At 45.9% G+C, this 123,626-nt stretch overlaps 2 protein-coding genes across 5 annotated transcripts; both read right to left on the reverse strand.

The window, feature by feature from the left end:
* Positions 1-60,356: 60,356 nt before the first annotated feature.
* Positions 60,357-106,349, reverse strand: KLHL3 (kelch like family member 3). 4 transcript variants are annotated; one of them, XM_084215670.1, is made up of 15 exons: positions 106,221-106,349; positions 98,647-98,763; positions 95,591-95,697; positions 90,454-90,575; positions 83,689-83,851; positions 81,033-81,142; positions 76,119-76,235; positions 74,997-75,146; positions 72,336-72,453; positions 71,435-71,632; positions 70,423-70,524; positions 66,739-66,867; positions 62,291-62,431; positions 61,945-62,088; positions 60,357-61,702 (listed from the first exon to the last, which is right to left on the reverse strand). In XM_084215670.1, exons 1-15 carry the CDS (start codon positions 106,232-106,234, stop codon positions 61,674-61,676), a joined length of 1,761 nt encoding a protein of 586 aa, XP_084071796.1. In that variant the 5' UTR covers positions 106,235-106,349; the 3' UTR covers positions 60,357-61,673. The 4 variants fall into 4 exon arrangements, with proteins under 4 accessions (XP_084071796.1, XP_084071797.1, XP_084071798.1 ...); XM_084215671.1 differs by lacking the exon at positions 98,647-98,763 and having other exon boundaries at positions 106,221-106,346; XM_084215672.1 differs by lacking the exons at positions 66,739-66,867; positions 70,423-70,524.
* A 12,537-nt stretch (positions 106,350-118,886) lies between these two features.
* Positions 118,887-120,104, reverse strand: HNRNPA0 (heterogeneous nuclear ribonucleoprotein A0). The gene has a single exon (XM_084216017.1). The coding sequence runs from the start codon at positions 119,956-119,958 to the stop codon at positions 119,029-119,031; it is 930 nt and encodes a 309-aa protein (XP_084072143.1). The 5' UTR covers positions 119,959-120,104; the 3' UTR covers positions 118,887-119,028.
* Between the last annotated feature and the right edge of the window lie 3,522 nt (positions 120,105-123,626).

Here is a 123,626-nt window from a genome sequence, read left to right on the forward strand (position 1 = left end):
ATTTGGAAGGTTTGAGAGACTTTCAGGTTTGACACTGATTTTTTGTGTATTGAGTATCACAAATCTGGTTAATGCAGAACTACTGGAGTAAGAGTCTGTGTAAGTAGAAGCCCTGACACAGTTTTGCTCCATCACAGATGATGTATCAATTTATCACAACTGCAAAGAATTGACCCAAATAACTATTAGCCTAAAGTAAAATTAAATAAAACAGAGACTGTAACAAGATGTAGGTTTTCACAGATTAATGTGGGCTATTGAAACAGTTTGGGTTACAAGGGGCTGTTACAGAAGATCAATATCCCCCTTGCTTTTGGTACAGGTCACGTAGGAACCCAGCACCTGCAGTGAGCTTTGGGGGCTGTGAGAGACCCTAAAGCTGCAGCTCAGCCCTGCAGCCCTCCTGGCACTGCAAGAGGAGCTGGGAGGCACAAAAACAACAAACACATCTGCTGAACCCCTCCCTCGTCATGTGCAGCACCAGCCAGCTTGGGAAGGTGGGCACTGAGCAGTTGCACAGAAGGAATTAGCACAGGTTTGTCTTGGCAGGCAGGAGAGCCCAGCGTGGCTCAGCTGGCTGAGTGCTGGAGACAAACATCAGGCTGCTTGTTAAAGTACCCAGAAGAGCTCCACTGTCCTCTCATCTGGTCTCCAGCCCAGTTCCCATCCTCTGCTGGAATCATTCTCCCCAACTGATTCTTCTGTAGGATTTGGGTTTTTTTTTTCTTTTTTTTATTTTGTCCCCAAGCCTGTGTATTAATTAAGTTTCAACAAAGAGCTGTATCATTGTAGAACAGGATATCGGATTGCTCATCTGTTTTACATAATTGATTAATTAATTACCTTGCTAATTGAGTCTCATGAAATCCTCTGTTATAGTGGAACAAGGGTAAGTCCCTTGCTTGTAGGGCTGCATTAAAATCAGGGCATTTTGGCTGCTCAGGCTGCCCCAGACTCTGGTGCAAGTCCAGCACAGCATGAACCCAGCTGGGCTCCTGGGCTCTTGCAGAGATGCAGAATTACTGAGTGAGCCTTGCTTTCACCTGTACCCAAAATTTCCAACCTTCTGCCCATTTTTCCTTTCCACACCCCCTGCAGCAGCTCTTTGCAGGCTGCCACTCCTGCTTTGCTCTCTCAGCCCCCACTCACATTGCACCACGTGGTGCAGCCCCACAGCCAAATTTAGTGACATTTTCTAGCACTTTTGGGGAAGGATGAGTGCCAGCATGGCTCTAAAGGAAAGTGACAAAGCAACCCTCCCCTCCACTACCTGAAATCTGCACCTTGAGCTCTTCTCAAAGGCACTGCCTTCGACATGCTGTGACCTACATCTTTTCTTGGGAGCCATCACAGCTGAAATAAGGCAGAACGTGATGGATTCTCTGCTATTAAATGAAAATGGACTTTCCATGGAAATAACCACTGACAATACTTTGCATTTTAATGCCATTTCTTTTCTTCTTATTACCCCTGCATGTAGAGCATGATGAATTTTTTTACCACATGATATGGTAAAAAAATACATCATATGCTGCAAGCCAGCAGCGAGGTGGAGGTTGCAATCTTTGTCTAAACACTGCTCCTGAGGGTGCTTTCCAGACAAGCTTCAGTCTCAGAGAGCAGCAAATACTTCCCTTCAAATCTGTCCACTAAGAAAACTTTTATCCCAGTTCTAACCCACTTTCATTTAATGTGACATAAACCTGCAGCAACTGGGGCTGTTCAGCCTGGAAAAAAGAAGCTCTGGGGAGAATTTAGAGCTCCTTCCAGTGCCTAAAGGGGCTCCCAGAGAGCTGGAGAGGGACTTGGACAAGGGCCTGGAGAGGACAAGAGGAAAGGGCTTCAAAATGAGAGAGGGCAGGATTGGATTAGGTATTGGGAGGAAATTCCTCCCTGTGAGGGTGGGGAAGCACTGGCACAGATGCCTAGAGAAGATGTGGCTGCCCTTGGATCCCTGGAAGTGTCCAAGTGCAGCTTGGACAGGGCTTGGAGCAACCTGGGGCAGAGGAAGGTGTCCCTGCCCATGGCAGGGGGTGGCACTGGATGGTCTTTAGGGTCCCTTCCCAAACCATTCTGTGTTTCAGTGATTCACCAAACGCTCAGGGATTTAGGGCACCCACCTTCCTGCTGTGCTCTGGGCAATGAGTGAAGGATGTCCTCAGACAAACCACCGTGTTCTGAAACAGCAAATGAAGGCCTGTCATCCCTCACCTGCATTTTCAAGAGTCAGCCAGGAGGCCAGGGTATAAATCCACCAGCCCTCATCCATCCCAAATCTCTTCAGTCCATTTTCAGGGCTGATCTCTGGCTGCTTTAGGCTCTCAGCGCAGTGGCTGAGCTCATCCCTGATGCAGGCTGCATTCCCACTCATGCTGAAGGGTCTTGGCATGGTCTGGTCTTGATGATAATTTAATCCCCAGGATCTGGAAAGGATTTAGGACCTGGAAACAGAGATGGGATAAAATCCTGCATGGTGAACAAAAAACTGCCTCAATACGTGCATCTGCAGAAGAAGCTGGGAGCAGTGGGTGTTTATTTTTGAACAGCACAAGGATTCCTGAGATGGGGGGAAGGAAGAAAATGCAGTCAATCAAGAAACCAGAGTTAGCTTTCAATAGTGCCTTCTAAATGGCTAAATCAGGAAGGAAAAATGCCATCCCTTTTTTTAATCTGTCTGTAACAGTGGGAGAAAGGCTGAGGGCATCACTCCTGCCAGGATTATTTGTATGTTGGGGTGGAGGAAGGAAGTGGGCTGGTATCATGTCTTACTTCCACACTGCTGGGGAAGGTTTTGAGTAATGAATCCAGGGACTAATCCATCGTGTCTGCCATTTCAAACAGCCCTGATAACCTCATGTCTTCTTGTTTTCTTCTTAAGGCTTTTGCAGATTTGCTAACACAAGTTTTCCCTGAAGAAGGATCACATTCCAGGCCTGAAATGCTCTGATTATTTACAGTTTGTCACGCTGTAATTTATATCTATTGATTGTGGCTTTTATTTACATGTGTTCATTACTTTCTTATTTTAGTCATTTATCCTGTATGTTCCCACCCTGCTTTTTCAATTATTTCACATACTCACAGTTTATCAATTATATTGCCAAGATGCATTTAGAGAGAATAATTTGTTTCTAATGCACATGATTTTTTGACAGCATGATTTGTTTTCATCCCTGCATTGAATCTTAAGATGACAATGACTCTAGGGCAGGGAATAGAAAGTTGTGAAGCTTTTTGCTCTGAAGAGTTGCAATGACATGGGCAACACGCACGTGGCATTGGCAGCATTTGCTGACCTGCTCATCAGCTCCACCTTGGTTCAGCTCTTGGTTCAGTTCCCCTCCTCCCCAGGCAGTGTTAGAAAGTCTTAGAATTTTTAAATGCTTTCTTAGTGCTGCTGCCCCCCCAGGCAGCATTTCTGGTCACTCTGGAGGCTGCTGAAGCCCCTGCAGGGGGCTGGCAGGGCTGCTGAGCCTTGCTGGCCCTGGCAGGTCTCAGAAATGGTGTTTGCTCCCTTGGGAGCAATCTTTAGTGACAAGGATGACAAGCTCTGCCTGCCCATCGCTGGGGGAAGCAGATGGATCCTTTCTGGCAAAGTGCTGTCACAAAGAGCCTCTGTGCTCAGGTGGGCTCTTGGTGCACTCAGCTTCAGCCTCGTTAGTCCCTCTGCTCATTAACAGCAGGGAGGGGTTGTTCCTGCTGTCTGGCTTTTGCTTTCAGAGCTTTACAGGCTGGCAAGGCAGGAGGATTGGCTCCTCAGGGGCGAAAGCCAAAAGGCAGAGAGCCTCCCAGCATCCTGCAAGGAAGTCCCCAGGATGCTTTCCTCCCTGGGATTCACTGCCTGCCTGTACCCATGGGCTGAGGCAGCCTGGCCTCTGCTGCAATGCTGCCTCTCCAAAAGCCAAAGCAGTCACAAACATACCTGCTGGTGTTGGCCCTCTGAGTGGTCTCTATCCCAGGGCCAGGGCTTGGCAAGTGCAGCTGCCACCCCAGCACTTTGCCACAGCCATGGCACTGTGCAGCTCCTAGGCCAGCTGAATGCAGGGGATGTGCTGGAAAACACTTGGCAGAGTTGATCCATCACTTCTGCCTCCTGTCCACGCTCATCAGCTGCCAGACATGAGCCAGGCTGGGCTCTGCCTCTCCAGCACAAGGTCTCTGTGGTTCCAGCATCCCCCAGAAATACTCAGCAATATTAAGCTTCAATTTACCATTCTGCAGCTCCAAGCAGTGACAACAACTAAGCATGCTCCCAGTTTTGGTCACCCCATGACCAGAGGAGGACGAGGGAAGAAGAAAAGACTGTTTTGGGTGAGAGGCTCACTTTCAGAGCCATGGCACACCAGGAAGGGAGCGAGGAGTCTGCTGGACGTGGCACAATGAAAATCTCTTCACCCTGCTGTTCTGAGCAGGCAGCAGAAATTCCTCCATGGTTTCAGTGCCAGGGCCCCAGACCCATTTTCCTCCGTGGTTTCTGTCACTGAACCCATACTGGTCAGAATGTTTTGCTCCCTTGACCCAGTTTGTTCTGCCCAGGTTGGAGGGGAGGATTGATGGTAGGATTGAGGTCTCAAGCAGCTGACAGCTCACTGCTGAGAGCAAATCAGGCTCCAAAGCACAGCCCAGATGGAGTCCAGCCTGGGCACTGCTGTACAGCAGCCAGAGGTGCTGCTCTCACCTCCAGGCTGGTTTTTTTAAAAGCCATCTGGAAGAGCCCTGAAGGGCTGGGGAGGAACATGGGGGCTGTGGGATGGTCAGGCCATGGGTGTCCATCGAGCTGTTCTTCTGTCTGGGAGAGGTGCAGGTTGTGGTGCCCTCAGGGAAGGTCTGAAAGGTCCAATCTGCCCCCACTGTTCTCAATGTGACCTTCTTCATTCCCTCCTTTTCCTCCCTGCCTCTGCCTTGCTGCCTGCAAAGCCCTTCCCAAGTGTCTCCATCCCTGAACCCTGGACAGACAGCTCCCAAAAATCCCTTCTCAGCCAAGTGATGTGGGCTGAGCTGGACCTTTGAGCATGCACCTCCAAAAGACACAGACCTGCCTTGCAAGATGCATTTCAAAAAGAAACACTTTGTTTTTTCTAACCTGAATTCATGGCTTGTCAAACCCATTTTAGTGAGCAATTCATTTCTCAAGGTTGAAGCTGTTTTTTCAGAAAGTGTATTTAAGTAAATATTTGGAGAAGATAAGAGGTAGTAAGAATGCAACTCTGAAAGTATTTATGTACAGAAATCAAAGCTTTTCACACTGAATTCAATAAAGTAGTTTTATAGGCTTCTGAATTTGGAGTTTGTTCTATAAAATTAGGAGGCAGAAGCAAATTTTGTAGGATTTTATAGGAGTTTGTAACAGAAAGCGTAATCACTTTTCAGAGAAAAAAGCTGTAAATGTCTTACAGCTTCATATGATGAAATTCCAAATGGGACATCAGATGGGATGTTTAATTTCCAGATTGGGTACATTACAAAAAGGTCATTTCAGTTAAAAGAAATGTATTCATTCTTTGTCCAGGGCTGTAAATCAGTGCAGCTCCACTGAAAGCATCTAATTTATGGAGAGGGATATGGGTAGGAGCTGACCTCTATTTTTTTGAGTCAAAAGGAATCACAGGAGATTCACTGTCATCCCACAGTGCTTATGAAAGACACTCTGAACCTTTGGCCTTTTTTAGGGTTTGAGTAAAACAAGGACTTTTTAAAGGCAGGGCTGCCACGTGAGAGATGCCTGCAGCTCCCAACAGCGCTGTGGGTTGTGTCTCTGTGGGATTTGGGGGATGGATGTCTCTGGGGTGCAAACACAAGCCCCATCTTCCAGCATCCTTAGGACTCTCTCCCACCCTACTTTCCTTGAAATGGGTGCAGATCCAGCTGAGAGCATTTCAGCTCTGGCAGGGCAACAGCAGCCCCAGCTCCAGCCCTGCAGGTCCCAGGCTGGCACTGAGCAGGACCAAGGAGCTCCCTGGACATGGGAGTGCTCAGCCTGTACATGCACCACTGCAAACATTTCTTTTTTCAGCTCTGCAAAACATTCCTTTTTCTCAGCCTTGTGCTGTTGGGGGTTTTCCAGCTGTTCCCACCCCCCTCAACTTTCTGCACAGCAAACTCCTGCTTTTCACCTTCACTCTGACTTTGTAATCCATGGTTGGTTTCAAATCAGCCTTTCAGCATGGTAATGAATGGATTAACTTTCTGCTTTCTGATGAGTAATAGGAAAAATGTTTCTGAATTATCAAAAAATAATTGGAATTAAAATTGTAAATGGTTTCTACAAGGGAACTTTTTGTAATTAGTTGAATCTGTGTGATGGGAGCTATTATAAATAACAAAAAAATACGTTTACCTAATCACTGGGAAAGTGCACATTAGCTGTCTAATTAGAAGTCCCTCATGGCTCTACTACAAACTTTGGACACAAAATAATTTGTTTCATGCTTCCTTTAGCAGGCAAAGGAAACTCCATCCCTTCTGTTTGTGCATGCCCACCGCTGTGAAGGCTGCTGGAACTGAATTGCCAAATTCCCACATTTTCCTCAGCAGGTCCCTGTGTCTGCCCAGAGCCTTGTCCTGCAGACTCCAAGAGCCAAATCCCTCTGTGCCAGTCCAGGGCAGAGCCTGGCACTGCTGGGGACAGGGGAAGGTTATTGGCAGGTTCAAGCACACCTGGGTGCAGAGGGATGGGATGCAGCAAAACCTTGGCTGCTCTGCACACTCTGCTGGGGCTTTGCTCCAGAATAAATGCCATTTCCTGTTCCCATGAGCTGGGTTGGGTTTTGCTCCAGCTTGTCTGGCCAATTGCTCTCGTGTCAGAGAGTGGAGATTCATTGTCTCTCCTTCCACAAAAACTGACCCTGCCCCAGGCAGAAAGGGGTTTTCCTTCTAGACACAATTCCTCTAACACACCCCACCTGTTCTCCCAGTGAAGTCTGGGTGACAAACTTAGTATCTGGTGATTAGGTCCCACTAGAACAGGTGTTGTTTAACACAACTGACCCATTTTGTGAATGGTGAGCACAGATTTATCTTTGTCAAGCTAAATAGCTGCCTGAACTTGCTGTGTTAAACTGGGCAGAAATGAAGATTTTCTTATGGTTGCAGAGATAAATTCATAATGTGAGTGTTGGGTTTTTTCAGGATCCACTTTGTGTGATGAAAATCCACTTAAATGACTGAAAACACCATTTAACAAGTGAAAACACCCTCTAGCAATTAAGAATACATGACCTATTTTATCCACTTAAGGAAATCTCTTTCCTAGCTACATTTGCCACAGTATCAAATTCTGTAAAGGGAGTTCTGCTGCATTTCATAGAGAGCCTGGCAATTAAAGTTGCTGCCCTGCTGTGCTTGCCATCCCACCCCAGCACAAACATCAGCCAAACAGGAAAGTGCTGATGTCCTTTTCTCCAATTTCACCTGCTGGGCAGGCAAGCAGAGGAGGTCTGTGATTGGTGACAACTTCAGTTTTCCAGGGATCTCAGAATCAATTGAAATATTTATCCTTTTGAGATGAAATGAGGGAAAATACAGAGTTTTGGAAATTAAGGTATTAGCTTTGTTTATCTAAGGCTCACAGGCTTAGCAGCCCCCACAGTAAGGCAGCTGCTCTCCTCACCTCCATTTCCTCCTTCACCTGCTCTCCTCATCTCCAGTTCCTCCTTCACCTGCTCTCCTCATCTCCAGTTCCTCCTTCACCTGCTCTCCTCATCTCCAGTTCCTCCTTCACCTGCTCTCCTCATCTCCAATTCCTCCTTCACCTGCTCCCCACCTCACACATCCCTGCTGGGAAAAGCTCCAGGCTCTTTCCCTGCTCCATCTTCCCAAGTCTGGGAAGAAATGCAGGTGCCCCAAATTACTGAAAATCTGAATAAAAATCTGAATAAGCTCAGGCTCTTACCTCAACATAGGAGGCAAATACCATGAAATCAATTTCTGTGCCCAATTTACTCCCAGTGACACCTGCAAACATTTTAAAGGGCAATTTGTCATTTTGCTCCACTTGTCACATTATTTCAGGTCATGGAACCATCAAGTCAAAAACTCAGGTTTGACCCTCTGCTCCATAATTCAGAAATGGAAAGTCAAAACACCCCCTTTTTTTTTCCCCTCAGAAGAGAAGCCACAAGTTATAAATAAAAGTGGACAGAGTGGGTAAATCACTCCTGGTTTTCTGTCACCTCAGGCCTGCTCTATTGTAAGCAACTCTTTTATTATCCCACAGCCCATGATGGGAAAAGACCATTTCATGTCCAGGGAAAGTGTGATGTGCCTCGTGGCCAGTGGGTGATGGGAGGGAACAGGAACCCTCTGGGTAATTTATCCACCTCCTTGTTTACACAGAGCTGCAGCCTCAAACAGCAGCAGCAGCAGTAAATGGCTATGGGAGAGAGTGACAGGATGATATTTGGTGATATACTGAGCAATTTGGATGTAGGAAGCATAAAAAGAAAGCAGTAAGATGGTACTAAATGCAGTCCCTATGAGACAAAATGATGGAGGCAAACCAGTGAAATATATACATAGATAAACCAAACAAAGCCATGACACAAGTGGAGGCAGAGAAGGGGGACAGAACAGAGCAGCCCTTGGCCAGAGGAAGAGACAGGGCGTGGGGAGCAGAGGAAGGTGAAGGGCACAAAAGATGAAGCAGGGATGACCCCACACCCCCTGCACAGGGTGGGCACTGAGCACCAGGGTCCTGGGGGCTCCCCCTGTTTGCATCCTGCACGGGGGAGGATGGAGAGGGCTGAGCCTTGTGGGGCACAAACAGCACCGCCACTGCTCAGCTGCAGGCAGAGGAGCTTTGTTTATCTGTCCCAAACACAGCATTTGCACTGTCCCACCTCTGGAAGGCACCTTCCAGGCCCTCTCTGGTCACTGCCCCAGCCCCTGAGCGCTCTGGGGGCAGCCCTTGCCACAAACCATCCCAGAGCCCTGCTGGGACCTGCCAGCCAGGACCTGTCCCTGCCACGTCCCCCTCACCCTCACTGCAGGTCACACACCACCAGTGGCAAGCAGTGACCAGCAAGGAGAGCCCTGGAAACTATTTTGTGTCCCAGCAAGGTCTTTAAAAATCCACCAGTGCTTGTGAATCACATTTTATATCTAGATAAAGTTACACATATAAAATTGCTGTTATCAATCAGTGAACTCCTTTAATAATCAATTGCTAATTAAGTTCCACTGCCCTACTAGATCTAAAGCAAATCCCATTCTGAGCCACAGGAAGTGCAGCCAATAGCATTTATTGATTATGTTTGTCACAGGCATTGGAGAGGGAAAGGAGCCTTTTTTTCTTGCCCCTTCAGAAGCTGTATGCCAGCAGGGTCAGGAAAACAGAAATCAGAATTACCAGAATGATTTGTTATTACCTAAGTCCTTTTGACTCTGGGTGTGAACACATTTTCTACAGGAATAAAAGTACCAGCAAATGTCTGGTGCCTACCCTGACCAAGAGAGAGGGGGAAAGAAATCAGTGTAATGCTCATAAACACAAAAAAGCTGGCTCCTTTTGAATGGCTCTTGAATTTCTGCTGGAGCAGCTGCCCCAGTGAAATCTATTGTACAGCAGTGGCTCTTCCCAAAAGAGATGTGTCCCTAAAACCCCTGGTACTGCAAATTCTTCCAGTGTGGCTTTACCAAGCCTTACCAAGGTCTGCCTGGGGCCTGCAGCCAAACCTGAGTGAATTTTCTGTTGAGTCCTGCTCCGTTTCTCTGGGCTGATCCTTGACATTTACATGTTAAACCCATAAATTCCTTCACTAACAAGAGACAATGCTCCTTACCTGTATTTTTTTAAAAATGATAAATCTTGCACTTAGAACAATTTAAAACTGACTTACAGCTGCTTTCTCAGTGCTATCAATCAGAGATGCACTTCAATTCCACAGTGCTCTGGGGACCCTGTAGGTTAGAAAAAGCAAATAGGAAAATAGAATGAATATTTTATTTTTGTTATTCATTGAATAGCCTGAAAGCAGACCATGAAATCTGCCAAAAGTAATAGGAACTGGCTGCCCTTTTAATATATCCTTTTTTAAGGTGTCTATTAGGAATCCAGAGCACAGCTCAATATTCATTTCAGCAGCATGCCTCAAGTTTTGGTTTTTTTTATTTAAGCCCAAATTTCTTGTGTGTCAGACAGACCTCATGCTCTTTCTTGCTGATATTTCACTGTGGATCAAACCCCCTTGGATGCTGTGTGAACATGGATGTGAGTGTGAGCACCCACCCAGAGCCCCACCTGGATCTCTCAGTGTTGGACCTTGGTGCCATTTTCTGTTGGTCTGGGGCCGCCTGACAACCTCAAAAATGCCCAGAAACACTGGGCATAAACCACAGTTTTCAGCCATCTTATTTGTGACATTTTCCTGAATTTAGCCTTTTTTCCTCCATATATTTTCTTTCAAAAACCCAGCTGTGCAAAACCATTACAACCATCACTGATGCCCCAGGCAAAGCATTTTTTTTTTGGCTTTATTTCTACAGCAGGAGGTGATTACTGACAGAAGTTCTCTCATTCTTCCTGAAAATCAACCCAAGTTTCCCATTGCCTCTGGGCATGAGCTTCCCAGCTTGGGAGCCTGTCATCTGATAAGGACAGAAAGCAGAACCTGGTACTTAGAATATGGGGAGAACACCTGAGTCAGTGTTTAATCCTGCACTGCAAAGATGACATTTGATCATTGCCTCTTACACGATGTAAAACCTCACATATCTCCTCCAGTTTCTACAAGTGGGGAAAAAAAAATACACTCAATGTCTTAGCTGGTTTTCAGTTTATCCTTGTGTTAAATTGTTTTTCTTTCATCAAAGTGGAGAATAAGAATGGAATACTAATTATGCACATAATGTGGTGGTGTGGGACATCTCACCAGGATGGCTGTTGGGCAGCAACTCTGAGATGGGGGTAGCTGAGATAAATCAAGGCTTCCTTAAGTCCTGATCAAAAACTGATGGACTGGGAAGAAATTTGTCTTTAGTGCCAGGAGCAGGTCCCAGGCAGCTCCACCAAGAGTTGCTGGGTGCTGAGAGCCCTTTCCTGAGGGTGTGGGCAGTCAGAACTCCTGAGAAGGCAAAATAAAAGGAATGAACTCAGCCCCAGGATGGAGCCTCCTCATCCTCAGGATGGACCAGAGCTGGAAGGGCTCAGGGCCAAACCCAGCTGAGATCTGAGCAGCTCAAAGGCTCCAGCCTTGCTCCCCATGGAGGGCACACCCAGGGCTGGGGCAGAGGAGATTCCTGGGCTGAGAAGGGCTCCAGGTCCCTTCCCTCACTCCATGGCCCCCACTCTGCCTACTCCAGGCCACCCAGATAAATAAAAACCAAAGCAGGAATGCCTCATTTCACCTGACACCGGGAAAAAAGGCAAATTAGCTGCCTTGAGCAACAATTAGGAAGCAGAACATTTCTCTGGGCATTGCTACAGAAGCTGATCATCCCTCAGAGCAGAAGCCATAATAGCTTTTGAGTCATTATAAGCACTGCACATTCAAGCAACAGTGATTTGCACTGAAAATAATCTCAGGAAGGCAGGGAAATCAGCATTTATGTAAATAAACTAACCTCACTGTTTGGATACATTTGTATTGCACATGGGTGTTGTTTTTCCACATCTGAGGAACCTCATATCAGAGAAAGAAAACAAGAACAAAAAGGATTAAAGAGCTTCAAGAATTTTAATATTTCACTTCCATTTTGTGGATACTATTTTCCACATCTGATATTAGATGCAAATAGTTACAGTCAAATTCAGTTCTGTGTTTACCAATGCAATTCCAGGTTGATATCCAAAAGCCACATTTACTCAGACCCAATGAAAACTGCACATCAATCACAATGTCTGTATCAGAACCAGAGCTGGAATATTTTACAAAAAGCTCTGAGAAATTGCCACTCAGGAAAAACAGGTGAAGGTGATTGAAGCTGTTACTCCTGTGAGACCCTGGGACTGTCCATAGCAGGACTCCTGCAACTGTTTTTAAAAAAGCAGTTTTCTTTTTTTTTTTTTTAAGGAAGTAAAATAAGAAGGAAAAAATTAAATTAAAAAAAAAAAACTACCGAGAGAGATAGTAGAGACATGCAGTTCTGCAGGGCAGAGAGCTCAGAGAGCTCACCTAACTGCTCTTCTGCATTATAAGACACCACAAAACATGCAGTTCCAGATTAAATTAATGCAGCCCAGTTTTAAAGTTTGTTTGTTTAAGAGAACCAGAGAACTGTTTTCAGTTGAACTGCTATTCCCTAAGGGGTTTTGCTCCAGTTTTCTTTGTTTTTACACTCATTTTAGTTAAACTGTTCCAGCTTTGCCTACAGGAAGAGTGCCTGGATGTATAAATACCTTTGCTGGGAACAAACAAAACTGTCCCATGGTGCCAACAAAAATCTGGATTCCTCCTGTGGCGGTATCCTCTGTGGAATCTCTCTTCTCTCACTGCTAGAAAAACAACCCAGCAATCCACAGCTGTAGCAGTAAAGATGGAAATGAATTCCTTCTGGAGAGCTGTCCCTGCCCTGCCTGCCCCAGGTAGCTGAGCCCAGCAGGACATTTTTGGGCAGGTGAATTTATCAGCAGTGCCCACCCCACACATCATCCTCACCCAGCTCACAGCTCCAGCACTGCTCCCCTCTGGGAGCTTGGGCACAAATTAAGGTGTCCAGGCAAGCTTTGAATAATCTGTTCCACAGAGCCAGGAGTCCCAGATCGAGTAGGAAAACCCAGAGCCAAGCAAGGCCAAGTCCTCACACAGCTTTGCTGAGCATCCCTCCCACCTGGGGCTCCTGGTGGGCTGAGAGCCTCGTGGGTGAACCTGCAGCCTTCACTGCAGAGACTCTGCCAGCCCAAAGGGCACCCACACCCTGCCCCTGCCCTGGGCTGCACCAGAGAGGGACCACAGCCCTTCCCTGCTGGCTGTGTCAGACCCAGGACATCCCTCTGGCTGCCCTGGAGGACTCGAGACCCTGGCAAGGGGCTCAGGGACCTTGGCACGGAGTCAAAGACACCTGTGCCTTCGATTTTAGCCCATGGAAACAATTCCCAACTTTGTGTGCAGAGTTACAAGCCACGAGAGTCTGAGTAGAATGATAGTTAATTTGTCACAGGGTGAAAAAGTAGAATTTTGGTGTTTTAGAGTGGGGGTTCAAGAAGCAGGATGGAGGAATCTGGGCGTGTCCTGTTCTTCTTCTCCTTCTTGTCCTCCATCTTCTGCTGCAATGGTGACACTTTTGGATTGGTTTAGAGTAGAGACAGACTGTCTAACATAGGTGATAAGTATTGGCAGCATCACACAGGGGGGATTTCAAAGGCCTCAGCAGTTTTGGGGAGAATAAAGCAATTCATCAAAAGTGAAAAAAAAAAAATCCCCAACAGAAGTAAAGGTGTGCTGGGCACTCCCCTTCTCCTGCACATGTCCCTGGGAGCACTGCAGACCCTGGTAAGGTCAGAGCCATGGAGCCATGGAGCCCTGGAGCACTGCTCTGCAGCACAGCAGCATCCCTCTGCCCCCAGCCCTGCTCTGGGCTCTCTGAGCCCTGCTTGGGCACCTCTCTGAGCCCACAGCCTGACACAGGACACGCAGGGCTGTGCATCAAACCCAGCTCAGTGATGGCTGTGCATCAAACCCAGCTCAGTGATGGCTGTGCATCAAACCCAGCTCAGTGATGGCTCTGCACCACCAAACCCAGCTCAGTGATGGCTGTGCACCACCAAACCCAGCTCAGTGATGGCTCTGCACCACCAAACCCAGCTCAGTGATGGCTGTGCACCACCAAACCCAGCTCAGTGGTGGCTGTGCATCAAACCCAGCTCAGTGATGGCTCTGCACCACCAAACCCAGCTCAGTGATGGCTGTGCACCACCAAACCCAGCTCAGTCATGGCTGTGCACCACCAAACCCAGCTCAGTGATGGCTGTGCACCACCAAACCCAGCTCAGTGATGGCTCTGCACCACCAAACCCAGCTCAGTCATGGCTCTGCACCACCAAACCCAGCTCAGTGATGGCTGTGCACCACCAAACCCAGCTCAGTGATGGCTGTGCATCAAACCCAGCTCAGTGATGGCTGTGCATCACCAAACCCAGCTCAGTGATGGCTCTGCACCACCAAACCCAGCACAGTGATGGCTCTGCACCACCAAACCCAGCACTGCACCAGCCTGGCCCTGCACAGAGATGCCAGAGGGCTCAGCAGGAGCCAGGAGACATCTCAGACACCTTCAGCTGCCAAGGGGCTGCAAACCTGGCCCCTCTCATGCTGTGGAAGCCACACAATCCCTTGTCAAAGTGGTGTCAGCACACACCACAAGGATATGCTTACATACCCTGCAGGTTCCTGCAGAGGACCAACCCAAAAATGCAATTCAGCAGCCCCAGCCATCCTCCAGACCTGCCTAGAGTGCAGAGTGCTCTGCTCACAAGTGGGAGCAGGCTTGAAAAGCCACAACTGCAGTCAGTGTTCTCCCACCCCAGCAGGCCTGGGGCTCACTCTAGCCAGTTTATTGTTTCCTATCATTTTCTGTCAGATGGGGTTTGCAAATCTGAGACTACTGTTTTATAAAGTAAATTGAGTTCTCATCTATCTACATAATAAATATTAAAACATCATCATTGCAATTTTAGGCTGGGAATGTTTATGTAAAAACATCGTGCAGATGTGGTGAAAGGCTAATAAAGCGATGCTAATTATCTAATCAATCTTTCTTAACCTTTGTCTTAGACACTGCATAGTGCTCATGCTAAGCTTAGATTCATTTTTCAGGGTCTAAATAATGTTGTAATCATAGCTGTAATGTGTGGGTTCATTGGAAAGTTCTCTTTAGATGTAACATTGTCAGTTTACACCCAAATCTGTCTATAAGCCATCTGTTGCAGAAACTGGTCATTATCAATTTTATCAATCTGTTCCCAAATATTGCAGATGCCAGCCACTAGGAACCATCTGTTAGTGTAAAAAAAAAAAAAAGTAACAATTCAATAAGCAGACTATTTGGGGAGGAGGTGGGGAAATATTCTGCAATACTTGGCACAAAAGGCAAACTTACTAATGGTTGCAGTTTGCTACTGACCTCTAAGTCCTTTTGGAGCCGTGCCAAGCTCATTGATCAGCCATCAGTGGGAGGGAGACTGCCAGAGCACAGTAATGACCATCAGCAGGGATGGGAGAGGAGAGCTGACACCTACTCCTGCTCTGACATATGGTCCAGCAGCGTCCAGGCTGGTGCTGGCAGTGACTTTCCTAAGTCACCAGTGCAACTGGAGCAGCTTTGGCTGATTACCTGTAGCTGTAGTTTAAATAAAGACAGTCTGCATAAACAGGCTGAGATTTTATGTTCTCGTGGGTTTGTTCAATCTGAGAAATAAAGCAAATTCCACATCTCTTTCTCAAATGACCAGCCCTCACTGCAGTGCTCAGAACAGCTGGGAATGCCTCAAAATCAAAGCCCCTGAGCCCTCCTGTGGCCTGAGCAGACAAGCAGCTCCTGCAGAGACCAAGCTTCTTTAGAAATCACTGGAAGAGTTCCCAAAGCCATGCTGGGCATCCAGCTGGGGCTGGGAGGGTGAGGGCTGGGTCCACTCAGAAGTGATAAGAGTAGAAGAGATAAAAGCCATGTTTTGGTCAAAAACCTTTAAATCCTTCATTTAACCCTTTATACACCTGTAAGTTTGCACATTAACCATCCAACAGAAACCTAGGTACTAGCCACATGGCATTATCATCATGGTTATCACCACCTTGCCTGGCCTTGGGCAGCCACCACCACATCTGCTTTTCCTAAGGTGCCTCTGCCCAGGCCTGCAAGCCCTGGGTGGAGAATCATGAGAGCTAAAAAGCTCTGTGCAAAGAGAAGCACAGGCTGGAAAATGAGAAAATCCAAGACACAGCAGACGTGCTGACACTGAAGTGCTGGCCAGAACCCATCTCCCTTGCTAACAATTACATTTCCCCTTCGCTTGTCTTGCCCACGGAGCAGCCTGATCTGACAAGTACCTGGCAGATAAACATGTAATGCAGGAATAATAAAGCACAGAAGCTCAGTGTTAATGAACTAATCTTGCAGAAAGAGCAAAAAAATAACATTTGTTTTCAGACACAGCTTTCTCAAGAAAGAAAAATCCCAGTTTCATTTCAGTTTGTGGAGGATGTGCATTCAGAAAGTGCTTCCATTTGCAGGTCATAATGGGAACTTTTATTTGAGTCACATGTACAATTGTTTAAGCAGTTATTCTCTGGGAAAGCTGCTTTTTCCACACAGTCTTGAGGCTCTTTCACCTCAGCAATTTGGGTTAAATCCTTATCTGTCTCAATCCCATTCAGAAGCAAAAACACCAAGCCATTTCCTTCAGCCAGAACAGACAGTGTCTGCAAAATCACCCTCTCAGCTAATCACCATCTCCAGGCCCTGCAATTCCTTAAACATGTTCTGCTGGACATTCTGTATCACAAGGTCACACAGAACTCCCCTAGCAATGGTCCCAGCCCAGGAGAGCACCCATCATCCTATAGATCTAACACTTCTCCTCATGCCTATACATTCATATGTAGATATGTAAATGTATATGAATGTTCAGGTCCAAAGTGTTTTTCCTGCAGAAAGGAGCATGGAGGTAGGCTGAGATAAACCAGGGAGTGGATTCTTAGGTTAGAACTCCTACAGCTCTAAGATCATTCATCAGTGCTGTTGGGGAATGAAGAAGTGCAGATATTTCCCTGAGGATGCAAGTGCTGGAGTAGGCAGGCAGGAGGCAGTGGGAGAAGCTGATATTTGTAACAATTTGATGGGAATTGATATAGCTGAGCCCTTTGCTGGTAGAAGGAATTGGAAAAAATTAAAAGCTCAATATTCATATGCTGTGAGGCGAAAGCCAGACCTGTGTGGGATTATTACAAATGGATTTGGCTGTGCTCAGGGTTTTCAATTGGGTGTTTGTAATAAAGAGTAGCTAAACTCTCTTACTCACAGCTGAACATCAGCATGCAGGCCTGCAAGGGTAACTGACCTTTCTGAATGTTAATTATCTTTAAAAGGCCTGTTTGCCCAGAACTGTCTGAACCAGCTGTAACCAGCCAACAGGGTCACTGAGGAGAAATGATGGATGTCATGAAGAGTCATCTGATATCCATTAAAGGGGAGGAAAGTCATTAAAATATATCGGGCCCGGGGACCTGATGAAACAAAGAGAAGGTAATTACTTTAGGCTCAGATTTACCTGCCTGGACTAATCAATAAAAAGACACTCTGAAAAGAAGAGAGGGAGTAGAAAGAACACATTTTGACATGTCTGTGAGGAACATCTGTCACCAGGGCAGAAGAAAAGGTCAATGTCCCTGAGTGCTGCTCATCCAGCTGTGCCCAGCTAGGGGCCAAAATGCACCTTTACAGAACAGCTGTGCCAGCACACCCTCAGCCCAGCCCTGCCTCTGGGTGATGTGGGGCTGTGGGACCATCAGGAGATGCTCAGGTTGCATTAACCAAGCAGATGGAGGTCCCTAATTAGGTGCCCCCATTTTGCTGTCACTGTTTGGACTTAGCTGCCCTCACAGGGGCTGGGCTGGGGGCAGCAGAGCATTTCTGAAGCTCAAATCACAAGCAACCAAGCTGCTTTTTTCAGTGTGGCAGTAAAGATTAACTTTGCAAAAATTCCCTGGATTATGCACCATCTTCTGGGGCTCTCCATGGCCAGATGCTCCAGGCAGCAGGACTCGAGCCCTCGCAAAAGGTTTCTGGCTTTTTAACACCCTGGTGGGCACCAAGCTCTTTGAAAAACCTGATCCCACCTAATCCCTTTTAAAACGTAACACCAATTTACTTCTCCACCAGGATATGTGCAAATTAACTCAGCTGTGGAAGAAGAGCAGGAAGGCTTAGGCAGAGAATTGCCACAGGCACCAGGTAGCCCAGAAGTGATACTGTCCTGCCTTCACTACCATCAGTGAGCATTTCAGCACATTTTTATCCAAAAGCAAAGTTGCTGACTTTATTCACTGAGCAAATCATTCAGGTTTTTGCAAAACAAAATATCCTCTGAGCCACTTCGCAGAACTCCATGTATCTTCCAAAATGAGACATGCTAAAAACCCACTAGTTAATTTTGGGTCGTTACTCACTCTAATTAAAATCTTTGTCAAGGGAATCTATTGCCTTTTTTCTATTTTCTGCTCTGATGTTGCAGTCCTTGACATTACACTGTGGCCTATAAAGACACAGAATATTAATGCCTCCCATTCTGGAAAAATATAGTGAGTCTGCTCCACTATTTTGACCTTTTCAGTACATTGTATTTTGATTAACTGGCCAGCTTGCTTCTGCCCCACAGGTTTCCAAGGCTATAGGGGGACTAAAAGGTGGAAAAGCCACCAAATCACATTTCTAATCACTGGGAAGGTTAAAGGGGTGTGATCAAACATCACCTCTCAGAGACTGGCTGAGGCACAACCACACGTGTGGAGGAGAATGTGGAAACCAGAACCAAAAGGCCCCACCATCATCACAAACACCTTTTCCATCTTGAAATTCTGTATTTTTTTCTCTCTATAGCCTCTGCTACAGGCACTGTCTTTCCTGAGAGCCAATTAATTCAAGTCACAAATATCTGCCCTGAATTCTTGCAGGTAATTAGCACCACGGGTTATCAACAGGAAGCTGGTACCCACAGGCACTTCAGATAATTGTGTTTCAATATTGGCACATTTCTGCTTACCACAAAAGGTCACTTCAGTTTCTCTTCTCTATTTTCTCCCTCTCTTTTACTAAATGAATGAAAAATCGTTATCATTATTTTGAACGCTCTAAATGCTTGGCAAAGGTTTTGGGCATTACAGGACAGGCATGAGTGACATGGGCACTTCAGGTGGTTGCAAAATTATTATTTTCTAATCCTCAGTTTCAGATATAACCCCCCTCAGCATACCAGTGAATGGAAAAAAAACCCAAGTCTAGTTAAATACTCATGCTTCTGAATTAATTTCAAAGAAAAGCAATGGAAAGAATACATAATTATAGAGTAGCAAAACTATTGGTCACTTTAACCAGCACCTGCAATTTAGGTAAAGCTGTATTTAGTACTGCACAAATTTGGAGGACTTTTTATCTGTTACAATAAATTTTAAAGGATAACCATTCATTTAATTATATGATGAATAACTTCCACTAAGTCTTTTACATGAAGGACTATGTGATTACTTTGTAAATATGGGATTATATCTGTCCTTGAAACAAGAAAACAAACTAAATCAGCCTTGTGAAATTGTAGTCCCTACTCACAGTGAGTGCAATTCCATTGCAAAAATAAATTACTAAACATCAGGTTCTTTACAGAATGGTCACGGTGAAAGGACGGCTGGGGTGGTTTTTGGCAGGGCCATACAATTTCAAGGCAAGGCTGTATCAAGTGCTAAATTTCCATAACAACAAAACCTTCCCTGCAAGAGGAATCTCAGAGCGTGCAGTAATTCTGTGCTCGCCGTGGGCTGCTGAATAAGCTGTGTTTTGGAAAATAAGTCAGCAGTTGTGCCCTGTTAAGCAGAAGTTTTGAATCACGAGCATCACTGCTGGGAGTGAAGGGGAAGTGAAAGCCAAATTTCCCCCTGCACAGGGAGGTTTGCACACACACCCTGTGACGCTGCTCTGTCAGGTACCAACGTGAATCAAACCAAATTTGCTCTCTGAATTACTGAAGATGTGGTCTCATATGGAGTGCGTGAACAACAGGAGTGCTCTGAGTTGCTTTGAGTTACTCCCCTTCTATCATCACTGCATTATTGCTCTTAAGAGTTTCTTTATCGTATCATTAAAGTTAATGAAATTTTATAGACGCAGAACTGGTGGGTGGTATAACAGGGAACATTAAAATCATACTCTCATCTCAGTCCCTCGCAAAACCAGAAAGCCAAGCACTTAGCAGCTAAAGACTGCAGAGAGCTTGAGCAAAGAGACATCGTGGCCCTTAATAAAAATGAAAAGGGGGAAAAAGGTGACACTATTTCAGCAAAAGAAAGTGTAGCCATAGTGCAATTCCCAGTAGCCTTCAGGAAATCAATACCCACTTCATATGGTAGGAAAGTTTTCCTTTAACCTTTATTCGAGGTACAGCAGCACGATCGATCCTGGGTGAGGTGACACAGCCCCCGCCCCACCGCCGGTGTCCCCAGGGCACAGCACATCGGGCTGCAGAGACCCTGAGGAAGGGTGAAACCTTCTTGCTTACAGCCACCCCAGGAACCCACTGCCTGCCTCAGAAACCAGCAGACCACTCACACCCAACAGATTTTTTTTTCTGTCCTTTTTTTCCCCCACACATGCTATTCTAAGAGTCATGGGAAGTTTTGTGCATGCTCACCTCCCACTGTGAAAGGCAGTCAAGTACTTTCTTCCTAAAGAAATGAAACAAAATACCAGGAGAGAAGGTCATCTTAGCTCACCTATTTTGGATAAAGATTGTTTTGTTAAACCAATTTCTTTTTATTTTTAATGGGGCCATTGGGTCATTGAAGCTTTTATTCTAAAACATAAGTGCTTCTCGCTGCAGTCCACTGCCAAAGCAGAGAACATCATTCCTGACCTGACTCACACCTAAAACCTTCAGCAGGAATCCTGCAAAGCAATGCCATCTGTACTTCTTTGTGTTTCACACCTCTGCTGCACCCTGGGTAAAAGAACAAGAAATTATTTGCTCCTCCAACATAAGGTTTCCAGTAGCCAGTCCAGGAAACACTCCTCCTCGGCTTAAATTCAGTTAAAACCCTCCACTGTCCAAGTGTGAGAGTCATGGTTCAAACATTCCTCTTCAAATTCCAACCTCCTGATTTCAAACTGCACCATCTCACACAGTTCACCATCTCCTACAACCCTTGGTGGTGCAACTCACACACAACACACAGGGTGTGAGCTCCCAGATCTGCAGCTTGCTGTAAAAAGTGGAGTCAACAAAACTCAGCTCTGGACCCCCATCCCATCATGGATTTACAGAGGGAAAAAACACAGAGACATGACAGCAGTGACCCAGTGCATGGCAACAATCTGTGTGTCCACGTGCCTGAGAACTTCATTTTGGTTTGTTTTTTATCTGATAATGCCCATTTGAAGCACATTTACTTCCACCCCCAGCCCTGAGCATCCTCAGGACGCAGCTGCACACACGTGAGATGTGCTGAAGATGCTCAGTGACAGAGATGTGTGTCTGCACACTGGAACATGATTTTCTGCTCCTCACACCTGGACAAGCAGGAGGGCTTTGGGCGTGGGTTTGATTTCCTTCTGCCTCCTGAAATGTGTCCAGATGGATGTGCTGGTGATGGTTGCCTTAGAAACCAGCAGAACTCATCGTGCTGGGCAGGGCAGAGTCTCTCGTGCTGCCAAGAGCAGGGAAGGCACGAGGCAGGTACAAATGCTCACGCTGCAAAGTGAAAGGGTTTTCTGCTCTGCACACAGCAGGAACTCCAGGAGATGCAGCTCCAAACTGCTGCCAACCAGGGCCTGGCCATGCCAGGGGCAGCCTCATCTCTGTCCAGGCAGAGGGGAGGTGGGTTTTCCCTAAATGAACATTTTATTGCATTAAACAATTTTCCCTCTGTTTTTACGTGTAAATACAATCAATATGTAACAGCTACAGATCACTGTCTTGATGATGTTTATGTGAAGTGATCTACATATGCAAAGGCTACTGCTATGATCATTTGTATTTTAATTGTCAGCACAGTTTCTGCTAATTCAAGCTGTGGCACAAAACACAAAAATCAATGTTTGATAAATGGGAAGAGTCTACAGTGGGTCAAAGAGGATTATTTCTGCACTTTTAAAAACTGTACAAGAGAAGTAAACAAAAATGTTGGAAACTATTTAAAGAAACACATTTGACAACATCCCTTTAAACAGGTTTAAAATTTACATATATTTATGCTGAAACTTTCCCAGGCTATTTGAAATCACAGTCATTATTTTTTGGGGGAGAGGAAGAGTGGGGCAGGAAGAGGTAAGAAATTATAGAAATATTTGAAAGACAATTTTAGAATATATTTATGTCCTTTTCAAATACAGTTTAAAGGTCTGCAGTCTGTGCAACCATTGCCTTCAGTGCCATTTTTGTCAGCTCAGTGCAGTATTCAAAATCCATTTATTGCCATGAAAAGGAGCAGCCTTTTTCATGAATTCTGATTTATTTAATATTGAATCCAAGCCTAACATAGCACAGAAGCAGCAAAAAATACGCTCAAAGCAACAACCAAACTTCCTTTCCACTTTGACAGGTGAACAAGCAGTTATTACATCTCTGCAGAGCCCCTTGCAGACTCTGTAGCTGAGTTTCCCTATTAAGAAATGCAATTTCACTTGGGTGCTGCAGCAGCAGAACGTGGCGTGTTGGGTCACGGCTAACAATGGAGATGTGAACGTGAACACAGATATAACTAACTTCCTCATTTTCCCCAAGTGCAGCAGTAATAAAAATGGAAATCAAGTCCCAAGCTGGAGTTGTTGCCAAGCCCTGGCCAGCACTGAGTGAGGCCAGTGGCCGCAGCCCAGGTGGGCACCGTGCCCACCCCAGCCTGAGCCCAGCCTGGCCCCCAGGAGCTGGGCAGTGGCAGGGGCTGAGCATCCTCCCTCCAGCACTGGGCACACAGAGCTCACCCAGCCAGAGCACCCTGCTTTTGGGGGAGCACACTGCTTTTAGGGGAGCAGGGCAGCAGCTGCAGCTTTTCCTGACAATATACGCAGCAGCACTTTAGAATCTTGAAATTGTTTCTGTTGGAAAAGACTTTTAAGTTCTTTCAAGATTACCAAGTTCATAAAACCAGCTCTGCTAAGTCCAGCAGCTTCTAAATCAAAGACAGTCTAAAACCAGCCAGTCCATGCAAGAGCAGCTCAGCAGCAGCCCAAGGTGCAATGAAACATCAGCTAAGGGATGCCAAAGCTTAGCAAGTGACAGAGCCCCTTCCCCTGCAGGAGAAAACTTGTCCCATGATGAAGAGAGAAGGCTGACTGATTTATCTTGATATCCTGTGCTCTTTAATGAAACTACACAATGAATACTAGCTAGGGTAGGGATATCAAACAAAGCAATGATTAGATCCATGAAACAAGCAACCAAATATATTGCACTGAGCTCCAAAATTAAGATGCCAACAACAGACAATTACTTATCCTGGTTTTTATCTGTGTGTGAATTAAGGAGAGTTAACTTCACCAATTACATTAGTTACTTAAAATGGTGAGGATGACTAATGCCTTGTAAGTAAATTCATTTTACATCTAATTATGAATGTGTTTTGCCAGTTTTTGATCAGGAACAAGTCCCCTCTACCTTGGTGCACAAGGACAAATCCTTGGATGAAGCAGGGCAGCAAAGTCAGCTGTACCTCAGAGTATTTGCACTGCATTTTCCCTGTATAGATACCATTAACAAATAAGGCTGGCAAAAGGATTCCAATACCAAAGCAATAAAAAGGTCCCTGTGGTGGCTTGGCAAATGTTTGTCTGCAATAGTTGCTGTTGACAGCATTTGTGCCAGCTCTGTATTTTCTCTCCTCAGGTGTTCATGTAAATGTGGTTCATTCCAATAGCCCTGCAAGTGTGCTCCCCCAGCCCCTAAAGCCAGCCAGGATCAGCTGCACCCACAGAGCACAGCTCCCATTTCCAGCTGAGCCCCCCAACAGCCACCCTGTGTTGCCATCTCATTGCAGGGGCTCCATGCTGCTGTCTCCTGTCACAAAGGTCTCACACCTTCCTGGTGTTTCTCGTGGGCAGCTCCTCAGAGCACTGACTCTCTCTTGGTCACAAAGCAGCCTGCTGACTCCAGTTCCCTCCCCACCCAGCCACCCCACTCTTCTATAGCTCTCTTCTTCTCACTGGTCACAGCTGTGGCCTGTTAAAGTCACACCTGTTCCTAACCTTTGATAACTGGCCCAGCTGCAACTCCTTAGGGGGGAGATTGCTTTCTACACTATCTTTATTTTCTTATATTCTATCCCCCACAACCACGGGATAAACCTGAGCTGCAGCCAAGTTAGGCACACCCCCATGGAGAAAGAGGAAAAGGAGCTGACAGAAAGAGTTTGCTCTGCTCAGCACCTCAGGGCAGAGAGAGCAGGGCTACAAACACAGAGGGTTGCACCTGTGGAGCAGAGCCTGGGGCCAGTCCTGCCTGATCCACCTGTGCCCAGGTGCCTCCACCTGCGCCTCCTGCATGTCCCACTGTCATGCTCAGCCACCTGGCCTGAGCTCAACCCCCAGCCAAGCAGCTGTGCCCTTCTCAGGGCTGAGGCTGGTGTTTAAAATAAGAGCAGCTGTGCAAGGAAAGTACAGATCAAGTCACACTCACTGGACAAATTCAGGTCCTGGGGCTACAACCTACTTAATGTGATAGGGGTGTGATTTGTGAAGCCTTTCCTCAAAAGACATTTTTCCTGCTGAGATCAAAGTCCCATTCTGGGCAGGGAAGGGAAGAAGTAGAGCAATTGCTGATGGTCTGCTGCCCTGCATCCCCTCCTGCAGAGGACACCAAGTTACAGCTCACATTTAAAAATGCTCATCTCACTCCCCTCTTCCCCTGAGCACAGCCACAGACACTGTTCCTGCAACACTGCCATAAACATTCCCTGTTGCTGAGGGCATGGGGGAGGCAGAGCAAAATGCAGAAATATCTCAATAATAATAGTTATAATGATGATAATGATGATGATGATAATAATAATAATAATAGTAATTTAAAGAATGATTTGGAAAGAGTTGTTTGAGTTTGTACAGAGCCAGCTTGAAAAATAGGCAGGGGACTGGGAAGTAGACTGCTTCATTTTCTTCCTCAAGGTTATATTCCTCTCTGCTTTATCCACCACCATTGTAATTCTGTCTCTAAACCTAATAAATTTCCCACAGAAGCCCTATTCATTCTAGAACCTATGTCTGCTGATTCAGGGAACTGTCATGTTTTTCCATGCCAGCATCAGTTCACACTGTACAAAAAAAAGCAAGATAAGGACTAGAAAATAAAAGGCAACATTGTGCTTTTACCCAAAAGCAAGAGGCGGCTTAGGGGGAGTTGACAGTCTTATTTTGCTGATCATCAGTCTCTACAATAGGTTCTGTGACCAACTAATGAAATGCAGGCTGGAGGAACCACAATTTCATAAGAATTCTGACCTCTGTCACACTGGAATCCTCTCTGGTCCCACAGGCAGCCTCACCTGGCTCCTGACACTCCTGGTCACATTTTCCTTTAAAACAAACATTGATTTAGTCAGATTTCAAATATTTATTTACACTTGTTCTTTTTCTCTTGGGTGTGCTCTTTACATGCTCCTCTCCCCTGAACCTGCCGTGTGCCACTGTGCCAGGAGAAATCATAATTAACACACAAATATTCAGAGAGCAATAGGCTGAACAACAAGATTTGCCATGTTTGTACACATTTCCTTTCTCTAAGGTTATTTCTCTCATAACAGAAGTCTGGGCATTCTCTTTGAAGCTGTTTTAACTGGGGGAGAGCTGGCTCTTGCCAGCTGTTAAAACACTGATATTTGCCACTGTTGAGGTGCCTTTTGATTTGGTTTGTCTTTTTGCTGATACAATTTGCTAAGCGGCCAACCTCATCTTAATTTATTTATTGGCTCATCTCAAGCAACAGCTACAAGTTAATTACAGTTTGCTTTTTGCAACACAAAATCGTGCAGCACATGTTTTTTTATCGAGATTCAAATCCTGGGATTAGTCTGTTAATTGTGACCTGGGTTAACCACAGAGAGTATTCCAATTTAGGAGACAATTTCCCTGGCTTATTTTTGCAGTCACAAGCCATGTTTCACTGGCAAAAACTAAGGTAAAACCATTAAGTGTGCTCTGGGAATGGCATTTAATTTCTGTATCAAGAGTTCTCCATTTAAATCTGCCACCATTCCTGCTATTAAAAGAAGCAGAGCAGCAAGCCAGGCTTTTTGTAATAATTCATAACCTCTCAGCAACCAAGAGCATGTTGCACAGAAACTGCTGCATGATCCATCTCCACCCCCCATGGACTCAACTTTTGTTGGCAGATTTGTCAATCATGTTTATGGGCTCCTTTCTGCTGTACAGTCAGGAATTCTCATCCTATTTTGATTTGTGTCATAAAAATGTACCAGCACTGATATACACCCAAGGACTTTCCGTTGATTTGTTTCTGTCGCACACGCTCTGTCTAATTTATTTATAACTTATCTCATTCTATTAGATCACTTTGTAATCATATTTAATTTAGATTCATTCCCGACAGTTCAGGCTGGCTCCAGGCATTTAATTAAATTTTGTCCTCTTAAGCCACTTAGTCAGTCTAGATTTTAAACATGATGGCGTTTTCCCTTGGACAGTGCTTTTCCATCCATAACCTCTGAATTGGTAATTTGGGCAGTTGCATCCCACATGACATTTTCAGGAGCTGTGCAGTGTGAGCACCTGTGAGGAGAGGAAGCCCAGCACCACCCAGCCATGCTTGGATGGGCACTGCACCATTCAGACACCATTTTATTCTGCTTTTAACCTGAAATTGAAACCCCTGACTCAAACATGGCAGAAGGGATGAGGGCAAAAGTAGAGATAATTAAGATAGTAAACCGTGCTGTTAAATTGCAGATTTCATTTGGTTTTGGAGGTTCAAATTGAGAATTAAAATCTGTGTTCCTCAAAAATTCTAATATAAAAGTATTGAATACTCCTAGAATGCAATTTAATTCAGATTATTATCATTTGATATTATTACCCTTTAGGAGATGTACCTGAAAGTGCTTAGAAAAAGAATAAAATATATAACTGAAAATTAAGAAGATTAGAAAATAATCTTAACTACAATTTTTATTAACTACTTTTCTTTTCTTCCCTGATTTCTATTAATAAGCAAAAAACCATTGAATGAACAGGATTCTTCACGGTTTCTTATGAATTTTTCCTCTCTTGCTAACTACTGGAATTGTGTCTCTCCTGCTGGTACTGACAAATGACAGTACTTCAGAGAACACACTCTAAATTTCCCTTTGTCCTGCAATTTACCTCACTTTTGTTCCTCAGTCTTGAACAAAACCCTCTGAGTTTCACTAATGCCTCCTCCTTGGTGCAAATCCTCCCCCTTGATTTTCTCCTGCCGCTCTGTCAAGTCTGATATCCTCAAAATGCAGATTAGAAATGAGTCCATGACAGCCACACACCTCTGTGTGCCTTATTGTGGTCTGGAGTTCCCAAAGCACCTGGACACCCTGCCTGCTGCTTTCCTGCCCACACTGCAGGGACAGCTGGGCTAATCATAATGCAAATTCAGTGATAAACTAGTCACTTAAATTCCACTAATATATCTTAATTTTTCACCCAGCAATGTGATATATGGTGCCAATATAATTCAATCTTCTTACATTTTTCATGAGTTCAATAAATCACATCAAGATAGAGTCCTTCAACCACAGTATTTCACTCTGCCTGCAAATCTCCTTCACACAAGTGCAGAGGAAACTCCACATCCCCCTTTACTGGCATCAAAGAAGTCAAACCCAAGGAAATGTGGATCCCAGGAAGGAGCAGGTGATGGACATGGGCAGTCCCCCAGGTCAGCACTCTGAGTTACTATTGCAAGAAGTGTCTTTAGCATTCCATATTAAAGTGTTTTGAGATCATAAAAAATTAGAGATCAGGCAAAATGTACTTCATATCCTTGCTTTCCATTTTTCCCCCTCTAGAAGAGGTCATTCTGCTACAGAGCACTTGCTCTCCTACCTCTGGCAGAGCTGCTCTTTGTCATCTTCCTTTCATCATTTATTTTCAAAGCTGCTCTATAAACTTCTTATCAATGCATTTCTAATAATCTTAACAGACTTTTATCAAGGAAAATGATAAGTTTCCTCTGTCAAGAGGCCTTTCTCTGAGCCTCAAGTGCTGACATTTTTTTTTGACAATTTATCTAAAGTCAATTGTCTTCTATTGACTTTTTTCAGCTAGTTCCAGAATGACGACACTTTTTAGCTCTGACAGTTCATTTGGCTTTCTATGCTTTCTCTTTCTTTTGGTTTTTCCTTACCATCCATAAATCTTAAAAAAAAGAAAAATACAAACAAAAAACAACCACTGTACTTTGCCAACAATGTCTCTACTTCAAATGTGTCCCATTAATTTCTGTGATTCTGTTGCTCTCACTGCCATCCAAACCAGAAACAACAAAACATTTTTAAAAGGTACTGAGGTTCTTACTTGATAGCCAGTTTAGGTTTGCTTTCAATATTGTGGTGTTTTGGACTGTGGAGTGTTACTTGCTCTCATTTCCCTTCGGAATCACTATGTGCTCATCCTGAAGATGCTGGAGCTGCTCAGGGGCCACAGCATCTTTGTACCCAGGGAGGCCAGCAAGGGGTGGCTGTGTCCCTTGGGCATCCCCAGTCCCTTTATTCAATTCCTCAGTTTCCAGCTGCTCTGGGCTCTGCTCTGCACCCTCTTTGCTGCCTGCCCATTACAAACTCCCCTCAAGCTCAGCAGAGAAAGATGAAAGCATCATTTACAGCCTCTGCTGAACTGCAACCACATGTCTGTTTTCCTTCTGCAGCAGACTTTTTTCTGCAATGCAACTCCATTTTCCTACATTTCCTTCATTCTTCATACACAAATGATTTGCTCAAGCTTTACTCTATATGCTCTGCAATAAGCCATTTCAGGATTTATTCCAACCTTATGTTGCTGCAATGTCATGTTAGGAAGCAAATTAAGTTTATTTTTACATCACTTTCTTACAAGACTGTCTGTTCCAAGAGAGAGCTCTTCTTCTCCTCCATACCCAGGTTTTTATTCTCTTTCCAGTTCCCATCACCTTTGACTTCTTTCCTTTCTCCTTTGCCTTTCCCTTCTGTTCACTGCGGACTAATGAGGCCTTTCCCCAGGGCGCTCTTGTAACACGCCCAGAGCACAGCTCAGACATCAGAGCAGCTCAGCATTTCCAGATTCCCTCTATCACACCCACCCACGAGCCCAGGAGATCCTTCAGAGCCATTGGCCCAAACCAGAACTCACCATTATTGTTCTGTGCCCTCTCACTGCTCCCCAGCCCGAGGGGCTTTGATTGGGGGCTTGATGCCAAATAGGAAAAGAAGGAAACTTTTTAATATACTAGATAATCTCTTCTACCTCTCCCAAACCTCTCTCCCCATCGTATTTCCTTGGAAATTTCTGGCACACCTCAAATTCCTTGCAGCCACCTGCCATGGATTTGTGCTTATTGATTGTAGCTGTATCCACACTGCTGAGAAATCCCTCTCCACTCCATAAAGGATTCTTTAGGTGTGAATTGTAGTTGCTAATTTTAAATTCATAGCTGTCACCATTGAAAGGCCTTCCTCAGCAACTTCTGCCATGTACGTTCTCAGCTATTACATCAAACCCTCCTCTGCCACCTAAGAACAGAACAAATAAATTCTAATCACATGTACAAACATTCTTCCAATATTTGCTAAGCATTAAATCAACTCTTTATCTTCTCTCTTATTATTTCCCAGCATACTCTTAAAGCTCAAGAGAGCCAGAAAATGAGAGGAAATGTGCAGAGCATGCCAAAAGAAAGCAGGAGGGGACTGCAGATTTTTGATTCCAGGGAGGAATCAGAGGCTTGAGTGATGGCTGACAACAGACTGGATGAGGAGCCCAGCACCAGATCTGAACCTCATTAAAGTCCAAAGCTTATAACCAGACCACAGCCTTGAGAAATATATTGGATGAAAAGGTTTATTATTATCAAAGAAGAAAATGTGTAGGAAGTTTTGATAAGATATGTATTATAGAGAAGAACTGTCTTTTCTTCACACAGATCTGTTTGGCAGGTGCTGGCACAGCCTCTCTCCATTTTATTCCTCCTAGTTTTCATTGTTATTTACTTATGCCACTGTCACAGCCTTCAAAAAATCAAGATCTGATTCAGGATGCAATTTTTCTACGCTTCTAAATGACTTTGAACCATGAGTCCCTTTTGCTTTTGATAGCAAAGGTGCTCCTAAGAGGACACGAAATCTTTAATCTGCCAGAATTAGAGTTGGCAGAGGAGCACGTCTGTAGCAGGTGGAAAGCATTGCAGCAGCAGTGGAAGCAAAGACACTCCCTCACTCTCAGAGCCACACTTGCCTCAGTCAGAGGCACAGTGCCTTGCCTGCCACAGCTCAGCAGAACACACCTCCAGGAGCACAGCTCAGGAGAGAACAGTGTGGTCCCAAAGCCCCTACAGAAGCAACAAAATGAGACTTCTGTTTGACAGACTGCATGGTCAGAGAGAAATGGGATCTCTGACATGCACTAAGCCAAACTAAACCCAAAAGCTTTTTTCCTTAAAAAAATATCAAGAACCACACACACAAACACAATCTCAGTGTTTGTGCAGCTGCACACAGACATGCAGATACCCTTGTTTTACCAGCTCCAAATCTGAAAGTTGCAAGGAGAATGTGTTCAGTCTGGATTGCCAAACATATTGCTACAAATAGCACACAAAGCTGTGAAGAATATGTAATGTTACCAAGAGAATTCCTTCATTTTATCTGAACCATTCTTTGCACTTTTCATAATTTTCCTAACTGAACCCACCAGCATTCTGCATTGCACAAGGATTAACACACCCATCATGTTTTCTGCTCCTGCAGTCATTGTTTCTACAGTGCATTTGGAAAAGAAGTTCACGTTAAAAACACGTTCCCAGAAGCTGAGGAGTGTGGAAAGGTGTCTGCTGTGGTGGGCTATGGATGGGGACAGAACCCAAAGGCCTGTGCTGGAGAGCACCTGCAGTGCCACCCATCCTGTCCAAAAGGTACAAGAGGACACGTTCATGGGGAGAAAAGGAGGATGCTGCAGGGCTAAGGGGGGAGAGAGGCAGAACCCCCCTCCTTGGTGAGGAGTGCCTTTCCCAGGCAGGCACTGCCCACAGGGACAGAGGAACCAGCAGCCTTTAAACTGCTCCATCCTCACCCACTCCAGGGGAATCTCCCTTCTCAGCTCTGTGGCTCTAGCAGGAGCTGGTCTCAAGTCTTAATTAGTGCCTTTCACAGGAGTCATGAGCTCTGGGGGCAGAGGGAAGAAACTGGGCATTTGAAATGTCCATCAGCACACACCACACAGGATCCTTCCGACAGGGTCCCCCACAGATGTTAGAGGCTCAAGACATCTGCTAATTACAGGGAGCAAAGGATACCTAGAGCAAGAATGGTAACTTAAATCAAGGGTGTTTCAAAGGAGGAATGGGTCCAAAGCACCTGGCAGAGGGAAGGAACAAGGAAAATGGTCCTGATGATCAGAATATGCTGCCAATATTTTTAATGAACTTTTGGTTGTTTAAATTCAGATTTCGTATTTGCACATAACATATACAGAAGCAAATGAGTCTACTCTGGAAAGCTAAGCAGCCAAATCCTGCTAATTCCTGCTAATAACCAATATTCCATTACAAGCCACTGAAGCTAAAAAAATTAGTGAGTAAACAAGCAAATAAGACAAGCTGAAAAGCAGAGTATCACAAGCTGGTTTTTATGGGAGTTCAATGACTTGTGGCTGCTTGTGGAAAGCAGATATGTAATTTTCTACTCTGTCTCATCTGACAGTCAGGGAGGAGGAGGATGAGGAGAGAGCCAGTAGCTGATATTGTCAGAATGGCTCCATCCTCCCCACCAGGGCAGCACATGGAACCTGCTGCAAACTGGTGAGCAGTGGGAGGGAGGAAGTCCTGGCAGGGCAAGGAAAAATTTTAACAGGCTGCAAATTCAACACCATTTCTATAGGTCATTGTTACACAGCCCAAGAGGGGCCTGTTAGATCAAGTGACACAAAGCCATTAAACATTATATTTCCCCAGTGCAATTGGAGTAATGAAACACCTAGAGTTAGATGAGCCTGTGCTACCCTTGCCTGCAAATATCAAAGCTGATGCTGCTGCTGCTGGGAGCTGTGCCTGGATTGAAGGCAGTGATGATACATGTGAGCCAGCAGAGATACAGAGCCTGGGGCCAGGTCTGCAGCAGGACAGAGCCCAAAGCACAGCAGAAGACACCCAAGTGCAGATGGGCTTGTGAGGAGCTCCCACCAAGGCTGGAGGTGCTCAGCTTCCCCAAGTGCCCTCGTGGGAGAGCAGCACATTCTGAGATGCCATTCCCCTGGTGATCGAGTGATGGGCACACACAGAGCCCCGAGCAGCAACTGGAGCCAGGCATGGAAGGGATGCTGAGGAAGCAACCTGTGCCACAGCATGGGCTGTGTGGGGAGGGCAGGAGCTGTGCTCCCTGCTCCTGCCACCCCAGAGCACCCCAGGCCAGCTGGGAATGGCAGGGTGCCACACCCCATCTGTGCTCAGGGGCTAACAGACCTTGGGGTCACTCCCAGGTTCACCCCTCTGCATGAAAAGGATTCATGAGAACAGGCTGTGGGGTCACACGAAGAGCAGGAGGGGTGGGTGTGCTGCCAGGGAGCCAGGGAACATCAGGAGCAGGAGAGGTGTGTGTGCTGCCAGGGAGCCAGGGAACATCAGGAGCAGGAGAGGTGGCTGTGCTGCCAGGGAGCCAGAGCTGCATGGAGGAGCTGGGCACACGGGCACAGGGTACCCAGGCACTCAGGGGTTCCCAGACATTCAGGGGTACCCAGGCACTCAGGAGTACCCAGGCACTCAGGGGTACCCAGGCACTCAGGGGTACCCAGGCACTCAGGGGTACCCAGCCTGGAAGACAAAGTTGGCCATAAAATAAGTTGGCCAGGTTTGGTGGGCCCTGAGCAGCCCAGGGTAGTGGGTGATCTCCTTGTCCATGGGAGGGGAGGGGGGGTTGGATCTAGATGATCTCCAAGGTTCCTTCCAACCCAAGCCATTCCATGATTCTGTGAAACCCATAGAGTTAAATGATGACAAGGAATTGCAAACAAGGCCAAATGTGCCCCAAGGTGAGAAGCAGCCTCAGCAGCTCTTTTCCAGCTTCACAGGTATGAAATAGCAGTGTTAACACCCAGGAGAAAATTTCCAAAAAGACCATTTTTCTCAGCAATTCCCCAATTAGCTGATTTGACACAATAACCACCCCTGTGCATCCCAAACCTTCTTTATAATAATAAAAAGGTGTCAGGAGCAAGAGCAGGCAGGCTGGTGGGCAGTAAGCCCGGGGAGAGGGGAGGCTGGAATAGCCCCACCGTGTTCCCCCCTGCTCCAAACCCTCCCAGCACAGAAGGGAACATAATTTTCCACTTTCCATTTATGATTTATTTTTAAAGCACCGTATAAATCTGAGTCTACGCGAAGCTGTTCCCACAAAAGTGCTGCTTGCCAACACTCCCTTTGAAGAAATATTTCCATTGCTGCCAGTTGCCAAGCCATGAGCACCCTGAGGTAAAGCACCTTGCCCAGGTGCTGCAGCAGCTGCTGGTGGGGCATAGAGGTACCACCCAAATTAGAGTGCCTGAGAGAGGGACAGAACAGAGATGTGCACGGGTCAAGAGCAGCCGAACAGCTACAGGCACTCTTGTTCTTCTCATCCATCTGCTCCCCGGGGATACTGTCAAGGTCCTGCCCCACAGCAGAGAGCTGACAAAAAAATAGTAAAACCAGGAAATTTTTCATTTTTAGTTCAGGCTGTTTCCATTGAAAGGAGGCCTCCTCTCTTCTATTATATTGTTTTTCAGACTTCTGGATCTGATCACACTTTAAAAGTTTCCCTTTTTCCCAGGAAGTTGACTCACTGTCACTTTATTTCAACTGCTTGCACTTTCATATCAGCCACAGGCTACTTCAGGAATTATATATAAAAAATAAAAAAAATAAAAAAGGCGCATCCAAAAAGATGAAGAAGTCAAATTATTTTCCCTGCTTTGATGTTTATTTGTGTTTTGTACTGCAGGGCACTTGTGCAATATGCACAGAAATGCCAGGAGAATGAGTGAATCCTGCTCAAGTAATTTAGAGGATGAAATGGTAAAAGAAACTGCTTTGAACTCAGCCCAAAGGCACATGGGGAAATGCACCTTCTGCACATTCCACTTCTCCCAGCCTGGGTTTGTTACCACCAGGGCACCACTGGCCACAAACACACCAGGCAGGCCTGGGATCTTAAGCTGCTTCTTTCTGTCAGGGTTGGAGACAGCAACAGAGACAGATTTGATACCAAGGAAATATGTGCCTTGTTTTCCTTCAGAACCCTCTGGATTTAAAAATTTTAAAACCCCCAAAATCTCATCTTTGTCCTTAATTTAGAAAATTGGTCTGAAGTTGATAGGGAAATGTGGAAAAGAGCTCTGTAACTGCACCTTGTTTGTGTGAACACCACACCAATGTCAATGGTTTGGCTAAATAAACTTTAGTATTGCAACTGTAAATTGAAATCCAAACCTTGGCTAATGTGAATTAGTGCTGGATTATAATGCTACATCGTGATAAGCAGCTTCAAAATATTTCAAACAGATTTGGAAAGTTGTTCTCCATTAGATTATAAATACTATTAACAGATAACAAGCCATAAAAGCCCATCACTTCAAAGGGGATCTTCTGGCCATTTTCTATCAGAGGAGCTGAAGGGACATAGTTTACTGATCTAAATTTGAAAGCAGAAAGCAAATCACAGCATCTAGAATTATTATTGATTCCTGAAGTTATTAACTTAAAGGATTACCTTGTTCACTTCGTTTTTGTTAGGGATAACACATTAGCTAGATATAACAAGAGATAAGACAGGCCAAGATTTTAGCTCTAATCATTAAGGGCCTTTGAAGTTAAGCATGAAATCCCTGTAAAGATGTTGTTTTTTCTTCCCAGAACAATACTGGGGACATGAGGGAAGAGCAGGGGGCTGACCTGGGCTGAGAAAAGAGGCAGGAAGCTTTGGCAGGAGAAAGCTCCATGTCTGAGACAGCCAAGCACTTCCCCGTGTCTGCACAGGACTCATCTTTGTTAACAGTGTATGAAATAGTCATTTATTGACAGATCCACTCGGGGTTATGCCAGCAGCCATGCAAACATAGTTAAAAAAGCAGCAACAAAAATGTCCTTCCCAAATGAACAAATCACAGAGGATTAACGAAACGGGGCAGCCAAGGCCTCCCGAGGGAACACCAGACTAAATTAAACTTGCCATCAGCTGATCAGCATGAAGTTTGCTTCTCAGCAAAACCCATCAAAAGAGATTTCATTGCAAAGCACCTCTTGGACAACTAGTTTTTATTAAAGGGTTTTTAAATGCTTTCCACCTTACTCCAGCAAACGTGTCAAAGCCTTGCCCAGTCTCAGTGACAGCATTTGCACTGAGCCAGAGAGCAAAGGGGGTTTCTCTCTGTGATTAGAGCTGAGCTCTCGTGCTGAGACCTATTTTGATCCTGGAACTTGAGATAACCCTGTAGACCAAATGGGTCTGTATTTAGATTGTACTGTCTTGCCTCTGATAACAGAGATTTCAAAAAAGTGCTTCATGGGAAGGATTAGAGCAGGAGCTGTCTGTCCAATACCCCTGTAAGCACAATCCCCTCTCCCAAATTCCCAGTGTCCTCCCTATGGGCAGCTTGTCTCAATGGCTACAAATCTCTCATATAAACCACATAACAGGTAGTGACACATTTACAGCACTTTTCATCTTTACAGCACAGTGTGCTGGTCAGTTTTTATTACACTTACCAGACAAAGTGCTTTCCTTCATGTCCACTAGCAAAGAGATTTTTTTTTTCCCAGACAATCTGTAACCATACAATAAAGATATATACACATTTTGCCATATTACAGTAATTGATAGAAAAAGTTAGCTCTAAGCCCAGTATGTTTCTGCCTCCATTCCCAACTAGTCCATCACATCATTCTGAAAATGTTCTTTTTATGGTGCCTTAGTACTTGGCACCAGCTAGGCCTGAAGTGCTCCCCCAAGGGCTTGCATTAGGCTCAGAAAGGATGAAAGAATGAACTAACAAGATCAGAGCTGTAGCAGGTTCAGCTTTAGGGGCCACAGCAAGTAAATTTCTAGTTTGTAACACTTGCTTATTCCTGAAGTTATTAATCGGTCCCATGCAGTATTTATAGCCGGGCTGCCTGCTTCCCTTTCCCCCAAGCAAAACTGTCACTATTTTAATGCTATAATAAGCTGATTTCCTAATGTATAACTTCAAAGGAAAACTTTCTTCTCCTGCTAATAAAGTATTAATGGGGATAACGAAGCAAGGTGGCATTACACCTGACCCCAAGAACCCTTTTGGGGCTCCAATGCAGCACAGTCCCTGGCTTTTGGGGCTCCAATGCAGCACAGTCCCTAGCAGCTTTTGTTCCTGCAGATTATCTAATGAACTTGCCTGCAGGAAGTTCTCTGTCTTCTTTCCCAAATTGTGACCAGGGACTGGAGGTATCTACCCAGTGCTTTCTGTTCCCTTTACACCTCCCACTCAAGGTGGTATCAGGAGAACGAGGAGGGGGCTCCTTCATTTTGCACCTGGGAGGGTTTAGCAATGAGACAACAAGTTTAGAGGGATGGTGGAAGAGGCAAGAGCAGCCAGAACAGGGCATGGCTTAAAGCCTCCTCGAGAGAATGCAAAAAGGATGCACCCACCTTCCCAGGCTGTGTCTGCCAGCCAGACCCTCTGCAAATACAAGCTACAGCCAAAAATGCTTCTCCCTTTCAGCTAGGGAGGGCCTGGTGGAGCTGCCTCAGTCAATATTTGATGCACAAACATGTCAGTTTGATCTCTCAAACACAACACATGCACCTGTCCTGGGTATTCAGCACCAGCCCATGCTCCTGCATGGAGATGAATTTGCAGGAACCGCACTCCAAACTGCTTGAGGAATTCAAACATGTAGGATGGCTGGAAAGCTGTAAGGAGAGCTGTCAGGGGAGAAGAAAGCTGAAGAATAGCTCAGACAGCAGTTCTTGCTGGGGGCTGGAAGCCACAGGGTGCCAATCATGGACAGGCATCTGCATTGCACAGAGGTAACAGAGGTGCTGAGCTGCCAGGATCATCTCAGGTGAGACCTTCCTGCCTCATCGTGGCTGTGGGCTCTGCTGCAAGGGGGAAAATGCAGCTCTATGTGCTCCATGGTAATTTATGCAAATTCCCATTCAGGTCTCCAGATTCTATCATTTCTTTTCCCAGCACTGCCAAGACTTCTGTGTAAAAGGAAGATGCTGCAAAGCTTGGGAGAGCCAGCTCTGCATGTGTGCTGCAAATGGGCAAATACAGCACAGGCTGGGCTGAGGTGGAGTGACTGGGTTTTACCTTGGGGGTGGTGCTATCACTGTTTGTGAGTTTTCTGTCAGATCTTTCCCTGCTTTCCATCTCATTTCATGATGACTGGTATAGCTGCTGCCATAGTGCCCAACCACTCAGTTTTTTGCCAATGTGTTCAACATGCAGTTATTTCATCTGAACAATACTTACATGAAAAAATGGATCCTGTACTACTGGTGCCATCCCACAGGTTTAACATCACCCCTGGCTAACCTCAATAAAGATTTCAGCACCCCAAGTCATCATTCATTAAAGGAACATCAGCTTCTGGCCTCTGTAATGGGTCCAGGGTCCCATCCTGCTGGGCTGCAGACAGAATCCCCCCGTGCCAGTGCTGCAGCTCCAGCCTTTCTGTGTGGGAATCACACAATCCAGCTGCTTATTCAGCCTCTCACAGAGGAATATTCATTAATGTTTACTGATGTAGAATGCACACACTACATTAGTCACAATCCTATAAGTAAACATGTTTTTCATCCACACTACATTAATCCTGAGCCTATAAATAAATAGATAGAGCACAGTCATAGCCTGCTAAGATACCCCCTGCAAAAAGAGAGTTACTGTGCCAGAATACAGCACAGAGCAGGACTGTGGCATTATGAAGAGGCCTCAGGTTTGGTTATTATTGTAAAATGGGATGTTATTTAAAGGAAAAATTGGGATTTAGGTGGGCAGGGTGGGGAAATTTCTGTACTGCAGTACTGACTTTTGGTACTGTCTCATTTAAAGGTGTGAGCTGCTGCCCACAGCCTTGGGTAACAACTTTATTATAAAGCCAGCTAAATAAAGCTTGGTGTCCCATCAGCAGCACCTGAAAGACTGGATCGTGCACAGAGACTTTTCCATATGATGAATGCACAGTGCCATCTTGCATTCCCACAGGATCCTTTCTATTTGCCCATCATCCTGGAGGGAGAGCACTGTGCTTTCCAAATTAAATACCCTCAGGAATGGCTTCACCAGTGACAGCCAGATTGCTGCAAGCCAGCAGGGGTGGAGAGGACACTGTTCCCAAGAAGGTGGCAAGGAAGCATAAGGAGGCAGAACATGCTCACCCAAAGTGGGATGTGAAGCCATCAGGAGTGGATATTGGTGCCCATATAAAAGCTGTAAAAATCAGTTGTGAACAATCCACTTTAGACACCAACCAGCTAAAGAAATGCCAACAAAGGAAAGAAAATAAAAAGAAAAACCATTAAGATGATGAAAAGGCACAGAAAGAAAAACAAAATGGAATTGAGCCCCTTTAACCTCAAGCAAGTGGGCCTGGAAACTTGAAAATAATTCAATACGAGGAAAGAGAAAGGAAAGGGAATGGGGCTTAGTGTTCAATCTAAGTCACAGTTTCACTGGTTGTGTCTTATTCTTTAGCACAGTACTGGGCTAGACCCGACATTTTTGTCTTTGCAATAAATAATAGTTGTGTTGTAACAGGTGATGAACCTACAACTAAGAGCATCTTACATCTCTGGCTGTGTGCACCTGCATCTGTACAACCTGAATTATGTGCAGGAGGCCATAAAAAGAGAGCACTGAGCACTTCTCAGATGGTTGGTAATATGATGCATTGGCTATTTTAATTAACTTTCCCACTGGGAGCTGACTGTTTATACAGAGCACAATAAAATGCGTTCTTAATTTTTAAGACTTTAAAGATAACAAGACAAAATTGGAGGAAGCTATTTAGGCTGCCCCTAGAGATCAGGACTGTTGTGCTCCTCCTTCCCCCATGAGGAGTGGACCAAGACACAAATGGAGAGGCAGTGCAAATTTTTGCTAAGGTATGAGATTGACTTCATATACAGAATATCTGAGGCCTGAGTAAGTTTCTCTCTAACATTTCCCTTCAAATGTTTTTACTGCATCTTATTCTGTGAAGGGCACTTAAGCAATCAGGGGAAAAAGTTTACTATTTGCTTCCTTTTCTGGTTTTCCTTCTCAAGAGGGTGTAATCAAGGGAAATGTAATTGTTCATGAAAGACAACATCTGCATCACGTATCCATCACGTTTCCCCTTGGAAAGCTCCCCAGTGCAGCTGCTGTTTGGTGTGCATTACCTTTACACTCATCATTAATGAAGCTGATTCCATTATTAGAGCCCTGGAAGCTGTAACAGGGGGTGATGTTTATGTCCAGAGCATCTGTGTGCTTTTGATAGGAGCTGCACCTCGCCAAAAGCCGACACAGATGACTAAGCCAGTGGCCAAGGCATGTTGACTTTTGATTTTATTTAACAGTAATGAAATGTAACAAGTGCACCAGAGGGATGCATTTTCATAAGCAGACAAGCAGATGGGTGAAGAAATTTGACTTGCTATAAAAAGCCCATAGCTGCCAAGCAGCCTGAAAGGCCCATGGAAAGAGTTGTCTCCTGCACAGTGAATTCCTCACCAAAGCTCCCACATCATGTGTGGCAGTCACTCTCTCTGGCATTCCACATCCCACAGGTGATAAGCCTAACACGTGGCTGCTGGAGGCCAGCCAGAAGCCACGCACTGCCAGACCACATTTTGCTTGAATTCCTCCAAACTTCCCTCTGGCACAGGGTGGGTGGAGTGTGGGTGGGAAGGACAGAGGATTAAATGTGAATTGCTCATTCAATTGACTTCACTCCCTTGTGGAAATAATGTTTCACTAATAAATTGCATTAGAACCTCAGAGGTTCTCGACTTCAAATGGTGAAAAATCACACACGTGCTAGGGGAGAGGTTAATACCAACTATCACCAAACTTTGGGCTTTAGGCCAGCCAAGCCCAGCAAACCAGACCCAGGTTCTTCCCCAGTTCTATCTTTTCCATACCTTAAACTGGAGAAATTCATAGTTTGATGAAACACAGTGGGACTTATTCGTAAATCTGTTTTTGAGTTGAGTTCTCCTAAATCTGCTATGACTGCACTGTAGATATGCTGCTAGATTTTAGTGTCAAAAGTACTTCACATCCTTTCTAGTTGTGATTATTGAATCCATCCAAAATACCCACAACAGGCACAAAAGCAATAAAAATGTCAGCAACCAGGTGGGAGGGAGCAGTAAGTGGAGTGTTTCTCTTTTCCCACACCCAATAACACAGCACTACCACCCACAGCAGCCCTTGATGGCAAACCCTTCTCATTATGTTCACAGCACACAGAACACAAATTTAACATATCAAAATCACAATCAATAAGACATTTCTTAAATTACCTAGATTCAGAAGAAACGAGGAAAATTAATTAGTGCAGCTTATCCCTGGGTGAAGGCTTACCCTGAAGGTCCAGATCAATACTTTTGAATACAGATGCTGGAAGTCAGTCCCATCACCCTGACAAGGCTGGTGGATGGTGGCACTTCTAAAATCCAGGCAGCTCCCTATCAATATTCCATAAGCTCTTTATTGCTCTAGAATGCTTCTCTCAGAGCAGCAACCATGCTCAGCCTCCTTCAGCATTTCCCCATACCAACCTGTTTCTTTGTTGTGCTCGAGTTTTTTTGTCTTTGGGATTTCACATGCAAACTGATTTTCCTGGTTATTTGTGCTCATTTGCAAGAGGCACAAGTCATCAAGAGCAGACACAGATGAACACTCCACTGCTCATCATGGGTTTTCTTTTTAATACCAACAGAGTGTAACAAGCCAACTTGAGAAATGTGTGTTTATAACTGGTCAGCCAGATGGAAAAATCTGATTTGCTATAAAAGCTTATAGCTGCTGAAAATCTTCAGGATTTGCTGGAAGGACTCAGCTCTAACAAATCATGCCAGGGTGCTAAAAAGACTGATGGTGCTTTGTCCAACTGTTGCCTCAGCATCAGCTTTCCCAGAGCTGAGGCTGCACCTGGGGATGGGATGGGATGGGATGGGATGGGATGGGATGGGATGGGATGGGATGGGATGGGATGGGATGGGATGGGATGGGATGGGATGGGATGGGATGGGATGGGATGGGAAACGTGGCACCCCTGGTGCTGGGGAATGGTAAACCACAGATGTTCCAGGGGTTTGTGTCACAGCAGCCCTTCTCTGGATGCACTGAAGACTGGAGCATGTTCCCAGTACCCAGCTGGGTTCATTTGAGGTTCATTGAGTGCTCTAAGCACACAGAGATGGCTCTGCCATGCAAGGCAGGGCACAAGAAGTAGGGACAAGCATGGGATTTGCTTCAAAAGAGTCTGTCACCCCAACCTCAGCACCACCACAGACAAATCCACACACACAGAGCTTTCCTGGGCAAACAGGAGCCTAGGGACCAGGTTCACAACCCGTGAAGTGTCAGCTCCTGTCAGAGCTCAGCCCTCTACAAACTTCCAACACCCTCTGAAACCCACATCCCTGCCTCAGTTACATCTGAGTGACATCAGCTCTCAGGGGCCTCAAACTCCCAAAGGAACAGGAGATGATTGTGCCAGAAGTCCTCATGTCAGAAGCTGTTGTCTGTCAGCCTCCAGGTCCAGCCTGTGCTGGAGGAGATGGCCACACCATCCTGGTGGATTTCAGACCTCCCCAGCACACACAGACTCCTCTCAGCTCTCCCTGGGAGCCCAGTTTTCACAGCCCTTCACCTCCTCTACACCCCAAAGCCACTGTTTTACTTTCTGCTTGTGGCTAAACTGTTTTGCAAGTCCAATTCCAATGAACCTGCCTACAGACTACAACATTTTCCCATCATCCACAAGCAGAGCACACAGAATATCATTTTTTCTTTAGTCTTCAAAGGCAAAACATTTCTTTTGCACCTAAAATGAGATCTGTAGAGACACAAAGGATGTCCAAAAGCTGCCATGGGCTGTTAGTCCAGTTGAACTGGAGGTGTATCAGAGCCACCAAGTCCTTCCAAGGCTCTGGGAAATGCTTTGCCTCTCCTCTAGATAGCTTTTCTCCTGCTTCAGGCATGCACAAATTTTATCCTGATGGGGAAAAAAAATTGCTATTCAGTTTACAATTTACATTTTTGTGAAAGGCAGTTTTCATATTTTTGCCTCTGGCTCTCTGGAAGCCTGGATCATAAAAGGGTCAAGGTTCTCCAGCTATCCATGCTTGCAGGGCAGGTACTGTGATAAGAATAAAGTGTCTGTTCAATATAGATGAAACAAGAAATACCCACTCTGAAACAGCAAAAATAATAAGCTGTACAGAGTCACACTGGGTTTTTACATCATAATATGACAGATATCCTTAAAAGCACTCTGGAAGCAGCTCCATCAGCCCTTAACACCTGGTCAACGAGGCCACACCTGCACGCCTGCTAAATGCCAGGTTCCCTGTTTCCTGCCCCAGTGAGAATTCAGCTTCCTCTGGCAGTGTGGAGTGCCCCAACACACAGCCCTACAGTGGGAAGGCACCAAACTCATCATCCCCACTGACTCCTGCCTTTTTTCCTTAGGTTGAGGAAAGGGAACATCACTGAAAAACATATTCTGCTGCTTTAAAACCCAGCAGTGATGACTGGAATCCATAAATCAGACTGGAGGGGTGGTTTTTTTTCCCCCAGACTTGTGGGACTGCTCCAAGCATAATTAGGTTTTGGGTTTTCAAAAAATGCCAGCATCTGTTGGCTGCTCTGTGCATGCTGCCAGTCTGAGGGGACTGCTCCAGGCTCACTACAGCTTTTGTTCTCACAAATAGAGAAAACTCTGTCAGGCTGGAGAAGGGCTGCTGGCCAAGGGACTCTGAGACTCACATTAGTGTGGGACTGGGAGCAGAGGAGGAAGAAGGAGAGGAAGGATATTGAACTCAGAATGCATCATTCTCTGGTTCAATTTAATTTGATGAGTCTCAGTTTAAATTAAGACAGGGAAAACTCCCAATAACAGCTTCTGCCAACAATCCCATTACAAAATAATGCTGGTGTAAAATAATCACAAACATATGCATATCTCTCTCTTTAAAGTCAGTTCCAAGAATTCAGAGGCTGGCCAAGGCCCTTGCAGATTACCATGGAAAGATCATTTCGTTGGATGAAAAGGCTTTCCTCCCTCATTCACAGCAGAGACAAACATCACAACAATTCCAGCAGAGCAGCCCCATCTCCAGCCAGCCAGGGTTCAAGGGAAGACAGAGGGATCTGTCCGTCCTTCTCCTCCACTTCCTCCAGGACACTCCAAGGGAGCTTCTTGGAGACAGAGCCAGCAGCACCCACGGTCATCACACCCACAGGGTGCCTCCCCAAAAACTGCTGGCCATCAGGCTGTGAAGGTTTGCAAGGAGAGCCATGCCCTTTTTGATTCTTAACAATTCCCTAGGGACTGCTCATGCGGTACCAGCAGCAGCTGCAGGTCCCTGCACACAGGATTGCAGTGCAAACAGAACCCTGTGCCAGCCCAGAAGCTTCCATCCAAATCCAGCTGAACTTCAAGGTACATTTGGGTTCAAATCCCTTGAGTTCCATCTAATTTAGCATTACTTTCATTTCTAGATAAGCAACTCCACCAGTTCCTCTTGTTTCAAATCTGAGCTCCCAGCCTGTTTGGGGTCAGTACCGGGATCCTCTCCCTTGGCACGGTGCCTCTTTCCTATCTCTGTGCATTACTGTGCTGCAAACACATTGCTCAGGCTTGATGAAGCACTTCTTTTCCCTCTCTGAAGCCCAGAAACACTTCCAGGAATGCTTCCATTATTTTTGAGGTGTTGCTTCACTTCTCCAAGTCAGGAGGAAATTCATTCCCATACCCCCAGCATCTCCCACATGGGGGTAACCCATCAGATTATCTGGCTGTAAGTAGCACTGATTCTGACTCTGGGGACCATGTTCAGCCAGCTCAAACCTGAATACATTTTTAGGAATCCATTATGCATGAGAGTACAGCTATCCAAATGGAGTTAAAGAAAAAAAATTAATAAAATGAATGTTGAGAGGGAAGAGTCAAATTACCTGCCCTGCCTCATACCACAGTTCCAACACAGGAAATTTATGATGTTAATGTGAGCATGTATTTAGCAGCACAGGGGACTGGCAGGTGGCAATATCTACTGCATATTGTCAGAAAAGGAGTGGTACATTTTCAAAGACATTATCCATCAGGTGCCTCCCAGCCAGGAGGGAAATTCACAGCCAGGAGCAGGAGCCTTTGCACTCAGTCCCTGCTACAGCCACCAGTAAAGAACTGATATAAAACCAAAGTGAGATGTCATGCCATGAAACACGAGGTTGTGCACAGTCTGCCCAAGGAGAAGGGCACTGCTTCTGCAGAAATAAAGCAAAATCTACCACAAAATGTGTCTAAAACATGTGCAGAGTTGCTGGAGACTTTGCCCTCACAGACCAGGCTCTTGGGTCCTGCAGGTTTTCTGTCAAAGAGCTTTGCTGCCAAAAATCCAAGGTTTGCAATTTTATCATTTGCCTTTCTATTTTCTTATCTACTTTTCTAAAAATTTAGAGGAAAGAAATATTTAAAATAATTTGATGAAGGATTAATTAGGAAGTGCCTCGAACTAAAAAGAGTAAAAAGTCATTAAGTGGACATGTAGAGGGAAAATGGCATAATGATATGCTACCTCGACATGATTAAGAAGTTAAAATGGTCTATGAAAGAAGGGTTGTATTGAAGGAAAAATAATAGACCTATTTCCAGCACATTTCAAACAAAAGTCTGGTAACATGAGTTGTCAAACATTCCAAAGATCAAAAGACAAAAACCCTGCCTCCTGGGGAGTTAAAAAAGTTAAAAGGAACATTTCTGCTTGCAGGAAGGAGGGTAACTGACACTAGAAATGAACATTTTCTTCCCTCAAATCTGCTCCAGCAGGAGCTACCATGGGGGGTTCCCAACTGCAGGTTAACAGAAAGCCAGCACACCTGTAATCCCCAAGTTCTGCAGAAAAGGGGAAAACAGACAATAACTCCCCAAGGACACCAAGCTGGACAGGCAGGCCTGTGTTAGGAAAACCCAGCTTTCCTCAGCATGGCCCTGCCTGGCTGAGAGGCAAAGCCATCACCATTTGGGGTCATCACACAGGGGTCAGTGATGGGCACAGCAAAGGGCAGGGGCCACCTCTGCTCCTTTGTGGGGTTTGTTGGGGGCCAGCTGAGCAAATCCTCCTGGGAAAAGGAGCAGGGCTCTGCAGGCACCCTCCAAGGCACAGACACGGGCACTGCTTTGATGCTCCATCAAGTTTTGGTGCAAAATGGGGAAGAGAAGAAACATCTTGAGAACAGCCTCAGCCCTGGAGAGCCTCCAGAGCAAAGGGAATTAATTATCTCCTTCATTAGCAGCTGCTCTGCAGACACACCCAGCTCCTGGTCAGCTGGAGATGCTGACCTTGTCAGAGACCATCTAGACAAAACTAATTGTGGAGCAGGGTGGGTGCAATTGTTAGAGAGTGCCTTGTTTTTAAAAAGCCCTTCTTCCTCTCTCCCTCTCAGTCTAATCTCGTTCAGCCCTCCAGGATCAGCCAGGCCAAAAAGACACATCAAGCCAAGCAATTCCTCCTGGGTTTGCTTTTTAAGGGACGAGATGCTGTAACAAACAGCAATCCCAAGCCCAGTTTGGAAGCCTGCTGGCTCAAACACCCCTTGAATTTCATGTGTGAAGTACAGGCAACATCAAACACGACCATCACAGCCACAGCAGCCCTTGCAAAGGCACTTTATGCTCCAGGAAAAACTGCAGGAGGAGCAGAGGAAGGTGAGCATCATTGTGCAGTGGGATGGAGACACAGCCTGCTTTGTGCATTGCTGGGGGAGGAAGGGCTCCAGGACAATTCACAAGCACACATGAAAGGCTGGGATGTTTCTGAGAACAAGAAAGCAAAGCATGAATCTTGAGAGTTTTATGGAAGCCAAAGCAACACACACACAACAGCTGAAAGGAAAAATCCTTTGGCTGCTCTAAGTTGTCAAACGTGGCAAAGCAGAACCTGGGGTGGCACTTGATAAATCCCCAAATGCCTCGTTATAACCTTGTGACACTGTGAGTCTCCAGGGTGACACTTTGAGAAGTGCTTTTAAGACAAAATCAGAAAAAAAAAGGAAAATAATAATTTTTTTTAGCTCTCTTTAGAGGAGTGTGGCCATCCTGGAATGTTGTAAGGAGCCTCTATTTAGAAAATATCACAGATCTATGGTACAAAACGGGAATTTGGACATCTTTCATAACAAAAAATTTAAAAAATCAAAAGTCTGAACAGAGAAGTCCAAGAAGTACCAATGTATTCTGAGTTTAATAGCAGATTACTACTGGATTTGCAATAATAGCTACAAAATTATCTAAATTAATATAAAATGCAGTCCAGCTGATTTATGAGGTAACACAAGCATTTAGAGGGATTTTACTTCAAAAAAAAAACTTTATGAGGCCACAGAGAGTCAAAACAGAGCCCTGAAAAAGGATTGGAAAATACACATGTGAAGCATCAAACATGTAAATGAGGATTTTTATAAAGCAAACCACAATAAAGACCTTTAGAACACATCAGATGTGCTTTAAATGAGGGTAAATATTGTTGCTAGCTTACAGCAAACAACTGAGAGGCTTTAGGAGGCCTATGAGGGAAATATAAACTCACTTAGATCTGATGTGCACAAACAGCAGAAAGCATTTGCAGGCAAAATTTGGTTTATGCCAGTAGGATCCCAATCAGCAGCTGCACTGGCTAATCTGATCAGTGGCACCTTCCTTTTATGCATCCAAAATAAATTCTTAGGGAACACAGCTCTCCAAGGGACATTTGTGAGACAAATACTTGGTTCGTACCAGTCTGATATCAATTTTAAAATGTTGTTTTTATTTTAAATCCACTCTTGTCTCCAGCCTAAGGTCCTCTTGCAAGCCTATCTCTGCAAAACTGATGCCATCTTGTGGTGGAAAAAACTTCTTTTCCTGAGGGTTTCAGTCTCCTTTAATGGCCAAAATAATCCTTGACTAACTCAGTGTTACAGAACAGCGACTTTATTCCAAACCAGGAATGTCTCCTCAGTGTCTGCTGTCCCAGCCTCCAGAACTGTATTTCTATTAAACTCCACATGCTTATTCCAGCACTGAAATCAGTTGAAGTATGAGCTTTTAGAAATTGAAACTGCATGCAGATTTCTGCCTCCTTCAGAGCTGGCCCTGCAGCCACAGGTTTTCCATGGACAGCTCAAACCAAGGCTGCTGCTCCCAGCACCACCATCTTCCATGGCAAACAACTCCATTTCCTTCCACTGGCTGAGTCTTCCTCTTGCAAAGTCATCATCTGCACTCCTGCCCTACTTTTGCTTTCTTTCAAAGCCCCTACAGCTCACAACATTCAGTCTCTGCTTTCTATCGCCTGGAGGAGCTTCACTGACTTCTACATGTTTTACTCTCTTTTTTTTCTTTTTTTTTCTACTGTTGCAGTTTTTTCCAAACTATGTTTTCTACATACTGATCTCTGCATCCCCCTGGATCCCCAGGGACTCTGGGTGCATCTCTGCATCCCTGTGCATCTCTGCATCCCTGTGCATCTCTGCATCCCTGTGCATCTCTGCATCCCTGTGCATCTCTGCATCCCCCTGGATCCCCAGGGGCTGGGGGTGGATCTCTGCATCCCTGTGGATCCCCAGGGGCTGTGGGTGGATCTCTGCATCCCCCTGGATCTCTGCACCCCTGTGGATCCCCATGGGCTGTGGGTGCATCTCTGCATCCCCTGTGGATGGATCTCTGCATCCCCCTGGATCCCCGTGGGCTGCAGGGCTCAGCAGTCTCACCCTCCTCTCACCATGGAATCCCAGCTCTGGCCCCTGGAGCACCTCCTGCCCCTCCTTCCCCACTGGCCTTGGTGTCTCCATGGTGTTTCCCCCACATGTTCTCACCTCCTCCTCTTCTCTAGCTAGGGAAAAAACTGTGCCCCACTTTGTTTTGATTTTCCTCCCAAATCTGTTCTCACAGAGGCTTTACCAGCCTCTCTCATTGCCCAGCTTTGTCCATCTTCAGAGCCACCAGGGACTGGCTATGCCAGACATGGTGGAATCTTCTAGAAGTTTCTCACAGAAGCCACCTCTGTGCCCCCCCCACCAAAACCAGACCATGCAAAACCAACACACAGCATTATCACACAAATCAATCTTATAAAGGCAGCCTCCCTTGAATTACTTGATAATTAACCTGTAGGCACAACACTCATCTTGTTCTGTTGTACCTTCATTATCTTCAGATTCATTAATTTCATCCTCTGTGTGCTGAGCCATTGCATGGTTAAAGGCAGCATTTAGCAATATTTAGAATCTTGCCAGGGTTCCCCATCCTCTGCTGAAGAGTTTGCAGAAGCAATATTACACCACAAAGACCAAGAAATTAATTTTCCCTTTAAATCCTTGCTATATTCAGGCAATATTTAAATTACATTACTATTAGTACTTATTTAGTTGTAATTTCAGTACATGCTGGGCATAGTGAATGGCCTTCAGAGGGCCCATGAAAGAACTTTGCCAGAGGGTGGCTGGGTGAGCATCTTCCTTCCTGCAGGGCTGGAGAACCCGGGATCTGCTGCCCAGGGGTTTCTTGGGCCCTGGGCTGAGAGTTTCACTGGCTGGAACACTTCTGGCAGCAGCTGGGTTTGTTAATTCTCCTGTTAGCCAGGGCTCTCTGAGCAACTTGTCTTTGTTATTCCACAGCTCTTGGCAGTGCTTTGCATTGCCAGGTTGTGCATGATTCCTCTACATCCCAATTCCATTTTAAATAAATCCCTTTGGAAGTGGCTGGGAGATCAGACAGACAGAGGGAGGTGAGGGATGGACAGAGCCATCGAGGTTATGAGCTCAGAGAAACTCTCCAGGTGCTGTAGGTGACGAGTCCAGGCACAGCAGAGCCATCTCAGCAGGGCTGGCAGCGTCTATCCAACCCTTCCAGGGCAAGATCACCAAATTATCTTTCATTATAGCTCTGGTTTAGTAAAATGGGCTGCCACAACATTTCTCTTTAACTCTGAGCAGTACCTGCTTGTGGAGCACAGCTTTGATGAGATTCCCCCACCCTCTCACACCCTCCCAGATGCCCTTCAAGAACTAGAATATGAAAGTGAAGAGTCTCAATCTGTGTCAGTTTTATAAAGCTTCCATACAGCACCACCAGAACAAAAAGTTCCTGTACAAACAGAACACACCAAACCAGACCACTGCCACAAAGAGCATTTTGTGCTCTGTGACCACTGAGAACAAGTGCATGGCTTATAAAAATAAAAATAGTTGTACATGTTCCAGCTAGAGGCACAGGGAGCAGAACAGCTAGGTATCAAGTACAGCAGTTTAATTTTTTTTTAAGATTACTAAATTAAATTTTGTGTTCTAAACACAGTATTTCAGCTTCTTAGTAAATCAATATCTTTGGCAACAGGTAGAGATGGATGCAACACCACTTCCAGGTGGGAAGTGATACAGATGCTCTACCAGCAGTAAAACAGAGAAATATTCCCCTGGCATGCTGAATATATTTGGTAAAGAAAGGAATTAAGTAAATACACATGCAAATATAGGTAGGCCAATTTAATAGAGGCCTTCAAACTCAAGTGCTAACATTTGTACAGCTTATGCTCTGCACATCTGTGTACTTCCAAGCTGCAGACAGCTCCATTCAACAGGACAAATATGAGCTGCACTAGAAGAGCAGGAGAAATTCCCTCTGGACATTGGAGCCCAGACACAGGATGGGATATATTTGGTGAAAGAGAGATGGTTATTGTTCCAAGAGTATAACACCTGGTTTAGAGAAGAAGGGTTGTTCAAATATTGAATTCTGCAAGAGGCAGAATTCAGTGTCACCCCAACACCACATGGATCTGGCAGTTCAAAGGGGTCCACTGGGTTGTGGTGCTTTTCCTCCAGATCCCCTTAAAAAGCATCCTCAGAGATGTGCAGTGGTACAAACCAGCACTTTCAGGTGTCCTTGGGAGGTTTCTGTGCCTGGCTGGGGTTGGTGCTGAGCTGAGCTGGGGAGGAGGGAGCTGTGCTGGTGTGCAGGGCCAGGGGACATCCTCTGCTAGGCACCCTCCTACAGGGAATGTGCCTTTTCTTTTAATAAATGAATAAACCACCCTGACTTCCCAGTTATTCACAAATTTGCAGTCAGGTGGGGAGCTGGTGAAGCCTCCTGCTGTCCCCACCCAGCCTTTAGCTGGGCTCTGGACCAGCTCCTGATGGTACTTGTGAGTGATGGCTTGTGGGCTGGCACTGCTGCAGCAGGATCAGAGCACAGGCTTGGCTGTGGACTTCCCCAGTGCAGAATCATGCCCAACAAATTAAATTAAATTAAATTCAGTTCTACTGAAGCCTGTGACCACTTAGGAACCATTAAAACGTCAGTTAATTAAAGCTGGATTTACCAAAGGTGATGAAACAAACTGTCATCTCTTAATCTGGCAAAATCTGAAACTGAACAGTTTAGGGGATATTTTAAGGTGATCAGGCAATGGATTAGGTTACATTTTTTCCACATTTACATGCCTATGTAAAGCTTCTTCCTGACACAAATGAAAAAAAAGTCTTAAAAATGTTAGTGAGATTCCCTCAAGAAGCCACAAATAGGATCAGGTTCCACTAATAATCCTATCCATAAACCACAAGATTTGGGGAATCTGTTGTAGCTTCATAAGATTAAAAATGTCAAGGAAAACATTTAATTGAAAGGGCTCAGTTAGTACTAAAACGAGCTGTACAAATAATCAAGCGCCTGATCTTGATTTTACCATTTGCTTTTACATTTGCTTGTGAACAAATCCAGATAATCTCTCATTGAAAGAAGCAGGCCAACTGAAGAGGTATTTTCTAGAAAGGGCAGAATTACAGGAATCTGCCTGATTTGTTTAAATGGTAATTATAAAATGAGATCACTGCAAAAAGACCCAGATTTCAGAACCAAGGACCTGCTCCTTAACAGCCACATTAAGAACCAGCAGTGTATGCATGTCTCAACTCACATATCTTTTCAAAAAAACTAATTAAAAACATGGCATGGTGTCAAGCTTTTGTGTAAGTCTCAGTCTCATTTCCATAAACTAATAGAAGCTTTTCTGGTTCATCAACAAGCCAGTGACAGCACAGGCAATCAGTGCCTTCCTAGGCAGTGCCCACTTGTGGGTTATGATAGAAAAGGGAGATGCTAATAACCTCTGGGGCCTCATTTCATGAGTTTCAAATAAAAAAGCCCTCGAGGCAGGAGGCAGAGTGAAACAAATAAGGGGCTCTGATTTCTACCAGGAGTAATTGTTTGCCCTGCTACCAACTGTACCTGCTCAACAAAATCACACTCTGACATCCAGAAATTACTAAATGCTACTTACAGAGCTGAGTAATGTCATTGAGACTTGAAATTTAAATGTTGTTTCCATTAGATTTGAATCCCAGAACTCAGCTGCTGGAGAGCAGCATCCTCTCATCCTTCCTTGTCACCTGCACTCAAGGATCAGCAGCTTTGGCAGGATTCAGTCATCACACAGGAGGCAAAAAGCCAAATTTTTCCCAGGCATCTTTGGCATGTCCCAGCTGGAGTGAGACCCTAAACCTCCCTCTTTTTTTTTCTTCATCAGTAAGGGAGGATTTCTGCTTTGAGTTTTTGAGGGGACTAGAATTAGCAGAGAATCAAACTGTGAAGTGGGGTAAACCATGACAATTTTTAGGTTGGAAAAGCCCTCCAAGATCATCATGTCCCACTGTTACCCCAGCACTACACCACGTCCCCAGGTGCCACCCCTGCACTTCTTTTAAATCCCTCCAGGGATGTGACTCCACCTCTGTGCAGCTGTGCCAGGGCTGGACAGGGTTTTTTGTGAAGAATTCTTCCCTGATATCCAACCTAAACCTTCCCTGGCACACCCTGAGGCTGTTCCTGCCATCCTGTCCCTGTTCCCTGGAGCACAACCCAACCCCCCCGGCTGTCCCCTCCTGGCAGGAGCTGTGCAGAGCCACAAGGTCCCCCCTGAGCCTCCTTTGCTCCAGGCTGAGCCCCTTCCCAGCTGCTCCTCATCAGATTTGTGCTCCAGACCCTTCCCCTGCCCTTCTCTGGGCCCACTCCAGCCCCCCAGTGTCTTTTACACAGTTCAGTTCCCAAAACAGTTCATGACACCCCTAAGAGCTCACAGGCAGCCAGTGTTAAGGCTCAATTAAGAGTGCCACTCCAGGTGTGCAGGTTTTGCCCCTAAGATTGATCAAATGCTCCCCCACACATCAGCTGGTGCTCAGCTCACTGCAGCTTCAGGCACCTCCTGCTAGAAAAGAGATGACAAAGTGCATGGCTTAAAAGAAACAGCCCTTAAGAACTCCAGCTTCTTGTCTGCAGCTCGTTTTTAATGTGTGCCATCAAACGTGAGGCTCGGATCTGATGACTCTGAAGAGCCAGAGCAGGAAGGATTTGTGTCACTTTCAGTACTTTTCATCCCAATCTACATGCAAAATACAACACAAATGCTGGAATCATGCAGTTGCACTGCTTGAGAAGAAAATATTTCTATTTTTCCCCCAATACTGTGTTCAGGAAGCCCCCTGAATCACGAAAGGCTCTTGCTAGCCAGGCTCGTGCTCATTTATTTGGCTGTGCTGACCCCCAGAGCCCAGTGCTCTGTATGGCACATCCCGAGCCAAATCCCACCGGGCTCCTCAACCTCTTTCCTCCCTTTGCCACGAATCCAAAGGGATTCTTCTGGAGTGATTGTTCCCACAGCCTGGGGATGATTGCGCCCTGCCAGCACCAGAGAAAACAGACATTTACCCCGCGCTGACTCAAATTGCTGCGTGCATTTGAAATGCAGAATTAACTAGATAAAGGAGGGGGGGGAAATTCCATAGGCATTATAATAAAGCACACAGAGAATCTCATGAGGAGGCTGCTTGATTATATCTAATATCTCCAGCCATGCACCGGCAAAACCTGAATTATCACTAGATAAGCACCTGCTGGGGCAGAAAGGATCCTTTATATCTGCTACTTGAGTCTGGAGAAAGCTGATACTATTTTCTAATATATATTTTTAAGACTTTCTAATTCCATTTTTCAGAAAAAACTGTTTGCCATATTAAGTACCAAATATAGCAATCAGACATAATAAAACACAGAGAAAACAGAGAGGGATTATTTGGGTTAATTATTCTTAGGTAGTTGCTGCATAAGAGTGATTGTTTAGACCACAGTCACAATGTTAAAATCACTGTGACAGACACCAAAACTTGCCCAGGACAAGAGGACACTGGAAGCTGAGTGATTGCTCACTTTTTTTTTTTTTTTTTTGAGGAACTCCACCTCAATAAATGAAGTGTCTTTTTCTTTCACAGAGCACTAAAAAAGTCATCAAGTTTCCTTTACCCAAATTCAGGTCTCCTTTGAGATGAGGGTTTGCAGCTGCTTTCTAAGCAAATTTAAAATGCCTATATAATTTTTTAACTTTTAAAGCTCAATCCGACCTTCAGTCCAGAAAAAAAAAAATTGTTTGTCTTCAGGTAAGAGGCATTTTTCACAACCCAGATGGGAATTATCTTCCCTCTTCCCCCCTTCACAAATGACAACGTGATAAATCTCTTTTGTCTCAGTATGCTCTTCTGAGACAGGATCTTTCTTCTTGGCTGTGCTCCCCAGTCTCTGTGCCACCCTTCAGGCTGACACTTGTCCCCTGAGCTACAGAGCAGCAGAGGAGACATTTGTGAGCAGGAACATCCCCCCTGAGTCCCCTTTGTCACCAGCACTGGGGGACACCAGCTGCAGGACTGGTGACATTGACGCTGTGCACACACAGGGGACAAAGGGAAAGTGCTGAAGTGTGAAAGAGAGAAAGAAAAAAAAAGTCATAATAAATAACAGCCTGGAAAGGAATCAAAGAGAGCTATCACTTGATGTATCACCCAGGAGCCCTGTATCAGCAAACAGGCTGATGGCACTGATGGATCACCCCTGCTGGGACAGCCCAGGGCGAGCCAGGCCAGGACTCCCACCTGAACCTGAACCTGCAGCTCTCAGCCCAGCACCTTGGCTGCAGCCAGCCCCCCAGTGCACCCTCCTGCCAGCAGGGTCACATTCCTTCAGTCAGCAATATTTTGCCATAGACAAACATTAAATGCTAGAACTCATTAAACACAGAATAACTTTTCAAGAAAATATCCATCTCCAAGCACAGGTGAAGCCAAGAGAAATCTCTGGTGCTGTATCCTCAATGCATCATCTCCTCCTAGGAAAACATCCCCTGCACTTAGGGAGGGATCCCAGAATTTTTTCATCTTACAGCATGACCATTAGAGATGCAGAGAGGAAGCACAAAGGGGAGAACACGAGAATTCCCTGTGACCTGGCTCAGGTGCCGCCACCAACCCTGCCAATGGCTGCAACCACCCGAGTCCCAGGGAGCCCCCATGTGAGGCTGAGCACTCCCCCTGCTCTGTGGCTGCTGCAGCTCCATCCCCACTCACCCTGCTCTCCTTTGGTTGGGGTATGATGTCCTCTGGAACCCGCTCTGCCCAATCCCCCTCGCAGTCAGCACGGCTTCCACACTGCAGCTCCACAGAAACCAGCTCCTGGGACAGGGCTTTGGGGACCAGCTGGGTGTATGAGGCTTTTCTTGCAGAAAATAATGGGAGACAGTCCAGAAGAGGGATCAAAGCTTCCCTGCACAGGGAGGCTGGGGAGAGGGTGAAGGGATGGGTACAAGTGAGGCAGCCAACTCCTGTGCTTCAAGCAGTTGATGGCAATTAAGGTTAAGTCATCAAGCAGGTGCTCCTGCTTTAAGCAACCTGCTTCCACCTGACTTGCCACCTTTTTTTTTCTTTAACTAAGATTGTAAAGAAATCAGTTTCATTTTGCGTTAGATAAACCAAGCTACCCCCAATGTCACATATGCTTTGACAAACAAAAGCGTGTTTTGTGCTCAAGGTACAGCTATTAAAAACAGCTTATGTAACAAGTAACTTGACTGATTTTTGAGACATAAAGGCCAGCTCTTGCAGGCTTTTAAAACCCCTTTTTCTTGGGTTGTCCATGGGTTGAGACTGGACCATGGTGCACCACATATCCTGCAGCATTTTCTCTATCCAAAGTCAAAGATGAGGGGCACTTAAAGAATAGTAAGTGACAAAATATTGTGGAAAGAGTATAACATAACAAAGTATAAGAAAAACATTGAAAAGTAACATTTAAACCTCTTGTGGTTAGGTAAGAAGAACAGATCCTTTGGGATAGGTATGCTTACTTCAAAGGGCCCTTTTAGAAGTTTTACTGAGGGGAGAAAAAAATCCCTCTAGCATTTAAGAGCAGTAATTCACTGAGCAATGTGCTTAGCAGAGGCTGTGGAGGTTTGCTGTGAAAGAAGGAGGAGGCTCATGATAACATATTTTGTAAATCAAGGCCAAATCAAATGCATTGAGTTTCAGCAGCTGTGCCAATTAAATCTCATTCAATTTGCTGAACAAGAACGTTAACATTAATCACTTTGGCAAATTTCTTAGAATATTTCGTGTCACTGAGTAGTTAAGTGATTTTGTGCTTGTTTACAGTGCAGAATAACATTTTGTGAGGCACTATCATCAGTCACTGAGCAACTGTGGGCTGCTTTGGGAACCTGGGTGGTTCTGAGCAATGTTTCTGTAGTGATCCTTTGCCTCCTAGAGGCTTTTTCAAAAGTATCCATCAAATTTTGTTATTTTTTAACTGCCATTATTAAGGGTGGATGGCATTATTCTCTGCCATCCACCCTTAGCACAAAGAACAAGGTTCCAGCCAGAGCAGAGGCAATTTTGCCAACTGACCCCTCCACAGCCGCATCTCATCTCCAACTCAGATCATCAGTGCAGCTCAGGGACACAGGGAATTCCTCTTTGGAATTCCTTATTTATTCACAAATGGGCAGGGTCATCTTTGATCAGCTGTTGGAGTTTCTGTAGCTGAGTTCCTCCCCACCTTTGATTCCAGTTCCAGATGACTCAGGCACCAAATCACAGAACATTTCTGCTGCAGAGGAGGCACATCTCACCCTGGGTCATTCCAGCCTGTGTGACACCCCACAGCAAAGAGAGCAGCTGCTTTTCTGACCTTGAAACCCACTGGGTGAGCTTTCCCCCTGGTTTCTTTCCTTTCCTCTCTGCTCACTGCCAAACCCTAACCCTGACCCTTCTGAGGTGAATGAGGCAAGGTGGCAGCTACTGCCAGACAGTTTCTGCCCTGTCAAGGGTGAAATGTAGGGTGGAAAACATGCCCAAAGGTGAAAATATAAGATGCAAAAAGAAACAATAATAGCAGGGGAAAAAAATCAGGCAGCAAAATCAAGGTGGTGAGATTTCTCCCTGGATTGCCTAGGTTTTTCTTTAGCTGCAGGTTCATAGATTCATCATTTTAAACACGAATAAAAAGGAGCCAGCTGCGCAAGAGAAAAGTAATTTTGAAATGAAATCAGGAATAATTGCAAAGTCCCCCAGCTGCAAAGAGCAACCCACAATATGTCATTCATTATCTGTGTATCAGGTAATTAAATTTCAGGATCCCACATGGTGAATTTGATGTTGTACATTGGTATTAACAGATGAGGGAGGCACAAGGAGCATTTCTGGAAAACCGAAGAGCTCAGTGAGATGTTTTGTGAGCATAAGGCAAAATGAGTTGGGTGGCTTGGCTAATGTGTTACTTTATGGTGTTATTAAGAAATATTGAGCCCTAGATGCTAAACTCCCTTTTTTTTGCATTTTCTGTCATCTGCCAACCATGCCCTGGACCAAGGGCTTCCCCACCCCCAAGAGAAATGCTTTTAACTTGCCTTGGAAAAGGAGCAGAGCAGAGTCTAGGACAGCATCAGAGCCTGGCATCAGGGCAGCATCTCAGCATCAGCACGTGTGAGTGCCACCAGCCCACAGCAAGGGGCAGAGTGACCCCAGGACTGGCACCTGCTGTGATTGCAGAGGGGACAAATAAAGCCACGTGGAGGGATGAGATTGCTCCTCGTTGTCAGGAGCCAACAAAGCCAAAACAGACCCAGAAAAGTTTCATTAGTCCAGTTTTTATTCAAATTAAATGATGGGGAACTACAGTGTGATTTTCTTTCATAATAGAAATATGTCAGTGAAGAATGTCTCTTGAGTTGTTTGTCACACTGGACAAGACAGTTGTCAAGAGAATTACTTTGCAAAGTCCTTTGTCCTCCACACTCATGCAAAAAAAATCTTTAATTTAAAAAATGAGCTTAAACAGTCAACCAGCTTGTTAGAGTATACTGTCAGCTACTGAACAAAAGTAGTCTGGTTTACAAAACCAAAAAATTTCACACCCAGGTAAATTACTTCACAATCATTCATTACCCTTGAGGGTCTTTATACATAAAATATACAAATTATAATTATCAATATTTATTTATTTATTGTCACTGAAAAGGAAAATAATTTATAAACCCATAAACAGAGATAAGGGCAGATGAAAAAAAGTGGATGAGCCCATATTCAGACCATAATATCTAGCACACTCCCAAAAACTGCAGCCTTGAGCGACAATGCTCACATGAAAGTGATTTTTGGGCATGATGTGGGCAAAGGGGGCAACTGCTTTGACAATATATGAATAATGAATCCCAAAGGCTAAGACCAAGCTGCATTCATCTGTTGAACCATCACAGTAGCTTGATGAACAGCATTCATCTGTTGAGCCATCACTGGCCTGAGGAACAGGCACCACACCTGTTAAGGATTTTGGTCTCCAAACAATGTAAACCAGAGAAGAGTATTGAGCTTTCATGGTGGTGACAGGCAAACGCTGCCAAGTGTATTTATGGTAATTACTTGTTGTACACATCTATAAAAGACACTTTGGATAAACTGAATGAACTGAAAATTGATTTTAAACACCCCCAATTTATCTATTAGGCACCAATGGAAAAGATGGACTTCATTCAGACCTGTTTGAACAACAGCTTGCTCGAGGCAAATCTGCCCTGCACTGCAAGCCCAGCAGGGTGTGCAGCACACATGATGCTCTTGGGGCTGGGGCTCATCCTGGGGGGCTTTTCTGCAGCAGCAAAGCCCCCTCTAGGAAACCCAGGGCCAGAGTCCCACAAGGGGTCAGGCACAGGGTGACCCCAAAAAGAGATTACAACAGAAGGAGCTGAGGAAAGTGTTCATATTCACAAAGGACCAACATGAAGAGGAGGTTAATGTTTGGTCTGTAAAGCTTTTAGTAAAAACTCCTGCAGTAATCTGTCTGATTTTGGCATCCTTGGGGGTTGTGCCCAGACTGCTGTGGGCAGAGTACCTCTGTCTTCAAGCAGCTCATGCAGGAGCCAAGAAACAGAACCACCAAGTGACAGCTTGACCCCCAAACTACCCAGGAACCAAACTCAGGGCACAAGGAAATTAAATCAGGGTATTGGAACCATTGTAAAATAACCAATAATCTAAGGGCCTACTGGTGACTGAGGTAATGGGTTTGAATTTATCTCATAATGTGGAGCCCAGTGCTGTCCTTCTAACATTAAAACCAACACAACAGCTATCCCAGATCTTTCTTACAACATGGCATTTCTTGTGCAGAGAACATACAGAGTCACACCTACACCACAGCCGGCAAAAACCACACTGGAGTGCACGAATTAGATCCAGAAATGTCATTGAAGACCATAAAAAGCGATCCAAAAATTATTTTAAATCGTCTTATAAAAATATTTACAATAAAATTTGTTAGTACTAATGCTACGTTTTCAGTCCTAGAAAAAGGCAGTCTGTAAAGGGTCTGGCTCAGGTGCTCAAAATGAACAATACAAACACAAAACCACACATCAAAGACAAATTCCAAAGCATTTTGGGGGTGAGGGGCACAGCTGGTTCATCACATGTTGTTTGTATTGCATAGCTGGAAAACGAGGTCACTTGACTTGCATAACACTGCAACGTTTGGGAAGGAAGGGAGGAAACAGCACGAGGAGCACTGGCTGGGCTGGGAGCAGCATCACTCATCCCTGGCAAGGGCCAGTCCTAGCCCTGTCCAGCATCCAGCTCTGGGCCAGCACTGGGCAGAAATGCCATTTTACAAGAGCAGAGAACCACCAGAGTCTGTTTTCCTTACCAGTAAGGAAGGTCTATGAACAGACGGATAGCAGGACACAAAATTATCCCACCTCCAGGTATACCCACTTTTCCCACCTGACAAACACAGCAAATTGCAACCTTGCACCTCTCTAGCAGTACCTACCAATTTTTATCTCCAGCCCACACAAACTCATAGTCTCTGGATAATGTTTGCCTTTACTCCAGTGAAGCCAGAGGTGTGAGAATGTTGGCTGGGAACTGTTCCCAACTGTTGAGCTGCAGTTGGGCTGTACAGTAGCTTATAGAGGAGTTTATTTAGCTTTATGTCTGTACCAGACCTAACAAGGGCCACGTGTGCCCACATCCTTGTCCAGTCACCTCTGCCTAGAGGTGCTACCTTGGACTGAAATGCTTTGTCTGACCCATTTTATCCTTTATTCCCAGGCTGCATGGAAGGGAACCCCCTTTTGGGCCAGTGAATTTGAGCCTGTCCCAGCTGAGGCCTCATCACCTTCCTTATGCCACCATAAAGGTGCATCTCAGGACTCTGATCCTGAAAGGCAGCTGCAGTCAGGGAAACATTCCTACTGGGTACATTCCTGCTGGGATGTACATTCCTCATGGGTGTACATTCCTACCAGGGTACATTCCTACAGCCTCAATGGCTTTTACAGCAAGCAACACCTGACAGGAGAGCAGCACGTCACACTATGGTCTTGGCACATTTCACTGCAGACTGTAAAACTCAAAGCAAAAGGTTTAAAGGGTATTATGGAAAAGACTATTTTTTTTTTTTCTTAATTACTATTTTCAAGACCTCTGAGCTCACATACAGTGGAAGGGTAGACATAAAGAGTAGTAATGCCCTTTCTTTAGACAGTTTGCCCTTGTTTGTGAAAGCAAGAATATCCAAAGAGGAGTGGGAGCTACCTCAGATTCCCCATGGAGGGAATGCCAGCCCCTCTGCAGGGCAGTGACACAACACAGGCAGGGGCTGTTTCCCCACAGTGAACAGGCACCCATCCTACAAGGACTGTGTCAACTCAAACTCCAAAGAACACATATTTATAGAAGAAACCCACTCCTCTACAAAAGCAGCACAAGGTGATGCAGCCTGGATCCCTCTGAAATAAATTTTTAAGTATTTTTCTTTTCTACTGTCAAAGGTCACACAGAGCAGATCTATGGAGACAGAAACCAGCATAACAACTCTGGACAGCTGCCTACAACAAAAAACCTCAGCTGATCTACAAGGGGAGAACAGAAAAAAACCAAACCCAAACAAACAATCAAAAGAGTAGAAAAAATATTTTTCTTCACTAGCCCCCTTTAGCTGGGGAGTTTCTGGGAGCTCACCTCTGTATGCAGAAGCATGTCAGAACTCACAGGGAGACACAAAAAGGTATTTTAAAGTCAAACGCCTTCTTAAACTGAAAACTTTAAGAATTTGGTATATAAGCAAGACAAGTCCCGTACATCTGGATCTAGATTTGTCTGTTTTGAATAATCTTATGAGTTCTTCATACTAATAGAGGAATGCTTTTAGTAAGGGCAAGACTAAAATAGCAATTCCAGTGACAGTGATTAGTTAATCTCCCTGCTCTGGAAGCATTAAAACACTGCAGGTATTTTACTTGGCTCATTAATCCCTGCTTGGGTGACAGAGGGCTCTCGCTGCATGGAATGTCTCTACATTAATGGCACCATAAGGTTTTTTTAACATCTAAATGCTCTATTATGAAATGGCATTGAGATGCTGGACAGAGCTAGAACTGAAGCTTTCAGAAACGTGTGGGTTGGGAACATTTTCTATTCAAGCAACATTTGTTTCACAGGAGCAACAAACCCCGTGGGAGCAGCATGTGTTGTGTGGGGCTGGGCAGTTGTGTGTGGCTCAGGTGCCGAGAGCTCAGCCCCAGGGAAGGCACTGCCCAGCAGGTCCCGTCACGCACAGCACACAGCATCCATGGCAAGTAGAAAAACCACATGGTGTTTATTTCCACAAGCATTTCAGGGGTACATACAGCAGTCCAGTGGCACGTACAAACGTATGGCTGAGACAGCGTCACACTCGAGCCAGACCACCCTGTTCCAGTCCATTTCTGCTGTTTTTCTCTGCTGGAACTCAGAAGTTTCCCCTGCCAGTATTGAAGTCCACCCTCCAGGCACAGTGAGTAAGTAGTTCAACAATGTGCACGGAGCATCAGTAGGGAAGAAATCCAGAAACGTTTGTTTTTACTCACATGCCCAAACGTAGCAGTTTTGTTTCACACAAAAAATCCCGTGCCTGCAGTCCAAGCACAGTGTTTATCTCAGGACACATGCCATCGAGAAGAACAGCTGATTGCACCACAGATAACAAGCAACACCTCGTGTCTAGCATGGAACATGTCCCCAGAGGGATTTTCACTTGGCTATGCAATCCACTGCAGAGTGGATGATGCTTGCAACGTATCACTTGTCATGCTAAGACATGAACAGCAATGAGATGGGTCAAGTCAGAGGTCGGTCATCTTCCCAACTCCACCTAGCTGGATCCACTTCACTTCTGCTCCTCACATTGGCTTGATCGTGTGTCACAAGGGTTTGTGAATCACAGCCACACCTGTTGTAAGAACAGACAGACACAGTTATGGCAGGAGCAGCTCCTGGCTTGCCACGTGGCTACAATCATCCTGCAAAGCCAAAGGCCAGCAACGAGGGAGGTGTCTACCACCTCTGTGAAAGCTCCTTCTACTGAAATCAACGCAAAACATACAAAAAAAAGTACAATTAAAGCTTTAGGGGGCATAGCCCTCAAGTTTAGGGATGACCCCACTGCTGCCCTCTCTCCCACTGCCCGTTTACCTGCATAACTCCTCCCTGTGCTCATGCTGGTTGGCAACAACGTCCACTTGTCTGTGCTGGGGTTGTAGTACTCCACCGAGGCCAAGTTGCAGGAACCATCATCGCCTCCCACCACGTAGAGGAGACCATTCACAGCACACACCCCTCAAAGCAGAGCACAGATGGTGAGACACGAGCTAACTCATCCCCCACAGCATGCTGCTGCCAAATTCCAATTCATCCCCAAACAGATCCCTCAACTCCCATTTTTATCTTTTACAACGCTGATCACATACACCACGAGCACACCAATTGCATTAAAAAGCCACACACAGACAACTGAGCCAGAAAGGCTTCTCATGGTTACCTGCATTTCTTCTGCACATATTCATGTCTGCTACTTGCTTCCAGGTGTTTGTCCCTGGGTCGTAGACTTCCACACTCTTCCTCACCAAGGGCCCGTCGTGGCCCCCGGTGGCGTAGAGCAGCCCACTGAGCACACCAACACCTGCCAAGCACAGCCAGGTCAGCCAGAGCCCAGGGACAGGGCTGCACATCCCTGCTTCTGCTACTGGGCACGGCCTTGGCCTCTCCAAGGCACTTCCCAAAGCATGGGGCACATGTGCATTGAGATCAGCAGGCACATGGCCAGCTCTGCACCCGCCCACCCTGTGGCACTGCAGCAACCTGCACAGTAACACCTGGCACATGTCCCCTCTTAGGAAGCTGTCAGGCTACCCAAGACCAGCAGTCTAGTCCCATGACACTCCTCTGCCTTTATTCCATCTCTTTGCACTGACTTGCTCTCTGCCTCCCACCCCACCTTGTTTCCATCTACCTGATATTTTCTGCCATGGGACCCTCTGCTTTTAGCCTGATTCCCCCTTTCAAGACTTTTACTTTTGTTTTTCCTGCTGCCATTGTGCCACAGGACTTCATCCCTTGGATGATGTTCTTCTCCTCAACAACTTGCAGCTCATCAAGCTGCCACTTGATTCCTCTCCTCCCACTCCCACCCCAAAACCTGGCAGCACTTGGCACAGACAAGGTGCCTCCAATGCCACCTTCTCAGACATTTTTGGAGGCCCCTGGCCAAATCTCTGGGAATGACAGGGATCTTAAAGCTACTTCTGCCTAATATTAAGTAAATTAGTTAATTAAAATGTTCACCAATCCGCGAGAGTTAAAACTTCCAGCAACATATCTTCGTTAATAGGTTCAAAGGCCTCTATTAAAATTAACAAGGTGGGATGTTAGTAAAACAGAAACAGATCTGAATCACATCATTTCAACCATGGGCATTAACCACTGTGCAGGGAGGAGAGGGGCCCTGCCAGTCTGATAGCAACAGGTCTTTTACTTGCTCCATGTGCAAGGATCTCTCCTGGTCAGGAAAGGAGAGGGCAGGAACAGCTGCTGAGCCAGAGAACAGGCACACTGAGGCTCTGCAGCTCCATCAGGAGCACCCCCATCTGGGGACAGGTACACAGACCTACCACTGTCACCTCTCCCCTCTCCAAATTATCTTAGCTTGCCACTGCTGGGTTTGGTTTTGGGCCAGCCATCTCTCACTGTACCAAGAGGCGATGAAATCCTAATACAACACTGGGATTCATGGTTCACCTCTGGCAAACATACAATTAATCTCTAACTGCCATAAATATCCACCTTACTGCACTACATCCTTGGTGTGGTTGAAGTACTCCAACACACTCAGGACTTGGGAAGAGCAGAACACATCCACATGTGTGTCCTGGCTCCTGAGCTGTAGCAGCTGTCTCCCAGTTCACTGGGAAATGGAAAGTCACTTAAGTGCATCTGAGCCCAGCAGCCTGGCTGTGCAGCACCTTGGCATTTGGCTATATTCAGCTGTTAGTGGAAATTTTATACTCATAAGAAATAACTTAATGAGTAAACTAATTTAGCAAGTAAGAGAGCAAAAGAGTTGGAAACACTCAAGCTTTTTCCCATGAAACTGCATCCTTGTGCAGTGAGACAGGGCATGCAGGGACAGGACATCCCTGCCAGCAGAAGTGAACCACACAGCTGGTCCAGCAAACCCTGGCAGTGTTCAGCAAATGTGCAGAAGTGGCACCTGGGGACGTGGTTTAGCAGAGAATGGGGCAGTGCTGGGTTAACAGTGGGACCTGATGATCTTAAATGTCTTTTCCAATCTAAAAAAATGTATGATTCTACAAAAGCTGGGCAGCACCTGCACAGCCCCAGTGCCTCCAGGGACTTGGGGACACGTGCCATCCGCCCCACTAGATGTCAGCAGGGGACAGCAGTGCAGAGCACCGTGCCATTGCTGGAGCTGCACAGCAGACTGTGCTGCAGCACTGCTGCAGCCAGGGGCACTGGGCAGTCCTCTCCATCCCTGCTGGAGGGGCCTCTGTGGGACAACCAGAGCCTGAGGAGCTCAGCTTTCAGGTGGGGAACGGAAAACTGCAAAGTTTAGCAGAGGAGTATGAGCATTCCTACAAAGGACTTGCTCCATGGAGAAACACTTGCAAAGCAGCACTCAGAGCAGAGTGTTTCCAACAAAGACAACTCACTAAAATCCATTTCACCACAGCCACAAAATTCCTGCTGTTTCAACACACTGCCAACAATAGGAGATACTCATTCTGCTCTCCTGGAAGGCTGCACTGGACTAGGTTTAAGCAACAAGCAGATACTACAAACCTCTTCCACAGAACTCAAACCAACAGTGTGTCCATGTTTACCTCACCTGGAGCTACAGAAAAGATACTGATGTGAGGAGAGAGAGACACCGCAGAGAGCAGCCTCAGCCTGCCCAGCTCAAAAGGGAACTCCCACCACAGCTTGACCTGCAGGGTCATTTCAGCCCCAAAGAGCAGCCCCCAGGCTTGCCTGTGGGTTCCTACACAATTTAATATCAGGGAGGACCTATGGCACACACTGAGCATTAAGACCAACAGTGACAAATTCCTATTCATCTGAAAATGATTTTAAATGCAGTGGATAAGAGCTCTTCTCCCTTTCAGAGTTGAACAATCACAGAGAAGACAAATTACTACCTGTCCCAAGATCGTGTAGGAAATTAGAAACCATCAAGACTAGAATCCAATTGTTTTACAACAGGTTCCTTCCTCTAATCCTCCAGATCACCATATCTTGCCAACAAAAAAAAAAAAAATCAACTAAAAACTACCTAAGCAGGGACAATCTGAGATGAATTTTGTTATCCTACACATCACCCAATGTGCAGATGAGGTTTGCGTTGCAAAGCACCCACTGGGCGCTTGCAGGAAGATCCAAAATGAAAATTCCTCTGAAACCCTACAATGACAGGGGAGAGGGAGGTGCAGCTTGGCTTGCCCATGCCCAGCTGTGCCTGCAGCTGGCGATTTGGAAAGAGAACTCCTCGCTCACAAGTGAGATGCATCTGCTAGCAAGGCTACTTAGAGACACCGAGCATTATTTCATTGATCCAGAAATCAATCTCAGTCTGGCAGATTTTGTCAAAGCCACTGTCAGACCATGTCTGGGTGGGCTGTTTGGGGCCCACTCTGGCTAACTATGGACCCCAGCCCGTACGGTCTTACAGGGACGAGAGCAGAAGATCGGAAGCGCTCTTCTCCATGTGGGAATGGATGGCCTCTGTTTATTGTCTTGAGAACCACCAGATGGGAAGACCCACATGGAAAAGACGGCTCATGGCAGGAGGCTTTTATACCCAGGGAATGGGGGGCACAGGAGGAGGGCCACAAGCAAAGGGATACAAGTGGGGAGGGGCGTGGGGAAGGACTGACCGAGAAAAGACCACCAGGGCTAACGCTTAGCGGGGGAAAAAGGGGGAAGACCTTGAGGTAAACAGTGCAAACTACCAAAACACCCAGTGCAAACAACGAAATAACTATTTAGGGCAATATAACAAGCCATGAGAGCTGCTCAGAGATTCCAAGCCGTTACATTTTCACCCCTCACAGGAAGCAGAGCACATAAGAGGTTGCACTTGCAAGCCCAGCAATGGCAAATCCCACTTTTCCCTCCCTGTGTGTGAGCAGAGCAGGTGGTGTGTCACGGACATATTTTATGAAAAATCATTTTGCTAGGATCTTTTCTCCTGAGAAGCTGAGAGGCCTCAGAAATGAAATGTAAACAATAATTATCTTCTGCTGTGCAATGCAACAGGCGCATCTTTGATTGGTCTCATGTGGTTGTTTTTAATTAATGGCCAATCAAGGTCCAGCTGTCTCGGACTCTCTGGTCAGTCACAAGATTTTAATATCATTCCTTTCTATTCCTTTCAACCCTTCTGATGAAATCCTTTCTTCCATTCTTCTAGTGTATGTAGCCATGATATTTTCTGAAAAATCCTTTCCTTGGGATTTTTTCTCCTGAGAAGCTGAGAAACCTCAGGAACAAAATGTAAAAGGTGATAGGTGGATCTGTTAATTGTCTCATGTGGTTTTTTCTAATTAATGGCCAATCACAGTCCAGCTGTCCAGACTCTCTCGGTCAGACACAAGCCTTTGTTACCATTCTTTTTCTATTCTTAGCTAGCCTCCAGATGAAATCCTTTCTTCTATTCTTTTAGTATAGTTTTAATACAATATATATCATAAAATAATAAACCAAGCCTTCTGAAACATAGAGCCCACATTCTCGTCCCTTCCCTCATCCTGGGACCCCTGCGAACACCGCCACAAGCGTGGTTTTACTAAATAATTTTCTTTTAATATAATCCACATCATAAAAGAATAAATCAGCCTTCCGAAGCACGGAGTCAGCATTCCCATCTCCTCCCGTGCCGGGGCTGCCTGTGAAGTGCACGGTGCTGAGCTGTACCTGCCCCGCTGCGCCGCGTGCTCATGTCAGCCACGTAGGTCCACTCGTTGGTGGCGGGGTTGTACTGCTCCACCGTGCTCAGGCACTGCCGCGACGCGCCGTCGTAGCCGCCCACGGCGTACAGCTTCCCTGCAACACACACAGCCCGGCTGGCAAGGGTGGAAGCCTGGCAGGGAAGGCTCACAGGCTTAGCAGAGAGATTTTTGAATGTAGAATGTCAAGAAGAAATAGAAATGAAAGCGGGTTTTGATGTAGAAGAAAGGAATTGCTGAGCCAGTCTTATTGGATAAACCGAGGAGGCAAAGGGTGTGTTAGTTAGAAGGGGTTTTTATGGCTTAGAGCAAAGGATAAACCCACCTCAAACAAGAAGATGTTTTTACCAAGCAGAAATAGAGCACAGGCAAACAAGTCAGCAAATGAAACAGTGCAAGTAATAAAAAGGTCTCAGAATTTTCCACTGCAAGAAAACTGAAAAACAACTTCTAGCTTAAATTGTAATGTACTGACTTTTAGTGATTGGAGAATAGTAACATGAATATGGCAATTACAGTAGTTATGATAGGCTAAAAGTTAAGGTATAGATTGGTTCTTCTGTATTAAGATGCTCAGCAAAGAAAAGAATATAATGCAATGTAACCAAAGGGTCTCCAGGCCTGCCTGCAGCTGGAGCTGACAGCTGTGGGCACAGGATCTGTCACCCACGACCCTGGACTGCTGTAACATCTTGGATGGAATAAACTGCATTTTGAGAAGCTGCCTGGAGTCCCACATCTCTCATTCAGGCTCTTACACAGCCAGGCTCACCCACAGGCACAGCCTCAGGTGGCTCTGGGGGACACGCCTAAACCTGTCACTGTCATATTTTCTAGAAAATCCCTTCGCCAGGATTTCTTCTCCTGGGAAGCTGAGAAGCCTCAGAGAAAATTGAAAACAATATTATCTCATATGCTTCTCGTGTGTTTTGCTGCTTGGAATGTGGTGTGGAGATTGTTTATCCAACAGGTGGTTGCTTGATTGGTTTCATGTGAATTGTTTTTACTTAATGACCAATCACAGCCAGCTGTGTCGGGACTGGAAGAGAGAGTCACGAGTTTTCATTATCATTCTTTGCAGCCTTCTGTCTGTATCCTTTCTCTACTCTTTAGTATGGTTTTAGTATAGCAGTCTTTAATATAATATATCATAAAATAATAACTTAGCCTTCTAAGAACATGGAGTCAGATTCCTTCCTTCCATCATCGGGGGCACCTCACAAATACCACATAAACCTGCTGGGATGTCTGAGGAAAAGCCAAGCAAAGGCATCTGGAGTGGGCTCACAGACAGGAGTGATTTTTTGTAAGGCTGTTAAACTGCCAGCAACGCAAGGATACTCCACAATAGCTTAATCAGAAGAAAACAGCCCAGAGGGTTTTCCAAATTACTTGTTGGCCCAGGAGAAGAGGGATTATCAAGGTGTGTTCTGTTGATGGAGCGTTCCCCCCCTTCAGGTGTGCTCAAAGTGTCTCTGCACATTAATTACAGCACCACATGAGCAATAAATACAAAATAGCTTCTTATAATTATATAATACCTGCAAAGAAACCCAGACATGACTTTGTAGAACTTGGGTGAAATGAAACCCAGAGATGCTGTGAGCAGCTGGTCCCTCGTGCCCAGTGATGACAGCACAGGACACACTGAGGTGTGAGGGTCTCCTGGGGTATCCAGCCCTCCCTGCCTCAACTCACTGAAAGCTGACACACACACACACTTACTGAGACCAGAGAGGCACCATCAGATATCATGGGACTGCATCATACATGAAACAGGGCTGATGCTCCACTGTGTCCTCTGTTCCCAGCCTGACTGATCCTCTCCCCTTGTCTCCCTGTATCATCTATCAGCTTGTTTTGCATTTAGGCAGTTAATTCTCTGGGGAGAGAAGAATTCTTCTTACTAAAGCAGCCAGCACAAGGCATTCTGGTTCAAGTCCAGGTCTCCTAGATGCTACAATGAACAACAATTAAAAAAGCTCAACTAATATGTAGAAAAATTCTAACCTAAATTTTTGTACAAAACCTAGAAATTATACCAATTCTCAATCAATGACAGCAGAGCCTGGCCATATATGAGCTGTGCAATTCTTTGCATGCACAAGACTCCTGCCAACAGTTATCTTCAGCCTTAGGCTTTTGCATCCTCCTGTTTCTGGATGTTTCCAAGGCTCCAAGAACAAGCTGGCTCTTTTCTTTCCCCCTCAGGCCCACTCATGGCCTCCTTCTGCACCTTCCTGTCTCTAGGAACATTTCAAACTCTTATTTGTGCTGTTGGTCCTGCCTGGTATTTATCAGTGAATCAGGCAAGAGTGCCAATCCAAGCAAGACGATCAATTTCCCTGGCTGACACAGATTATTAGGTATTTTCAGTATATAATTGATCATCAGATCAATTTTTGTCACATTCAGATGAACCCTGTGGATTAACTGCAGGCTGCAGCTTGTTCCCTACACCAGTATGATCAGCTCTTGTGCTCATCACATGCCCTTATTATTTTTATCATGGACTCCAACATATGCAACACTTACTTGTGTTTTCAAAATAAGTAAAGGAAAAGGGTTTCATCAGCATCCAGTAGAAAATCTGTCCATAGAAATGCATCTCTCAGGTCCATATTTAATACTTTTGTGCATTCAAGCCACTTGAATAAATTCCAATGACTGACAGCAGCCCAGCACTTCCCAAGCATGGGCCAATTTTGAAGGAGGTGCTTCTTAAATATGCAAATGTAATGACCACTATTATTCTGACTTTATCTCCCTTGTTCTTCTCACATAAACAGATTTCATGTACACTACCATATTCCATGTACTTCCCACTCAAACAGGTCCAACCAAAGCACTGTAAAGCATAGCTTATATGGTTTATAATGAGGCTTGTGCCAAAGCTGCTCTGCACTGCACTAACAGGAAAGTGCTATGCCACACTAAAGACAAGTTCAAATAAAGCCTTTCACTTGCTTCAGAATAGATTTTGTAAAGAAGAAATGGTTCCTGCTGAAACTTTTCATTCTCCTGAGTCCAAACCAAGCTGCTCAGTTCCAGCTGCCTCAAGTTTGGTGCTGACCCAGAGGTGCCAGCAGCTGCCACCATCCTGCCAGACCTCTCTCTGAGCTGCCACAGCCTTTGCTATCATCAGCCCCTGCTCATTCAGGAACCTCAGCAGAGCTCTGCCTGATGTCAATAAACACAGGTTTTAGTATTCCTGCCAAACCACCAGCTTGGGGCTGTGGGACAAACTCTGTTCCTGTTTCTCCGGCTGAGCAGATTTTCCGTGATGGGCATTCCATCCACGCAGCGTCTGCCAGCAGCAGCAGCATCCACTGCACAGCAGTGCTGGCTTTCACCAGCCAGAACCAGCCCAGCAGAATTGGCATTCAAAGAAACCTGCACACACCTGATTGCATTCACAGGAGGCATGGGCTAGTCTGATACAGGTCTGAGGCTCTTGGAAAGCTACATATGATTTTCCACCAAGATAAAGAGGAGAATGGAAAAAGTTGCAGCAATTACGTCATATAAAATCAATCTTTCCCAACTGGGGTAGGGAACAGCTCTTGCCATTCCCTCCTGCTGCACTTAACCATTCAGGCTTCTGTTTGACAAGTAACATTTGCTTGATGGAAATGGCTGCTCATTTTCTTACCCTCCACAACTCCAACTCCAACACTGCTTCTTCTTGTGTTCATGGGAGCCACAAAAAACCACTCATTGGTTTTATAGCTATAGGCCTCAACTGATGCCAGACCTAGTTAAAAAGGGGATACACAGGTTTTCTAATTAAAAAAAAAGAGAAGAGAAAAAGATTGGTGTTGCACTTTCATCTGCCTTCCACCTCCTCCCAAGCCCGTCATTCCCACCATGCTCCTGCAATCCCACTTCCTAACCCCTTGCCTTTCAGGCTGGGACCAGCATATGTCAGTGCCACTTCTTCAGTGGCTGGGAAAACTGTTACCCCATCACCCCAGCCCAGGACTGCTGCCTCTCCAGTGTGCTGAGGCCACCAAGGTGAGCAGGGTCCAAATTCCAAGCCCAAAAGCCCCACATCCTTTCAAGTGTTACAAAAACATCCATGCAAAGGTTTAAAAATTCCCCCAGACCCTGCTGCAGGAGTTAGTTCAGGGCTTAACCAAGTGGCAGAGCTTTACAGCAGAGGCAGAGGTGTGAATCTAAACATGCAGCTATGCCAAGACAAATCCCTGTAAGATTCCTTGCTAGTATTTTATTCATGTTGCTATGAAAAATTTAACTGAAACAAGGAAAAATCCTTTTTCAGCCCAGAAAAAGCACAATCATACAGAGAATGAGGCTGTATCACAGTTCTAAAAATAATAAGAAGAAAGAAAATAATAAAGGGTGAGATTCTCTGCAATAAAATAATTTTATTTAATTGCAGAGAAATAAAGAAAACAATAAGGAAAAGAAAATAATGAGGGTGAGAAAGAAAATAATAACGGTGAGATGCTCTGCAATTCCTGATGGGTCAGAACATGCACGTGGGCAGCTACAACAAACACCAATCCCCATTTCTGGCCCCCTCTCTACGGAACCCATGGGGAAGGGCACAGGAACCGCTCTAAAGCTCCGCAATCTCCGCAGGGCCTCCGAGAGCCCTCTGGCCAGGTCAGGCAGTGCCTGGTGTTCGCCCAGCCACCTACCAGTGCTGCCATCAAAGCCTCCCACGGCGTAGAGCAGGTCGTTGAGCACGGCGGCGCCCAGCGTGCTGCGCCGCTCCTGCATGCTGGCGATGGACGTCCACTGGTCCTTGGCGCCGTCGTACACGTCCACCGTGCGCACCCGCAGCGAGCCGTTGAAGCCCCCCACGGCGTAGACGCTGCCGGCCATGAACACCACGCCTGAGGAAAGGGGAGAAGGGCTCACAGCAAGCTCTCTGGAGCTGCCCCAGGTCCTGCTGGCCCGCCAGGGGAGAGCAGAACGCGGGCGAGGCTTTGGGGTGTTCCGCGGGTTAGCGGAGTTGAGGTCGAGCGTGGTAAAACGCGCGTGTCGCGTGGGAGGGGAAACGCACATGGCAGCATAAGGCACAGATGGAGCTCACACCTGAGTGAGTAATTCTGTGAGCCAGAGGGAACACCAAATGGTGAGCCACATTCGCAACCCTGTCAGATGTTTTCGGAGGAACATTCCCAACTTAAAGATCGGCTCTCCGTCACCCGCTCCTCCGCACCAAGAGGGACTGACTCAGCTCCTTTGATTTTCACTAGGAAACCAGCAAGGAAAACTGGACCTCTGTGGGCTGCTAAGACAGCAACGGGGGAGGAGGAGAGGAAACACTGATGGAGGAACAGCCAAGAGAGATAGATGACGAAGGGGAGACAGTGGGAGGGCTGACAGGCAGGAGCAACCCCGCTAGAGAGCAGGACATCCACCTGAACAAGGAGGGAAAGATGTCTGTAGGGAAAGAAGAAAGCATGGCAAAAAGAAAGAGCTGCTGGAGGCCAGGAACACAGAGGAAGCTAAAAGGAGGACTAAGGACATCCATCCAGTGCTGAAGAGGTGCATTAGGGAAACAAAGAAGGTTGCAGCAAAAGTTCCCTTTACCTGCTCTGCATCTCCGTGAGGGAAGCTCAGCAACCTGATCCCACCGCTCCTCCTCAAAATCATAGCACTCCACACTGCGAATGGCTTTGGGTGCTTGCCCACCCACCACAATCATCACCTGCAGGGGGAAGAGAAGAGCTAGAAAACCTCAGACATGACCCTGGGCAGCTGCTCTCTACAGAGAAACCATCAGCACAACCCAATCAAGAGCAGCTGCCAAAACGTGCTGAAGGTCAGCTAGAAGCCTCTGCAGGGACATTTATTTCAGGCAATTATATTTCAAGGGGGAAAAATTTCTCTCCAATTGAATGCATGCTAAATTTCTCTCCAATTTAATGAAAGATAAATGCCACCCCATTTACCCTTCCTCACTGTGTCCAAGGTGGGCAACTTGCCCAATTTCCCCTCAAAATAGAAAACCTTTTGGCACCACAGCATACCCAAGACTCACTGCAAAAGTATTTTTAAGTGAAGCAGATTCCAGCATAATTCCCACTGGCAGCCCACTGTTTAGTCATTATCTCCATGGTGGTGCTAAAAATAATCAATGCCACTCAGCAAATAAAACGTGACAGCTGCGGTGCCACCTGCAGGGAAGGTGACACTCAGGGAAGTCACCAGAGCTGGCACAACCTGGGGGGTCTGGGCTGTTGAAGGATGTGATTTGTCAGCTTCATTAAGGCTTTTGGCTGCCACAGGTACTGAAGGAAATGCAGGAATTAAACCCTGAATTCCTTACAGGTAGGGAAGAGCTATGTCAAGGTGGTCAAGGGCAACCTCAGGAGGGGAAGAACCACTCTGATGGGTCAGGCTAAGGGTTCATCCAGCCCCAGACTCCACTATCAGCAACAGCAAGGGGTGGAAATTGGTGGGAAAGTGAGAAGAACAGAAGATCTGGGCAGCATGTAGTGTGGTCCTTCCCAAATCTGCCCTGTTGGCTGCCAGAAGACAAATTCCCATGGATACGGGTGCTAGGAGCCTGCAGCTCTGCATTCAAGGGTGCCCATGGCTCTGAACCCCAGCTGGGCACTGCAAACCAACACCTGCACAGGCAGCCAGCCCCCAAAACACCTGCACTGGCAAGCAGCTGGATCTGCACTTTGTTCAGCACACACTTCATTCAACCCTCCACAGCCATCAAGAGGGGATGGGCTCCCCTCACTACAGCAAATCAGTGGGACAAACACCACCCAAGGCAATCTGATGTTTACAAGGCAAAGGAGCTAGAAACAAGATAATGTGGCTTCAAATATTGATAAAGAGTAGTTGGAAAACTGGCTTTAGCCACTGCAAGGCGGCTGGGAGTAGCTGAGGGGATAAGATTATCACTTGGGTCACTCAGATAGCAAACTCGACTCCAAGCAAGGTTGCTTTAAAAGCAGGGAGCTAGACAGCAATTTAAAGAATTTGAAGAGCATGGAAATAGTGGCCTGTTTGATCTACAAAGATGAGAACATGATATTAGGAACCAAATTAAGTCTAAATTAACAGCCTGACTACTAGTTGTGTAACAGTCTCCCATGGAAGCCGCAGGGCTCCACAGGATTACAGAATTAAGGGATTTCCCAGCGGACAATAATCCCTCATCAGCAGCACCAGCAGGCCAGATGAAAGTTCCTCAGTAACAGGATTGCTGAAAGATCATCACCTCCTTCCCTTTCTTCACAGTTCAAAAGAAGGGAGGAGAGACCTGCAGAAGGATTTGGGTTTGTACTCATAGGTCATGCTATAAAAGATGTTGAGAACTTCTGAACTCATTGATTTGCTGTTCCTTTTATCCTTAACAACTTTAGTCCTTGAACAAGGGCCATGTCAGCCCTTCATGATAGCCCCAAAGCTGTGCTCTACCAACTTCATCTCAGCAACAGCAGGCAGAAAGGACACTGCCACATGCTGCAAAACCACAGCTTCTCAAAGGGCAGCATCCAGGATCCAAATATCAGGAACAGCACAGATCTCATACACCATCCCACAAAGCAACCTCATTATAGTCTGCGCTTGGAAAAATAACTTATAGTCTGTGGTTTTGATGTCCTGGAATCTCCAAATGCTTACTAGCACCTTCAGTGGCAGTCTGCTGAGAGCCATTGTGCCAAACTGTTTATCTCTGGGCACAGAGAAAAGCTCCTGTGGTCGTTTTTTCTTCACTAATAAAGTGGTGGCTGGAGCATCCCACGCCTGCAGGATAAACGTGGGGAGTAACAAGGATTATTTATTCAGTTGCTGCTTTGAGTCCATTGAAATTCACTTCAGACTTCCTGCCCACAGGGCTGGGTGCTGCTGTTTCCTGCTTTCCTGGCTTCTGATTATGGATACAGGAAAGGAAGAGACACCTACTGTGACCCTCCTCAGCGGGGCTCCAGGACACCCTTTGCAGGCAGCAGCACCTCAGGCAGCCCTCCCAGCACTCCAGCAGCCACTTGTGGCTGACAAAACCTCTCAAGAGCAGAGATACTCCTTCCCCTAAGGGTTTATCTAAGCTTATTCAACTTAATTATGTTTCCTTGCTGGGCACAAGCAATGCCAGAAGAGGGAGTAAAACACTTCCAAGCACGACCACGGAGTCAGTAAAAAGTAACACAGCAAGTTCTGGATCTCAAAGGACTGAAAATGCCACCAGGAACAGGGGTGAGGTGACACGAAGTGACAAGCTCAGCTTACCTTTGGCAAGCTAACGGGGGTCCTTGGCTTTGTCCTGGGATTCTTTATTAGTTGTCTTTGATCCAGAGGAAGCAAATGATATTTCATGGCTTCAATAAGGAAGTCTTTACAGGTGTTGTTATTCTTGATTAAAGCTTCTTCTTCGACTGTCTGAGAACATGCACACACAACAAAGATCATTTACACTGGCACAGGTCACAAGGAGCTTCGTGGAAAGAACATTTAACCTGGAATTTCCCTTCAAATGTACCAACATTAAAATAAAATGGAGGAGACAAACACAGAAGAAGCACATGCAGTAGCATCCAAGTTTCTCACCTTTTCCCAAGATCACTCACAAGAAGTGAGTATTTAATCACCCTCTGCAAAACACTTGATGCAGCAGAGGAGAATTCACCAGGAGCCTGGATACAAAGTAAGTGATTTCTTTTATCTGAGTCAGAATGTTTAAGGAGAGGCAGTATCTTTTATTCCATTAGAAGATACAGATGAAAGAAAAGCAAAACCATGATGGGTTCATCTTGTGAATACCAATTTTATACCAATTGTATTGATTTTTTTAGACATATGATAAAAGCATAGTAGTCAAAGAGCCCAAATGCCAACCCCTTCTCTGGGAATTCTCAGCTCATTATCTAGGCCCAGATGCCAGGAATTCATTTATGAAGAACAATCTCCAAGTCAGACTGAGCCAGAGAGTGCCTCCCCTGCCAGCCACACAAACCCATATGTATGCACAGCACACATCTTAAACCAAAATTATCACACATTATGTGTTTCCATTATGATGTTTTGCCTGTGCATGACAGAAAAAAGCTGCACGATCTTGTAGCACCACCACTTCAGTATTTTCAGGGTGAAAAATCACAAGATATTCACTTATCAATGTTTCCCCTAGAGGGACAGCAGCTCTACTCTCAGCATTGCCTGGCAGAGCATTTTCAAGAAGGTTTCTGAAGCCCACATTGATTTCAGAGTCCACTCAGTTTTTGCTTTTATTCTTCTGCATACAGACTCAGCAACAGTCCAAATTACCCATCTCAGACACAAACAGCCAAGCCACTGATTAAGGAGCAACCAGCAGCTTAAGTGCAAGCATTGATGACTCCTTTGCAGACTGACCTGCACCAGGTAATCTCTGGGCAGAAGGGGCAGGCGAACATGCTCCATCAGCTTAGCCATGTGCTCCAAGCGAGATTCCTTCTCATAATTTATCCAAGAGATAACTGCTTCAAAGACCTACACAGATAAAGCACAATTAAATAGGGAAGAGACAACTTCCTTGCAGAGTCACCCACCCAAAATCAGCAGCATAGTGATTGTAGAGCATCAGAGGAAGGGGGTGCAAGATCTCTATCAAACAGATGAAGCAGCTGTGGCTGCACAGAGCACAAGCAGCACTGCAGCAAAGAGCTGAGCTGACCATGCATGTTAACAAGCAGCCTCCCATCTAGATGTGCTGTATCACTCCCAGAGCTAAGTGCATGTCCAGAACAATCATATACCTCTTGGACATTAGCACTGGAAGGCAGCCAGGAAATTTAATGAGCCTGCTGACATTTGCACTGGACATTATTCATTAAATCAGCCACAACAATTACTCCTGATAACAGAGATCTCCCTCCTCCAGGAGCCTGGCCACACAGTAAAGTCACTACACTCATATTTAATCACTGCACCAGCTCCACCAGCCCCCAGAAACCACAAAGTCTTGAGGACAAGTTCCCAACTCACACAGGGCAAGCCCTGCCTGCAGCCATGGAGCCTCTGCACTGCCTGCATTTCCCTGCTAAAAATACTCAGATACTCCAGCTGGGGAACAAGGGCACACTGGGCTTCTGGTCTGAACCAAAATCTAGTTTTACTTCCAGATCCAGCTGGTTGAGATAAGCATCCAGAGCTGGAGCCCGTGACAAAGTGCTCACAAACAGCCCCATGGGCAGAGCCCTGGCGCAGGAGAAGCCTCCTATGCGGGCTCCTGGATGAATATGCATGTGCTTATGTAACTGGGAGCCTCACTCACAAAAGAAAGGCCTAAAAATGTCACCAGCAGTGGGAAAGGCTTCCTGAAACACCCAGCAAGGCAGGAAGAGGGGCTGATGCAGTCTCGGATGCTGCACAGCAGGATCTGGATCACTGCAGTGGAGCTTCCCCACAGAGACAGAATTAAATTCTGACACATAAACCACGTCTGCAGGCAACACTGCCCAAGCTCCCTCACTGCCCAGTTACTCAGGGGGCTGAGCAGAGACCCCATCTGTCCTGTGCTTCCCCCAGAGGCATCCCTGGCCCTTCCTTCCAGCATGCCAGGCAAGCACCCTTGGTTTCAGCTTCCTTCCAGGGTCACCAAATGGTCAGGCCAATTTGCACAGATAATTATTTCTTTCTTTCCATGCCGCCCATCACTCCCCAAGAAACCATTTTGTTTGGTCCAAGGTCACTAATTTGACAAAATCAACCAAAAATGAGGGCACCATCTTTCAGTCCCCAATTGTTGCTGGTAAATGTACTTGCAGGAGGCCTTGGCAGACACTTCCTGCCATGGAGGAGATGCAGAGCAGAAAGGGGTTTCTTCCTCTTAGGCTAAACTATATACTTTTAAAATGCAGTAAAGCACCAGCCTCATTTCCTGTGCCAACAAAGTTCCTGCTGAACTGTTTGGAATTCAGGACACTGCAATGAGGATTTAAGCAACTCAACAGGGAGCAGTGTAATCAAACCACAGCAAATGCTGAGGAGAACAACTACTGCAGAGCCTTTAAGTATTTTAAAATTAAAATAAATAAGCAAACAAACATTTTAACTTTGGCCATGAGGCCTTTAAAGTAGAAACTGGGTTGTTGTGAGATTTTTTTAACTGTAAATGAGTGTGGAAGGAGGATAAAGCAAATGTTTAGCTGACAAACAGGCTTTTCATTAACCTCTTCTGCTCAAAGGCTGAGCTGCAGAATGGGTTACAGGGCTGGGACACACCCAGCTAGAGGTCAGGAGGACAGTGAGCAAGTCTAAAGGAAGGTAAGGCGAATGTGCACTAGGAATATGCACTAGGAATGAGCTGCTTCCTCAGTGCTGGCACCCACCTCTGAGTCAGGCAAACACTGATGCTTCCCTGCTGTGCCTACTCTAAAAATAACTATTTTTTTTGAAAAAAATCCGATTCTGGCACCTTCCATTGGCTCTGATTCCTAATTTCAGAGAAGGGGAAAAGGCTTTAATCCAAGACAGCAATATCTCTATTTAAAGGCCACATCTGTTTCCAGTCCTGCCGTGCCCGCTGCAGACCCCGAGCAGCTGCTGCCGCTCCCCCGGGACCCTCCAGCCATGCAGGACCTGCTGCCAGGCTGGGATGGGCAAAGCAGCTGCCCACACAGCTTGACTTAGAGCTGAGGCACAGGCTGAAGCAGCAGCTGGCACCTGCCTGGCTGTAGGAGCAGTCCCAAGCTTGGGAGAAGGAAATTTCCCACTCTGTGGAGGAGAAGGGTAAAAGCCTGGAATATCCCCTCTCTGCATGCTGCCTAAGGAAAGAGCAAGCCCAGATGTTTTCCCAGTCTCTTCAGCCAAAAATCCATTTGTGTTAGAGACTCCCAAGAGTGAGGGCCAAACCTTGCATCAGCTTCTGCTGCATGTCAGCAGCATGAGACAATGAATCAATTACCAGACTCTGTATAGAATCCCCAATCCAAAAATCCCAGCCCTCTAAAAAATTTCTTTAGCCACTGTTCTGAGTTGGCAGGAGACCATTCTCAAGTCCCTCCACTTCATACATTTTTAGTAAATAACAATTATTATTTTTATATGGTTTTTTAGCTTGCCAACAGTAAAAAGAGCCAATTAGGTCAGGTACAGAAAACATTAATAAAACTGTCTTCCAAGTACTCTACTGGCTATAGCAAAAAGAGCAAGCAGGGACAACAAACCTCTGCCCTTTTCTGAAAAGGCTTGTGTAACTGCAGAGGCTGGTACAACAAGGGGGACAGAAGAGAAAGGAGAAGAATCTTTGAGTGATGAGAAAATGCTGTCACTACTTGACAATTAAAATAGATTTCTGTGCTAGCAGAGAATTTTTCTCCTCCTGATGGCCTAGGGGTATAAATAAGCCAAAATTGGCGAAGGGTATATTTTATTAAACCAATTGATATTAGTCACAGGGTGGCAGAGGAAGGGGAGAACACACAAATTCCTGAGGCATTCCAAGGGCAATTCTCCCTCCCTGATCCTGGCAGGACTTGGCTCTAACACTTCCCAGTGATCCAGGGATGGCAATGCTCTGGTATGAGACACAGCAAGAAGAGGAACGAGAAAACTCCTTGTGAAATCTGGCTGTGACAATGAAGCTGCCAGATTTCTGAAGTGTTTTGCACATTCATACACACAGATATACGTGTGTATGCATAGACTGGTATCCACACATATAAACTTTTATATCATATATAACTGAAGCATTAGCAGCTAGGAAGAACAAAAGTGAGGAAAATGGCTTGTCTGTCATGAAGTTAACATGAAACAGCAGCCTATGAGTCTGTCCTCAATTTCCAGCACTTCTTTGAACTCCAGCACATTCCATATTTATGTTCCATTCCCATTTTCTGCCTCTCTCCTGTTATTCAGGTCTGTTGTTTTGAACGTGCAGCTTATGCTTACATTTCCTTCCACTGCCTTGCATTCTCAACAATCTTTTCTTTTACAAGTTCTTTTACAGTCAGCTAAAGAAATACTGGGTTTGATTGTGTAAAGCTCAGATGAGTGAAGGAGCATTTTGATTCCCCTGGGCGCAAGGCCAATCAAAGCTTTTGAACAATGCTGCACAGGACCGGAAAAAAATTGGTTACTAAACTTGCACTTCCCTTTGCAGGCTGCTTGGCTCAGGCAGAGGGATTCTGCTGTGGGTTTGTGCCATTTGCTGTTCCCCTTGCTGGCCCTGCCCCAGTGGCACCTCGCAGCCCCACGCCTGCAGGAATGCCCCGAGTTTGCTGCTCAGGATCAGCAGGGAGCACCCCTGAGTCCACAGCTCACATGCAGCAGGATTTCTGGAGAGTTTTACAGTCCCTGTGGGCCCAAGCACTCGTGTGTCTGCAGCCCAGAGGGGCTGAGCAGGAGAAGAGCACACAGGAGGATGGGCAGCACCACCACACCCAGGTCCAGCCTCCACCCCCCCAAATGCAGGCATCCCATAAGGGCCCTGAAATCACAGACCACACAACCCTCAAGCTCCTCTGTAGCCTCTCACAAGTGACCATTTACATTTAGGAACATGGTTTAGTGGTGGGCCTGGCAGTGCTGTGTTAGTGGTTGGACTCAATGATCTTAAATGACTTTTCCAGCCTTACTGACTCTGTGACTCAACAATCTCCCCACAGTGACAATTTGGAGATGAGCTGAAGGACTGGAGGCACGTGCCTGTCCCCAGAAACCTGCAGCAGGCCACACAAGAAACTCAGACCAGAGAATGGGGCTGGAGTTCACCAAACACCACAAACACTGCTCACCCTCCTCCCCAGGAGTCCAGACTACACAAGATGTGCTGAACGTTTCAACCACAAAAACAGCATCAACCAGTGCCTTTCTCTCCTTTTTTATTAAAACCACTGAAGATACTAGAAAAATATTTCCTTCCTTCCTTTTGGTTCTGGGCTTCCTTTTGTTTTTCTAGCCAACATGCAACAGAAGCCAATATTCCTCCCCCGCCTAATGAAATTCACTTTTTTTTTTTTTTTGAGGTTTTACAGCAGGTATTAAATGCTTTACACAACAGCAGATGGGAGTTTCCTAGTTTTCCAGAGAGGGAAAGGAGTTGATTCTGAGCCCCAGGCCTTTTAGCATGATATGGATCTGAGAGTCATAACTTCCTGCAAAGAACAACCAAGTGAAGGTCATTTTTATGTGCTTTTAGGATTCACATTATTTTAATTTTCCTTTCCACATGATCTCTGTTGGAGAACGGCCCCCAAGGAGTATATCATAATAACAGTCCCTGGTGTAAGTTCTAGAAACATTCCAGCATTCTTACATTCACTCTTGCTATACAATTTACTGTACCTTTTCTTCAGAGGAGACTGTGAGCTTGTCACTTGATATTAAACTGCAAACCTGGTCCAGACTAAGGCTAAGAAATTCTTCTCCTAGCATCACCTCAGGGAAGTGCTGCTCTGTTCAACAAACGAAAAGGGGGAACAGAAGATTACAATGAAATCCATGTTTTCAGTCAGTGGCAGGAGCACAGCATTCAGAGAACAGCTCTGGGCACCCAAGACTGACCCACAGCAGCTGGGAGTGGAGCACAGACAGAAACCAGCCCCAGAGCAGGAAAAAGAAACCTGATGCTATTTCAAGCAGCACCAGCCCCATGAAATACTTTCATAAACTTTCTGAAAAGCTGCTGAGAATATTCCAGTGGCAGATACAGTTAGAAGTGGCAATGGAGGCAGAGTAGTAAATAACCTGTCCACCACAGCATCCACCTTCCCAGTAGTTTTCCCCTTTCTACTTAAGCCTGCAATTGTACAAACTTCTATTTCTCCCTTTTCTGCCTCCAGATCCCTCCATACTGTAACTCTGGGAGCCACTTGGAAATAAAAAGCATGAATATAACCCCAGACTGGAAGAATTATGACTGAGCATCATCAAATCTGTCAAGCTTTATATCTAGCCAAAAGGCACACAAAATAATCACTTCCTAAAAAATATTTTCTAGGTCAAATATGTCATTAGCCAGCTGCAGCAATTTTAGTTTTGCAAGAATTTCTTACATATGCTGCCAATTTAATCTCACCTGTCACTTGCTAAGTCCCATTTATCTTTGGCTGAATTACAGAAACATGAATCTCAGACACTTTAACTGAAGCAGCTTCTTTCAAGTTCTAATTCTGTAGCTTTGAGAAGCTCAGACTCCTGTATCCAAAAAGCTCTCTCTGCAGCAAGATCTGCCTCCAGTTTTCACATCTGCAAAGTGCTTTGCCTGACAAAAAGCAGCACCACAGGGACATGAGCTGGCACAACTTCCAGAGAGGAGATTTTTGGAGCCCCTGAACAGCCCCTCACCAAAGCTGCTGCTGCAGAGTTGGACTCTGGGCTTGGACTCCCCTTCACAGACCCTTCTTGCTCTACTGAAGACCAAAACCCCACAGGCTAAGCCAAAGGATCTGATTAAAGATAGCAGAATGTGGCTAATATTTAATACTCTGTTATGCTGGAAATATACATGTGATCTAATGAACTCTTTAGGCCTTAAATATTTAAGAGGCAGGAAACACTCCCCACACAATAAGCTGGATGCACTCTGACTTCTGGGCAAAATCTCATATTCATTCATTCTGGACTTGCATCTGGCAGCAGAAAGGTATTTGTTCTCCCATTATTAGTTGAAAGCAAGGAAGAATATTTACTGATTTTAATAAAGGAACTGGTGCCTGCATCATGAAGGCTCCTTCACCTACTAAAGTTATCCATTGGCCAGAACTTAGCATTTCTCAAGTAACTGAGCTCATGAATGCATGGACTCTTGAGCTTGGGGACCTCTGTCTTGGTTTAAGGCTGTTACATAAACAACATAGTGAAAAGAATTTTAATGGCATTTTTATTAATGGAGTTCCATTAACATTACATGGGCTGCTGTACTAACTGGGACCTATGAAGGCCAATAAAACAACAAAGCAGACCTTCTAATTGCCAAACAACCAAATAAATATACAGTGAATGCACTGCTTGTTGGGTTAAAGATTAAACAGGGCCTGGAAACAAGGATAATGAGATATTACAAGCAAGCTTTTATACAATTAACCATTCCTTCCAGGGTACCTTTTTCTCCAGGGGATAATACAGCCAGAGCAGCTGAAAAGGGTTTAGTTTTATTTGCAGAAGAATAGGGGAGGACTCAGTGGATACATTTTTATTCCACTGAGCTTACTTATGGTCCAATTAAGGACAAAACTGTTAAAAAGGAAAAGGTTGCAGGACAGAGCAGGTGCTCTGGGAAAGAGGAGGTTTATGTATCCCTATACAAATGACCAGAAAACAAAAAAACAAACTGGGAGAAAACTATCAGCTTCTCCCAAGCAGAGGTCAAGGGCAACTCTGCTGGAGGAGACTGGAAAGTGCTGGGCAATTCAGAGCTTGGGGCTGGCTGAAAAAGCTTTACATTTATGACGTAGAGGAGAAATGCTGAAAGCCATTGCCTGCACCTGCTTATTGCAACCAAACACATCCACTCCCAAAGAAACATGAGCCTCTCTATCCTCCCTTGGGCTAAGGGGCCATTGCTGCACAGATCAGAGCTTCAGACTGCACGGCAATTTCAGCTGAGTGCTCCAGCTCCCACCCCCAGGATTTAACTTTGCCCAGTGCTGTTTGCTCCCCAATGGAAATGCCCAGCAGTGCCTGCTGCTCTCCCAGGGCAGGGTCCATGGGGAGGACACCAGCACTGAGCTGTTCAACATGCACACCAAGAGCTTTCTAGAACCACCCTCAGGAGCTGTTTTGTGGCCTGAGATCCAGAGGATCAGCTTTTTTTACCTCCTCAACTCCTCCTTTTTTACCTGCTAAGGTGCTCCCTTGCGACCACACCGCACTTCCCAACCTGCAGCACCACAGAACTCAACAGAGCATTCCCTTCCTGCTCTAATACCAGAAATGTGGAGGGACCAAGCAGGACAGTGCTGAGCCCCGAGGTGCAGTGCCTGTCCCCTGTGTCCCTGACCTGCGTAGGCGTTGGCCTGCTGCAGCAGCTCGGTGCAGGCGTGCACGTCGGCGAAGGCGCGGATGCCCAGGCAGTTGGTGGGGTGCAGCTGGGACTGCAGGAAGTCACAGCAGTTCTTTCTAACATCCATCAGTTGCAATAAACTGGCAGCTGGCAACAAAACCTGCAAAGGCACGAGAGGGGAATGACAGTGAGTAGCAAGGAGGGATTCCCAGCCTGCACAGATTGGAGGCATCTCCCTTCCAGGCAGGGACGTGTCCCTGCGGGGTTATCACAAGGGAGGTGCAAGTCTTGGCTCTACCCAAACGCAGAGGATCCCTGTTCATGCTCTGAGACATGAAAATGCTGTCCTACACCGGGCTAAAAGTGGAACTCTTCCCACAGCTTCTCCCCACAAGACCTCAAGGCAAAGTGAGGACAAGGTAGAAGCAACCACAGATGCTCCTGAATTTCTGGCTTTGCTGCAGGTAAGTCCTGCACACATTTTTTTTTTTTCCCCTCAAAGGGCTTTGTATTATTTATAAGCATTGCCACCAGATTCAAAGCCATAGCAGCCCAGCAGTCCTCAAAACCCTGGACTTTGTTACTTCCAACAAAACCTCATTGGCCTGTGAGGAGGGTGCCCAAGCAGTCATGTAAGAGAGGGGGTTCCCAGAAGCTCAAGCAGGTTTTGGTGACAGCAAGGCTCTTGGGAAAGACAGGTCCCACTATTCAAATCAGCAGCTCTCATTTGCACTTACAAAAAATGCTGGGGATGCTTGTGGATCATGGCTGCGTCTGAAAATGAGGTACTGCTCTGTACCTCCAAAACGAAGCACAGAAAAAGAAGACAGAAATGGATGATGAATGTGACATCTACTGGGGAAAAAACACCTTTGAGGCCAGCGAGAAGGACAGGAAGTAGAAAACAAAATCCATCAGGACATTACAGCCCGTGACATCAGCTACTTCCTTTCTTATGTCCAAGAGAACAGCAGACGTGTCTAATTCCAGCTCTTTCATAGCTCTGGCTGCCTCACACATGTCCTCCCAACTGGGCATCTGTGCTCACCATCTGAGCGCACATTTCCGGAAAGTTACTGCCAACTCAAAAAAAATAAGCAGCTGTTAAACAAAACAAATAGGTTAACAGCATTCCCCTCCCTGGATCCTGATGGCAGCCTAGGGATAAAGATTCCCTCCCTGTCCCTGCCACCACCACCCATTTCACACCAGGGCAGGACACTCACAGCCTGCTCCAGGTCTTTCTAAGCAACTGCTGTGTTCCACTCCAGCCCAGCTCTACAGTGGCTGACTGCTGTCAAGCAGCCACCCCAACAGGCAACAATAAAAAGAGAAGTCAATTAACCCAGGAGTCTGTTTTGGCCCAAGCCTCTTGATGCCAGGAGCAGGTTAGTTTGTGGCTTTGATTAAGTCAAGATAGCACTGCTCTAGGATTTTAAAACCTGGCTGTGAACCACTTTCTTTCTAGCTGAACCATTTCTGAACACCTGAGCTACATAAAGGCTTTGGGTAGCCAAGTCAGACTCCAGGCAAACCAGAACCTCCTCTGTGCACCCCCATCCATCCAGATGCATCCCTGCCAGTCCAGGCGGGCTGCTCACCTCTGGTAATGTCTGGGATGTGTCCTCCAGACCAAAAGGAACTCACTAACTACCATCCCCACATGCACCAGCCCCTGGACAAATCAGTGCTGCTGGAGCCTTACAATGCAGAAGGAGCCTTACACCACTTCAGCCTCCAGGAAAGGGGCACTGTCAGACAGCACTTCTCAGAAATAGGATATTAAAAGCCTATCAAGAGATGAGGGAATTTTCTCTTTCTTACTTCCCAGCTGAATGTCTCAACACTCATCTTGTTTTTACCAGGGAAGGCAAAAAGCAAGCAAAGGATTTCCGTGAGAACAAAGTCTGTTTCCTTTAGAAATAACAAGAGGAAATGCCCTGCCTAAACATGCAGCAGGACCAAACTGCAACCCCATTAATATCCAGGCAAGTCACTCACATGGGTCTGGATTTGGCTCTCAATATTTGAATTCAACAGCCATGAACTCTACCAGATCTGCCTCCAAATCAAAACCTACTCATTTTTTGAAACTATGCCAAAATTATCAGCTATTACTACTAAGACTGACTTCTTTGCTTAATTTATGTCCAGAGCTTCATCTCTGGGTGTGTGTCTATATATATATACATATATACACATATAACATCTAGTTCACCAGCTGTGCTCTGCAGACTCCACACAAATTTCAAGTTTTACACAACATTGCCTGGGCAATTACTTCCACAGACCTTTGATAGAAACATCTTTCAGCCAAAAGTGCTCAGTATATATAAGGTTCATTCACTAATGCTGGACTGCAGAGGCTGGGGTTAATTCCCTGCTGTGACAGAGCCTTACAGGTAGCCTTGGCCAAAAGTTAACTTACATCATTCCTGCTCTGCAAAACTGGGAAAGGAGCATTTCCCCTAGGCAGGGGATGTATTAAAGCTTATAAGCAGCTTTGACAATTTGATCAAATTGGAAGGCAAATAAAAGTACTGGCTGTAAGCCTCAGCTGCACACCCAGGGCCACAGCTGGGACTGCACACCTGCCCAAACAGGGAAACAGCTCCCAGGCACCTGCCAGGGGAACCCATGGCCAGAGAAACAAATGGATTTTGTGCTTGCAAGGCAGGTAAAACACTCAGTTTTAAACAAGCTGCTCTGAACAGCACAAATAGTGGAGATAAAACTACATTAGCTTAATGTGGCTTCTGAGTGCAAGGGTGGCAATCAGGCTTTATTACACCCCAGCTGCTCCCAGGCAGCACATGGGCTGATCACAGTACTTCCACTTAAATGCTCCACCTGAGGTGAAATAGCCCAGACAGAGGAAGGTGTGACAGCATCAGGGAGTCAAAAAACCTTGTCAGGAGCAGGAGATGGACAAAGGATGTAGAGATGAGAGAGAAAACGGGGGAAAAACTGGAAACTTCCCTCCTGAGCTACCTTCTCCAACTTCAGACACACCATCCCTTGGTCAAACAGTGAAATAAAAAAGTGAACACATGCATCAGGCACCACACAGTGCTCTGCTGCCACATCCACAAGTTTCTCCTCAGCTTTCTATAAGGCTGAACCAATTTAAAGACTTCCTATGGGTTTAAGAAAGGGCCCCCACCCCAGAGGAATCAGCCCTGCAATGGCCCAGGGACCCCTGCACCCCAGGGAGATGTACAGCAAGGAACACAGCCCTGATTTATTGCTGAAAATAATTTATTGCTGAAAATTGCCTCACCCTGGGCTTGCACCTACTACAGCTGCAGCTTCGGGACTGAATAGGGGGAAGAGAGATGGACTGACCCATTTATAAACCCTTTATCATCAAAACTGCACTTGCCAGAGAACTCTCTTTCCTTGCTGGGGAAAGCTGAGGTTCAGAAGCACTTCTGAAACAGAAATATTGCAGCTCAGAGCAAATCTTTCTTCCTCTTTTCTTGAGACATTTTTTATGACAATTACTATGCCTGCAAAGCTGACAGGTTCAATATCTACTTCCTCCAGACAGCTGATTTCAGATTTGCTCTCTGTGTATGAGCCATATCTCAAACTGTGGCAGTACACAGGGACACCACACACACGTGGTCCATGGCACATCATTCCTAACAACTTAATTGTGAAACCAGGTTAATCAGGACTTTTTCCAGGGAATCATTACAACCTGAATGATAATGACTTTCTTAATCAGGAGGGTAATTCTTAGACTGCCTGCCAGTAATGGGTAAGGCTGGTTGGGACACACTCAGGAGGGAATACACTAAGGAATTCACTGTCTAGAGCCAGAGGTGCAGGTGTTTTCCCAGGACTGCCTGCTCCCAACCTTCTTCATTCAGCTCTGCTCAAGGACACCATGCAGAGCTTCTCCATCACTGAGCTGGCAGGTTTGATATGAACGTTGGAAAGCAATGTAACCACTTCAGCTGCAAAATCAAGACCTATTTGAAAAATTCAGGTAATTCATATGTTAAAAGGACCAGCTACCCCACACCTGTAGGGAGCAGCAGACCCTGTGCTCTGATGTGTGTTTATGATTTCCATTGAGATCAGCCCAGGGACCTGAGCATCTGTGAAGCTCCCCGAGACACTCACTTTAGTTTTCCTTCCTTTTACAGAAATTGCATGACACAACTTCCTTCTAAATAAATGTATCACACTCCATCTTCAAATGAATGAGGTCTTTATATCATGCATATCAAAATTTACAACCAACCTTGATGTGGGATGCAACAGAGGAGGAACAACAGAAGGCAGCAGGTGTAGAAATCCCAGGATGGATTTTCCTGAAACTACAACAGGACTGCAATAAAGACAGAAATTCTGTCTCTGCTCCATGCCTTCCAAACAAGTGGGAGGCTTAATCCCAAATACATGTTCACAGGTAAAACTTCTCGATCATCCATCATCCCTGAGCCCTCCTACAGCTGCACCTTTACTGCCTTGAAATCCCACTCTAAGAATGAAGTTCCAGTAGATAAAGCACATGGCATTTGTTGGGGTAATTCTCACCCATGTACCCCAGCAGGGTTAGAAGAGAGTATTCCCTCTACATGGGCTCAGGATGAGCTGAAAATCCCCTTTGCCTGCACATTTGGGACATAATCTTGAGAAGGAACTGGATGACCACCCCCAGGAACTCACTACACCAATGATGACTGGAACTGACCACACAGGCTTGGCCCCTGGCACACATATCTATCCTTCCACAAAGAACAAAACAAAAGACACTGTGTCATTCAATTGCACAATAGCTACAGAAATACCTGCTTAGAAAAAGAGTCTCACTTCCTGAGCCCATACCAGGCCTATAAAAGCAAAAAAAAATTGCAGGTTTCCATTAGAAAAGAAACAACAAAAGAAGCTGTTAAAAAGCTTCTTTTTGTGAAGGGCTGGGCACTGCTCAGCATTCACCCAAACCTAGGAACATTCATTCTGCACTCCATGCTACCTTTACTGTTCATCTTTTTCTCATTTCTATCCTGCTCTCATCTTATTTTTCTCACTGACAAGACAATGTCTTTTCATTTATTCACAAGTTTTGATACCTTGGCTGCACCTGCTCAGTCAATGCCATTGAGCAACTTATTTTTAATTTCATAATTTCTGCAATGACATTACCTGGCACCTGTACCTAGAAATTGCTTCTTCCAGCTACTGAGAATGTCTGAAGAACTCCTTTAAAAATACTCCCTTACCCAGCTAGAGATTCAGAACATGTGACAAGGAAACAGGAGAGCTCGGGAGATATGTGCTGGGAAAAGAGAAATTCTCACTGTGCTCAAGCAGGGCTGCAAAGAAACATTGCTGAAAGAGCACAGACAGGCACTGCTGAGGTGTCCTTCCAGATGGAGGGATGGAGGGAGGGAGGGAGGGAGGGATGGATGGATGGATGGATGGATGGATGGATGGATGGATGGATGGATGGATGGATGGATGGATGACCCACAGCTGTGCAGCAGGAGGATGTGGTGATGCAAGGGACCAAACCTGCTCACTTCTTTCTAACACTGACACTGCTAATTCAAATGAAGGACTACAAGGAGCTTAATTTTTGTTGTTTTTAGTCTTCCCTTCATGTGAAGCTGTCCAATACATCACAGAATATTCGCTTCTGTAACCTTTTCTTCTTGTGGCTAAAGGTGAATATTAACCTGTTTGTGGCATTTTGTTCAGAGTAAAACATCCAGGGACAGTCACATTTATAAAACCAGAGGGCAAGAAGGGGCAAGAAAAGGCCCCCACAGGTTTAGGTCATGAGGGATGGTCAAGGGCTGTGCTGCAAAGTGGGACCTGCTCAGGGGTTTGGCTAAGCTCCTGGACAGGCAGCAAGAACCTGCACTCTGCCTGAGGGGTTGGAGCAGAAGAGCTCACAGCCAGAGCCTCGTTTCAAGCAGAACCAGTCTAATTTTGCCATTTTGTTAATTAGGTCAACAAAACTCTCCCCAGCATCACTGACACAGACTTGCTCCCCTGGCAATGTCCAAGTCAAAGTGAGGAAGACAACAGGCTCAAACTGCCACTTGCAAAAAAACCAGACCAACTGAAAAGCATGTCCACACACAAGCTCTCAGCATCCCTCCCAGACATCAGTGGCTAAGTGCAGAGCCTCTTCCTTACCACGAATACAAGCAGAGTCAAAGAAAGAGCTTTACCAGCAGCCACAGCCACGTGACACTGCAAAACACTCTTCCTGAGCACCCTGCTTTATTTGAAGGCTGCCTTTCAATTACTCTTTCCACTTCTGAACAAATATTTACCTCTCAGAAATTCAAGGCAGAGCACACACACAAAAAAAAAGGAAGAATGTCCTCATTTGAACAATGTATTCCACTCAAAGCTCTGTGAAACAACTCAAACTACCCAGAAGAATTTAAAAACTAACAGCCACATTCCTCTGCCATGGCCTTAAAGCATTTGACTCACTGCTTGTCTGAGTCTATTCTGACCTTCGACAGACTGACCCACAAGTCAGCACAGCTCCTTGGAAGGCAGATGCCTGCTCTTGTTACAACAGCTCCACACAAAAGCCAAACGCAACATGACTTAAGCGTGGGGAAAGCACTACAGTGCCTCAAGACTAAACAGAGGCTGGAAGCAGCTCTTTTCAAGCTCAGCCTTTTACTCTGTGCAGCCTGAGGAGATCCCTCACCCCACAGGAACCTGTGCCTTCGAGCTGCAAGCGGTGCAGCTGGCTGTGCCCAGGAGCTGCTGAAGCAGACCCACCTGCACGTTCTCCTCCGTCACCTCGATCTCGGCGGTGTAGATGTAATCAATCAGCTTCCTCAGGGTCTGCCCGTCCACGTCTTTGATCTCAATCTTCTTGGCCTTACTTTCAGACATGTCTCCTGAAATGCATTGCAAAGGGACAGTTACAGTCTGCTCTGCAGGACCTCGCTCCCCACATCCAGCACATTCTCCTGGTGTCTGACTAAGGGACTGCCTGGCACTGTCCCTCACCATGGAAGAACCACCAGTGAGATTCCCAGAAGCCTCCTAATGCCACCTAAAAAACAGCTCAAGATTGAGGACACTGGTGTAAAACAACATAAACCAATAAAGGCAAAAAAGTCAATTTCTTGACAGAAAAGAACCTGCCATGGTTCACCTGCATAAGAGCTAAAAATAAACCCCCAGTATGTCCCTCAATCATGTCTCAGAACAGGGACAGACTCAAAGAGACTGTGGATGTGTCTTACAAATGCCTTTGAGAAATATAGTTTTATATCTATTTAATAATTTCTTTTAAATATATACACATATGGATAGAATGAGTATGAATGAAAATTAATGAATATGAATGAATATGAATTAATGTTACAACAGCAAGATTAGGGAATTTTTTTTGTATACCCTACATTAAAATCAATGCAGTGTGATTCTCTTTCTTTAGAAAGAAGCTAAAACCTGCTCAGAAAAACAAGCACACAGGCCAGCAGTTACACTCAGCATGCAGCAAGCTTCTCTCCTAAATTACCCTGCTGTAAGCTATCAATCACTTACACCTTGTGCAAAGCATCCACACAGAAAGATGCAGTTCTCATCTCTCACCTTCCCAACCTCACACCTTTGGATCCAAACTGTCTCCCTTCCCCAAACCTCAACTCAAAAGCACATGGAACTAGAGCAGTAATTTCCTCCCTGAATACACAAACAAAGCCCCATAGCTGTGTAAGAGCCTATTCATGACCCAGAGCTTTATGCACACCTCCACACTGCCCGTGCAACAGGAGCACATCAGAGGAACAAAAACATGCAGTGGGGAGGAGAAAGGACTCCCCACAGCCCTGCCAGCATCCCCACACATGCTGACCTCACCCAGGAGTTAATCACCAGATCTCCACAGAAAAGAAAGAACAAACTCCCAAGCAGAAAGAAAACGATAGGTGGAAAAACAAAGCTAAACAAAGGAGGGCATGAAGAAATGTCAATTCTTAAACCTGGGCATGAATAATCACTACTCTCAGAAATCCGGTGACTCAGTACTGCTGTGGGATTAAGTGGAAAAATATTTCCTGCAGCCTATAGAAGTAATTACAGCCTACATCTCTGTGCAGCATTCCACAGGACGTGGCCAGGCACAGTAAGTGCACAGCACAGTCAGATGCTAAAGAGGGCCCAAGCTTAAGCAAAACCTGGGTCCTGCTAATTGAACTTCGCTGACTTTCCCTATGTGAATAAGGAGGTAAATAATAGGAGTGGGCTGGGACCATGAGTGTTAGAACAGTCAACAACGTCCCAAGAACTGAAATAATATTTGCACCAAATTCAATTTTTAAAATTGAATAATAAAATGTTATTCAGGGAAGCTCATGAATACAAATGTACCAGTACAAAGGGATAAATGACCTACATTTGGGAGGCCTTCAAAGCAGGTAGGACTTTTTAATTGACAAAATGTCATCGTCACATACTTCTTCACCCTAAATACCCCAAACATCTCCAGAGATGAAAGGATGCTTCTGAGGACAGAGCAGTCCCTATCAGCCCTGGGTGCTGGAGGTGCCTGGAGGGGCACCCAGTGAACCCCCCTGCATGGGGAGGGTGAGTGGGACCCTGAGCCCTGCAGGACCCTCAGAGTGGGGATGGGCTTGACCACACACACGCAGAGATCCATGTAGAAATATCCTGCAGGGACCAATCTGATAACATCATCTCTCGTGGCGGCATCCATGTGACACAAGCAACAAAAATAAAAGCTGTGTGGGCTTCCCCACCCACCAGCAAGCTGCCAGCCCTGCATACCAACAGCCTCCTCTGGCTGTGCTGCAGGACCAGCCCCAGGAGGGTCTGTGTGCTGTGCCCACCTTTGGACAGGACCGGACTCAGAGTCATCCAGCCGCTGCCACCTGTCACAGGGGGACCAGCCTCCAGTGCTGTGGAATGGCAAAGAGCCTGGAGACAAAGAACCAAGGCAGGGCTTGGTGCAGACCAGGAGCAGGCAACAGGCTGCCCCTTCCTCCAAGCCTCTGGATTGAGGGCATCTCATCTCACATCTCTTCAGAAAAAAACCCCTACACCTTAAACCCCACAAAACACAACTCCTAGGGTGTTTTTTAAAGTCAGACTCCAGCCCTGCCTGATACCTTAGTTACAGAGTAATTCAAATCACTAGCACCTCTCACAGGTGAGGAAGGGCTGCCTTGCAGGAGGCTGCACAGACCTGTCCCTGCGCTGCTGCAGCCAGGCAGACACAAGGGATGAGGTGAGAGGGAGCAAAGGAGGCAAAACAGGCAGGGTGGCTCTGAGCAGACCTCTGTAGGGGACAGACTCAGCAGGCACCAGCCCCTCAAGGAGGCATTCCTTCCCTGCACCACACCCAACACCAGCAGTGCCCTTTCCACTCCCCTCTGCTCATCAGGGCAAGAAGAGAGCAGAGCTCTGTCACAAGATGAACCACACTCCAAACTGCAGCAGCCACGGTGCTGTGTTTGCCCAGCAGAGCCCTGCCCCTACACATTGCATTTCCCAGTGCAAAGCCACAGCTCTGGCTGTTTCCTAAGTCACAGATGTGCTGAGGGAGCCTGTGAGTGCACTGGATAACAAAACCACAGCCTCTCACACAGGGGGTGAGGGCTTTGAAGCAGCACATAAGACCTGCAAGGGAGGTTTCTGCTTCCTCCTTCAGCACTTCCAAAATTCATGACAGGAGCAGGCCTAGCAGTGTCACTCCAGTATTTGTTACCCTTTCTGAAATTATTGTGGTTTTTTTCTAAATGGACAGACATTACTGTCCCAAATTATCCCACAGAAGAGTGCCAACAAGGACCAGCATCCAAAATGCTCTAGAAAGCCAGCATGGAAAAGGACCAGCATCCAGAATGCTCTAGAAAGCCAGCATGGAAAAGGACACTCAGGAAGTGCTGGTCCCATCTCTCCTTCAGCAGTGGAAGATACAAATGGAAAACATGCCCACCCAATCTCAGACTTTCCAGGAATACTTCAAAGGGAAATGGCTAACCAGAGGACACACGGGGCTTAGGAAAGACCCCAGGGTCATTCATGGCTCCGAAGTCAGGGCCAGCTGACAGTGACAGAGCCTGCAGAGCAGGCAGGGGTGAAGGTGGATGAGCTGGGGGTCCCAGAGTGGTTCCCACTGCTCACAGCTCCACACTGATCTCTGACTGCTGGGGGACCCCTCCAGGGGGAATTCAGTGTGCACAAGCAGCTCCTGCAAATACCCCCACAGCACAGCTGAACCTGAGCCCTCGGCTCTATCACTGCTGGGCAGTGCAACAAACCCAAGTTACAACCCCAGCTGGTGCTGAAGGTGTGACTTTAAACTGTCCCCTCGCAGGGAGTGACCCCCGTGCAGCTGGAAGGAGATCACACACCCTGTGTGATCACAGAGAGATCCTGACAGCTAGACTGAAAGCAAAGGGAGAGCTGGTCTCTGCCTGACCCTCTGCCCCCAGGGACTTGTCAGGGGGAGGGGACAGGCGGCTGCCAGGCTGTCACCCAGCCCAGGGCAGCCACATGATGGGTTAGCTGATTACTGTTTAACTCACAGAGTGAGGGATTACACGGCCCAGAGAATTCCTGCACGGAAACATGAGCAGCCCCGCACCACCACCTTCCCACTCAGATGACCTCTAAGGATCAGAGGGTTTTTCCAAGGGTTTTTCTTTATTAAACTCTTCATCAGGAACAAGCATCACAAGTTGTGCTCGAGGTGCCCTGCTCAGCTGCTCCTGAGCAGCACTTGCTCCTCTGCCTCACCATGCAGCCAGTACCAGCTGCAGGGTGCAGCACCCCAGAAAACACAAATGCTCCCCACCCTAGCTCACCACACTGATACAGCCACCACGGGGAGCGTCACATCTCACCTCACATTTTATACCTGAGGTTTTCTCCCCACCTCCATAACAGAAGGGAAAAAAGCTTCACTAACGACAAGCTCTTTGCTGAGAAATGCTGCATTCTGCTTCCAGCAAAATGAATTAAACTAGGTCTAATCTCAAGGCTTTTAAAAGGAAGAAACAAGGCTCAGACCACAAGCAAATGAACATGAAATAGGGAAAAAACCCCTGAACCTCATTTATGTTGGCGCTCAGGGGCAGTAAAAACCATTCCCTGGGGTGTACAATCATTTTCTTTGTATTTGTCATTTCCTATCCTGAAAATGAGGGCAAAGAAGGGGAAGGAAGATCAGGAGTTCCTGACCACACTAATTTTACTAGAATGACTTAAATAAGCTGTTCACTCTCCTCCTTCAGGATTGACCTAGCTTTCTTTGGGCTTTTTTGCTGACCCATCTGGGCACAGTCTTTGAAGGGCACCTGCTCCGAGGATCAGGTGATCAGAGAAGGAATTTTGTCGTCTTCTTCCTTTCTGTCATTACCAAAACACACTGGACTGCAGCAACTCACCCTGTTAAAAAGCTGGGCTGCTAAAACACACTTGGATCAAGAGAACAACAGTGTTATTTCAGGCAGCAGAAAAAAGTGCCATGGGAGATTAAACATCTGTGACTGCCAAATCAGTATCGGCAGGACTGAGCCTTGAAACTGCAACTCCTGTGCCAGCAACTTCTTTGATGTGCACCATGAACATTTAGGGCACTGAACACGTGCTCCACGGTAATGCTTTCATGATCCAAGGTCTTGTTAGGGGAAAAAAAGCTAACCCATAAAGCAGTGAGCCAAACTCCCCAGTAACTTCACAGCACCCCACATGCTATCTACTCACCCCACAGGAATTAGTCCAGGGTGACCAGCATCACCCATCAAGTACAGCAAACACAGAGCCATCTGTGCCCCTTCTCTCCCCAGGAAACCCTCTGCAGCCTGTGCTGCAGCTCCTGACAGAGACACAGCCCAGTGGCCTGATCAGCCCAAGCACTGGCTGGGGTCACAAGCAGTACCTGTAAACATGGCACAGAAATAAGGGCTGCAGGCTGCCAGCACCACCCGGTGAGCTTCCATCTCCACGGTCTCGGCCACAATCACCACATCGCACAGGAGCCGCTTGCTGGGGAAACACAGAGAAGACAAAGATCATTTCAGAACTCCCTGTCAGGCTAAAAGCTACATCACTACAGCCTAAAAAAGTGGAAGACCCACCATTACAGACACAGAACCTGACCTTCTGCCAACTCCCAGGGGAAGGTCCTCTAATCTATCACTGTTTGCCTACAAAGCAAAGCCTTAATCCTCCTGAGGCTGCAGCCCTGCCTGTGCTTCTGCTTTCCCCAGGGAAAAAAAAACTGGAAGCCAAATGAGGCATACATGCTGCCCAAAGAACAAAGGACAAGCAGATCCTTCACCTCCCAAACAAGCAGGGCTTGGAGGAGGCACAGAAGAGCTTAAAGATTTGGGCACTACCTGGGACCAGGCTCCAGTAGATCTGTAGGACAAGAAATAGCCATGCAAGGGAGCACCAGCATCATTTTTGTCTTTCCGCAGGGAAAAGGTGGAATGGAAAATGAAGTGATTTCTGAACTCCCTTCCATGCTTGTCACAAAGGAAAGTGGCCACCAAAATACGTCCTGGCACTGGTAGGTGCAGAGGCTGCCTCAGCCATCTGCCAGAGCCGAGGTATCAATCACTGGAATTTATCCATGGGCCTGAGGACTTCATTTACCTCATGAATTAGTCTGGGATTAAGAGTCACTGGGATAAAGAATGGGGTTCCAGACAGAACCAAAAAAAAAACCCCTTGTAAGCTCCCCCACTGACTCATTGTAGAGCTTTGGAAAAGTCACTTCATTAAGGAGTGACCTTTTCTACCCGCCCCACGTCTGTCCTTTGAGGATTCATTAGTTAATGTTTGCACAGAGCTTCGCAGATGCCGACAGCAAGGAGTGCTCAGCCTCCCAATAAGTTGGTTTAAGATGCTTAAGCATACAAATGCAAACTAAGGGTGTTCTTTTCAAATGTCAAGCCCAAAAAAAGGATCAGTCCTGTAAATCTAGATGTTGCCTTCTCTTTGGAAATACTTATCTCCACACTGAACTTTGTCTTTAGGAAACTGCGTTATCAAATAAACATACACAGAGCTTCCAATGGATCAGCTATGTCTCTTCTTCTCAATATACTGAAATATGTGAAAAAACAGCTGTGAAATAGAGGGTTATAGTTGGAATACAGAAGAAAGTAGGAACTGGCAGTCTGTACCCTACATTCATTCCAGTTTGGAAGAGGGAAGGGCAATGAGGGGACCTCTTTAAGAGCCTCTTAATGGAAGCTTCCTCATTTCTTTTATCTTATGTAAAAGGTGCTCTGGTCAATTCCATTTTGGGCTATAGTAATCTAAATTACCACTCATAAAATTAATTTCATCTACATTTACCAACTAAAAGCCTAAGGGACGTGGTTTAGTGGTGGCCTTGGCAGTACTGGGTTAAGGGTTGGACTCAATGATCTCAGAGGTCTTTCCCAACCTAAACAATTCCATGATTCTATATAGTATATAGGCTGAAGGCTTAGCATGACTTTTCTACGCCTTCTGAATGAGATTTCTGGATGCATGTGAAGGGAGAAACTATTATTCAAGGCATCTATTAACACTGATTGCTGACAGCTTAACAGATCCCAAGCTCAGTGCACATTCAAGAAACGTGAAAACTGTATATGCCACAACAGCAACAGGAGCCAACAAAAAAAACCAGTACCCAGAAGATGAAAACATCCTACAAGTGCTTAATGGCAGCTTTCATTCTTCTACATTTTATCTGTTCAGTATTGGCCAAGATACCTAACCACAGGCACTAAGAAACACTGTCTGTCTCCAGTTATTCCCACTCTGCTTCAATTAACAAAGGAATAATAGCAGCACAATAGATTTCTGAATCTAGCTGCACCAAACTTTAGCTTCAGATCCTTTGCTTTCAGTACAAAGAAAGGACCAGAAGGATGCCAGTTAAAAGTAAAAAAAAAAAAAATTACAACATACCCTGCTTCATATAATAGTTACAATATTTCCATTTTGTTCCTATGCAACAGAGAATCGCTGTCAGATATCTGGGGAAGGAAACATTTCCAATCCTTCTCCAAACTAGAGAAGTGTGTATTAGGAAACTACTTAATCCATGGAGAGTTAGCTATTCCAGCATCTTCTGATTACTTGGAGTGTGCAGAAGAGCAAAGGGCGTTACCTGCTTCCATCACATCCCCTCAACAGCTAGGGAGCACAAACATTCGTGTGTGTGACACACATACTTTCCTTAAGAATTCTTTTTAAAACTAGAAGGGTGAAAAGTCTAATGAATTAGTCAGAGAAATTCTCACTGAACTTCTGTCTGGTTAGTGGGATAACAGCCACCAAGAAACAATTCAGGCTGAACCACTGCCACCACATTGCTGATGTGATGACAGCAGTTTTCAAGCCTGTGTTCACAGATATTTTTTTCAGCCTCTGTTCTCCCTGTACCCACACAGCTGTGTAAAGACCAAGGTGTTCTCTTTTAACTAATATGAGGATTTTTCAATTTGCAAGAAGAGAGCTGACATTCTTCCTGAGTACTTGCTTTTTTTTTTTGCCCCTTATTTTGGAGTGCTGAGACCAGACTGAGTGATGCTGCTAGTTAAAGAGACTAAGAACAGTACATTAATAATCTTTGGTCTGTAATTATGTGTAGGTGTCTCAATGTCTGTAATGTTCTATTATTGGGTTTCAGACCCTTATCTCAGTTAAGAACTTAGTTTACAGCTGAATTTGCTGTAAGTAATGGAAAAGACTAAATGAATTATCATCAATAAATGAAGGCCATGGCTCAGATAATGTTTTTGGGAAGACAGAGGTCTGAGACTGGGCAGAGCAGCCCACCACAAAAGGACTATATTTTAGCTTCCAATTTGTGAATAATCCTCTACATGCAACCATTAGCTGTAATAAAACTGGCACAGACTATTTTCTACATCTCTCAATCAGCACAATTCTGCTAAACCAGAGAGGATGCCCAGTAAGTCAAAAGTGTACCTCCGTAATTCATTCATGACCTTGAAAGCCTTTCTCATGTGAGAGGGATTGACTGTCACTGTCCTCTGGTCCTTTTCATCTTCAGCTGCCTCAGAGGAACGGGAACTCTGCTTAATGCTAAAAACAGGGACAAAAAAAGGAGCAGAAAGTTTGATTCAATGGCACTTTAAAAAAACAAGCATCCTAAAACTGCAGCACAGGGTATTAAGCATGGAGTTACTCACAAGTCATCAGTCAGTTTAGGTTCTCCACATGAAGCGCATCAAAAAAATGCAGCTACTTCTGCATGGATGTTGAAAGCCAACTCAGCCCACATTTCAGCCAGCAGGGAAGAAAAGAAAGAAGTGCCAAACACCTGAGGACAAAGCCCAGTCTTACAGGCTTCAGGCCAGGAAAGCAGTATAAGTTGAAATTCAAGCCAGAACATAATTGCCTCACTGAATAGAAATGGACTTCAACACTGGGAACTACAGGAGTACCGTGGATTTTTTTAACATTCATACCGAGAAAAAGAAGTTTAGCCTTCAGTGTCCCATCTGAAAAAGGCAAGCACACAATGCATGACTTGTATCTTCTTTAGAGGCAAGTAGAAAAGGGCTATTAAATCTTCCTGCACAGCTTTCAAAGCTTTACTGAAGCTGCTTTCCATTTTAGAAATAGTCTATTTATTGCCACTGAAACATATGGAATGAATTATTAAACCTTCCTAGCAGAACCACCAGCTCCATAGGTAATGTCAAAGCAGAGGCACTCAGCTATGTGCTGTGTTTAACCAGGCCAACAGGTGCCTAAGGCACACACGTGTCCTCATTGCTTTGTTGGGAGCATTGGCTCTTTACACACAACTGACAGAGGGTCAATATCTCCCCCTCCCTGGTCTGAGCCTGTGAAATCACTTGGAGCTAAAGGCTCCCACCTGAGAGAGGAGCGGTGCTTTGAGGCAGGTCCCTGTTCTGCTCAGCCCATGGATCACCCCTCAAACCCTGGCAGGCAAAGGCAAACAGGACAAGCCAAGGAGGGTTGTCCTTGTCTAAAGCCAGCTCCAAGAGAATGGCAGATCTCAGGAGGCAAGCCCCACGTGCCTGACTGGGGGCAGAGCTTTTCCTTCCGAGGGACAGTCTCCTTCACCTGTGTCCCCTCCTCCCTACCACCTTTCTTAGTTGGGCTGGCATAATAAAAAAGGTTGAACTGGGCTAAACCAGCAGTCTGGACAACCCAGCATCCTGGCTCTCTGGTGACCAGAAGGTGATGTCTGAAGAAGGGCACAGAGCAGGGAAGTGTGGAAGGATCCTTCCCAGAACACCCTGTCAGCTCCTCTCAAGGTGTGTATGCATGCACATATATCTCTACACACAGCTGACTTTCCCCTGAAAAACACATCATTCACTATTTACAACCCCTGGCAGTGTGAGGCCCTGGCTAACATTACACCCTGCCTGCTCCAGACCAGTGGCTGTCACCACCACCGTGTCCCCTGACAGCACACAAAGCTCTCTGCCCCTGCAGCCCTTGGTGGGCTGCACTCTCCTTCCTGGAGAAGCAAGAGGCTGAGCAGCAGCCAAGCTGCACACAGCTCAAATCCAGCCTGCATACTGAGCAGCCTCCAGCTTTGTGCCTGAGACAAAGGTTAATGCCAAAAACCAGCCACGTCCAAGTCTTTCTGAGCGAGTGAAATATTTTCAGCCATAAGTGAAGCCACAAGGCTGAGCAGAACATCACTCAGCACATGTCCCAGTGGGGGAGACAACTTCCCAGACTCTGTTACAGTCATCATGCAATTAGCTTAGCATGGCTGCATTAAAAGAAGAAAAATCAGCAAGGAGAATAGCTCGTGTTAAATGTTCATTATTCAAGGGACTGGTACCAGGCAACGACACAAACAGCTTTTCTATCCCTGGGGAACACTGAACTCATTCTGTGCCACACAAACTGCCAGAGGTGCTCATGGCCATGGAGCTGAGCTGGCACTTGGCTCTTCCCCAGCTCTGCACACTCTGCACACCAGTGAAGAAGCCTCCTTGCTGCAGGGACACAGCCAAATCCAGCTATGCCTCAGTGCTGTGTCTGTCAAAAGCCCTCAGTGAGACTTTAGGCCAGGTGCCCTTTCATCACCCCTTGATTTTTAAACAGCTAAACCTGCCCATGTGGCACCATTGAGGCAAGAAGGGGAAAAAAGGCTCTGGAAGTGCCAGTGACTTCATGGAGCTTTCAGGCTCCAAAGCTGGAACACGTACAGGAAGTAAGCAGAGTAAACAAAAAAGGGGAAAAAAAAATTAAAAAGAAAGTGAAACCAAAAGGGAGCATCAGGGAGTGCCACTCCCATTGCTCCCGGGGCAGGACAGCTGGATCACCACAGGACACTGCCCTGGGCAGCCTCACAGACACCTCAGGGACCCAAAACCAAGCCATGCACACAGAAATCATGGGAGCTCTTTAATAAGAACAAGCCCACTGCTGAGATTTGTTTATTAGCTCTCCAGTGCCAGAGACCAAAGATGTTCAAACTTTTCTTCTAGCAAAAGATACAGTTCAAAGAACACAGCAAGTTTCACTGAACACCAAAGTAAATGTCAGGTCAAATGTCAAGTTTTCATAAAGCCTCAACTGTACCAACATTTGTCTGTGTATTTTAAAAGCAAAAAAACTGGCTTCAGGATTTTGGAAGAAGATCAATCAGCTCTTCCTAAAAAGCAGGAAAGATAAGTTTTTAAAAAACATCCTTAGAAACACCCTCAGCTTAATTAAAAGGGGCAGATTTCAGAATTTGCCAAAGGCTTACCATGAGAAAATACTGCAGATTGTCTGGTTAAAAACTTATTTCAAAAAAGATCAAGATATGCTATTTAAAGTTTTTTCCAAGTGACTCATCTCAAAAAAACAAATTTGAAGAATTAATGGCTTAGAGCCTTTAACTCATCTCTAAGACTGATTCAGCTACCATAGAATTGCGTTCCAGTAACAGACAGAGGATGATTTTATCTGGGAGAGATGTTTTACACTTTCATGCACATACTCTCAGAGATCACTGACACATTTCCAACATAAAAATGCAAGAACCTGAATGATCCAAGCAAATGCACCCTGACAGAAAGAAAAAGCTGCCCCTGAGAAGACCAAACCATTACATTTCACAGCCTTTTCTGAGATTTGTCCCCTGCCAAGGCTAAGAATTATTACATTTATTACACTGCTGTTATTTTAATGAATTAAAGCAAAGGAGAACAGGGTCCTCTGATCAAAGACACCAGCCAAGACCAATTGGAGATGCTAGAGCCCCTGCACCTCATGACCACAGGGACACTGTCCCCACGTTTGCCAAGCTGATGTCCTACTACAGCAGCAGGACTCGTGAGCAGCTGCCAGGAGCAATTTGTTCTATTCCTGGGCTATCCGAGGCCGTGCACTCAGTGAATGGACAAATGATTTAATTTCCCTGGGCCAGATGAACATCCTCTTTACAGGCACAGCAGGATGCTCCTAAAATGAGCAGAGAGGCTCTTAGTTTCAGACAGTGCCAAGCCTGCTGCCCCCTCCTGCGTGGCCTTTCGGTGATGTGTCCGAGCAGAACAAATGAACCCCTATTTGAGAGTCCCCAATTAAGCCAGTGAAGCTAATCACCACCCTGTTGACACCGTGTTCCTCCTCTGCAGGACCCCCTAGCAGAGCTGGGCTCAGGTTGCCAGGGCTCACAGCTCAGCTCCTGCCCAAGTGTGGCCACCACCCAGCTGACAGAAAGGTGTTTTAAAAACCCACACCCCACCGTTCCGCTGCCCACATGTACCAACTGGAAAGTTGGGTTGCCTTAGTTACCAGCAATTATTACAGATGTCTTTGTAGATTATGTGGAAGAATAAAAGCCTTCCTTAGAGATAAACTGTCCCCTGGCAAGATTATTGCTGTGCAGAGAGCTGGTAAACCCCAGGAACAAAAATCCCAGCTCTGCCAAATCCAATTCTAACACTGGCTTTGCGGGAGCCAGGAGCTCACCCTGAAGGAAGGGCAGATCCCAAATGCAGCCTCCTTCAGAGCACAGAGGGGCAAGGTTCTGTTTCTGGGAGAACAGCCTCCAGGCTCAGCTCCTAACCCAACATGAACACCACAGAGCCCCCCTCACTGGGGATGGCTCACCAGACACGTCCAGCCCAGCCTCATCCCACTGTGCATCCCTGGGGGATCTCTGGGAGCTGCTCTCCTCTCCTGCCTCAGCACCACAGGCTGAGCTCTGCTCTCCTGGTTGCTCCCCAACACTGCAGAGCTTCAGCTCCACAACCAAAGCCAGGCTCAGGGTCCTGCACGGGCAATCCAGCACCTCTGTAGCAGCTTCACACCCCTGGACTGCCTTAAAAGTGCCTGCTACCCATGAATTTCCAAAGCCTGCGGAGCTTCCTTGGGGGATATGTAAGAATCATCACCAGAATATGTTAATCTACAGTTTCTGAGAGGTTTGACATCACTCTGGTCTAAAAATGTGACAGATGCCCAATAGCAGTTAGTAGTCTTCAAAACCTTAATACCTGTACAAAAATCAACAGAGACCAAAAGTAGTCTTAGTTTTCGTCTAAGCACAATGAAAAATCATTTTACTTTAACTCTTAATTCTCTGTTTAGAATCAAGACCCCAAATCACAGGACAAATACATCATGCCCAGTAGTTTTATTCCTCTAGTCAGGCAGACACAGTGAGGAAAACGTGTCAGTGTAATGGCATGGTTATAAAAATCTCAGTTTCTGAATTTGTCTTTAGGTACAAAGACATTTAAAAAATTGTGACTGAAGGGATCCACATACTGAACTGGGTTTTGAGAGGATTTCAGAGAAATGCATTATCATTAAAACATATGGGAGGCAGCATAATGGAAAGGATTATTTTTCTTTTAATAGCAATATTATTTTCCTATTTTGTTGATTTTTTTTCAGTGCCTAGATCAACATGGAGACATTAGCTTAGGAAAACACACAGTTGGGATACTAAAAGGATATTCATATCTAAGGAGAACTCAGGAGCAAAGAAGACTTTGGGAACTAGTGAGAAGAAAAGTCTTTGCTGACCCTAATGGAAACAACACAAAAGAACTCAAACATGACAATACCATTTGCTTTCAAACACAAATATTGTATTTCTCAAACAGATACCACAGACTACCTTCACTTAAATATAAAACCACAGGTGTTTTAATATTTTCACAAAAAAAAAAAAAATAACATTCCAGAGGGTTTTTTCCTATTCAAACTCAAAAACATCTTGCAAATTCAGAACCAGAGTATCATGCCTAACTGTAAGCCTTATACAATTTCTCCATAAAGTAGAAGTACCATCATTTTACTATCAGCACAGTAAAAGAAAAGCAGGATTCTGAAATATTTTATTGCCACATGTGAATGTTTCAGGTTAAATCTCCCTTGCCCTCAGGTGCTTCTGCTCATGTGCAATGACATGGGCACATGATACCACTGAATGTCCTGGCTCTGCAAGTTAACAGGATATTTGAGTCTGGGCAGGCTCAGGACCAGAGTCAGAGGTGAAGTGAGCACCAACAGCACGGATCCTCGCTGACCACGAAAATGGAAAATGCAATAATATTTAAAACCAGGAGGAACTCTGCCATAATGAAAGCCACCAAGTGTAACATTGGAGGAGCAATCTGCCCAACACAGAGCTGAGTTGAGATGGGGGGCAAAAGCACAGCACCAAGCACAGGCTGAACCCACCAAGCTCATTTCTGAGCACCTCCTCCCGGGACTTGCTGTGAGCAGCCAAAGCAGCCCCACACACCGTGCCCTTTTGAACCAGAAAGCAGGTGAATATTTCCAGCTTTTCCTGCCAAGAGTCAAACCCCACACCATTACTGCCCACAACCAGCTCAGGACCGCCTTCCTCTTCCCAAAAACTAGAAATGAAAGCAGCAATTTGGGTAATCATTGCTCACTTCCAGAGGCAGAGAACATGCTGATGGGGATAGTCCTTCATGCCCTAAAAACAGATGGTCTGGAAAAAATGGGATAAGGTAAAAGAGTCTAGGTATTTTCCCAGTGGCTTTTTCACCACTGTATCCCCAGAAAAAGGCCTCCAGTCAAAATGAGACCATTGCTGGTAGCCATCAAAAAAAAAAAGTAACAAACAACTGTGCCAAGGATGAGCCCAGCCTGGGGTATCAAAACAGCTCTGTTCCATTTCCTCAAACACAGGCTCATTTATACAAATAAAGAAAAAAAAAAAAAAAGAAAAAAAAACAACAAGAAAAGGAAATCCTCTTCCATGAGCTGGCATCTAGTGTGACAAACTAAGATTTCAAGGCACTTGAAATTAATTAATGTTTGGATTAATATTCAGAGGTGACTGTTCACACCATTATGGGAAGCAGAAGCCCTACAATGAGAAACGTGGCAGGATGAAAGGTTTTGCACATTAAATACACAAACAATTGCAACCCTTGAGTCACAGAAGGGTAGAAAGCTGCCCTTTGGAGCTTGGAAAACAACTCCTACAGGCTGCTGTGAATGTTTTCCCTCAACAGAAGGAAAATGTCCAGAATTTGGGGGTTGACTCCAGCTTAATTTTCTAATGTATCATATTTAAACAAAACTCCTGTCAAGCCCTGACATTTAGTCCTACCAGCAGGTCAAGCCCCCTCTCTGTTCCCCCACTCCCTGCAAGGTCACCAGCACAAAAGGAAGCACTCAGCATATCCTGTTCTTAAAAAAATATTGTAAAAAAACCCAGACCAGTTTAATGTTTCGTTTGAAGAAGCACAAGTAGCTTCTGGTGTGCAAAAGGCACCTGACAGAGGGGAGTAATGAGGGCAGAGCCAAAACACTGAACATCCCCGGCATCCACGAGGTCCCTGCACAGAATAATATCTTTTTTGGGTTCCATGGACATTAGGTCGACTCTGTAAACCCTTCTTTACGCAGGTTTTGGAGCAAAATAGCTGCCTGGCAGGAAATAAAGTCTATTCGGCCCGGCTACCGTGCGAGGGAGGTGCGGGATCCCCTGCACTGCCCGAGCACCGCACAGCGCCCGGCTCCCACAGACGCCGGCAGGAAAACCGACCCAAAGCATCCACGGGCGTTGGGGATTTTCACTCGTGACTCAGAAAAGCAGCGAATATCAGCGACTCTGTCTTGAGCGGAATGCCGAAGTCGGCTGCCTGAGGTTCCAGGCGCAGGCAGGGCACGCACCAGCCCAGCACGTTGTGCCGGCGGGGCAGCTACCTACCCCCCTGTCCTGCATCCCACCTCCCTGTCCTGCATCCCACCCCCCTGCCCGGCACCCCAGCCCCCTGCCCCGCACCTCCATTTTAGCGAACACCCCCCGACCTGCCTCCCTCACGTCCTTAATTACATCCCAAGCACATCCCGCGGAAGCCCCTCCGCTGCCTCGGAGGTGCGGGGCGAAGCCGCCTGTCACCATGACATTGCAACATCCCCGCGCTCGGCAGGCGCCCGCGGCGGGGGCACTCATTCCTGCCGGGGTCCCCGCAGCCGCGCCCCGCATTCCTGCGCACAGCCCCGCAGCCCGGGGAAGGGCATCCCCATCCGGGCGGACACAAAGGCTGCCTGCCGGCGGTACCCACCTCTCCTCCTCCATTGTGCGGGGCGGCGGCGGGGCCGGCTCAGCGCCCCGGGCCCGGCATGGCTGCGAGCGGCCGCCCCCGCCGCGGGCCGCTTCCTGCGGGAGCGGAGCGCTGCGTGCCGGGCGCGCCCCGCCGCACCGACTGCCGCCGCTCTGCCGCCGCTCTGCCGCCGCGCAGCCCCCTCCCCTCCCCTCCCCGGCGGGGCTTGCGAGCGTCTCCGGGCAACGGCAGCACCGCCCCGCACCGCCCCGAGAGCGCCCTCCGCACCCCGGGCCCGCCCGGCGCCGCCGGCACGGCCCCGCTGCCGCGGCGGAATCGGCCGGGGGCAGCCCCGGGCCGGCCCGGGCCGAGCGGGACCCGCGGGGCAGCTCCCGGGGCCCGCATCCCGCCGCTGCCCGGGACTTGTCCTCCGCGCGGCCCAAAACTGCTGCGATCCCTGCGATCTACGGACTGGACAGGAGTTTAAGTGGCTGAACATCCCCAGCGGTGATGGTGAGGAAGGAGGGAGCCCCAGCCCTCCGAAGTCTCCCCACTCCCACCACAGAAAGCAGGATCTTGCCTCCAGTTCCCCAATTTATCAAAACCTTCCTGTCCTTTATACAACCTATCAGGCCAAATACACCCTGCACAGGCAATATGGGTCCTTCTCAACTGCAGGTGCTATTTGGCCTAAAGCGCTGAACTAAATTACATTTGTCATTTTTATTCCAATTGATACAAATGCACAGAGTTCTACATAAATCTTTTTCCCCCTTCATTTTATTAAAATAATTTTTCAGTTGTATTCTGCACCAGTGAGGCCTTCGAGGTTAATTGTATTAAAGACAAGAAACATTTGCCTTCTTCATTACTCATCCACTCACAAAATGTTCTTGTGCTAAAGAGATAAATAGAAGTATCAAGAGATTTCTCTTTGAAGATGCCATTTCATCTCTTTTGTAAATAAAATTACCTCGCTCTTGTATGTTTCTCCTCAAGCCATGTCCTCAGCCCAAGTTTCATACACCTTTTTAGAACCTATCAGCAATGATGAACAGATGCTATCATGCCTTCCACAGGAGGTTTTCAAAAGTTTGTTGAGAATTGTAACTACTCATCACCCTAATTCTTCAGGTAAGAAAACTTAACACACCTGAAACTTAAAGGACTTTATCAAAGACACGTGGGGATTGAGAGTCCTGCTATTTAAACACCATTTGGCAGCCTACCCATAAACAGAAGAAATGCAGATAAAGCCATGAAGTCAAACCTCACACATAATTCAGGTAAAATTCCTTCATTTTCCCTAGAGAATCCTGTTAAACTATCAGTTTAACACATCCAGATCCTTGAGTACTTTCCCCATGTCCAGTCTTACACTGTTGATGCCCAACATGCAAAACTGCAAGACACAAGCTCAAACCAGAGAAAAAGGAACGATATAAAAATAGTAGAATTTACCTTGGAAATGAAAATGAGGGCTAGAACTTGTTTCCTCTGAGTAAATCCCTCAGTAATCATAAAAAGTCCAGATACAAGAGCAAGTCCTGAAACTGTTGCAAAGTGCCTGTGTATTTTTATTAACACAAAGTTTTTCAATAACAAAATATTAGGCTTTCATCTTAAAAATTTACATCTCACTCTAGTCAACCTGGGAGCAAAGCACCTGAATTGCACCAAACCAGCAATACCTTCTTACATGCTTTGCCCCACGGGCTTGTGTAGCACTGGATTCTACAGATCCTGAAAGGTACAGTGACAGACAAGCTAAACAGTGAATAGTTCTTGCTGGAGTGGAACAAAAGCATGTTCCAGTAACCAGAGATTATCTTTACAGCAGCCTTGCAAAATAATCATGTGGGTAACAACCCCAAGGCAAAAGCTTCTTGTTTGTTTTTAAGTGCAAAGACTGGTATCGTGAAAAAGCATTCAGCTAAAGGGAATTAGTGACACCTGACGGGTGGAATTTTTCCAGCCTCTTTCAAAAATTTCTAGTCTCAAGTAGTCGAAAATTACTCCTACATCTAATCTACCTTCAATCACTGACAACCATATAACCAATTCTCAGAGTAGAAAGGTCCCCAAAACACAAGTTCCAGCCAGTCCTTCAGCCCATCAAAACCTTTCCAGGGTCCTATGACAATCTTCAGATCTGCAGTGAAAGACCAAACCCCCAATTCCAAGGAGCCACAGGGAGACAGGAGAGAAAAGCACTGCCAGTGTCTCCACAGCAGCAAGGAATTTCTTCAATAAAAGTGGCACAAAGGGAGGGAATAAAAACAGTCCCTACCAATCTGATCCAAGGCTCTCCTGGCCCAAAATCCAGCAGCTGGTTTAATGCTGAGGTTACAAGGAAAGGACACCAAGTGCTTACAAGAATTTAATTCTGTGAAGAGCCCCAATACAATCAGACAGCACCTTGCCAATCTCCACAGCCTCTGCAGAAGCCTGAAAGGTCACTTCACCTCCCAAGAGCCCAGCAGAAAGCAAATGGCATCAAATTGGGAAAAATCCTTCCCAGCTCTGCAAGGCAAACTGCAAGAGTTGTGAATCACTGGATCATCCAGCCAGAACACAGTGCAAACAATTCAGGAACACTTCACTCCCCTGTACATACCTGTTTCCAGGTATATACCAATGTTCAGGCTCCAGAGACCCATATCATAAGCAATTTCCTATCTTTAGCAGCTCTCTTGCTTAGTTGCATAATCTCTTCCTTGAAATTATTAATCAACTTCCTTCAAAAATCTTCCTTTAGAAAAGGTTTCAGCATTGAAGAGCTGGGAAAGGTGTAAATAAAATACTGCATTTACAGAAGCTTCTCAAGCTGCATCTCCACAGCCTAAATTATTTTTCATTCTAGGTTGTTTGTTTTTTTTTGAGGTACAGATATTTAGATAAAAATATATGTTGATAGATATAAACATATTTCTATTTATTAATGCATATATTAAGTATATATGTTTATCTTTGAGTGACCAAACTGATCTCACCCTGAAGCCTGTCCTGCTTTGAGGGTTCTTTGAACCAGATCATCTCCAGGAGTCCCTTCTAAATAAACTTCTTTTGTCATCCTAACTAAGTAGACACTCATTTAGATAGATCTGTATTTAGACCATATGTTTTCTTGGAAAAGCTTCTCTAAGGATATTAATGTAAGAAAAGCAATATATAGGGTATCTGCTGGAATAGCTGCCTTGCTAGCTCCCAGGCTAAGTGCAGTCACTTGGAGGTGGTACTCAGGTACTGGCTCCCAAGGGACCAGGAGATGGAGGTGCCTCAGCAGAGGAGTCCTGAGGGTATCTGCTGCCCTGCTGCTGCAAATCAGCAGCAGCTACAATTTACCTACTGCAGCAGCTCACAGGAATCCAAGCTCTCACAAGGCCCACAAGGATGCTCTGGGAGACCTCCTAGGGGAGGACCCTCCCAGGGCTGGAGCCAGGGATGCTCTGGCAGTGAGAGACTCCCACAGGAGCGCTGTGTCCTGAAGCCTGTGATTGGCAGAGCAGGGGCTGGAGCAGCCAGGCCAGCGCTCCCAGGGATGAGCATTCTGGTGGATGCCAGCATTCCCTGGGATGAGCATTCCGGTGGATGCCAGCACTCCCTGGGATGAGCATTCCGGTGGATGCCAGCACTCCCAGGGATGAGCATTCCGGTGGATGCCAGCACTCCCAGGGATGAGCATTCCGGTGGATGCTGCAGGAGCACCAGCCTCTCCAGCAGTGTTCCAGGCTGTTGCCCTCTGCTGGCACACATCCCACTCCCGAGCTCCTGCTCCTGCAGGCCAGCACAATCCGGCTTCAGAACATTGTTTTCCTTTAATCTTTTGTGCAAGTCACAATTCCTACAAACAGTGGGTTTATTGCAACAATTTCATAATAACATTACCACCTTTAGGGCAACGACCCCTGACCATCTTCACCCTCTTCTGTGATTTCTGGGGCATGAGCCTTTCCACTGCTCACTGACCCAGCAGTTACCCACCAGCTGAAAATATTCTTCCTGCTGCCCTCCTGACTCTTTCCTGGAGCATCAGTCACGGATGTCACCCGCAGCCACCTGTGTCAGAGGCACACACTTCCTGCCCTGCAGTCATATTGCATATTTCTCATAAATTTGCAGGAAGATTTTCAGATTGATTTTATTGTTTAGAATTTAGTACTCAAAATTAAAAGAAAATCAGGAAGAAGACTGTAAAAACAACTCCTGTGGGCACTGGAACAAAGGCAAAGGCCAGTATTTGGTTGCCTAAATGCTACCAAGTCTCTCTGCCTCCTTAGAGTCTGCACCTACTGAATGTACAATTCTTGCTACAGGCTCAGAAAAAGACTGAACTTGGGAAAAACTTTAGGCTATGAACCAAAAAGTGGGATTTTTTTTACCAACATTTTTCTAATAAGATATAATTTTAATGTGATTCTTAACCCTTAATGCTTCCTTATTACCTTCTGTAATAAGGGGAAATTATCTCTATGCTTCATAAAGATGTATGGCTTAATTAATATTTGCATACTATAACCTAGAATAGCATAAACAAAGCTATTCCCATTCAGGATCTCAACACCATAACCCAAGTCTCTTGTTGCTGTTATTCCCTGCACACTCATTTGTCTTGCTCTCTTCCTGGAATCTTTTTAAACTTTTCATTTCTTGCTCTTTGCAAAAGCCAAGAAACACAGCCCACCGCCCTCATATTGTAACATAACGTGCTGCAACATCAACACAAATGAGTGAAACCCACAGATGCCTTACACAAAAATTTAGACAGGATTGTTTCTGCAGGCACATTATTTTACCAGAGCAGAAAACCCTGTCTCAGGCAGCATATCTTTCTCACAAGTAACAGACTAACCTTCATTATCTTGCCTGGTATTTTCTGGACAAACCTCTTTTTCTGTTCAATATTCCATAGCTTATTCAGAGTGGGAACGGTATGTCAGGGGCTCAGCTCAGGTTTCTGTTCACTTACTCGACTTTTGTGGTGTGCTTTTCAGAGCTCAGCTTTCCCATCCTCTCATTCACACAGAAGTGCACCCTGTGAAAGAAAAAAAAAACACACTTTAAAAAGGCATTAGAGAGTGTGTGGCATCAGCTCATTGCAACACTTTTGGCACAGAGCAGCTCCAGCAATAAAACAAGCCCAGCTCTTCCTTCTGAAGGTGATATTTCCCAACTCCCTCTCATCTGATCCCCAATATATCACAAACAAGAGCTCTCCATTGCCACCACCCACACCAAAAGCCATTGTAACATTTCCAAAACACATTGGTGCTGATTCACCACCAAGCTCACGCCTCAAAGATTTAAAAGTAAAATTGATACCACACAGAGGAAGTTGAGGTTTTAACTGGTGCTGGGTGAGTAAAAGAAAATTCTCATAACATCTAAATGATGTAATTTGAGAAAAAATTTGCCTGCATTTAAGACTGCTGAAAGTGATGGACAGATGGGCCTAGAGGGAAAAGGCACAGTGACTGCAAGGGTTGGAGCTCCTTGTGCTGCTGGGGATTTCTCTTTTTCAGGAGGACACTCCTCCATGAAAGTAACAGCAGAAAGGTGGCTGATGGCAAGAGGCATAAGCAATGACAACTCCAAACATCCAGCAGTGATCTTGGGGAAGAAGTCCTGACCTTGCAATCAGGACTCAAAGGAGCCCTTTCCAATAAACAGAGCATCATTATTACAGCAGTGGTGGAAAGAAAACAAACAAGTCCAAATGAAATCTCACAGAGAAGGACTTTGGCCAAATCTGTGACCCAGTAAACTTAAAAGATTTCTAAAACATGAAAAGGTACTAAATAAGCCCAAGGAGAGAATTGGGGATTTAGCATCAGGAATCTTTCACAGCGCTGTGACCCAGCCCAGGCAGAGCCAGTGAGCCTGAAACCAGAGGACAGCCCTTCTGAGGAGGGAGGGGATCTGGAGGATGAAATTGGAGCAAAGTATTTCAAAACACAGCTGATAGTACTGTGCTTGTATACAATAACAAGGTAAGCACAGCCTCCCCCCAGGGCCATGCCCTGCCTATGCTGCAATTTGCTCATCAGGGTGTGTGGCTGGGAGAGGGATGCTTCCCACTGGAGCTGGGTTAGTGTGCAGGGCAGAAAACAAGATTATTGATCCACAGAGAGAAAGTAAAAAGCACATGAACTTCCAGTCCCAAACTAGTTGTGCATTTTGCCTAGCATTGCTCTAAGCCACACCTGTGCTGCAAACAGGTTCAGCATTCCTGAATTTTCTCCTTCCCAGGCAGTGCCTGCAGTGACCACAATCATGCTTCCTTCCCCCCAGAGTTCGGTAGAAAGCTAATTTTCTTACAAAAGAGGGAAAGTCCATTGTAAAGCTACAGAAAGCAACAAAAATTACAGAAATGACAGAAGAGACTGACATGGTACTCATCTTTTATATTGACTAGATTACAGACTGACAGTGTGTTTTCAGATGTGTGGCTTTGCATGTCTTTAAATTCAAAGAGCATTCCCAGGAGAACAGGGCTTCTCTGAGACAAACCAGTCGGCAATTCCATGGTACAAAGTAGCATTTGAACAAATTATGTATTTTCAGATTCATCAGCTCATTTTGCTTCTCAGGAATTTTTCTGCAATGTAAATCAGTGATTGGTACTTTGATGGTGGTGAGCAAATGTGCATCTTGACATATTTCCAGCCAGAAATGTAATTCCCTTCTAAATTGGCATAGATTCCTCACGGCATTACTCATGAAAAGAGGTATTTATAGTAGTTTGATGAATATAATATGCACCAAAATTGCACACAGCTCAACATAGCCCAATTTCATTTTTTTTAAAAAAGAAGAACTATTCTTTCAAATCTGTGCATTTTCCATCTGCGAAAGCATTTGGGAATGAAACCCTAAGCATCATGCTAAGAGGGTTAATATCCAGCTGTCTCAGACAGATGGCATTATTAGTCTGCCTGGGCTTGACATCTAGTTTTCCAAGTTAAGGAGCTTTGGTTCCTTGGATGGCTGACAATCTGAGAATAGCCCTGCTCTAAGCGTGACGTTTACTGTAACAACAACAAGCAACATTGCAGCTTTGCCTCAAAGACTTTTAGCAAAAAGAAGTTACACCAAGATTAACCACACTCAGAATGTACTTTAAAAAATGCTGTTGCAGCTTTAGGTTAGGACTCCTACTGGCAAAAGCTGAACCACAGAGAACTGTACTTGAATTTTGGTTTTTAAGCTGGCTGGTTTTTTTCCTTTGCTACAGCCTAGACCTGAACTGTACCATCTTTTTAACTGTTCAGTCTACTCAGCAGGTAATACAGGAAACAGAAAAATCTGAAGAATGTCTCTCTTCTGCAGTGAACTACAGCTTTACAGCTGTTGTTCTTTCAGGGTTCCAATAGCCATTTCCCCAGAGAGATGTTTTTAAGGGGAATATAGAGTTTATAGGATTAAAACACTCTGAGAGCAATATGAACAAGAGGTATCAAATTCAAAAGTGACTATTTCTATATATAATAGAAACTGGTGAGAGTTCTGAGAGCAGAGAAGGTAAAAAGACTAGGATTTGTCAAAATGAACAGCAACAAGAAAAGTACCCAACTCCATCAGCCCTTACAAGTCCTAGTATACAGGTAAATAATACAAAATTCCCAGGAAAACATATATAGGAGGAAGACTTTCATCTTGTAATGAGAAATACACATCTGACACTCATCAATAGTACTGCTTACATTACAGCACAAATAAATACTCATTAAAGGTAAGTGGAAGTAGAGGTAACATCTGTGCATGTGTATAAATGCACATTCCAGAAATAACAGAGCAGTAATGCTTCAACAGGAGACCAAAAAAATGCCCATCAACAAAAGCAAATAGTGCTTGTTCAGGCTAGCTCAAAACTCCTTGTGGTGTGCTTGCATTGTGAAATACATTTTCAAGTGAAGCAGGGATACAACTGTTTTATTCATGAAAAAATACAAAAATAACAACCAGAAAACTCATATTTAAGGGACACATACACCAGATCATAGAATCAGTTATGCAAATCATGTTAAATACCCATTGTTTTGTAAAGTATGTCTCTGGCTAGTGTGAAGGACTGAAAATTGGGTGTTACACTTTTAATCACCTAATATCAATCCAAGGTATTACCCATACAGAGTTTGAAAAACCACTGAAAATGCCTTTTTCCAAATAGCTCAGAAAGTAAAAGTCTGTAACAATGTACACCACATAAATGTGGTATAAACTACTGATTACATGATAAACACTAATCCATAGTAGCTACAACAGGTCAAACAATCCTAATTAAAGGTTTGGATAAGCTGCCTTCTATCAGAAACCCAGCCCTCTCACAGACTGTAGGAGCAAAACCCCATTCTCACAAAACACACCGTGTTTTGTTCAGTGTGCAGATCAGAGGGGTGTCCCTCAGGCTATTTTTTAGGGATTAATTAACAATATAACGATTTAAGCCAATTTTTTTCATTTTAGAATAAACATTCTGAGGTATGCAGAGAAAGGAAGTTGCCTTCTTTTCACACTCAAATGGGAGGTCGAGGTCCTCAGCGCCACTCAGAGCCTTTTTGGCAGCAGTGGCAATGCCATGTTGGGATGGCAGTATCAGCAGACAGTGCAGGGTAATAAACCACTTTTCTGACCTACATCAATCAATTAGACCTTCCAATGCCAAATGAAAGCAAAATTTGCTTTACAGGGATCTCAGCTGAGGGTGGGGGGAGGAGGACACCATAAAGCTTTTGAGAACTTTACATTTTTAGCCATTTTAAGTATTTCTGCTTCACAGGTGGTTAAGCCCACATGTGCAAAGTATCTGGTAGAGTTCAGGCACACCTCCTGTCAGTGCCCACCTCCCCACAGGGCTGAGCTCCTGGGAGCAGCACGGGACTGCCAGAGCCAGTACTGGAGCCTGGACTGCAGCTATTGCAACATTCAACACAAAAGCTTGCCCAGTTCTGGAGGGTAAGGATTGTTACACTACAGGAGCCTGCAGGACATGACACAGTTTTATTTTGCAAGTGTGTCACACCATCAGTGACCCACAGAGATTTACTGCCATGGAAGCTGTCTGAGCTGTTAGCACTGCTCTAAATCACCTTTCCAGCACCTGATGTTAAAACAAACACGTGGGAGGTACTTCCACAGACTTGTGCAAGTATCACTGCACTCCATGCACAGGTGTTTAGCATGTTTCTTTTTAATGCAGGAGTAGTCAATATTATGAAAGTTTAAGTTAGGCCAGTTTTATTAGCCAAATAAAATTTACAAGTCAAGAACAAATTATACTTTAGAGTAGACATGAACACCCATTACTATTAAAAAACTGTATGTACATCACAACACACTGAGTTCAGTGACACTGTAGCCTGAAAAGTTTGGTTTTGGGAATTCCATTTTGGTCATGCAGATTACAAAAGTAAAAGAACATCTGTGTTTTAAGAAAATTACCATGCTTTTACTTTATTAAATGATGAAAGCAAACTAATTGCTCTTATTTTCTATTTCTCACAGGTGACATCAACACAACTGAGCATTTGGTCCTGAACAGAAGGCCATTAACTTATCAAGATAATTTCAGTCATAGGAACTTCAGAACTCAACTACAAACTAAGAAACGGCAAAGTTACTTTATTTCTATCTTTGTGATCTTCCGAAAGCAACTGTGAAGTCACAAACTTATTTACATGCCAGCCACACACCTTATTTCAGCTCAGTTCTTCCTAGCACCTCTATGCAGACAAATCCACCCAGGGCTCAGAAAAGCATTAAATACCTTTAAACACATGAGCAAAGCTTTATCAACAAATCTCTTATAACTAGGAACTGTACTAGAAACCAAGAGTCTTGAAGTCACAGCGTCTTTAATGCCCCCCAATACAGATCTGCACTTTTCTGTGCTCCAGGTACACCCTGGCATTGCTGCCCCTTCCCTGACCTGCGCTCACAGGATCCTCTCCAGTGTCACCTGCAGGGTCACAGGTTCTCACTCCCAAGACACCAGGGGTGAGCAGGTGCCACCTACTCAAGCCACCAGAGAACACGGCTAAAACAGGTGACAATCTTCTGACTCACTAATCCACGTGTGATTTTTGGGATCAGCTCTTTGTCCTAGCAGACTTTAGTCCTACAAGGGCTATTGCACACAGGTAACAACACATTTCAGCACAGCACTTCCCAAATCCTCAGATTTCACAAAGTCTTTTTTTTTAAACCTACTTGTTCCTAGTATCAGCATATTCTGTTACAGCACATAACATGAAAATACCATAAAGCAATAGCTGGGGCACAAACCTTTAGCTTCCTAAATCAAATGACAAGACACATCACAAAAGTGAATTTAACCATTTCCCTGCAAGCCAGGCTGTTCCTTCATAAGGTTAAGGCAACATCACTGCAAAGACTAAATCATACCCCCAAACTAACACACAACCTGGAACTCTGCTGCTCATTTCAGCTAAGAACAGGAAAACTGTGCTTCAAATGAAGTTCACGGATGACTGTCCAACATGGTTGTAAAGTGCAAAGGTACAGAAAAAGCCTTCAATGATATAAAACCACCTGAAGCTGTGCACAGACAAGAGCTGGCACTTGCAGTGTTTTACAAACTCAGACTCTGAAACTTGACTTACAACAATATATAAGAGATGCTGGTGCACAACAGTGACTAACAGGCTTTTGAGACAAAAAATTACAGTATAATTGCAAACAGCAAATTATTTAGAACCTATTCATAAAAGCTCAGCTAAGCCAAAGAGAGACAGTCTCCATAAGAGCCATAAACAACCACGATCAGGAGGAAACTCAGCTCTCAGTTGAAATCCTAATGATACCAAGAGGTTGTCCTGTTGAAGCTCACAAAAGCAATTAAGGTGATGCAGTTTCACTTCTAATAACAACAAAGCTCATTTCAATTTAAACCATCATCAAGTTAGATTGGTAACAAATAGTAACAATACCTGGGGATTTCATTCAAAATTCTTCAGCCCAGAAGCACCGTGCCCTACACATTTAACTTTGCACTGGAATCAGTGGGAATTATATGCCTAGTATCTTGCATATCTGGAGGAAGGCAAAAAGCAGCTTTTATGATGCAGTCCCATGAAACATCAGCATTCTAAGAGCTTAGAAACCTGAAGTCAAAATAACTTTGTACTTTTTAAATGCATGCCCCACATCATATATACTCTCACTCAAGCATATAAGGAATTCAAATCTTTTATTTGATATCCATAAACCCATAAACGTTGCTATTCTATATTTCTATGCAGGAAGGCAGTTTTCCCCTAAAACATTATGCTTTTTAATAAACAACAAACTTTAATTCTATTGCGTGAAAGGGCTACAAATATACATTTTTTAATCAAGCAGACTACACAGATATCTTTGCTTTACATCTGGCACCTCTGTTACTGGTACACTTGCTGGCTCACTTCTCGGAGCTCTTTGCCCAGTTTAGATCACCACTTTCTGAAATATGGGCAATTGCAATTATTATTTGTTCAATTACGTGCTGAGGCAGGTATTGCAAATCCGTTCCTTTCCCCCTCCCACCCAACCAGCAGTCAGGGACCCCATATTTATTCACATGCAGATGTCACTGCATTCTACACCAGTCATCTAGTGGCATAAAATAACTTTCCACAGTCTGGTACAATCGTCAGCAAGACAGTTTTACTCCTGCTTTAAGGAAGCCCCAGCACGGGGCTGCCATGCTGACAGCAGATGGAGCTGCGAGGGTTCTCAGGGAACTTGCAGGAAGGACAATAGTTCCGAGTGAAATCTCTTAACCCGGGGCTAGGAAAACAAGTATGCCTTTAATAGAAGGGATAAATGTCGACCCTTTCCTGGAAGGAATCACACACAGACAAACCAAGGACTTGAAAAGTAAGCAATAAGAAATTCTGAACATTTTATATGAATGAAGCACATGCTTAACACAAACTATTTCTTCAAAACTACACAGTACATACGTTGATGGAAAAGTCCTATAGAAAAAGTTGACCAACCATGTCAGCACGTCAAACTGCCTAGTACAAGATGGTGGATGCACACAAACTGCTAAAGTGAGAACGAGCATTTAAAAAACAGACCACATCCACGGATTAGTACTTCGAAAATTTCTCTGTCAAGTGTTTGAAAGCCACTAGCAAAAAAGTCAGTTAGGACCTTTACTGGCAACAAAATATTTACTACTCTAAGTACACAGAGATTTTAAAGCAGAGGAACACTTGCTTCAAACCTAGAAAAGCTTTAAAACCGTACGGAATTGATCCTAGGAAAAAAAATTAGACGTGTAAAGGTCAATGAACACAATGATTTATTTAAAAAATAAAAAACGTAAAAACCATTTTTTCTTCCTTTACAGAAATGTTAAAAGTCAGTCATGGGATCCGAGTAGCTTTTGTAGAAAAAAACGTAGTATCCAGGCATCGAGTCCTTACAACAAAGGAACTTCCCCCCAACCCTCCCCAGTTTTTACTCCAGATCAGCAAGACACTTCCCACCCCGCACCCCCCAAAAAACAAATTAAAACAAGACATTTTTCGTTGCTAGTATAAAAACGACCAAGGTCCAAGTAATAATAAAAAAATAGAGTCCATCAATGACTGTAACACAAAATATGTGTATGTGGGGCCCAGTCCATCTTCGGAGAGAAAGAAGTGGCACAGGCAGCAGAGGCGACCCTCAGGGGGCATTTAGGAGCCGCTCCCACAGCAGGGAGGCATTTAAAAGGAGCTGCCCTTCGGCGAACGAGGGGAGAAACCATTTGGAAGCTGCCCCGTACCGAAGGCAGGGCTCTCCACGCCCCCCCATCAATGGGTATGGGCGCTCCAGCTCAGAAAGAGCCGCCCCCGTAGCCTCCCCCACCATAGCCTCCTCTGTACGGTCCACTGTTACTGCGGCCCCCCCAGTTGCCGCCCCCTCCTCCACCTCCTCCGCCGCTCTTCATGGGGCCGTAGGAGGACTGGTGCTGGCTGTAGCTGCCGAACCCGCCGTACCCGTTGCCGTAGTCTCCGCCTCCTCCTCCGCCGCCTCCGTAGGAACCGCTGCCATAGGAGCCGTACCCGCCGCCTCCTCCCCCGCCGTAGCCGCCGTAGCTGTTGTAGCCGCCGCCTCCTTTGGAAAGCCCGTTGTGATCCCGGTTGCCGGAGCCGCCGCCACCCCGACCCCTTCCTCCTCTGCCTCCCCGGGAGGGCCTGGAAGAGCCGCCGCCTCCCCCGCCCGCCTGGATGTCCTCCTTGGGCACGGCCTTCTTGACCTCCACTCGGTGGCCCTGGATCGGGTGGAACTTGACCACGGCCGCCTTATCGGCGGCGTCGTGGTTCTGGAAGTAGACGAAACCGAAGCCGCGCTTTTTCCCGCTCTGTTTGTCGGCGATGATCTCGGCCTTCTCCACGGGGCCGAACTGGCTGAAGTGCTGCACCAGGTCCCCTTCGCCCACGTCCCCTTTGAGGCCGCCCACGAAGAGCTTCTTCACCTTGGCGTGAGCGCCGGGCTTGGCCGAGTCCTCCCGGGACACGGCCCGCTTCAGCTCCACCGCGTTCCCGTCCACCGCGTGGGGGGACGCGGCCATGGCGGCGTCCGCCTCCTCCACCGCCGAGTAGGTGACGAAGCCGAAGCATCGGGAGCGCTTGGTCTGCGGGTTCAGCACGACCACGCAGTCGGTGAGGGTGCCGTAGGCCGCGAAGTGCTCCCGCAGCCCGGCCTCCGTGGTCTGCACGTTCAGCCCGCCGATGAACAGCTTGCACAACTGCGAGTTCTCCATGCTGCCTCCGGGGCCGCGCCTGGGCCTGGCGCCGAGACTCCTCCTCCTGTTCGGGGGCAGCTCCGGAGGTTTCTTCCCCTCCTGCTCCGTCTTGCCGCTTCTTTTCCCTGCGAGCAACGCGACCTCACGGCTGCGGCGGCCGCCGGCGGTAGCTGCCTCGGCGCGGCCCGGCGCCTCCGCTCCGCCTCACCTGACCGGCAGCACAGTCGGGGCGGCCCCGGTGCCGCCGCTCCCCCGGAAAGGCGGGCGGGGGTGGGCGCGAACACAGGCGCGCACAAAATGGCGGCAGCAGCTTCTCGGGAGCGCGGCCGGCGACTGGTGCCCACACAAAGGGGCCGCCGGGAGCCCCGCCCCCCGGGCCGTCCTCCCCCGTCGTCGCAGCCAATGAGAGAGATGCTCCGTCGCCTCCCGCCACTCACCTTTAAGGAGCGTGGATTAAGCCGCGATGGACGTGTGCGACAACCAATGAAAGGGCGCGACCTCCGCAAAAGAACCGGTGTTCGTCGACGACAGCTGCGGCGGGCAGCCAATAGAAACGCGGGACGCATTCAGCGCGCGCCGGGCGGAGGGGCGGGCCATGTGCGTCATTGCGCCGGGCCCGCGGCCGGCAGCCAATGGGACGCCGCCTCCGGCCCGGCGCGCGCTCCCTCCCCGTTGAGCCCGCCCCGCGGGGGGCGGGGCGGCGCGCGGGGGGCGGGGCGCGCGGGAGCGTTTGAACCGCGGGGACCGTTGGGCGCCCCCCGCGCGCGCCCCCAATGGCGGCGGCCGCCAGGGGCTCGGGGCCTCCCCTCAGAGCGCGGCAGGAGCCCCAGAGCGCTGCTGGCCCGAGCTCCCCGCTCCAGCACACAGCACGGGGACAGGGCCGCGCACGGACAGTGCTGGGATGTCCCCAGGGAAACGCACTCCACATCCCGTCTGTCCCAGGACTCGGCACTGCGCTGTAAAGAAGTGCTTCCTCACGTTCGTGTAAAACTCTCTGTACATCCCTGCCTCGTGGTCCCGCGGCTGGCACCGTGGAGCGGAGCCCGGCCGGACTCTCGGCACGGACACGGACACTGCCGGCACCCGCGGGGCATGGCCCCGGCCCCGCCGGGCTCCGCCTCCGCCCCTGCCCAGCCTCACCCTGCCCGCGCCTTCCCCAGCCCCCGGACCGCCCTCCCCGGGCTTCAACCCTCCGCTCCGCCCTGCTTCTGTGCTCTTCCCTCGTGTGTGTCCCCCTTCCCCTCGGCAGCCTGCTCCCAACGGGGTCAGGATGACAGGAACAGCCTCGGGGTATGCCAGAGAAGGTTTAGGTTGGATATCAGGCAGAATTCTTCACGGAAAACACTGTCCAGCCCGGTCACGGCTGCCCAGGGCAGCGGTGGAGTCGCGTCTCTGGAGGGATGTAAAGGACAGTGCGGATGTAGCGCTTGGGGTCACGGTGCAGTGCTGGCTTTGGCAGTGCTGAAGGAATTCGATGTTCTTGAAGGGCTTTTCCGACTTAAACCTTTCTGTGATTCCTTCTCACTCACTATGCCCGCTACCGTTTCCTGCCCTGCTTTCCCTTTCTCTTTCCCCACCCTATCACAGCCTACTCACCCTTAAATCACTCCTTAGCTCTGAAAAGGAGGCATTTTCTCAGAGAAATGATTAGACCTGTTCAAGAGTGTGCAAGCCCTGTGGAATGACAAATAGTGAGATAATTTTCCTTTTATTTCCTCTTACTTTTATGTACATTAAACATTGCTGTCATGAAGACTGCAGCATTACTTTCAAGTTAAATAAATTTTTCATTAGAAATTTTCTTTTTCGGTCTTGCAGCCACTAGGGTTTATGTTAAAAATTAAGCAGGAGCTAAGAATGGCTGCTGTTTTGCATTAGACACTGTCAGGATGTAGTTCCAAGTTTCCTGAACTGATCCTGCCTTTTCCCGTGTGCCAGCCTTGATGCTTCTGCAAACACACAGTGATCCACATAAGAGAACTGAGACAGCCATAAATAGTTTTATCACGACAAAGGACTTGGTTTTCATCTGCCCCAGCTTTCTGAAACATTTTTTTTGTGTGATGTGTTGGTGCTGGCAGGAGGGAGGAAGCAGAACTGCAGCATCCCCCTGATGGGGATCAATTGGAAATGCTCCCTTGGAGACATAGACACAAGAGGAACGTTGGCTTTGCTGGAAGGTTGGTTAACCACAGCCCCAGAAGAAATCCAGAGAGGCTGAACATGCTTTTGCCTCACAGGCTATGATTATCTTTACCTATAGCATTGGTACTTGCAATACAGTAATCTGATTTTACTCAGATTGGATTTGTTTTTATGTTATAGCCATGTCTATAGTAGGAGTAACCTATTAAATGCCTGTGTTTGACAATCACGAGGAAAGTTGTCACAGGTTCGTCCAAATGTCATCCATTTATCTCAATGCATGAACTGACACCATCATTTTATCTAGTTTAAGAAAAGAGAATATCCTATAATGCCACTGAAATATTTCTGGTTTTAAAAATAAACAAACATATCCTACTGTATTAAATAAAAAGTCTTCCCACAGGCTGTCTGCAAGCTGCACATAAATTACAGGAAATACAAAACTATATTTTGCCTACTAGTTGTTGTAAGAGCTGTATGGCCCTTCCCAAGATAAATTAGTTTGTGTCATGTGGAACATAATCCATGAGAGTTTTATGGACCTATAGTAATCTGGAGCAAAAAGGATTAAAAATTAAGAGGAGCTAATTATGGCCTCAAGAGATAACAAAGAAAACGAAGCTTGTTTACAGCACACTTTCTCTCCCTGAAAGCAAGACAGACAAGTAGGCCAAGAACAGATCAAAGAAAAAAGTCACAGCTTGCATCAGGAGGAGATGGGGGTCTTTAAGAAGTGAGTAAATCAGCAGGAAAAATCAGCCACTGACTCAATTCAGGTATAGCCCAAATTCTTCCTCTTCATTTACACTTTTTACTGGTTGGTTAATGAAAGGAAAACACCTTTAAGACACACATATCCATGTCCTGCAGGTGGAAACATCTCTGAAAATGCACAAAAGCCAAACTGTGCTTGGCCTGGCATCCTTCTGTCCTGCCATGCCCAGCTGCCGGAGTGAGCTCGTGTTCATTCACATTTTCACTCAGATCCTGCTCTGAGTTCAGCCACATGCCCTGACACAAAATCAGCAGCTGAAGTTTCAGAAGTTAGGTGCATTTTCAGATAAAAACTCCACCTCTATCACTACCTAGAGGAAATGTGTTTCTCAAACCAGAAGCATTGGCCAAATAATGCCAATTAAATCAAATGTCTTCATGGGACATTTTAATTGATGTGTTAGGAAGAAGGAAATCCAAATCATGTTCATGCATACACCTTTCTAGTTATTCAGAAGAAATCATTCTACCCAGAGTCCACAGGAGGGCATTGCTGCTTAAGAGATTGAAAACCAGAGACATCTGAGCAGTTCCTTTCCGACACAACTTCCTGCATTACCAAATATTCTTAATAAAAGGTGATGCAAAATAAACTATTTAGGAATTCTTTGTAACCATCTTTGTCATTCAAGAAACATAACTTTTTTTAATGTGTCCAAATGGCCAAGAGGAAAAAAGAATAATGAAGATTTGGAAAAAAGCAAGAAGGGCAATAGAAAAACATCATGAAGTCAGAAGTAGTTTGTAAGTTATAAATATTTTCT

This window comes from Fringilla coelebs (genome assembly GCF_963513975.1).
Source record: "Fringilla coelebs genome assembly, chromosome: 15".
Lineage (NCBI taxonomy): Eukaryota > Metazoa > Chordata > Aves > Passeriformes > Fringillidae > Fringilla > Fringilla coelebs.

Excerpts from the sequence above, each read along its gene's own strand:
- KLHL3 (XM_084215670.1), bottom strand. Across the intron at positions 90,576-95,590 it reads TTTCTGTGCCATGTTTACAG|GAGACATGTCTGAAAGTAAG; the intron begins GTACTGCTTGTG and ends AATGCATTTCAG. Across the intron at positions 61,703-61,944 it reads CACAGGGAGGAGTTATGCAG|GTGTGGCTGTGATTCACAAA; the intron begins GTAAACGGGCAG and ends TTCTTACAACAG.
- HNRNPA0 (XM_084216017.1), bottom strand. The coding sequence starts at position 119,958 with ATGGAGAACTCGCAGTTGTGCAAGCTGTTCATCGGCGGGCTGAACGTG.